General features: G+C 46.9%; 1 protein-coding gene across 1 annotated transcript; it reads right to left on the minus strand.

Moving 5' to 3' along the window:
* Positions 1 to 46,485: 46,485 nt before the first annotated feature.
* AIF1L (allograft inflammatory factor 1 like) lies at positions 46,486 to 106,230 on the minus strand. The gene is made up of 6 exons (XM_073637858.1): positions 106,062 to 106,230; positions 105,888 to 105,949; positions 92,750 to 92,816; positions 59,619 to 59,660; positions 59,234 to 59,396; positions 46,486 to 46,869 (listed from the first exon to the last, which is right to left on the minus strand). Exons 1-6 carry the CDS (start codon positions 106,084 to 106,086, stop codon positions 46,782 to 46,784), a joined length of 447 nt encoding a protein of 148 aa, XP_073493959.1. The 5' UTR covers positions 106,087 to 106,230; the 3' UTR covers positions 46,486 to 46,781.
* Between the last annotated feature and the right edge of the window lie 37,949 nt (positions 106,231 to 144,179).

A 144,179-nucleotide genomic window follows, 5' to 3' on the forward strand; every position in this document is an offset into this window, starting at 1 on the left:
TGTCTGCAGCACTGACATTTTTGAAGTGTGGGCGGTGCTTCGCTGGGAGAGGCGTAAAAGAGCGCAGCCGACAGAGTCATCATAATTTACAACACAGAAGGGAGAAATTATTACAGAAATGTCCGGGGTCACTGGAGAACATTTCTGTCATCACTTATGCCACTTTTGTGATGTAAATTGTGATTATTTTGTCGGCTCCGCTCCGTCACTGTCACAACCCTCCCCGCAAATCTCCACCCACTCTTCAAAATGGTGCTGCTGGTAGGGACTTGTGTACATATATGAAACGTTCAGTTCGATCAAAACTGAACACTCAGCTCTATGTGTACGTTTTTACACTACAAAAAGCGATAAAAAAAAATATGCAAAAAGTGCCGCAGCTTCCTCCAGCTCAGCCCTCATTAAGACTGGCATACAAAATTCTGTTCTTCATTAATTAGGGCTGTAATCTTGTAACTGTCTGCCCAGAAATAATGAAACTCCATGCAGCAACTGGCTGTCTCACTACAGAGATGACTAGATCAGAGTTGCTGCATTGCTGCACTGAGTTTCATGATTTCTGGGCACACAGCACTGTCTATAAGGACGTTGTCACGGGTTTACCGCGACAGAGAGGGGCCAGAACACGGCAGCGTCTGATTTCACGTACTTCTTTATATTAAATGGTACAGGTTTCTGTTGGCAGTGCAGGGGTTAATCTGTTCAGCTTGGAGTCTCTGAAGCTTCCCAGCTTGGAGGATCTCAGCTGTGTAGTATTAGCCACTCCACTCTCCTATATATACTTGCCTCTGGCAATCTGGATTGCTAGTGTTAGTCTTGTACTGCCTGGTGAGGGATGCAGGTGTCATTTGTTGGTAGAAGCTTTTGGAGTGTTTTCTTTGACTGTTGCTTGGTGTTTCGGCTTTGTGTAGTTCCTCATCCTCTCCAATTTAGTTTCTCTACCTTTCCCCCTGGTGTTCCCCTCTGTTGTCTGTGAGTGAATATATTTGTATGATTGGTATATTCATTAGCAGCGAATCAGCACCATATAATTCACTGCTTTTTATAAAATTTATAAATCATTTGCACTGGTTATTCAGCCATTGTACCTTGATTAACAACTCCCCCCCCCCCCCCCCCCACACACACACACACACACAATATGATGTCCCCAAAGCCCTCCCACACAGTACAATGCCACCCCCCCCCCACACACACACTATACGATGACACCACATCCCTCCCACACAGAGTTCCGATGCCCCCACAACTCGCCAACATAATTTGATGGCCCCCACACACAGTATGATGGATCTCGCAGCCCCCCACACATGGTTTGATGGTCATCAGAGCCCCCCACACAGTGATGACACCCATATCCCTCCACAGACAGGAATGTCGGTTCTCACAGCCCTCCCCACACACACAGTATGACTGTCCTCACAGCACCCCACACATGATATATTGGTTCTCACAGGCCCCTACTCACAGTATGATCCCCCACAACATTCCAGACAGTGTTATGGTAACCACAGCCCCCTGTATAGTATGAGCCCCCTCACACAGCCCCTCTTATATATACCAATGAGAATTCACACACAAAAAATACTCACCTTGCTCCCATTCCCCCGGCGCTCTGCTCTTGTCTTTCCTGTGTGCACTGACGTGATGCACATCACTTCACAGAAAAATCAGGTTACTTTTTCCTCGTCTGATAAGGAATCCTTGGATGTATCAACTGATTATTCTTGAGATGATGCTGGAAACAATCGATTTTCTAATAAAGCACAACCTAATTATTACAAAAAAAAGCAACAAAAATCAAGCAGATTTCCAAATAACTGACAAGAAGGGGAGGCAGAAAACACCGGAAGCACCTCAACATTTTTCAGGAGTCAATTAAGGAGATACAACAAAATGCCGAATTAGTAGTTATTAATTTAGCATAGAAAAAAATCTATTAATCATTTTTGGGATCCCGCTCCTGGAATATTGCAGCAGGTACGTGTTCACACTATTAGAAGTTTGACAGCCTTTTTTCTGACCATGTTTCCCTCCCATTCAGTCACAGGTGGTTTTAACTAGCTCTGCCAGCCCATACATTGTAGGTTAAAAGCCCAAGCAGAGACATATTGTTCATACAGGCTTAGAGCCCAAGAGTGGCATATCCAGTGGTAGCGTAGCGTAGTTTCCCATCATACGAAGGTGACCTTGTCGTGGTTGATGGGCACACATAAATTGGCCAAATTATGTGCAAAAAAACCTTCATTTTTTAAAGTGACATTAGTCTAGATACAATATTTCTTATATTTTCATGTATGGAGTGCCGAAGTTCTTTTTGCAATTGAGATTACTCTTTTCTTCAGAGCACCCTAATAGACCAGTGAGCGACCCCTCTCTTTTTTCTATTAATCATTTTTGGGATCTCGCTCCTGGAATATTGCAGCAGGTACGTGTTCACACTATTAGAAGTTTGACAGCCTTTTTTCTGACCATGTGTCCCTCCCATTCAGTCACAGGTGGTTTTAACTAGCTCTACCAGCCCATACATTGTAGGTTAAAAGCCCAAGCAGAGATATATTGTTCATACAGGCTTACAGCCCAAGAGTGGCATATCCAGTGGTAGCGTAGTTTCCCATCATACGAAGGTGACCTTGTCGTGGTTGATGGGCACACATAAATTGGCCAAATTATGCACAAAAAACCTTCATTTTTCAAAGTGACATTAGTCTAGATACAATATTTCTTATATATTCATGTATGGAGTGCCGAAGTTCTTTTTGCAATTAATTTAGCATAGTCACCACTTTCTGATGCTAAAATTAAGCTTTTTTCACGTGGCCTGAACTTTGCACCGACAAATTCCGAACTGAATGTTTTTTCCATCATAAAGGACATCAATAAATTTGTACGTGATTTAACCATCAGAAAACAATCCTTTACGGAAACAAAGGATTCTCAAGATACTAACCAGATTTCAGTTACTAATTGCTTTGAAAACAAGAATTTTCTGGAACAAAGTAGCCTCTTATGGACCTAAACTCTACCGAAAAACCTTCACAAGATACTAATATGATTTCCTCTTTCATCACAAAAAAAACTACGTTTTATGTGATACAAACCAGAACTGATGCTATGGAATGATTCCAGGACTATGTGGAGAGTGATATAAAGAATTTAACCAACTCTGTTACCTCTTCTATTAATAATAATTTACCTAAACAACAACGCATTGCCCTTGAAAATCTTCATTCACATACAGACATTATAATCAAAATGTCTGATAAGGGGGGTTCGGTAGTGGTTTTGGATGATAAAGATTATGTTTATCAGTCGACCGTGACAGCACCACAAGAGAGGGGATCCGCCCACCAAGGACAGGAAACCTTCAGGCTTAAAAGGGCGGCACCTCTCTCGCCTCAGTTTGGTTTCCTGTCCTTGATGGGGGAACCTCAAACAGGCTTACCTGTTGAAGATGTCCGGAGACGAGCTGTCGAGCGGTGCCCCTGCCTGGGGTCGGCAGCTCCAGCATCGCCCTGCGCGTCAGTGGAGGAGCAGCTGTGGAGCGGCGCCCCTGCCTGGGGTTGGCAGCCCCAGCATCACTCTGGGGATGGATGGTAAGGGGGAGCGGTGCCCGTGCCTGGGGTTGGCAGCCCCAGCATCGCACTGACATCGGATGGTAGCGGGAGCGGCGCCCCTGCCTGGGGTTGGCGGCCCCAGCATCGCACTGGCGCTGGATGGGAGCGGCGCCCCTGCCTGGGGTTGGCGGCCCCAGCATTGCTCTTGCGCCGGATGGTCCCGTGAGTGGCGCCCCTGCCTGGGGTAGGCAGCCCCAGCATCGCACTGGCATCGGATGGTAGCAGGTGCAGCGCCCCTGCATGGGGTGGGCGGCCCCAGCTTCGCGGGAGCGGCGCCCCTGCAGGGGGTTGCGGCTTCAGCGCCACATGATACAGCGGTTCCAGGCCCTATGTGGCCGTGCGCTTCCGGTCTCTGTATGTAGCCGGGGGCGCAGCATGATGACGCCGCTGTGTGCCCCGGTGGTCACGTGACCGGACCAGGAAGTTCCGGCCACGTGTGTTCAGATGCCAAGGGAACGCTGCAATAACCCCTATGGTCAGCAGGTGGCGCGCCCTGAGGGCAGTCGCACCTGACATTAGGAGAAATATGTAAAAAAAAAAAAAAAAGTGGAGCTGTGGTGAGACCAGGGACTGGAAATTCATATTCCCAGTTATGAAGGTCTCAGCAGGAATGCTAGTCTGTCTGACTTCAAAGGACACCAGGAGAGAATTGAATACTGGTCAGCTAGGATATATACCTTTGTAGTGCAAACGCCTATTCCTGACAAGAGTATGGGGGAGCTAATTGAATCATGGCAATGAGGAATAGCTAATTGAATTACCTCTGAAGTGAGGGGAAGCTCCTGTGTTAGATTAATTACCATGCACACCTTACAATGAGAATATTGCTGGGAAATGGATTATGAAATGTCTGATAGAAGGGAAGAGGAGATTACATGTAAATCGCCTATTTTCTGCCCTGCCTAAGTTACGTATAAATGTGTCCCTCTGTGAGAGAGGAGGAGTCTTCTGTTGAGGGTCACCTGTCGCTACAGATGGGCAGAAAGACACTAGGAACCGCCCTGGACCCATGACAGCACCCTTCCTGCCGTGTCCAGAGACCTTTGATGAAAGTGTGGTATATTCACTTTTATTCCTTTTAATTTGACTGTATCGTATTACTGCTTCCTTACTCTATTTGTCTGACTACTGTATATATATATCTTGTAACCGCTTGTATATATTGTACCTAGCATCGCTCTTTTGAGTAAATAAATATATAAAATTTATAAGCTCACTTCACATTATCCTAAACCCGGAACTCACGGAAGTTGTGAGGAAGGATCAGGGGCACGTGGCTCCGATCGGTTTGTGACAATTGGTGGCAGCGGTTGGGATTTGGATATCTGTGAACTGAGCTCGGTGCTAGTTAGTAGATCAGACATAGTATACAGTGAAAGCGTGTGTGCGATACTGTACCCTTCCCCCTCTTAGTTTTCTGTCCTATCTTTTATTTGACTACGGTCTCTGGTGGATGGCATACTGCCTCAGAAGCAAAGGTTCCCAGATGAGTGCAACCAGAGGGGGCGCTGAGCAGATGGAAGGTGGCAGTGTGGTGCCAGTCGCTGACCAGACTGAGGTGTCAGAGGAGGGTGGAAGTGCCCCCGACACCCACGAAAATCCTGGACATTCTGTTATGCAATCCACAGCTCCAGCTGGAGGGGCCAGTAACCCAGCCCTTGATGCTCTTATGCAGGCCAGTCCTGCTAGCCATCTCTGAGAGATGGCTAGCAGGAGCAGAGCCAGGCCGTGCTCCACATGTGGCAAGCTGAGCGAGATGCCCAGGAAAGAAAGTGGCAAGCTGAGTGAGATGCCCAAGAAAGAAAGGAGGAGAGGCAGTACCAGCTACAGTTAGCCCAGCTGCGGAGCCGGCAGGACCCACCGGCTCAAACAGCACAGACTCCAGCAGCCCCAAAAGCTAAGCTGCGCTCAGAGGATCTGCCTGTCCTGGAATCGGATGGAGACCTGGACCTTTTCCTGAAAGGGTTTGAACAGGTGTGTCTCCAGTACCAGGTACCCAAGGCAGACTGGGCAAGCACCCTGTCCACCAGGCTAAGAGGGAGAGCCCTGGACGTTTTCTCGTCTCTCCCTGCAGCCCAGCACCAGGACTATGACCTCATTAAAGCTGCGCTGATCCTGAGGTACCATCTCACGCCTGAGGTGTACAGCGTGAAATTCCGCAGCCTGAGGAAACGACCGACCGAGAGCCACCTAGAGACTCTGCTCCAGATGAGTGTCCAGCTTCACAGATGGGCAGAGGGAGCGATAGACAATCCCGCCGAAGCAACTTTGGATCTGTTCCTCAAAGAGCAATTCTTAAACATTTGCTCGGAGGAAGTGCAACAATATGTCCTGGACCGGAAACCCCAAGATGCCAGAACTGCTGCGGAGCTAGCGGATGAGTACGTCGCCAACCGGACGTCGCGGAGACCCGTCAGCACTGGCTGGAGGGGGGGTAAGACCAATCCTGTTGCGGGTAACCCTGCAGTTTCCCCTGAGACTACCCCCGCCCAAAAACCTATGGGCCCCATTGTTCCTTCTTCCAAGCCCCAGGGAGGACCCCCTTGATGTCACGCCTGCAATCAGCCGGGACATTACAGGGCGAACTGCCCTAGCCGGACGAGGAACCCCCCTACTTCCCAAACCCCAGCAGCGGGTCCAACGGTTTATGTGGTGGGGTGGGGCCAGGCCCAATGACAATCTCCAGCAAGTGACTGTGGGGAATAAAGTGGTTATGGGACTAAGGGACATGGGGGCCGATGTGACCCTAGTACAGCCTGAACTGGTACCCCCGGAGAGTATCATCCCTGGAAAGACGCTGACCGTCAGCGGGGTGGGTACGGAGAAGATAACTCTACCCATGGCTTGTGTGCATCTGGATTGGGGTGTGGACAAGGGGCTGGTAGAGGTCGGGGTTACATCTCGTCTCCCTACTAATGTCTTGTTGGGGCAGACTTGGGGCCTCTCACCTCTCAGTATGGGAAGAGAGCAACCCCACTACCCCGTGGTAATGTATCTGTAAGTGATATTATACTTTGTGGTACCATACATGCTGATCCTTGTAGTGACATGCCAGCTGACAGGAGTGCAGCTGGGGGGGGGGGATTTAGCCTCCCTTCCTGCTCTCTCAGCTGACATGTCCAGCTCTGAACTTTTCAGTGAGAATGCTAATGTAATTCATTGTCGTGCTAATGAACTCTCTGGCTTTGAGGAGCTGGTGGGGGCCTTGCCTGCCCCTCCCAACTGTCAGCTTGCACATGATCCCTCCAGCAGCTCAAAACCTAGTGAACCTGTCAAGTGTGTATCACATGTTGGGGCAACCCACAGTGACCCCACAACCCATCCAGGTGAGGGAAGGGGACCGGGACTGCCTGAGGAGACCCCGGGCATTGCTGTGGTCACCCGCAGCAGGAGGGCTCAGGAGGCAGAGTCCGCTTTGCACCCTGACTCCTCCACCCCATCACCTGGGACTGGGCCCACTGGTGTTAACCCCCCCAGAGCCGTTCCCTGAGGGTTCCGGCGAGAGTGCGGCCTTCAGGTCCCTGTTAGCGGGCTCCAGCCTGGAGTTCCAGGCGGCTGTCCAAGCCAACAGCAGCCTGGAAGCCTTCAAGGAACGTGCAGGTAAGCCCCCCTTGGAGACAGACAAGGACCGCTTGTTCTGGGACCAAGGGAGGCTGTATAGGGAAACACTGCCCACAGATGGACAAGAAGGTTGGCGCGGCGAGAGGCACCTAGTGGTACCTCACCCGTACCGGGCTGAGTTGTTACGGCTCGCGCATGAGATTCCGTTGGCTGGTCACCTAGGGGTCGCTAAGACCAAGGCTCGGCTAGCCCACTTGTTTTATTGGCCTAAGATGGGGACAGCAGTAGCTGCCTACTGCCGTTCGTGTGTCACCTGTCAGAGGATGGGGAAGGCGGGGCCAGGCCCTAAAGCCCCATTGATACCTCTGCCCATAATAGATGAGCCTTTCCAGCGGATTGCTGTGGACCTCATTGGGCCACTGCCCATTCCCAGCAGCTCCGGGAAACGCTACATACTAACAGTAGTAGACTACGCTACTAGGTACCCAGAAGCTGTCGCGCTGTCCTCCATCCGGGCAGACGTAGTGTCCAAAGCCCTGCTGGAAATCTTCACCCTTGTTGGTTTCCCCCAGGAGATGCTCACGGACCGAGGGACCCAGTTCATGTCTGACTTGATGCAGAGCCTGTGTAAGCAAACAGGGGTGCAACATCTGGTGTCCAGCCTGTATCACCCACAGACTAATGGCCTGTGTGAATTGTTCAATGGAACGTTGAAACAGATGATCCGAATGTTGGTCGAGTCCCAGGGACGCGACTGGGAGTGACACCTCCCACATCTGTTGTTTGCTTACCGGGAAGTGCCTCAAGCCTCGACGGGGTTCTCCCCCTTCGAGCTCCTGTATGGAAGACGGGTACGGGGACCCCTCGCTCTCGTGAGGGAATCCTGGGAGGAAGAAGCAGCCACCCCGGGCGTTTCAGTCGTGGAATTTGTCTTGCGATTCCGTGACAGAATGCAGGCTCTGACGCAGCTGGTGCATGACAACATGGTCCAGGCAGAGCAGAAGCGCTGGTATGACCAGAATGCTCGGGAGAGGACATACCAGGAAGGGCAGAAAGTATGGGTCCTAGTCCCTGTGCCCCAGGACAAGCTTCAGGCAAGATGGGAGGGCCCTTATGACGTGCATCAGCAGCTCAGCAAGGTCAATTACCTGGTCACAATTGACCCGGTCCAGAACAGGCTGAAGGTCTTCCATGTCAACATGATGAAAGTGCATCATGCCAGGGAAGCCTGTGCCTTTCCGGTGTGCAGTCTGCCGGAGGAAGGGGAGGAGGAGGACCTCATGGATCTGCTCGCACATGCCCCCATGAACATCCTTCTGTCTGAGGACCAACGGTCCCAGCTGAAGGAGGTCATGCACCCTTCCCATGGCCTCCTCTCGGGAAAGCCTGGGCGGACAAAGCTGGCAGTCAAGAGAATGCCAAGAGTGTGCAAAGCAGTCATCAAAGCAAAAGGTGGCTACTTTGAAGAACCTAAATTGTAAGACATATTTTCAGTTGTTTCACACTTTTTTGTTAAGTATATAATTCCACATGTGTTAATTCATAGTTTTGATGCCTTCAGTGTGAATGTACAATTTTCAAAGTCATGAAAATACAGAAAAATCTTTAGATGAGAAGGTGTGTCCAAACTTTTGGTCTGTACTGTATATCTTGTAACCGCTTGTATATATTGTACCTAGCATCGCTCTTTTGAGTAAATAAATATAGAAAATTTATAAGCTCGCTTCACATTATCCTAAACCCGGAACTCACGGAAGTTGTGAGGAAGAATCAGGGGCACGTGGCTCTGATCGGTTTGTGACAGGAGCAGGTGCTGCTATATAAGCATCTATGCACCGTTGCTCCGGGCTTCCCAGCTACTTCTGTCTCTGTCATAAAATGGAGTCAGAAAGTGAGCAGCAGCAAATTCAGTAACCGCCACTTTCACAGTGGCTGCTTGGGGAGCCCCAGGAGATACCACGCCCTCGAGTTACCAGTAACACCCGGACAGGGCTGGCTCCAGGTTTTTCTGGGCCCCGGGCGAAAGAGTCTCAGTGGGCCCCTTTAACACATACCACAATTCATGATGCGCAGATACCGCAGAGAAATATAGGTATAGTACAAGGCCAAAGATTTCACTTCTTACATTACATGAGTGATATCTATTGTAAATTCCACAATGGCTCAAAAACCGGTGAATCGCTCCACACAGTATACTGGCCCCAATAAAATGCTCCATACGGAATACTGGCCCCCATATAACGCTCCATACAGAATACTGGCCCCAATAGAATGCTCCATATGGAATACTGGCCCCCATATAACGCTCCATACAGAATACTGGCCCCCATAAAACGCTCCGTACAGGATACTGGTCCCCTTATAACATTCCATATAATGCTCCATGCAGGCTGTCCCCCCCCCCACATAATGCCCTATGCAATCTGTTCCCTCCCTTATAATGCCCCATGCCGGCTGCCCCTGCCCCTTATAATGCCCCATGCAGGATGTCACCCCCCATATAATGCCCCATGCAGGATGTCACCCTCCATATACCCCGCCCCATGCCGGATGTCACCCCCCAATATAATGCCCCATGCAGGATATCACTCCCCCCCCCCATATAATGCCCCATGCAGGATGTCACTCCCCCCCATATAATGCCCCATGCAGGATATCACCCCCCTCCCATATAATGCCCCATGCAGGATATCACATCCCCCCCCCATATAATGCCCCATGCAGGATGTCACCCCCCATATAATGCCCCATGCAGGATGTCACCCCCCATATAATGCCCCATGCAGGATGTCACCCCCCCATATAATGCCCCATGCAGGATGTCACTTCTCCCCCGCATATAATGCCCTATGCAGGATGTCACTCCCCCCATATAATGCCCTATGCTGGATGTCACTCCCCACCCCATATCATTATATGCCCTATGCAGGATGTCCCTTTCCCCCCATATAGTGCCCCATGCAGGATGTCACTCCCCCCCATATAATGCCCTATGCAGGATGTCCCTTTCCCCCCCATGTAATGCCCCATGCAGGATGTCCCTTTCCCCTCCATATAATTCCCTATGCAGGATGTCACCCCCCCATATAATGCACCATGCCTCCATACATTTAAAAAAAAAAAAAATTAAATACTCACCTCACTCCTCCTCACCTGCTGCCGCTGCTCAGGTCCTGACTTCAGCGTCGTCACGCTGTGCGCTGCCTGTGACGGCTCAGGAGAGGGCACAGTGGAAAGACGTCACCGCACCCTCTGACCTGAGACGTCACATGGAGCGCACAGCAGGAAGACAGCAGATCTGCGGAGGCACGGGAAAGGTAAGTATCCAGCTGCCGGGGCACTGAGCAGGCGGGGGAGAAGGGCGGGAGCTAGCACCGCTCTCCTCCGCCCATAGCCCGGCAGGGTGCCCGACTGCGAGTGGGCCCCCCACCTGCTCAAGACCCCAGCACTTGCCCGGGTGCTGACGCCGGCCCTGCACCCAGACCTCAGGAAGGCGAGGATCTGCGACCAGGTCCAGCCATCGTAGCTGCAGCAGGATGGACCAATCTGCAACCTCCAGGGACAATCCCCCGGCTGAGAAAGGTTCTTCCTCCAAACCGGTACCAGCCCTTTGAGCCGTCTGGGTAAGTGATCTTCGAGAAAGTTCACTTGGTAATAGAGTGTCCCTTCTTCTTGTCTATTCTTAATAGGGGAAGAAGTGTACCTCCAAATCCAAGCACAAGGAATGTGCATTATGTAAGGCCGTATTGATGGATTCGTATCCCAAAAGGCTGTTCCAAATCTGTGTTAACCAAACTTTGACAGACGAGACCCCTAGTTTCGCCTCAGGGTTAAAAACCCTAGTCAAATCAGAGATCAGCAAAGTCCTCTCTAAAAAAGTTAAGAGAAAGGAGGATACAGATTGTGACGTCTCCCTCTCATCGGCCTATGAGGTGGACTCTAATGTTTCATCTTCTTCATCCTCGAACAGTGGTGCAGGTCAACATTGTTTCCCACTAAATGAAATTGACGGTTGTAACGGGTCTGGGAGGCGGAACCTCTGAGCTACTATACAAGGGGGCGGTCCTTGTAAGGGAGCGGGTGGCGACCAGGGAAGACGGGCAGGAAGTCACAGCAGGTGACCGGGACAGTCTCTGAGTGAACGGGCTGGAGGTCACGGCAAGTGACCGGGGCAGTCTCTGGATGAACGGGCAGATGGTCATGGCAAGTGACCGGGGCAGTCTCTGAATGAACGGGCAGATGGTCACGGCAAGTGACCAGGGCAGTCTCTGGATGAACGGGCAGATGGTCACGGCAAGTGACCGGGGCAGTCTCTGGGTAAAGGGTTGGTACGACCTGTGGCGGCTGATGATAGACGTGAGCTCCCAGGTGAGCAGGCGAGAGTCTCTGGATGAACGGGTGGTCACAGCATGTGACGGCGGAGCCTCCAGGAAGACCAACAGACAGGCGGCAGATGAGCGCTCCCAGGTGAGCGGGCAGAAGTCTCTGGACAGGCGGGTGGTCACAGCACGTGACGGCAGAGCCTCCAGGTAGGCTAGCAGACAGGCAGCAGATGAGCGCTCCCAGGTGAGCGGGCAGGAGTCACTGGACAGGCAGGTGGTCACAGCACGTGACGGCGGAGCCTCCAGGTAGGCTAGCAGGCAGGTAGCAGATGTGTGCTCCCAGGTGAGCAGGCAAGCTGGTCCATAGACAGACTGACAGGAGTTGGAAGGCAGACCGTTGGACCTCAGGCAAGCAGGCAGGTGGCTGAAGTGCGCTCCCAGGTGAGCGGACAGGCTGGTCCTTAGACAGACTGACAGGAGTAGTAAGGCAGACCGTCGGACCTCAGACTAGCAGGCAGGTAGCAGATAATCAGGCAGGAATAAGACAGCAAGCTGGCAGGAATCTGGCAGGTATCTGGCAGGTAACTGGCAACGGGACCTGAGGGCTGAAGCAGAGTAGTGAACAGTGCAACAACATAGCTCGGGCACCTCCATTTTGGAGGAGGTGCCTTATATATGGTGAAGTCCTCCGGCCATTGGCCGGGGACTCCTTAGGACGGCGCGCGCGGCCCCTTTAAGAGGGAGGGAGAGCGCGCGCGCGCGCCCTAAGCACAGTGGCCGGGAAGGAGCGCGCGCTGCCAGCAGAGCGGGAGGAGGACGCCGGGCACGGAGCAGAGAGGTGAGGGGAACAGCGTCCCTGCCTAGCAGAGGGCAGGGACGCCGGCGCTACAGTACCCCCCCCCCCTTTAGGCCCCCCCTTTTTTAGGCCAGACAGAAATTTAGCTAGGATAAGAGGGGCATGGATGTTCTCCCGGGGCTCCCACGTTCTCTCCTCAGGACCAAACCCCTTCCAATCTACTAGAAAAAAGGTCTTTCCTCTTACCCTTTTGGTGGCAAGAATGTTCTCTACCTCAAACTCGTCCTCAGCAGAAACCGGAGCAGGAGGCGTACCTGTAGACTTGGAAAAAGAGTTAAGTACCACAGGTTTGAGGAGAGATACATGGAAGGAGTTAGGGATCCGTAAGTTGGCCGGGAGTTTCAATTTATAGGCCACCGGGTTGATCTGACTGATGACCTCCAGAGGACCGATGAACCGAGGCCCTAACTTGTAAGAAGGTATCTTGAGTCGGACATATTTAGATGAGAGCCAGACTTTATCTCCAGGACGAAATTGTGGAGGATCCAGGCGTTTTTTGTCAGCGTGTCTTTTCATCCGTTCGGACGACTGAAGGAGTGCGGATCGGGTACTCTCCCAAATGGAGGAAAATTTGCTAACGAGAGATTCCGCAGCCGGGTTGTCCACAGAGGTGGAGACAGGAAAAGGAATCCGAGGATGCTGACCGAAGACTACAAAAAACGGGGATTTGGAGGAGGATTCGCTCTCGTGATTGTTATAAGAGAACTCGGCCCATGGTAGGAGATCCACCCAGTCTGAATGATGGGCATTAACGAAGTGCCGGAGGTAACTGGTCAGGTTCTGATTGATCCGCTCCACTTGACCATTGGACTGTGGGTGGTAAGCGGAAGAGAAGTCCAGGGTGACGTCTAGCAGTTTACAAGTGGCTCTCCAGAAACGTGAGGTGAACTGTACCCCACGATCCGACACGATGTGGAGGGGCAGGCCATGAAGACGGAAGATGTGGCGGATAAAGTCTTTAGCCAGCTCAGGTGCAGACGGGAGGGCTGGCAAGGGAATAAAGTGAGCCATCTTGGAAAAGCGATCAGCGACCACCCAAATGACCGTACAACCGGCGGAGACGGGGAGATCAGTTATGAAGTCCATAGCAATATGCTGCCAGGGGGCAGCAGGCACAGGAAGCGGAAGGAGGCGACCGGCTGGCAGGTGTCTCGGGACTTTGTTGCGGGCGCAGGACACACAGGCAGAAACAAAGTCTATTACGTCCTTGTGCAGGGTAGGCCACCAGTAGTGCCGGGCAATAAGCTGGAGGGTCTTTTTCTGACCGGCGTGGCCAGCTAGTTTAGACGAATGGCCCCAGTGTAGGATCTTCTTCCGATCAGGTACTGAAACAAACGTCTTACCGGGAGGGAGACGATTTAGACTCACGGGAGCCACCTGCATTACTCTGGCGGGATCGATGATATGTTTAGGTTCTTCCTCGAGATCGGACACCAGAAAGGATCGGGACAAGGCGTCTGCTTTGACGTTTTTGTCAGCCGGGCGAAAATGAAGAACAAAATCAAAGCGAGCAAAAAACAAGGACCACCGGGCTTGGCGCGGGTTAAGTCTCTGGGCATGCTGGAGGTAAGCCAAGTTCTTGTGGTCAGTGTAAATTATTACCGGGTGAAGAGCCCCCTCGAGTAGGTAACGCCACTCCTCCAACGCCAGCTTGATGGCCAATAACTCTCGGTCTCCTATGGAATAGTTGCGCTCAGAAGAGGAGAAGAGTTTGGAGAAGAAGCCACAAGTTACCATTCTCCCGGAAGATGATTTTTGAGTAAGTACCGCTCCGGCTCCAGAGGAGGAGGCGTCAACTTCCAGGAAGAACTGCTTGTTGCCGTCCGGGCGATGCAGCACTGGGGCGGAAGAGAAGGCCTGTTTTAGGGAAAGAAAGGCCTCCTCTGCTTCGGGCGGCCACTCTTTGGGATTAGTACCCTTACGGGTGAGCGCGGAAATTGGGGCAGTCCGGGAAGAGAAGTGTGGTATGAAGAGGCGGTAGTAGTTGGCGAAGCCCAGGAATCGCTGAATGGCCTTCAACCCCTCCGGTCGAGGCCATTTCTCGATGGCAGACAGTTTCTCTGGATCCATTCGTAGGCCGGTCTGAGAAATAATGTAGCCCAAAAACGGAAGCGAGGTCTGCTCAAAGAGGCACTTCTCGTATTTAGCGAAGAGGTGATTCTGCCTGAGCCTGAGCAGGACCTGACGAACGTCCCTCCGGTGAGTCTGGAGATCCGGAGAGAAGACCAAGATGTCGTCCAGGTACACCACTACGCAGGAGTAGAGAAGGTCCCGGAAGATGTCATTGACCAACTCTTGAAAGACGGCAGGAGCGTTACAGAGACCAAAGGGCATTACCATATATTCATAGTGGCCGTCCCGGGTGTTGAATGCCGTCTTCCATTCATCCCCCTGACGGATACGAACCAGGTTGTACGCCCCACGGAGGTCCAGTTTGGTGAAGATTCTAGCCCCCCTCAGACGATCAAATAACTCCAGAATGAGCGGAAGGGGGTACTTATTCTTCACCGTGATCTGGTTAAGGCCTCTATAGTCTATACAGGGACGGAGAGAGCCGTCCTTCTTTTTGACGAAAAAGAAGCCTGCACCCGCCGGGGAGGTAGATTTCCGGATGAATCCCCTGGCCAGATTCTCCTCAATATATTCGGACATCGACCGGGTCTCAGCAGCGGATAATGGATAAATACGCCCACGGGGAGGAGTAGTACCAGGTAACAGGTCGATAGGGCAGTCGTATGGTCTATGAGGGGGTAGTGTCTCTGCTTCCTTTTTATTAAAGACATCAGCATAAGACCAATAAGGAATCGGAAGTCCAGGTAGATTAGCTGGGGTAGGAGAAGGACGGACGGGATGGACGGGAACCAGACAGGTCTTATGGCAGTCCTGTCCCCAGCGAAGGACTTCTCCGGTCTGCCAGTCAAGCACGGGTGCATGTCTCTGGAGCCAAGGTAGGCCTAGCAAGAGGGCGTGGGAGAGTCCAGGCAGAACATGAAAGGAGATACTCTCAGAATGCAGCATTCCCACCTGCAGAGTAATGGATTCGGTGATGAGTTGGATGGGGCGTGGTAAGAGACCCCCATCCACGGCAGCAACAGACAAGGGTACAGCCAGAGGTTTGGTGGGGATGTGGTATTTCTCTACCAGGGACTGTGAAATAAGATTCCCGGCTGCTCCAGAGTCAAGTTGGGCTAGTTCGAAATAACGGTTCTCCCCGCAGACGATTGAGACTGACAACAGCAGAGATGGAGAGGATTTATTCTTGTCTAGGTCGACCTCTCTGAGCGAACCTAGACACAGGCGTTTCCCGACCTCTCCGGGCAGGTACGGATCCGGTGCTCCTTACTGCCACAGTAGAAGCAGCTCCCCTCGGCACGGCGTAAGTCCTGACGGGTTTTGACCATCTTGGTCTGGTCGACCTGCATAGGCTCAGGAGAGTGTACCTGGGTAGAGACGGAGGGAGTGACGGGTTTCTGAAAAGTAGGAGCTAGACGTGGTAACCTCCTCTCACGGGTGACCTCTTTGGCACGCTCCTGGAACCGTAGGTCAATCCGGGTGGCAAGAGTTATTAGGTCATCGAGAGTGGTAGGGATGTCCCGACCGGCAAGTTCATCTTTAATACGGCCGGACAGACCCTCCCAGAAGACGGATACCAGAGCGTCGTTATCCCAGGCCAGCTCCGAGGCAAGGGTACGGAACCGTATGGCATATTGGCCCACGGTGAGACTTCCCTGAGGGAGGCGTAGCAGTGATGATGCGGATGAGGTCTTCCGTCCGGGTTCGTCGAAGACTTTCCGGAAAGCCGTGAGAAAAGCAGGCAAGTTGGACACCAGGGGGTCTCCTCTCTCCCATAGAGGATTTAGCCAGGCCAGGGCCTCCCCGGTGAGATGGGACATGATGAATGCAATTTTGGCTCGGTCGGAGTTAAACTGGTGGGACAATAGTTCAAAGTGCAGGGTGCACTGATTTATGAAGCCCCGAGCCTGGGCGGAGTCGCCTCCGAAGCGAGGAGGTGCAGAAAGTCGGGGTCCGGGGTAGGATACCATGGTATTAGTGGGCAGCGGAGCTGCCGGATTGCGAGACATGGCACTGGCGGAGGTTGCTGGTGGAGCAGTCAGAGTGTCCAGGCGAGTATTGACATTCCGCAGGTGACCCAGGATGGACTCCTGTTGGGACCTTTGACGGGACAGTTCATGACACAGGTCCGAGAGCGAGGGAGCTTGGGTGCCACCGGGTTCCATGGCCCGAGCAAACTGTAACGGGTCTGGGAGGCGGAACCTCTGAGCTACTATACAAGGGGGCGGTCCTTGTAAGGGAGCGGGTGGCGACCAGGGAAGACGGGCAGGAAGTCACAGCAGGTGACCGGGACAGTCTCTGAGTGAACGGGCTGGAGGTCACGGCAAGTGACCGGGGCAGTCTCTGGATGAACGGGCAGATGGTCACGGCAAGTGACCGGGGCAGTCTCTGAATGAACGGGCAGATGGTCACGGCAAGTGACCGGGGCAGTCTCTGAATGAACGGGCAGATGGTCACGGCAAGTGACCGGGGCAGTCTCTGGATGAACGGGCAGATGGTCACGGCAAGTGACCGGGGCAGTCTCTGGGTAAAGGGTTGGTACGACCTGTGGCGGCTGATGATAGACGTGAGCTCCCAGGTGAGCAGGCGAGAGTCTCTGGATGAACGGGTGGTCACAGCATGTGACGGCGGAGCCTCCAGGAAGACCAACAGACAGGCGGCAGATGAGCGCTCCCAGGTGAGCGGGCAGAAGTCTCTGGACAGGCGGGTGGTCACAGCACGTGACGGCAGAGCCTCCAGGTAGGCTAGCAGACAGGCAGCAGATGAGCGCTCCCAGGTGAGCGGGCAGGAGTCACTGGACAGGCAGGTGGTCACAGCACGTGACGGCGGAGCCTCCAGGTAGGCTAGCAGGCAGGTAGCAGATGTGTGCTCCCAGGTGAGCAGGCAAGCTGGTCCATAGACAGACTGACAGGAGTTGGAAGGCAGACCGTCGGACCTCAGGCAAGCAGGCAGGTGGCTGAAGTGCGCTCCCAGGTGAGCGGACAGGCTGGTCCTTAGACAGACTGACAGGAGTAGTAAGGCAGACCGTCGGACCTCAGACTAGCAGGCAGGTAGCAGATAATCAGGCAGGAATAAGACAGCAAGCTGGCAGGAATCTGGCAGGTATCTGGCAGGTAACTGGCAACGGGACCTGAGGGCTGAAGCAGAGTAGTGAACAGTGCAACAACATAGCTCGGGCACCTCCATTTTGGAGGAGGTGCCTTATATATGGTGAAGTCCTCTGGCCATTGGCCGGGGACTCCTTAGGACGGCGCGCGCGGCCCCTTTAAGAGGGAGGGAGAGCGCGCGCGCTCGCCCTAAGCACAGTGGCCGGGAAGGAGCGCGCGCTGCCAGCAGAGCGGGAGGAGGACGCCGGGCACGGAGCAGAGAGGTGAGGGGAACAGCGTCCCTGCCTAGCAGAGGGCAGGGACGCCGGCGCTACAACGGTCTGGTTAAAGCAATCTGCTCAACTATGGGCATTACGGATACCAGACCAGAAAAATCGGTCCAGGATGTTATGTTCAGGGGACTGGGACAAAGGAAAAGAAAGTGTTTTCCAATTGCTGATAAACTTCAGGATCTGATACATAGGGAATGGGAAAGACCGGAGAGAAAGGGCTCTCTTCCCCCTTCCTTTAAGAGGAAATACCCCTTTGAGGACTCAGCCTCTTCCTCCTGGGAGAAAGCCCCAAAGCTAGATGTAGCTATAACAAAGGCATCTAGATAGTCATCTCTCCTCTTTGATGATATGGGGACTCTTAAGGACGCTTTGGACAGAAATCTGATACTTTTCTCAAAGGGACCTGGGAAACAACTACTGGGGCTTTAAAGCCGGCAGTTGCTGCAACTTGTACGGCCAAGTCCTTGATGATATGGCTGGAGCAGCTTGAGTCCCATCTAAAAATTAGGACATCCAGGAAAGAGATATTGTCCAACGTCCCACTCATGCAGGAGGGCAGCAGCTTTCCTAGTGGACGCCTCTGCGAACTCAGGTTGGCAGCAAGGTCAGCCGCCATGTCCAACGCAGCCCGTAGAGCCTTGTGCTCTATACCATGTGAGGGGGAACATCTCTTTGGACCGGTTCTGGATGAAATCTTGGATAAGGCAAGCAACACGAAAAAAGGGTTCCCTAGCCTCTCCATGCCTGCTTATAAACATTAATTTCGTAAAAGAAGATTTGTACTTAGAAGACCGTAGAGAGCTCAGGATAAATGGGAAGACCGCAGGCCGAAAGGTAGAGGGCTTCTGTTTGGTTATTCTTCTACTCGGGGGCCCCGAAAGCTGAGTCAATGACTCGTAGCCCTGGTAGAGGGAAGGCTGTTGGGCTTCTTGCCTACCTGAACAAAAATTTCAGCCAGTAATTGGATCCTTGATCTGATAGGTTCGAGTCTGAGGTTCGAGTTCCAGGCGATTCCTGATGGGAGATTCATCTTGACCCCGGTCCGTTCCTCAGTGTCAGAGCAACTGGCCCTACAAAAGGAGGTGCTGGACTTAGTTCATAAGGCACTCCTGATGGAAGTCCCAGCGTCCGAAAGAGGGTTGGGGTTCTACTCTCCTCTCTTCCTGGTTCCTAAACCGGACGGCTCCTTCAGATGTATCATTAACTTAAAAGCCCTTAAGTTCTTGATGATTCCCACCTTTAATATGGAGTCTGTTAGTTCAACAATAAAATTACTGTTTTCTGGCTGTTACATGGTAGTATTAGATTTGAAAGAAGCCTATTACCATGTACCTATCCATGAGGAATACCAGAAATATATCAGGGTGGCCTTGGTCATGGATGGGGAAATTAAACATTTCCAGTATAGGGCGCTGCCGTTTGGTCTGGCCATAGCTCCCCGCGTATTTACTAAAGTTATAGCAGAGGTCATGGCTCATGTCAGGGAACGTGATATTTTAATTATCCCTTATCTGGATGATTTCTTGGTGGTTGGAAATTCTGCCTTCCAATGTAATAAACACCTAAAAGAGGTGATCACCATCTTAGAGAGTCTGGGCTGGATGCTAAATTTTGAAAAATCCAGGTTAGTACCCTCAAAAGTTCGCAGTTTTTAGGGATTATGCTTGATTCAGGATCTCAAGAATGTTACCTCCCGGAAGCTAAAAAACAAAAAATAAGGAATCCGGTGAAGAAAGCCGTAATAAATCCAGTCATGTCCCTTAGAGCAGCAATGTCCCTGTTGGGTACACTGACTTCATGTTTCCCAGTGTTTCTGTGGGCGCAATACCACTCCAGGGTTCTACAGTGGGATTGTCACACTGTCACAGAATACTGGAGGTAGGGGGCCTAAGCTGACCCTAAGCTGGGACCCTGACTAACCCCTCAACCTGGAGGTACTGTTAAAGGTACAGAGGTCCAGGCCGCCAGCGTAACCCCTACCTCCTGAGGATCCCTGCACCTAAGTAATCTAGTCCTGAGAAGGACCCCGATCACAACAATAGGGAACCAGAAATAATATGCCCACACACAGTATTTAGACGAACGAGACAGTACAAGGGAAAAACCAAAACCACCTTGCATACAACTTCTACACAACTACAACAGAGGGAACACCAACGGGAAAGGAGATAAATGATAAAGCGAGGAAAGGGAAAAAACACTTCCAAATACACTTATCTCAGCAACTCCAAACACCACGATCCGCTCTGTAAGTCTGAATGAAAAGCTTTCACCGACACCTCCCAAACAGACCTGCAGGAATATAAAGGAGTCTCACTAAAGAAGCATTGATTGCAGCTGGGCGAGGCTGGACCTCAGCTAGCCCAGAGAGAGAGAGAATTAACTCCTACACTGCCGAGAAAACACAAAGCACCAACAAGTCAGCTGCGAGAAGTCAGGCTGTGTACTCGTGACGATCTTCGTGGCAACACACCCGTGACAGTACCCCCCCTTCTACGAGGGGCCTCCGGACCCTCAGGGCCAGGTTTATCCGGGTGAGTCGAGTGGAAGGCCCGAACTAATCGGTCTGCGTTAATATCCGATGCAGGAACCCACATCCTCTCCTCAGGACCATACCCCTTCCAATGAACCAAGTACTGAAGGGACCGGCGATTAAAGCGTGAATCAATGACCCTCGATACCTGGAACTCCAAGTTACCATTGACAACCACAGGAGGGGGAGGTAAAGGTGACGGTACCACCGGCGCCACATACCTCTTAAGCAATGATATGTGAAACACGTTGTGAATTTTAAACGTAGGGGGGAGGTCAAGACGGAATGCCACCGGATTAATAACAGAACTGATTCTGTACGGCCCGATGAACCTGGGACCCAGTTTCCAGGAGGGAACCTTAAGTTTAATATTCCTGGTAGACAACCATACCTGATCGTTCACACTTAGGTCCGGACCAGACACTCTCCTCCTATCAGCCATACGTTTGTATCGGTTCCCCATAGTATTCAGATTCTTCAGCACCCCTCTCCATACTGAAGCGAGAGATGAGGAAAATCGTTCCTCCTCCGGAACCCCCGAAGAGCCCCCCCTACTGAAAGTACAAAACTGGGGGTGAAAACCATATGCCCCAAAAAACGGGGACTTACCAGTGGACTCGCTCCGCCTATTATTGAGAGCAAACTCTGCCAGAGGTAGGAAAGAAGCCCAGTCCTCCTGGTTCTCTGACACAAAACACCGAAGATATGTCTCTAAGCTCTGGTTCATACGTTCCGTCTGACCATTGGTCTGAGGATGAAAAGCCGACGAGAATGACAAATGCATCCCCCGCCGAGCACAAAACGCCTTCCAGAACTTGGACACAAACTGAGACCCCCGATCAGACACCACCTCGGAGGGTACCCCGTGAAGCCTCACAATCTCCCCAATGAACACCTGCGCAAGAGTTTTAGCATTAGGGAGAGCCGGAAGAGCGATAAAATGTGCCATCTTGCTGAACCTGTCCACTACAACGAGTATGACCGTTTTACCCGAAGACGGAGGGAGGTCCGTAATAAAGTCCATAGACAGATGAGTCCAAGGACGCTCCGGGATCTTCAAAGGTAAGAGGGCCCCAGACGGACGGGTATGTGAGGTCTTAGAGCGCGCACAAACCCCACAGGACGCGACAAAAGTTACCACCTCTTTATGTAAGTTAGGCCACCAAAACCGACGCGAGAGGAGATCCACAGTTGCTTTACTCCCCGGGTGTCCTGCAAAAACTGAGTTATGGTGTGCCTCGATCACCTTTTGTCGCAACTGATCTGGAACGAACAGTCTCCCCGAAGGTCCAACAGGGGCGTCCCCCTGAGCCTCCAATATCTCCTCCTCCAGCTCAGAGCATACTGCCGAAACCACCACCCCCTCCTGAAGAATAGGAATCGGGTCGTCCGTATTCCCGGCCCCAGGGAAACTGCGAGATAAGGCATCCGCCTTTACATTTTTAGACCCAGGACGATATGTAACGACGAAATTAAACCTGGTAAAAAACAATGACCACCTAGCTTGTCTGGGATTCAGACGTTTAGCGGACTCCAGATATAGCAGGTTCTTGTGATCGGTGATGACGGTGACCGGATGAACTGCCCCCTCCAAAAAATGGCGCCACTCCTCAAAAGCTAACTTAATGGCCAAGAGTTCCCTATTGCCGACATCGTAATTCCTCTCAGCGGACGACAACTTTTTAGAGAAAAAGGCGCACGGATGCCACTTACCAGGGGACGAACCCTGTGACAATACTGCTCCCACCCCTACCTCGGAAGCGTCTACCTCTACAAAGAATGGCTGAGACGCATCAGGTTGAATGAGTATGGGTGCCGAGGCAAAACATTTTTTCAAGGAGGAGAATGCTTGACAAGCCTTGTCAGACCACCTAGAAAAATCCGTCCCCTTTTTAGTCATGTCTGTGAGAGGCTTAACCATGGACGAGAAATTACGAATGAACTTCCGGTAATAGTTAGCAAACCCCAGGAAACGTTGTAGTGCCTTAAGATTCTCCGGCCGATCCCACTCAAGAACTGCCCGCACTTTCCCAGGGTCCATACGAAAACCGGACGCTGAAACCAGGAAGCCTAAAAACTGGAGTTCCTGTACGGCGAACACACACTTTTCCCACTTGGCATACAGTTTATTATCCCGCAAGATCTGTAACACCTGTCTAACGTGCTCCTGATGAGACACCAGATCCGGCGAGTAAATTAAGATATCATCCAGATATATGACAACAAACTGTCCCACCAGGTGGCGAAAAATATCATTAACAAAGTGTTGAAACACCGCCGGGGCATTAGTCAGACCGAATGGCATGACAAGGTTCTCATAATGCCCCTCCGGAGTGTTAAAAGCCGTCTTCCACTCATCCCCCTCCTTCATCCTAATCAGATTGTACGCCCCCCTGAGATCCAACTTAGAGAACCATTTGGCGCCCACGATCTGATTAAAGAGATCGGGAATAAGTGGGAGCGGATACGGATCTCGGACCGTAATCCGATTAAGTTCACGGAAATCCAGGCAAGGGCGTAGGCCTCCATCTTTCTTCTTAACAAAGAAGAACCCCGCGGCCACCGGTGAAGATGAAGGTCTAATATGCCCCTTAGCCAGACTTTCAGAAATATAATCCTTCATGGCCTGCCTCTCAGGACCAGAAAGGTTATACAACCTAGCTTTAGGTAACTTGGCCTCAGGGAGCAGTTTTACAGAACAGTCATACTCGCGATGAGGAGGTAGTTCCTGACACCCATTCTCCGAGAATACATCCTCAAAGTCCGCCAGAAATGGAGGTAAGACCCAAGGAGTAACCGCACCGATGACCGTGTTCATGCAGTTTTTATTACAGAATTTACTCCATTGGCTTATCTCTCTGGTTTGCCAATTAATAACCGGGTTATGCTTAGCTAACCAAGGAAGGCCCAACACTATAGGAGTGGGAAGACCCTCCAACACGTAGCAAGACAACAGTTCTTTATGTATTGCCCCCACTTGAAGTTTTACACCATGCACAGCTTGCAAAAAACTTCCCTGACCGAGAGGCCTGGCATCGATCGAGAATATGGGGATGGGTTTAGCCAACTCACTCAATCGCATACCTTGAACCCGGGCAAACCGAGCATCAACCAGATTAGCCCCGGCCCCACTATCCAGAAGAACAGATATCCTCTCAGTTCTCGTACCCACCACCACCTCCGCCGGTACGAGAAACTGAGACGAACCTAGGGACGAAATACCTACTCCCAGATTGCCGTCCACCACACAACCTGGGATCAACAGTTTTTTCGACGACTCTTTACTCTGCAAGGGACGGGATGGACACCCCCCAATAAAATGTCCCTTTTTCCCGCAGAGGAAACACCTTCCTGTCTTATGGCACACCACCGGTCCCCTTCCCCGAAATGATGTCCCTCCTAATTGCATAGGCTCCTCCGGACTGACCAGGGGAACCACCATATGAGGGGACCTTGTAGGAGGTGGAGACATTACAGGGGGTAGAGTTATCCCGCACCTCTCCCGAAGCCGTCTGTCAACACGAATAGCAAGGGCCATAGCGGCTTCCAGTGACGCGGGAGAGTCATACTGTGCCAACACATCCTGTAATTTGTCGGATAAACCATGACAAAACTGGCTCCTAAGAGCCGGGTCATTCCACTGGGTGTCCGTGGCCCACCTACGGAACTCCGAACAGAATTCCTCCGCCGGACGATCTCCCTGCTGAATCCTACGTAACTTAGACTCAGCAAGGGAGATCCGATCTGGGTCATCATATACGAGTCCCAGAGCAGCGAAAAACCTATCCACTGACTGGAGAACCGGGGAGCTTGGGGGAAGAGAGAACGCCCAAGATTGAGGGTCCCCTTGTAGGAGCGAGATGACAATTCCCACCCTTTGTTCTTCACTGCCCGATGACCGAGGCCGCAGCCGAAAGTACAATTTGCATGCCTCCCGGAAAACAAAAAACTTGTCCCGCCCCCCAGTGAACTTGTCAGGGAGAGCTACTTTAGGTTCTGGTCCGGCTTGCTCCAGAGGATGCAAAACCTTGGACTTAACGTCCGCCAGCCCCATGGACAAACTCTGCAACTGCCGAGCTAGACCGGCTACTGGATCCATGGTAGCTGGAGAAAACTAAGTGGGTCGGTGAAAATGTCACACTGTCACAGAATACTGGAGGTAGGGGGCCTAAGCTGACCCTAAGCTGGGACCCTGACTAACCCCTCAACCTGGAGGTACTGTTAAAGGTACAGAGGTCCAGGCCGCCAGCGTAACCCCTACCTCCTGAGGATCCCTGCACCTAAGTAATCTAGTCCTGAGAAGGACCCCGATCACAACAATAGGGAACCAGAAATAATATGCCCACACACAGTATTTAGACGAACGAGACAGTACAAGGGAAAAACCAAAACCACCTTGCATACAACTTCTACACAACTACAACAGAGGGAACACCAACGGGAAAGGAGATAAATGATAAAGCGAGGAAAGGGAAAAAACACTTCCAAATACACTTATCTCAGCAACTCCAAACACCACGATCCGCTCTGTAAGTCTGAATGAAAAGCTTTCACCGACACCTCCCAAACAGACCTGCAGGAATATAAAGGAGTCTCACTAAAGAAGCATTGATTGCAGCTGGGCGAGGCTGGACCTCAGCTAGCCCAGAGAGAGAGAGAATTAACTCCTACACTGCCGAGAAAACACAAAGCACCAACAAGTCAGCTGCGAGAAGTCAGGCTGTGTACTCGTGACGATCTTCGTGGCAACACACCCGTGACAGGGATATTCTATATAATGAAGTTTCGCTTAAAGGACACCTGGAAGGAAAGATGTCCTTGTCACCCCGGTCAGTAAAGTCCTTACAGTGGTGGGAGGATGAGGCGAACCTATCTCAAGGGGTTCCCTGAGTACTTAAGGCCCCGTCACACTTAGCGACGCAGCAACGATCCCGACAACGATACGACCTGTCAGGGATCGTTGCTGCGTCGCTATGTGGTCGCTGGTGAGCTGTCAAACAGGCAGGCTCACCAACGATCAGGGGAGCAGCGAAATCGTGGAAAGAATCTTTCCACGATGTCCTGCTCCTGCTTATGAGCCTGCTGAAGCAGGAGCAGGCTGGTAAACATGGTAAACATCGGGTTACTAGGGGCACACGCGCACCTAGTAACCCGTTGTTTATCATGGTTACCACTCTGCTACGGTGAGCGGTTACCGCTCACTTTAGCAGGCTCGTAACCATGATAAACAACGGGTTACTAGGTGCGCGTGTGCCCCAAGTAACCCGATGTTTATCATGGTTACGAGCCTGCTAAAGTGAGCGGTAACCTCCCGCTCACTGTAGCAGAGTGGTAACCATGATAAACAACGGGTTACTAGGTGCGCGTGTGCCCCTAGTAACCCGATGTTTACCATGGTTACCAGCCTGATCGCTGCTCCCGCTGGTCACACACAGCGATGTGTGCTGACCAGCGGGAGGGCAACGACCAAAAAATGGTCCGGGACACTTTGCAGCGATCAGCGACCTCACAGCAGGGGCCTGATCGTTGCAAAGTGTCACACATAGCGACATCGCTGGTGAGGTCGCTGTTGCGTCACCAAAACCATGACACAGCAGCGATCTCACTAGCGATCTCGCTATGTGAGACGGGGGCTTTAGAACCACTAGAACAATTACCACTGATGCGAGTCCCAGTGGGTGGGGAGCCCATTTGGGGGATATGGCAGCCCAGGGGACCTGGTTAGATAACGAAAAGGTCTCTCCTCCAACGCAGAAGAACTGCTGGCGCTATATAAGGCGGTTAGCAACTTCTTAATTTTCCTACAGGGTCAGAATGTGAAGATCCTACATGAACCACCAGGGCGGTACACGGTCAAGATCGCTGATGAGAGTGATGGATCATCTCTTTCAGATCACGGAAAGTCATGTCCTTTACTTGACGGCCCTCCATATAAGGGGAAAAGAAAATACAAGAGCAGACTACTTAAGCCGTTATCCTCTGAGGCAGGGGGAATGGGAACTAAAACAAGACGTTTTCTCCCAAATAGTCCGAAGATGCAGCCCTCTGGTGGTAGACCTGTTTGCCACAAGACTAAATCGGAAGACAAGGTTCTTCTGTTCCCTAAATCCCAGAGAAAATCCCCTGACAGTGGACGCTCTCCTGATACCTTGGGACTTCAGCCTGGCCTATGCCTTTCCCCCGTTGGCTCTTCTTCCCATGGTCATAAGAAAGATCAGGGAGGACAAGGCGCCGGTTCTGCGGGTCGCACCCTTTTGGCCCAGGAGACCATGGTTCTCATGCCTGAGGAGCATTTCCATCTCCGATCCTTGGGTCCTATTTCTCTAGCTTATACATCTAGCGGCGAGGAAGTGCCAGAAGGATTGAAGGCTCATTCCACCCGGGCTGTGGCGACCTCCTGGGCGGAGAAGACAGGTGTCTCGATAGAAGATATATGTAGGCTGCTACCTGGTCCTCTCCCTCTACATTCTATAAGACACTATAGATTAGACATCGGTGTTTCGACTGACCTCACCTTTGGGAGAAGAGTGCTCCAGGCTGTGGTCCCTCCCTAGATTCTCATCTCTTTAATTCTCTCGTGGTGCTGTCATGGTCGACCGATAAAGCCTTTAGTTACTTACCGGTAACGGGATTTTTCGGAGACCATTACAGCACCCTTATATTTCCTCCCTTCACGTGATGGTAGCACTTCCTGTTTATTAATTATAAATTCACACTTAATGGGTGTCGCGTGGTATAAGTTTTTTGTGATTGTTTGCTGTGTTTATTAACCTTGCGGTCCTCTCAATGCTCTGTAATCCAAACTGAAGCGAGAGAGAGGTGCTGCCATTTTTAAGCCTGTAGGTTTCCTGTCCTTGGTGGGTGGATCCCCTCTCTCGTGGTGCTGTCATGGTCTCTGAAAAATCCCGTTACCAGTAAGTAACTAAAGACTTAAAGACTTTCTTCAATAGAACAAATGCTTTCAGACAATGAAACTTATACGCTTCTTAAATGTGATCCAACTAGTTCTTTTTCAGATGCCTGTAACTCTGTTATCCAAGAAGGTTTCTCTTTGGGCATTTTTCCAAGCAAACTGGTGGATTACTTAATTGTGGATAATCCCACCATTCCCATTCTGCATGCCCTGCCAAAAACGCATAAAAAAACTCTCCCTCCCCCAATGAGTCCTGTCATATCTGGGATCGGCTCTCCAGGGGATCGTCTTGGGACAGTGGCTGGATGCAGCATTGCAACCATCGGTTAAATGTATTCCGGGTTATTTGAAAGACTAAAGATGTACAGTACTCAATATGGTTCATGATCTTTATTGGAAATCTGAATGGTCCTGGCTTGCCTGCCACGTGATTGCTCTGTATACTTGTATACCACATTGTATTGCTATTTGTGCTATTGATTTCCCTCTCAACAAATACAGTTCTTATACTGCTGATTTACGAAATTCCATCAAAACAGTTCTGACATTTTTGCTTACTCATAATTATTTTTTATTTAATCTTTTTTTACAATACAATGGCGTATCAATGGGGGAGAAATTTTCCCTGTCCGTTACCAACTTGGCCTGGAGGGAAAAATTATATATCTTTAGTACCAATAATCCTTTTTTTCAATTTCATCAAATGGTACTTTAGATATATAGATGATCTGTTGCTAGTCTGGGGAGATAAAACATCCTTGATCCCATCTTTCATTATCTATTTAAATGACAATCAATTTAATTTGAAATTCACTTCATCAAATCATCATAACACCATTTGTTTTTTGGATCTCTGCCTGCCTAACAGGTACACTCCTATAAGTAGTTGTACCTATAGAAAAAAAAATCAGCTGGAAGCACCATACTACACGCACGCAGTTTTCACCCCCCACTATTAAATCAATACCCCTAGATGAAATTATTAGAGCCAAATGTAGCTAATGACAGATTTAACATATTGTAAAGAAGTACAATCTATTAAACAACGTTTGAATAGGAGGAGTTATCCAAAGTGGACCCTAAAATGTGCTTTTGATATAACTGACACTAAACCTAGAGAAAATCTCATAATTCCTAAAAAAAAAAAAAAGTCTGTACCAATTCTACACAAAAACCTACCTTGGTTCTTATATATAATTCCTACTTTAAGTCCACTTCAGACATAGTGCATCGTAATCTCAATATATTGAGAAATGATGACACTATGGACATCATTCTGAAAGATGGCATAAAGATAGTAAACCTGCTCACATTCCCAAAAAAACGCAACTTTTTCAAATGCTGACAACACTAAAAACATTTAAGATTAAAAATGTCCTTAATTGCAATCCTGACTTTAGTCTATATAATGGAATGTTCCGCATGTGATCTTATATATGACGGATCAACCACTAGGAAATGAAAAAACAGGATAAGGGAACACCTTCATGATATTACACAACCTACTAACCGCAACATATCCAATGTTTCAAATCATTTTATCAGATTTCATGAAAGATAAATTGTGCATTGTGTGGTTTATGCGATAGAACATGTCCAAAAGCATAAGAAGTGGTAACAGAGAGATGTTGCTACCTGACAGAAGCTTTTTGGATCTATATGCTGGGCACACGAGTCTCAGCGGGTCTTAATTCCAAAAGGGAAATTGTTACATTATTTACTTTTTCATGATTACAAATAGTTTCTTAGAGTGAATTGTCAGGTTTTTGTGTCATGCAATTTTTTTCTCTGTTTTTGTATTCATTGTTTTTAAACAGGTTTGTTTACGTGAGCCTTATTGTTTCATTATGCTAATGATTGTGTGCAACCACATTTATCTTTCCCTCCTGGTTTTTATTTTGCAAACTGAGTCTAAGAACACACTACGTGTTCGATACGCGTCCGTTTTTTTCTTTGCACCTCCACTCTTCAACTATTTTCACAATAATTATGTCACAATAGTTATTTTTTTCCTTTTAATGTCATTAATAAAGACTTGAACATTTTATATTAGCGAAGCTGGATCTTCTTTTTCTAATAAGCTTGGTGCTTCTACGTCCAGCAGAGACGTGATCTCATGCTTCAATCCATGGAATCATCAGGACTTCATCTGGGGTGAGCTGAATACTTTTTTCCCTTTTTTTGTGAGATGCCGATGTAGTAACATCATCGCGTCAGTTGCTTTCCCCGAATAGTGGGAGAAGCCAGTTGTTCTCTTCTCCTCCAATATATTCACGCTGGCAGGGTTGCCTTCGACACTATATATTGGGACGCCAGTGGGGTTGCCAACTTTACTTTTTATTTTTTCAAAATAGCTTATCGAAAAAAATCAGACAGCCCAAAAAATTTTTTGGACACATTGAAAAATCATAATAAATCATTGACTGTAAATGATACATATCTACAGTCCATAATTCTGATATGAAGACAATAGCTGCATTCACTGTAAAATGATGAGAATTACAGTAAAAATTATCTGTATAAGTTTCTTAAAAAAAAAATAATAATCACAGACACCGTACATTTTTTTAAGCACTGGGCAATAAATTGCCATATTTTTATGGACTGTCATGGAATTTCAGGACGGTTGGCAACTTTGGACACCAGGAGGGAGAGGAGGAAGGGCAGTCACATAGTGCAACACTTGGCCACTGTTTTCAGCCCTTTGGCTGCCTCAGTCCATGAGCCAGACGTGAATAGCCAGAGGGCCGGATGTGGCCTGTGTGCTTCTCTTTGCCCAGGTCTGATGTATTCCCATCTATGTACTATAGATTTGACTTACTGTAAATGATGTCCTCCTTCTTGGCTAAAAACACTATTCAAAATTGCTAAGAGGAGTAATTTTACCCCTCTGTAAAATATGTAGTGTGACCTCTGCCAGAGCCCATCCTATGGACCAGTGGGGGCTCCAGCAGTAAGACCTCAGCAACTGATGGCCCTTTAATAAAAATCCGTAAACAAAAGTTTTGTCCCATATGACGTCTACAACAGATCAGACTGTGTGGGCCACAGGGAACGGTAAGTGGCCACAGGTAGCCGGGATACACAGAGACACTGCTGGGGCCTAATACATTGATTACATAAGAGATTATCATGTTTATATTTACTTTTATTTTTATTTAATAGCTGCTGAAGAAAGAAATTGTCAGTGAGATCTGAGTGATTTAGTGCAGGTGTACCGGTGAGGACTTTGCTGCGGATTGTTTCCCCAACAAATTGCAATGTGTGAATTAGAAATGAAAATTCAACCCATAGCTCTCAAACAGTTTTAATAAAACACATATATAAATAAGTCTAACAAAAAGGAGAAAGATATAATTATATTTATACATACAAGTCTATAACAATGAACTTTACAAACCAATACGTAGAATTAAGCCATGTTAGAGATAAGTGACGATGAAAACAAAAAACACACGAGTGACATCACCCTCTTCTCTTCCACAGCCCCACGTGACTGTCATCACCCTCTTCCCTGCACAGCTGACCCCACCACATGCAGTCACATGCAGGTAACATCACCCACTACCCCGAACAGCGGCCCGGCATAAAGCCCCACATGTGTGATATTACCCCAATTAGCCACACAGACTCCCAGCATGCAGCCCCATGTGATTGACTTCATCCTCTTTTTGCAGTCTCCCAGCATGCAACTCCACGCAGCACCATCATGCTTCAGTCCCCCCACCATGCAGCCCCATGAAAGTAACATCACCACCATCCCACATAGCCCCCCTAAGAGTGATATCAATCCCTTCCATGCTGCACAGCCAACAGAATGCAGCCCCATGCAAGTAATATCCCCACGTGAGTAACATCACCCCCTTCTCCACACAGGCCATCGGCATGCAGGCCTACGCAAGAGACATTACCCCCTTGACTATGCAGCCCCATGTGAGTAGCATCACTCCCTTCACTGCGCAGGCCCCAATCCCACACGGCCTCCCACGAGTTACATCATCCCCTTCCCAGCACAGCTCCACATAATCATCCCCCCTTCCCCGCACAGCCCCTCCTCCTCATGACCCCCTTCCCAGCACAGCTCCACATAATCATACCCTCTTCTCCGCACAGCCCCTCATCAACATTGCCCCCCCTTCTCTGCACAACCCCTCATCAACATCGTCCCCCCTTCTCTGCACAACCCCTCATCAACATCATCCCCCCTTCTCTGCACAACCCCTCATCAACATCGTCCCCCCTTCTCTGCACAACCCCTCATCAACATCGTCCCCCCTTCTCTGCACAGCTCCTCATCAACATCGTCCCCCTTCTCCGCACAGCTCCTCATCATCGCCCCCCCCCTTGTCAGCACAACCCCTCATCATCAGTCATCCCCCTTGTACGAACAGCCCATCATCATTGTCGTCGTCCCCTTATCCGCACAGCCCCTCATCATCATCATTGTCGCCCCCCCTTCTCCACACAGCTCCTCATCATTGTCGTCCCCCCTTGTCCGCACAGCCCCTCATCATCCTCATTGTCGTCCCCCTTCTGCGCACAGCCCCTCATCATCATTGTTGTCCACACAGCCCCTCAACATCATCATTGTCGTCCCCCCTTGTCCGAACAGCTCATCATCATTGTCGTTGTCCCCTTGTCCGCACAGCCCCTCATCATCATTGTCGTCCCCTTGTCTGCACAACTTCTCATTGTCATCGTCCCCTTGTCCACACAGCCCCTCATCATCATCACTGTTGTCCCCCCTTGTCCGCACAGCCCCTCATCATCATCACTGTCGTCCCCCCTTGTCCGCCCAGCCCCTCATCATCATCGTCTTCCCCCCTTGTCCGCCCAGCCCCTCATCATCATCCCCCCTTGTCCACCCAGCCACTCATCATCATCCCCCCTTGTCCACCCAGCCCCTCATCATCATCGTTGTCTGCCCAGCCCCTCATCATCATCGTCGCCCCCCCTTGTCCGCCCAGCCCCTCATCATCGTTGTCTGCCCAGCCCCTCATCATCATCGTCGTCCCCCCTTGTCTGCCGAGCCCCTCATCATCGTTGTCCGCCCAGCCCCTTATCATCATCGTTGTCCCCCCTTGTCTGCCCAGCCCCTCATCATCATCGTCGTCCCCCCTTGTCCGCCCAGCCCCTCATCATCATCATCGTCCCCCCATGTCTGCCAGCCCCTCATCATCATCGTCGTCCCCCCTTGTCCGCCAGTCCTTCATCATCATCGTCGTCCCCCCTTGTCTGCCCAGCCCCTCATCATCATTGTCCCCCCTTGTTTGCCCAGCCCCTCATCATCATCGTCATCCCCCCTTGTCCGCACAGCCCCTCATCATCGTCATCCCCCCCTTGTCCGCACAACACCTCAATCATCATCGCCCACCCTTGTCCGCACAGTCCATCAATCATTATCGTCCCCCTTGTCCGCACAACCCCTCATCATCGTCGTCCCCCTTTGTCTGCCCAGCCCCTCATCATCATCGTCGTCTCCCCTTGTCCGCCAAGTCCCTCATCATCATCGTTGTCCCCCCCCCCTTGTCCGCCCAGCCCCTCATCATCGTCGTCGTCCCCCCTTGTCCGCCCAGCCCCTCATCATCATCGTCTCCCCTTGTCCGCCCAGCCCCTCATCATCATCGTCGTCCCCCCTTGTCTGCCCAGCCCCTCATCATCATCGTTGTCCCCCCTTGTCCGCACAGCCCCTCAACATCGTCCCCCCTTGTCCGCACAGCCCCTCAACATCGTCTCCCCTTGTCCACACAGCCCCTCAACATCGTCCCCCCTTGTCCGCACAGCCCCTCAACATCGTCCCCCCTTGTCCACCCAGCCCCTCAACATCGTCCCCCCTTGTCCGCACAGCCCCTCAACATCGTCCCCCCTTTCCACCCAGCCCCTCAATCATCGTCGCCCCCCCTTGTCCGCACAGCCCCTCAATCATCGTCGTCCCCCCTTGTCCACACAGCCCCTCAATCATCGTCGTGCCCCCTTCTCCGTACAGCCCCTCATCATCATTGTCGTCGCCCCCCCTTCTCCGCACAGCCCCTCATCATCTTCACCTTCTCAATGCAGCCCCAGTCAAGTAATATCAACTCTTTTCCTGTGAAAGCCCCCCCCCAATATGAAGCCCCTTGGAAGTAGCAGCAGTCATTTACCTGTGCAACCCTCCAACATGCAGCCCCATATAGTAATATCATCCATGTTTCTTAGCCCCCAAAATACAGCAGGAGGAGGTCATTATACCATTACATGCAATGTCGCCAGCAAGAGGAGATTATTATACCATTACATGCGATGTCGCCAGCAAGAGGAGATTATTATACCATTACATGCGATGTCGCCAGCAAGAGGAGATTATTATACCATTACATGCGATGTCTCCAGCAAGAGGAGATTATTATACCATTACATGCGATGTCGCCAGCAAGAGGAGATTATTATACCATTACATGCGATGTCTCCAGCAAGAGGAGATTATTATACCGTTACATGCGATGTCGCCAGCAAGAGGAGATTATTATACCGTTACATGCGATGTCGCCAGCAAGAGGAGATTATTATACCGTTACATGCGATGTCTCCAGCAAGAGGAGATTATTATACCGTTACATGCGATGTCTCCAGCAAGAGGAGATTATTATACCGTTACATGCGATGTCGCCAGCAAGAGGAGATTATTATACCGTTACATGCGATGTCGCCAGCAAGAGGAGATTATACCATTACATGCGATGTCTCCAGCAAGAGGAGATTATTATACCATTACATGCGATGTCGCCAGCAAGAGGAGATTATACCATTACATGCGATGTCTCCAGCAAGAGGAGATTATTATACCGTTACATGCGATGTCTCCAGCAAGAGGAGATTATTATACCGTTACATGCGATGTCGCCAACAAGAGGAGATTATACCATTACATGCGATGTCTCCAGCAAGAGGAGATTATTATACCATTACATGCGATGTCGCCAGCAAGAGGAGATTATACCGTTACATGCGATGTTGCCAGCAAGAGGAGATTATTATACCGTTACATGCGATGTCGCCAGCAAGAGGAGATTATTATACCGTTACATGCGATGTCGCCAGCAAGAGGAGATTATTATACCGTTACATGCGATGTCTCCAGCAAGAGGAGATTATTATATTGTTACATGCGATGTCTCCAGCAAGAGGAGATTATTATACCGTTACATGCGATGTATCCAGCAAGAGGAGATTATTATACCGTTACATGCGATGTCGCCAGCAAGAGGAGATTATTATACCGTTACATGCGATGTCTCCAGCAAGAGGAGATTATTATACCGTTACATGCGATGTCTCCAGCAAGAGGAGATTATTATACCGTTACATGCGATGTCTCCAGCAAGAGGAGATTATTATATTGTTACATGCGATGTCGCCAGCAAGAGGAGATTATTATACCGTTACATGCGATGTCTCCAGCAAGAGGAGATTATTATACCGTTACATGCGATGTCTCCAGCAAGAGGAGATTATTATACCGTTACATGCGATGTCTCCAGCAAGAGGAGATTATTATACCGTTACATGCGATGTCTCCAGCAAGAGGAGATTATTATATTGTTACATGCGATGTCGCCAGCAAGAGGAGATTATTATACCGTTACATGCGATGTCGCCAGCAAGAGGAGATTATTATACCGTTACATGCGATGTCTCCAGCAAGAGGAGATTATTATACCGTTACATGCGATGTCTCCAGCAAGAGGAGATTATTATACCGTTACATGCGATGTCTCCAGCAAGAGGAGATTATTATATCGTTACATGCGATGTCTCCAGCAAGAGGAGATTATTATACCATTACATGCGATGTCGCTGGTAGGAGGAGATTATTATACCATTACATGCGATGTCGCCGGCAGGAGGCGTTGGTCGTTATACCGTTACATGCGGTGGGGCTGTCAGGAGGAGATAATTATACCGTTATGTGCAATGGCGCTGATCGTTATACCGCTGCATGCAATGGCACCAGCAGGAAGAGGTCATTATACCGTTACATGCAATGTCGCCGCCAGAAGGCGCTGGTCGCTATACCGTTGCATGCGATGGCACCTGCAGGAGGAGGTCATTATACCGTTACATGCAATATTGCCGCCAGGAGGCGCTGGTCGCTATACCGTTGCATGTGATAGCACCGGCAGGAGGAGGTCATTATACCGTTACATGCAATATCGCCGCCAGGAGGCGCTGGTCGCTATACCGTTGCATGCAAAGTGGCTGGCTTTTGGCTTAGGTGGATGTTGCTCTTCTGTGAATACCAGGGGGGTGCTATATTATGTGTGCAAATTCCATATTTAACCCTTTAAGGACCAAACCACTTTGTAGGTTAATGACCGAGCCTCATTTCCCAATTCTAACCAGCATCGCTTTATGAGGTAATTACTCTGGAACGCTTCAACAGATCACACTGATTCTGAGAGTTTTTTTCATGACATATTGTACTTCATGTTAGTCGTAAATTTTGGTCACTACTATTTGTGTTTATTTATGGAAATATAGAAAATTTGACAAGATGTGAAAATTTCACAATTTTCAAACTTCTAATTTTTATGCTCTTAAACCAAAGAGTTATTTCACGCAAAATAGTTACTAAATAACATTTCCCACATGTCTACTTTACATCGGCATAATTTTTTAAACAATTTTGTTTTTGTTAGGAAGTAAAGGGTTAAAAATTGTTCAGCATATTCCTAATTTTTCCATCACAAATTATCTCTTCAGAGAGGAAAAGGATAGAATGCTAGTGCCACCTATAGAAAGTAGCAATCCTAAAAGTCAATATCGACTCTCCAACGAGCCTTGTCACATGACTTGAGATTAAAGCCAAAATCTCAATTTGCAGACACTGTGTTTCAGGGTACTGCCCCTCATCAGTGCAAAGTGTGAGATATTTCCCAGAGGAACATTGCGGCTTAAGTCTCCTCACCTTGGCATGTCAGGCTTCACATGTCATTCTCCGCAAGGAGAAACGTTACCCCTTGGATCCCTAATTTTTCCATCAAAATTTGACTTTGGGGGCATATATGACAGAAAATACCCCAAAGTGACACCATTAGAAAAACTGTACCCCTCAAGGTGCTTAAAACCACATTCAAGAAGTTTATTAACCCTTTAGGGGTTTCAGAAATTAAAGCCATGTGGAAGGAAAAAAAAACATTTGAATTTTTCCTGCAAAAATGTTACTTTAGCCCCAAATTTTTCATTTTCACAAGGGTAAGATCTGAAAATGCAGTGCGCCAGTACCCCATATATGGTCAAAAACTACTTTTAGCGCCATATCGGAGTGCAGATTTTGCTGGAATGGTTTGAGGATGGCATGTTACATTGGCAGAGAACCTGATTTGCCAAAACAGCAGACCCCACATAAGCGACCCCATTTTACAAACTATACCTCTCAATGAATTCATCTAGGGGTGCAGTGATTATATTGACATCACATGTGCCTCACAGAATTTTATATCATTGAGCGATGAAGTAAAAAAAAATTAAATTTTTTACCACTATAATGTTGTTTTAGCCCCAGATTTTACATTCTCACAAGGGGAAATAAGTAAAAATTACCACATAATTTTTTTACACAAATTCTTGAAGAACAAATTTTTGTACAATAATTTGCAGACTCCATATACAGAGCCCCAAGTGCAAGAAGAGCAGAATCCCCCCTCAAGTGATCCCATTTTGGAAATTCCACCCCTCTGGGAATTTATCTACAGGTGTAGTGATGATTTTGACTCCATGGGTGTATTCCAGAGACGAGCAGCAATGGATGTTGCTAAGTGAAAATGCAAATCTGCCATTGTGAAACGAAATGCAAAATTTACTTTCATCTGAAAACAACACCTTGGACCACTGAGAACAGTCCAGGTCTTTTTCTCCTTGGCCCAGGTAAGACGCTTCTGGCGTTGTCTATTGGTCATGAGTGGCTTGACACAAGGAATGTGACACTTGTAGCCCATGTCCTGGATACGTCTGTGTGTGGTGGCTCTTGAAGCAATGACTCCAGCAGCACTCCACTCCTTGTGAATCTCCCCCAAATTTTTGAATGGCCTTTTCTTAACAATCCTTTCAAGGCTGCGGTTATCCCGGTTGCTTGTGCACCTTTTTCTACCACACTTTTTTCTTCCACTCAACTTTCCATTAATATGCTTGGATACAGCACTCTGTGAACAGCCAGCTTCTTTATCAATGACCTTTTGTGGCTTACCCTCCTTGTGGAGTGTGTCAATGACTGCCTTCTGGACATCTGTCAAGTCAGCAGTCTTCCCCATGATTGTGGAGCCTACTGAAACAGACTAAGGGACCTTTTTATACGCATCGGAAGCCTTTGCAGGTGTTCTTTGTTAATTATTCTAATTTACTGAGATAATGACTTCTGTGTTTTTCATTGGCTGTAAGCCATAATCATCAACATTAACAGAAATAAACACTTGAAATAGATCACTCTGGTTGTAATGACTCTATGTAATGAGTTTCACTTTTTGTATTGAAGAACTGAAAGTTTTAAAGGTCGTTCTGAACGCAGTGATACCAAATATGTGTCGTCCTATGAATAAGGGTGTTGTATACACCAGAGATACTGATCCTGAGATTTACAAAGTGGTAAGCTCTCTAACCTCCCTCCCCCTTACTACTACTACTTCCATTGGTGTAATATTTTTTGTTCTTTATTTTGTGGGGGGTTTTATTTGCTTTTTTTTAGCTTGCTACATAGTTCCTCTATGGGACCTTAACTTTTATTAGTTTGATCATTGGTCTCATGCATTGCAATACAGACATACTGCAATGCATGAGACCTGTGATATTACACAGGTAAATCGCCTGTTACACCCTGCCACTGTACCTGGCACACCAGGAGTCAGTTTGACCTCTGGGTGCCATGACAACCTTCGGCTCCCTGTGATCTTGTTGCGGGGTGAGAGGGGTAACCCACTCCCTCTCACAACCTTCCAAATGTTGCGATCACTGTCGATCGCGGCATCTGGAGGGTTAATCAGCCTGGGGCGGTGCGGACACTGGCATTGACTGTTACCACTGGAGCTAGGCTGTTAGCTGCGCCAAGATCCCGGTGGTAATCGTGCGAAAGGTGCTGATATTTCATAACTTCCTGGTGATCACATGTTGTGATCGGTTAGTCAGATTGAACTGACCAATCGCAGCAATCAGAGAGCGGGGACCGCTGAAATGGGTCCCTGCATCTCTGGCCATGCTGCTCAGCTGTCACTGTGTGATTTCATACAGCTTAAAGACATGATATGTATAGCACGTCATGATGTACTATACACGTCATTAGTCGCTAAGGGGTTAATTTCCCATAGGAGCATTGAAAGGCCTACAAGTCTCCTTAGACTGGCTTGTCACTCTCCACAAGGATAGACGTTACCATTGAAATCCTGTGTATGGAAATCGTGAATATGTGATCTCTGTAATGATGAAGTCCATGCAGTTTATGTAAATGAACCAGGAAGATCAGTATGAGCAGAGTTATCCCTCGCCTGGAATGGGAGTTGCAGTGAATGGGCATGGGGGGGGGGGTGACAGCAGGTCTACAAATAAAGGACTCTACGGATTGCCCAATCTTTTCCTTCCTCTGCCCGTAGTTCTCTATTACCACCATTAGATGGCGCTTCATTCATTCTCGGTGTATAAATGCATGAAGACATCCAGCGCCTTTGATGCCCTATTACCACCACTAGATGGCGCTCATGAACAGTTTTCAGGTTTGTTACATTCATTTGTACACAGTATTCCAAATTATTATACAAATTGGATTTAAGTGTCAAAGATGTAAATTGTTGTTTTTCAGAAACTCATGGATGTTTTGTGTCTCAGGGTCTTTGGATCACTGAAATGATTTTCCGACACCTGTGATAATTAGTTTGTGAGCGCAATGACAGGAAAACTCCTCAAGAAGAACGTTCCACATTATTAAGCAGGTCACAGGCTACAAGTAATATGGGAAAGAAAAAAGGATCGCTCTGGTGAAGAAAAGCGTCAAATAGTGCAATGCCTTGAACAAGGTATGAAAACATTAGATATTTCACAAAAACATAAGCATGATCATCGTACTGTGAAGAGATTTGTGGCAGGTATGGAGCACAGAAAAAACTGTGCAGAGGAAGGTTTCTGCCAGACAATTTCATCAGATTAAGAGCGTAGCTGCTAAAATACCATAACAAAACAGCAAACATATTTGAAGCTGCTGGTATCTCTGGAGTCCCGCCAATCTCAGGGTGTTGGATCCTCCAGAGGCTGCAGTTGTGCATAATCCTACCATTCAGCCACCCCTAGACAGTGCTCATAAGCAGAAACGGCTGCAGTGGGCCAGACCTACATGAAGACTTAAAACAGCCTGTATACTGATGAGTGCGACCCTAGATGGTCCAGATCAGTGTTTCCCACACCCCGTCCTCACGGCCCCCAACACATCAGGTTTTCAGGATTTCCTAAGTATTGCACAGGTGAGAGAACCTGTGGTAGTTTCTGATACCTTGATTCCATCATGTGTTGGAGGCGGTGAGGACTGGAGTTTGGGAAAAACTGGTCCAGATGGATGAAGTAGTGGGTGTTAGTGGATGGTTACCATGTCCCAAAAAGGCTGCGGCGTCATGTTTTGGACCAGAATCGTGGAGAGAGTTGGTAGGCCCTTTTAGGATCCCTAAGGCTATGTGCCCACGATGCAGAAATGCTCCGGCTTTTTCCTGAGCGTTTCTGCATCTCCCTGGCAGAAAAAGACGCATGCGGATTGTACATGCAGATTGTACATGCGGATTGTACATGCAGATTGTACATGCGGATTGTACATGCGGATTGTACATGCGGATTGTACATGCGGATTGTACATGCGGATTGTGCATGCGGATTGTACATGCGGATTGTACATGCAGATTGTGCATGCGGATTGTACATGCGGATTGTACATGCGGATTGTGCATGCGGATTGTACATGCAGATTGTACATGCAGATTGTACATGCGGATTGTACATGCGGATTGTACATGCAGATTGTACATGCGGATTGTACATGCAGATTGTACATGCGGATTGTACATGCGGATTGTACATGCAGATTGTACATGCGGATTGTACATGCAGATTGTACATGCGGATTGTACATGCAGATTGTACATGCAGATTGTACATGCGGATTGTACATGCAGATTGTACATGCAGATTGTACATGCAGATTGTACATGCGGATTGTACATGCAGATTGTACATGCGGATTGTACATGCAGATTGTGCATGCGGATTGTACATGCAGATTGTACATGCGGATTGTACATGCGGATTGTACATGCGGATTGTACATGCGTTTTTCCTGCCAGGGACATGCTGATGTGAAGCGTTCTTCACATGCATTTCCGCATGCGGGTTGTCAAGCGCTTTCCAAGCGATTTTAGCATCACCTGGAAAGTGCTTGTCAACTTGGTCACACTATATAAATCCATGCAACTGGGATTTTTATTCTCTGTTAAATTACATATTTAAATTAGGCCTTAGGGCCATATGCTTTTTAACTGCTTTTACATAACATATTATAATATTCCACTATAATGTTTAAATGAATTGTTATATTTGATAAAGAAAAACTTCCTCAATTGTAGACATATTTTTTAATAAATATCAAGGGTGCCTTGCAACTTTGTCCAAGCTTTGAACTTTGACCCTCTGTGTATTTGAGTTTGACATCCCTGGCTTTAAAGGGAACCTGTCACGTCCTATCTACTATCTACACTGCCCCCATTGCTTTGTTAGTTATGCAATGTGCATCACTAACAAGCTTTTTTTCATTAAAATTGGTGAAACTATAATAATTTATAACATTATTTATACTTTGTCCCACCTGCTCGTTTTCAGTCATAGGGGTGTGATCCTGCTATTCAGTCAGGGGCGGCGCTGTATACAGTCAGGGCTGGCGTCGCCCACGTATTTGAATACTGCTCCCGGCAAGCGCTATTATTGTGGGGCGCATTTCTACATGTCCGGTGCTGGTCCCGTTCCTGCGCAGTGAGGTTGTGCCGTTGCTCACGGACCACTCCTGTATGCTTGCCCCCCTAGGCCAAAATGTGCCAGCCAGCCCCTGCAGGCAATGCACCATCTCATGCTGCAAAGAATACCTGAGTCATTGGCAGCTATGGGCATAAAAGGAGAGAAACTAATGGTGTTGCCACCATCCTCCCCTGTCCTCAGCCCTATTGAGAACCTTTGGCGTATTCTCAAGCTAAAGATCTATGAGTGTTGGAGGCAGTTCACATCAAAACTGCAGCTCTGGGAGGATATTCTGACATCCTGCAAAGAAAATCAAGCAGAAACTATCCAAAAACTCACAAGTTTAATGGATGTAAGAATTGTGAAGGTAATATCAGAGAAGGGCTCATGTGTTAACATGTAACTGGGCCTGTTAAGATGCTTTTAATTAAAAAAGCTTTTGATTTCAGTAAATGTGACCTCTTTGCAAATTGAACAAAATAACCATTTTCGGTTCTTTACAACCTATAAAATGTTGGGAAATTGTTGTGCAGAATTATTTGGTGCATTCTGAGTTTTTTAGTTTTGGAAATAATCCTGTTATATTTGGAGATTTGTCCAATAATATGTGATTTATCCTCGAACGGTTGATGATCTGAACATTATACTGACCCATTTGCATCAACCATTTAGGAAAATTGGAGAAAAATAGCATTTGTATTATAAATTGGAAAGCAGTGTATGTTATATTGTGTCTTCTGCTCCAGTCACCTCCAAAGCTGCGATCATTCACCGTTCTGCAGGTTCAGTGTGTATGTAGAGCAGGGGTCTGCAACCTGTGACTCCTCAGCTGTCTCAACTATGACCCTCAGTATGGTAAGACGTCTACAGACTATTGAGGCATGATTGGAGTTGTGGTTTTGTGGCAGCTGGGGATCTTCTGATCTAGAGCTTAATGTGTTGTGGTGCATGATGGGAGTTGACCTTTTCCTGCAGTCACCCTATCCTTGCCTGGCAGGAGTTGTAGTCTTTCCTTGGGCGCTGTATTCAGTATCTCCAACATGTATTGATGCCCGATGCTTGTGGGATTTCTTTTGGGTGTATGCAGGGTTGAGTCCAAGAGAATTGTAAATGCAGCTCTGGAGGTGACTGCAGTATATAGTGGGGAAAAAAAGTATTTAGTCAGCCACTAATTGTGAAAGTTCTTCTCCTGACCAAATACTTATTTTCCACCAAAATGTGAAAAAAAATTCTTTCCAAATCAGACAATGTGATTTCAAGGATTTGTTTTCTCATTTTGTCTCTCATAGTTGAGGTCTACCTATGATGTCAATTACAGGCCTCTCTCATCTTTTTAAGTGGGAGAACTTGCACAATTGGTGGCTGACTAAATACTTTTTTCCCCCACTGTAAGGACAGGAGATTGGAGAGGCCAGGATGTTTAATGGTATTGGCAACTTCAGGTGTAGAAACGGAGGGAATTGGAAGGGATTGAAGGTAGTGGGCAACCCATATGGCCGTCATCATGGCTTCTACGGGCTTCGTCACGCAGCTTTTCTGGGGTCTGGAATTCTCCCTGTACTCCTAGATCTCGGACAGCTGGGGGTGTTGGTTCCTTCACCACGGCCGGGCTGATACCACGCCATTGTTCGATTCCCAGCTATCTTAGTGCTGTGTGACGGATGTGCCTGTAATTAGTGTGAGTCGCTGCTGGAGGTAATTAACACGGAGAGGGCGTTAATCATCGGGATGCATGCGGTAAATAAAGCAATAAGCTCGTATACTCCACTCAGTATAAGGGGGTCTGTGAGCGATCCACAGCGCTGGAGCCAAGATCACAGGAGGGGGGCCAATATTATATACAGTACAGACCAAAAGTTTGGACACACCTTCTCATTTAAAGATGTTTCTGTATTTTCATGACTATGAAAATTGTACATTCACACTGAAGGCATCAAAACTATGAATTAACACATGTGGAATTATATACTTAACAAAAAAGTGTGAAACAACTGAAAATATGTCTTATATTCTAGGTTCTTCAAAGTAGCCACCTTTTGCTTTGATGACTGCTTTGCACACTCTTGGCATTCTCTTAATGAGCTTCAAGAGGTAGTCACCAGAAATGGTTTTCACTTCACAGGTGTGCCCTGTCAGGTTTAATAAGTGGGATATCTTGCCTTATAAATGGGGTTTGGACCATCAGTTGTGTTGTACAGAACTCTGGTGGATACACAGCTGATTGTCCTACTGAATAGACTGTTAGAATTTGTATTATGGCAAGAAAAAAGCAGCTAAGTAAAGAAAAACGAGTGGCCATCATTACTTTAAGAAATGAAGGTCAGTCAGTCCGAAAAATTGGGAAAACTTTGAAAGTGTCCCCAAGTGCAGTTGCAAAAACCATCAAGCGCTACAAAGAAACTGGCTCACATGAGGAACGCCCCAGGAAAGGAAGACCAAGAGTCACCTCTGCTTCTGAGGATAAGTTTATCCGAGTCACCAGCCTCAGAAATCGCAGGTTAACAGCAGCTCAGATTAGAGACCAGGTCAATGCCACACAGAGTTCTAGCAGCAGACGCATCTCTACAACAACTGTTAAGAGGAGACTTTGTGCAGCAGGCCTTCATGGTAAAATAGCTGCTAGGAAACCACTGCTAAGGACAGGCAACAAGCAGAAGAGACTTGTTTGGGCTAAAGAACACAAGGAATGGACATTAGACCAGTGGAAGTCTGAGCTTTGGTCTGAGGAGTCCAAATTTGAGCTCTTTGGTTCCAACCACCGTGTCTTTGTGCGACGCAGAAAAGGTGAACGGATGGACTCTACATGCCTGGTTCCCACCGTGAAGCATGGAGGAGGAGGTGTGATGGTGTGGGGGTGCTTTGTTGGTGACACAGTTGGGGATTGAAGGCATACTGAACCAGCATGGCTACCACAGCATCTTGCAGCGGCATGGTATTCCATCCGATTTGCGTTTAGTTGGACCATCATTTATTTTTCAACAGGACAATGACTCCAAACATACCTCCAGGCTGTGTAAGGGCTATTTGACCAAGAAGGAGAGTCATGGGGTGCTACGCCAGATGACCTGGCCTCCACAGTCACCAGACCTGAACCCAATCGAGATGGTTTGGGGTGAGCTGGACCGCAGAGTGAAGGCAAAAGGGCCAACAAGTGCTAAGCATCTCTGGGAACTCCTTCAAGATTGTTGGAAGACCATTTCCGGTGACTACCTCTTGAAGCTCATCAAGAGAATGCCAAGAGTGTGCAAAGCAGTCATCAAAGCAAAAGGCGGCTACTTTGAAGAACCTAGAATATAAGACATATTTTCAGTTGTTTCACACTTTTTTGTTAAGTATATAATTCCACATGTGTTAATTCATAGTTTTGATGCCTTCAGTGTGAATGTACAATTTTCATAGTCAAGAAAATACAGAAAAATCTTTAAATGAGAAGGTGTGTCCAAACTTTTGGTCTGTACTGTACAGGAATGTTTATTCCTCTGTTGGGGTCTTCACTGCTGTTTATTGGGGGGGGGCCCTGTGTGGGGCTATCTAAGGTCAGGGCTTCATTGCTGTCGTTGTGCCCGCTCTGAGTCACCCGTCACCGATTTCTCGCCCCATCTATTATAAGATTGGAGAAGTCCCTCATGCGTATTGCTCAATATCCCACTTCCACTTTACATCTCTTCAGTCAGCGGATACAGAGAAATTGATGCGATGCTCTGCGGTGAGGAGTCCTATGCAGAGAGAGCGGGGAAGTGAGCCAGGCAGGGACAAAAGGGAACTACAATCCCCATCTTCCCACACAATCCAGATCAAGGCAGCCACACTGCAAACACTCCAGTCACTGTAGCAGGTAATGGTCTTTCCACCCCTTCCGGCCTCCTACTTTTCACAGCTGAGGGTTTGTTACAGTGTATCAGTCTGTGAGATGAGCACAGAGCTGCCGCTTCGGGTGACGCCTCCATAGATACTACGTTATATTTATGTAGATCTATGTTCTTGATAACCACCTCTGCTTGCTGCCACTGGATGGAAACAGGTTCAGTCCTTGCTGACGGCCGGACACAGTTAGGGCAGATGTAGAGCCGCTGACGGCCGGACACGGTTAGGGCAGATGTAGAGCCGCTGACGGCCGGACACGGTTAGGGCAGATGTAGAGCCGCTGACGGCCGGACGCGGTTAGGGCAGGTGTATAGCCGCTGACAGCCGGACGCGGTTAGGGCAGGTGTATAGCCGCTGATGACCGGACGCGGTTAGGGCAGGTGTAGAGCCGCTGGGGGCCGGACGCGGTTAGGGCAGGTGTAGAGCCGCTGACGGACGGACGCGGTTAGGGCAGGTGTATAGCCGCTGACAGCCGGACGCGGTTAGGGCAGGTGTATAGCCGCTGATGGCCGGACGCGGTTAGGGCAGGTGTAGAGCCGCTGGGGGCCGGACGCGGTTAGGGCAGGTGTAGAGCCGCTGACGGACGGACGCGGTTAGGGCAGGTGTATAGCCGCTAGCGGCCGCACGCGGTTAGGGCAGGTGTAGAGCCGCTGATGGCCGGACGCGGTTAGGGCAGGTGTATAGCCGCTGATGGCCGGACGCGGTTAGGGCAGGTGTAGAGCCGCTGGGGGCCGGACGCGGTTAGGGCAGGTGTAGAGCCGCTGACGGACGGACGCGGTTAGGGCAGGTGTATAGCCGCTGACAGCCGGACGCGGTTAGGGCAGGTGTATAGCCGCTGATGGCCGGACGCGGTTAGGGCAGGTGTAGAGCCGCTGACGGCCGGACGAGGTTAGGGCAGGTGTAGAGACGCTGACGGCCGGACAAGGTTAGGGCAGGTGTAGAGCCGCTGACGGCCGCACGCGGTTAGGGCAGGTGTAGAGCCGCTGACGGCCGCACGCGGTTAGGGCAGGTGTAGAGCCGCTGACGGCCGCACGCGGTTAGGGCAGGTGTAGAGCCGCTGACGGCCGGACGCGGATAGGGCAGGTGTAGAGCTGCTGACGGCCGCACGCGGTTAGGGCAGGTGTAGAGCCGCTGACGGCCGGACGCGGTTAGGGCAGGTGTAGAGCCGCTGACGGCCGGACGCGGTTAGGGCAGGTGTAGAGCTGCTGACGGCCGCACGCGGTTAGGGCAGGTGTAGAGCCGCTGACGGCCGGACGCGGTTAGGGCAGGTGTAGAGCCGCTGACGGCCGGACGCGGTTAGGGCAGGTGTAGAGCTGCCGACAGCAAGCAGAGATCTTGTAATAAAGGCTCAGACTCTGAATCGCATAGACAGCTCTTTACAAAATGTACAATATCACAATACGACGAGGCGGAAAATAAAATAATCACAACATTGCTCTAACACCGCAGTTCAGGCCGCACCCCAAGAGCTGGCACTCTGTGTACAGAGGAGTGAGGCGGCGGCGGCATCGGTAACATTACATTATAGAACAGTCCGGCTGAAAGTCCCTGGAATAAATACTGGGGACGGCGGATCAATGTCTGGAATCACTGGAAGGCACGTGATGGTCACAGTCGTTGGTCACAGAGTTGGTTTTGAGGTCAGAGGCCATCGTTTTATGGGAGACTCCGGATGTCTCTTCTGGGAGGGGGACCCATGTGCTTTAGGGGGGCTTCATTGGCTTTTCCTTCAAACATCATGATGCTGGAAAGAAAGAAAAAGGGTTAAATGTTAGAAATGTCACCCCCCACCCCAATCATCAAGGACAAAACAGGTGGGGCTCCTATCCTCTGTGTGTCCCCCGTCTTTTACAGGTGGGGCCCCTCTCCTCCATGTGCCCCCCCGCAGACTTATAGAAATGAGCTCCCTCTCCCCTACATCTCTCCTAAATCTCCTTTAGCAGCCTGTAGCACGTGCGGAGTCATAATATGCTTAATACAGTGGGGGGGGGTGTAATTCCTGTATTGTCTGTGGGTATTTTTGCAATGGACATTAAAGTGAAATTCACAGAAACCAGAGCATCATGTTATTACTAAACCAGAAATAAATCGTGAACATTTGGATGGCGCCACCTTGAGGCCCGGATAACAAGAAAAACTTAAATAGTATCTGATGCGACATGTGCTATATATTCAGATACGGGGAACTCATCCCTGGACTTCCAGTGATGACCAGTAGATGGCAGTGCAGCTCCTCTAGTGCTGTGCAGACACCTGTACCGGAGGGGAGACCAATACAAAACTGAGTTATATGTAATCTCTTGCTCCCTGTTATCAGCCATTTCAGACTGCGGAGAGGCTAATTTTATTAATTTGTCCAATAGTCTATTGCTATCTATTATCATCCATTTGAGGAGAGCCTGTTTGTAGTGTTTTACAATAGGGTGAGTGACAGGAAGAAGCCGCCCTGCCCCTATGACAACTACATATCAGATATCTGTGTGACAAACATCAGACGCTCTATAACCATAAGCTTCAGGGTGTAATTATCTGCTGTTCTGTGTCTGGGATTAGCAGCAATCAGGACCTGCCCCTGTTTAATATACCCCGGAGTGTCACAGGGGTGCGGATTTATATACAAGGAGCGCATCATAGAACAGAGGCCCCCGATACCGAGCGAAGCCAATATATCCCAAACAAAATAAGAAATAGCCTGAGATGGCTGATAACAGGGAGTAATAGATTGTAGTCACCTGTCCTACAGTCGCCTCTCCCCAGTAATGGCTGATAACAGGGAGTAATAGATTGTAGTCACCTGTCCTACAGTCACCTCTCCCCAGTAATGGCTGATAACAGGGAGTAATAGATTGTAGTCACCTGTCCTACAGTCGCCTCTCCCCAGTAATGGCTGATAACAGGGAGTAATAGATTGTAGTCACCTGTCCTACAGTCTCCTCTCCCCAGTAATGGCTGATAACAAGGAGTAATAGATGCATTTACCTGTGCAGGGTATAGACCGGCTGCAGGTTCGGGGTCTGGCCATATACAGACATTGCACTTATGACTGCGGATTGTTCTGCCCACCTTTGGACCCCCATGTGTTAATTGTGATGCTGAGAGTCCCCTGGGATTAGTTGCTCTCTTAAAGCTGTACACACACACTTTCTGCCCTTGCTCCTCTATATTCTGCAGTATTACTACAAACAAGTGTTTGTTCAGTATGGAATTGCTGCCTGTCCGCCCCTCCCCCGTGGCCCCCGATTCCCTTCTCACGGAGCTCTCATTGGGGTGCCCGATGGGAATGCAATGAAAGGGATTGTATCTGCTCTAAAGCAAGTGTCCTGAGGGCGGGGGACAATGAGACGCACAGAAAACGGATTGTTGGGAGGTTAGGCAGCATGCCACATGTGAGAGGGTCCCAGCCACTCCAGAGACACCCACCCGGGAGATAATGGCCGATAACAGAAAGGAATGGAGAGGGGACATCCGCACAAAGGGCCGCACTGTTCCCACACCGCACGGCGGTAACCGGAGGACACAGGAGGGCAGTGTGAGCCGCTATTAATGGAGCTTTATCCTCAGAAAGGTGAAGAGTTACCTGATCACAGAGACCCCGATGTGCCCACAGATCCGAAATCTGAGCCCACAGGAAAAACTAACCGCGTCGTACTGCTGACGTGAGCGCTGATAACAAGACCCTACCCAACACATGCAGGACCCCCTAACATTATAAATCTGGCCAGTCCTCTTACAGCAAGGAGGAGGGGGAAGTCTTCTGGGAAAGTTGGAAAATGGCTGGGAGACGCATTGTGACATAATGGGAAGATGGTGAAGTTACTTTATAAGGAAATGATTGGCACCAAGACGATGGTCAGAGAACAAAGACCCAAGTAATGACTCCATTGTGTGTCCAGTGAGAAGCCTCCGGGTGACGCAGATCAAGACGACAGAGGACAGACCGAAAGAGGGAGGGAAGCAGAGGTCAGGCTGCGAATGGAGGTCTGAGGAGGGGACAGAAGGACATGCCCACAGAGACTGTGTGTGGTGGGACCTTTCACATTCCCATAGTGATACATAAGACAAGCCACCACTAGGGGGAGCTCTCTGTATACAGAGATACATGATAAGATTCTATCTGCAGCCACCACTAGAGGGAGCTCCATGGATATAGAGATGCATGATAAGATTCTGTCTGCAGCCACCACTAGGGGGAGCTCCCTGTATACAGAGATGCATGATAAGATTCTGTCTGCAGCCTCCACTAGGGGGAGCTCCCTGTATACAGAGATACATGATAAGATTCTGTCTGCAGCCACCACTAGGGGGAGCTCCCTGTATACAGAGATACATGATAAGATTCTGTCTGCAGCCTCCACTAGGGGGAGCTCCATGGATATAGAGATGCATGATAAGATTCTGTCTGCAGCCTCGACATGGGGTCAGACACCGCACCCTATAGAGACCTCATCGTTCTTCCACCTGTGCCACTATAGTGAGTGATGAACAATTCCTGCTCCTCAGAGGATACACGTCTGTGTCTAGTGGCTTTGATTCCTGGGGTGTATTTAGTTGTTTGCTGTGTTTTGTCTGCGCCCATCTATTCCTCTGGGGGGCGGCTAATTGTGCGCTGTCTGCTGTCAACAGCTGCGCTGCATCCTCCACATCAGCGATGTCCAGAGACATCAAATGCAGCAGAACGCTCCTGTGCAAGTAACTGAAGTGCAATATTCCCGATACCCTGACACTGGCACAACTAGCGCTGATTAACCCTTATCTATGTGTGGGAAGGCTGGGAGGCAGTCAGTATGGATAATATAGGTTGCCCCTCACTGTCCTTGTGCTGCATTGAGCTTTATCACCGAACCTTGGGGCAGATATTAAATTATGTGACTTGTCCTGATTTTTTTAGGATTTCATCTCCGCACGGGAGGAGGCGAGGATAACTTTACTGCACCTGTTACTCCCAACATCTCGGGGGACTGCAGACAATGGGGGTCTGTGTCAGTTCTTAATCTCATATTTCCTGAAAGAGAATTGAGATTCCTTAAAGGAAAACTGTTCTCGACCCCTAAACATTATTGGGCCCCAGCCCAGAGCTAGGGGGCGCCCCTGTATCACTGTCACATAGGACTCAGCCCTCAATGAACCTTAGCCCATCAGAAGAGCCGAGGAGGATCACATGACACTTTACATTCTATGGAGCTGCTGTATCTAATCCTCTCCTGTGTGATACTGTCTGCTGAGCTGTGTATCTAATCCTATTCTGTGTGATACTGTCTGCTGAGCTGTGTATCTAATCCTATCCTGTGTGATACTGTCTGCTGAGCTGTGTATCTAATCCTATCCTGTGTGATACTGTCTGCTGAGCTGTGTATCTAATCCTATCCTGTGTGATAGTGTCTGCTGAGCTGTGTATCTAATCCTATCCTGTGTGATAGTGTCTGCTGAGCTGTGTATCTAATCCTATCCTGTGTGATACTGTCTGCTGAGCTGTGTATCTAATCCTATCCTGTGTGATACTGTCTGCTGAGCTGTGTATCTAATCTTATCCTGTGTGATACTGTCTGCTGAGCCGTGTATCTAATCCTATCCTGTGTGATACTGTCTGCTGAGCCGTGTATCTAATCCTATCCTGTGTGATACTGTCTGCTGAGCTGAGTATCTAATCCTATCCGGTGTGATATTGTCTGCTGAGCTGTGTATCTAATCCTATCCTATGTGATACTGCCTGCTGAGCTGTGTATCTAATCCTATCCTGTGTGATACTGTCTGCTGAGCTGTGTATCTAATCCTATCCTGTGTGATACTGTCTGCTGAGCCGTGTATCTAATCTTATCCTGTGTGATACTGTCTGCTGTGCTGTGTATCTACTCCTATCCTGTGTGATACTGTCTGCTGAGCTGTGTATCTAATCCTATCCTGTGTGATATTGTCTGCTGAGCTATGTATCTAATCCTATCCTGTGTGATACTGTCTGCTGAGCTATGTATCTAATCCTATCCTGTGTGATACTGTCTGCTGAGCTATGTATCTAATCCTATCCTGTGTGATACTGTCCGCTGAGCTATGTATCTAATCTTATCCTGTGTGATACTGTCTGCAGAGCTATGTATCTAATCTTATCCTGTGTGATACTGTCTGCTGAGCTGTGTATCTAATCCTATCCTGTGTGATACTGTCTGCTGAGCTGAGTATCTAATCCTATCCTGTGTGATACTGTCTGCAGAGCTATGTATCTAATCTTATCCTGTGTGATACTGTCTGCAGAGCTATGTATCTAATCTTATCCTGTGTGATACTGTCTGCAGAGCTATGTATCTAATCTTATCCTGTGTGATACTGTCTGCAGAGTTATGTATCTAATCTTATCCTGTGTGATATTGTCTGCTGAGCTGTGTATCTAATCCTATCCTGTGTGATACTGCCTGCTGAGCTGTGTATCTAATCCTATCCTGTGTGATACTGTCTGCTGAGCCGTGTATCTAATCCTATCCTGTGTGATACTGTCTGCTGAGCTGTGTATCTAATCTTATCCTGTGTGATACTGTCTGCTGTGCTGTGTATCTAATTATATCCTGTGTGATACTGTCTGCTGAGCTGTGTATCTAATCCTATCCTGTGTGATACTATCTGCTGAGCTGTGTATCTAATCCTATCCTGTGTGATATTGTCTGCTGAGCTGTGTATCTAATCCTATCCTGTGTGATACTATCTGCTGAGCTGTGTATCTAATCCTATCCTGTGTGATACTGTCTGCTGAGCTGTGTATCTAATCCTATCCTGTGTGATACTGTCCGCTGATCTGTGTATCTAATCTTATCCTGTGTGATACTGTCTGCAGAGCTATGTATCTAATCTTATCCTGTGTGATACTGTCTGCAGAGCTATGTATCTAATCCTATCCTGTGTGATACTGTCTGCTGAGCTGTGTATCTAATCTTATCCTGTGTGATACTGTCTGCAGAGCTATGTATCTAATCTTATCCTGTGTGATACTGTCTGCAGAGCTATGTATCTAATCCTATCCTGTGTGATACTGTCTGCTGAGCTGAGTATCTAATCCTATCCGGTGTGATATTGTCTGCTGAGCTGTGTATCTAATCCTATCCTGTGTGATACTGCCTGCTGAGCTGTGTATCTAATCCTATCCTGTGTGATACTGTCTGCTGAGCTGTGTATCTAATCCTATCCTGTGTGATACTGTCTGCTGAGCTGTGTATCTAATCCTATCCTGTGTGATACTGTCTGCTGAGCCGTGTATCTAATCCTATCCTGTGTGACACTGTCTGCTGAGCCGTGTATCTAATCCTATCGTGTGTGATACTGTCCGCTGAGCTATGTATCTAATCTTATCCTGTGTGATACTGTCTGCAGAGCTATGTATCTAATCTTATCCTGTGTGATACTGTCTGCTGAGCTGTGTATCTAATCCTATCCTGTGTGATACTGTCTGCTGAGCTGTGTATCTAATCCTATCCTGTGTGATACTGTCTGCTGAGCTGTGTATCTAATCCTATCCTGTGTGATACTGTCTGCTGAGCTGTGTATCTAATCCTATCCTGTGTGATACTGTCTACTGAGCCGTGTATCTAATCCTATCCTGTGTGATATCGTCTGCTGAGCTGTGTATCTAATCCTACCCTGTGTGATATTGTCTGCTGAGCTGTGTATCTAATCCTATCCTGTGTGATACCGTCTGCTGAGCTGTGTATCTAATCCTATCCTGTGTGATACTGTCTGCTGAGCTGTGTATCTAATCCTATCCTGTGTGATACTGTCTGCTGAGCTGTGTATCTAATCCTATCCTGTGTGATATTGTCTGCTGAGCTGTGTATCTAATCCTATCCTGTGTGATATTGTCTGCTGAGCTGTGTATCTAATCCTATCCTGTGTGATACCGTCTGCTGAGCTGTGTATCTAATCCTATCCTGTGTGATACTGTCTGCTGAGCTGTGTATCTAATCCTATCCTGTGTGATACTGTCTGCTGAGCTGTGTATCTAATCCTATCCTGTGTGATACTGTCTGCTGAGCTGTGTATCTAATCCTATCCTGTGTGATATTGTCTGCTGAGCTGTGTATCTAATCCTACCCTGTGTGATATTGTCTGCTGAGCTGTGTATCTAATCCTATCCTGTGTGATACCGTCTGCTGAGCTGTGTATCTAATCCTATCCTGTGTGATACTGTCTGCTGAGCTGTGTATCTAATCCTATCCTGTGTGATATTGTCTGCTGAGCTGTGTATCTAATCCTATCCTGTGTGATACCGTCTGCTGAGCTGCGTATCTAATCCTATCCTGTGTGGTTCTGTCTGCCGAGATGTATCTAAGCCTCTTGTGTTTCTGTCCCCTTCAGTCCCATGGCTCTCATCCTCCCCACGACCCTGGCAGTCACCCTCATTGTATCTAAGCTGTGGGTACTGGTCGGGGGTGGCGTTCGCTTTGTGCCATTGTCCTGTACGTTTTCTGAGGAGTCGGTGGCTTTTCAGGCCGTGGACCGGAGACTGAGCACCAGGGGATGATACCACCACTCACAAAGTGAATACACTATTACACACTGTTGTAAGATCTCTGATTGCTGTGAGTGAATGGAAACAATCCTGTTTCCATTCGGCAGCAGCCATCCTATCCTAATACTTCTCACAGCTGAGGGCTTGTTACAGTTGTATCGGGTGTAGTCAATCCTCTGTGAGCTCCAGACTAACACATTGTCCCAGTCGGGCTGCACCGTCCGGCATATTCCACATAACGATGCGGCAGGTGGTAGAACGGGTTCCCTGCGCTGCAGATGTGAGACATTCAGGAGACGTTCGTGGGATTAATCGGGGTACAGAATATTGGAGGAGGGGTGATCCAGCCTCCATATATACATTATAGGACGGCTGTCCTCTGTATACTCTCTGCACATGTACAGGGCATGGCTGCGGCTCGGATACCTCCTGTCATTGTCTGTGACGGGTCAGTAATTAGGTAAATATGAGGAATAGTTTTGTTGTGAGGCTGTGCGATCACCGCGTCACGTTTATTACATTCACTATAAGATGCGTGTGGGCCGTCATGGGGACATTCCTACAGAGAAGGGAAGTCAATCTCAAACACACAGAGGGCTCAAATTAAAAGCTTGGACAAGTCGCGGCCAACCTTGACATTTATTGAAAAATATCTACAATTGTGGAAGTTTTTCCTTATCAAATATAACGATCAACCTTTTCATATAGAACAAACAAACTTAAAGGGGTTGTCCCATGAACAAAGTACATTTTAATTATTAAATCTTATTCCAATAAAATATTGGAATAATATAATGTTATGCAAGAGCAAAAAAAGCATATGGCCCAATAGCATAATTTAAATAATTAATAAAGGATAAAAAACCTTGCATAATACAGATAATAAAGTATAATGCAAGCAAAAGTACCCCCAAACACAGTATGATATCCCCACAGTGAATTCCTCCACAGTACCCTCCACACACACGGTTTGATGACCCTACTGTACCCCTCTCCCTCAATCCCCCTGACAAAGAATGGTGACCCCATCACAGTATGATTCTCCAACTGTAATCCCCACACAGCCCTCCACAGAGTATAATGGGCCCCACATAGTCCTCCATACAGTATAATGGGCCCCACATAGTCCTCCATACAGTATAATGGGCCCCACATAGTCCTCCATACAGTATAATGGGCCCCACATAGTCCTCCATACAGTATAATGGGCCCCACATAGTCCTCCATACAGTATAATGGGCCCTACATAGTCCTCCATACAGTATAATGGCCCCACATAGTCCCCCATACAGTATAATGGCCCCACATAGTCCTCCATATAGTATAATGGCCCCACATAGTCCTCCATACAGTATAATGGGCCTTACATAGTGCTCCATACAGTATAATGGGCCCACATAGTTCTCCATACAGTATAATGGCCTCACATAGTCCTCCATACAGTATAATGGCCCTACATAGTGCTCCATACAGTATAATGGCCCCACATAGTGCTCCATACAGTATAATGGCCCCACATACTCCTCCATACAGTATAATGGCCCCACATAGTCCCCCATACAGTATAATGGCCCCACATAGTCCTCCATACAGTATAATGGGCCCCACATAGTCCTCCATACAGTATAATGGGCCCCACATAGTCCTCCATACAGTATAATGGGCTCTACATAGTCCTCCATATAGTATAATGGCCCCACATAGTCCCCCATACAGTATAATGGCCCCACATAGTCCTCCATATAGTATAATGGCCCCACATAGTCCTCCATACAGTATAATGGGCCCACATAGTACTCCATACAGTATAATGGCCTCAAATAGTCCTCCATACAGTATAATGGCCCCACATAGTGCTCCATACAGTATGATGGGCCCTACATAGTCCCCCATACAGTATAATGGCCCCACATAGTCCCCCATACAGTATAATGGCCCCACATAGTCCTCCATACAGTATAATGGCCCCACATAGTCCCCCATACAGTATAATGGCCCCACATAGTCCTCCATACAGTATAATGGGCCCCACATAGTCCTCCATACAGTATAATGGGTCCCACATAGTCCTCCATACAGTATAATGGGCCCTACATAGTCCTCCATACAGTATAATGGGCCCTACATAGTCCTCCATACAGTATAATGGCCCCACATAGTCCTCCATACAGTATAATGGGCCCCACATAGTCCTCCATACAGTATAATGGGCCCCACATAGTCCTCCATACAGTATAATGGGCCCACATAGTCCTCCATACAGTATAATGGGCCCCACATAGTCCTCCATACAGTATAATGGGTCCCACATAGTCCTCCATACAGTATAATGGGCCCTACATAGTCCTCCATACAGTATAATGGGCCCCATGTAGTCCTCCATACAGTATAATGGGCCCCACATAGTCCTCCATACAGTATAATGGGTCCCACATAGTCCTCCATACAGTATAATGGGTCCCACATAGTCCTCCATACAGTATAATGGGCCCTACATAGTCCTCCATACAGTATAATGGCCCCACATAGTCCTCCATACAGAATAATGCCCTGCCTGGCATCGTGGGCCAGATCTGGTCCACAGGCCAAAGTTTGATATGTGTGCTATAGAGTCATAGAAGGTGCGGATGACTGGAAGACCAGACACAGCCCTCCATAGTCACCATACTGGCCCCAGTTAGGAAGAACAGCTCTGGAGCATAAACTGCTGATACACTACAGAAGCACAAAACCAACAGAGGGGGAAGGAGGAGGACCATTGTCTCTCTTTATGATCCACAGCTGCACACAACACCCCACAGTGCTCCAGAGCAGACATGGCCGCTGGCCCAGCAGCATTTTGTGAGGTTGTGCACCTGAGAGATAGCAGGAAAGCAGCAGAATTGTCAGTGCAGCTCTGGATGTGGCTTGAGTTCAGGGCATGACGCCATTTTGAACTGTGAGTTGGGTACGTCTGATGTTGGCAGCGTCGGCTCTTATTCAGTGCAGCCACCATCTTCTGCCCTCCATCTCCTGGGCACCAGCGTCCTGAGGACAGCCAGGCTGCTACCAGCTGCTCTAATATGGGAGTTGCATGACCCAGCACATTCTAAGTGACCACGCGGGCATCCTCCACGCCGGAGAGGAATGCGATACCCACAATCTATGGACAGCAGTGGGCGGCACGTGCCAGGATCCATTAACCCCGGGTCATAGCAGTACAGCGCCCCCCGCTGCGTCTCATTCCTACCACAACACGGGCAGTTACTGCGCAGATATAACGGCACACATCGCATAATGTCACTTAAAATGTACTGAGTTATATCAAGTCATCCTCCAGGCACATCCAGAGCTGCATTCATAATACTGCACAAGCACAGTCAGAGCTGCTCCACATTTTCTGACAGCGAGCATAAATGGTCTATGCAGCTTTTGGTGTAATTAGAATATAAATCAATTTCCCGGCAGCTTCTTTTCTACATCCAATACCAGGCAGGAGCCCCACAGGGGCATTATTAGCACTGAATAACTATGTGCACCCTTCCCTAAAGCAATCATAGTTAAAATGTCAATGTCCTCTCCAGGTTCAGCCAATAAAGACTCCACCCAGTGCCCTGCTGCCGCCCGCAGTCACAAGGAGGATCCCTCCAAGGGTCAGAAGCAAAAGTCTGTGAAATGTTCATAGGAGCGAAGGCACAAGTGTTCAGCAGCAAATGTGTCGAGGTCGTGACGTGACGCTGCAGGACAACTGCTGCCGCCCCACCTGTCACCACAGGGGAAAATCTCACCCCCTTCATGAAACCTGCCCAAAATCCACAATGCATAATACCCTGATAATAGGCCGGGGCAAGACCAGGGCTATAAGGCAGATCACATGTCATCACTAGGGGAGCAGTACTATTGTAGTTATATTCTTGCACATAGGAGCAGTACTATAGTAGTTATATTCTTGTACATAGGGGGCAGTATTAGGCTGTGTGCCCACGTAGCATTTTTCAAGCGTATATGCTGCGGAATTTCCGCAGCGTAAACGCTTGAAAAACGCATGTATATCCGCACCCCATGGTCCCCAATGGGATTCCGCAAGTTCTATGCACATGCTGCGGATTTTTCCGCAGCGTTTATGCCGCGTTCAAAAATCCGCAGCATGTCATTTAATTTTGCGTTTCCGCAAGCGGAATTGCCTTTGTCCAATGCATAAAAAACGCAAGGCAATTCCGCATGTGGAAAACGCGTGATAAACGCGCGAAAAATGCGCGATAAACGCGTGCGGAATTCCGCATGCGTTTTTCCGGGAGAGGACTTGCATTTATGCAGCAGAAATTTTCTGCTTCATAAATGCAACGTGGGCACATAGCCTTATAGTAGTTATATTCTTGTACATAGGAGCAGTATTATAATAGTTATATTCTTGTACATAGGGGCAGTATTATAGTAGTTATATTCTTGTACATAGGAGCAGTATTATAATAGTTATATTCTTGTACATAGGGAGCAGTATTATAGTAGTTATATTCTTGGACATAGGGAGCAGTATTATAGTAGTTATATTCTTGTACATAGGGGGAAGTATTATAGTAGTTATATTCTTATACATAGGAGCAGTATTATAGTAGTTATATTCTTGTACATAGGGGCAGTATTACAGTAGTTATATTCTTGTACATAGGGAGCAGTATTATAGTAGTTATATTCTTGTACATAGGGGCAGTATTACAGTAGTTATATTCTTGTACATAGGGGCAGTATTATAGTAGTTATATTCTTATACATAGGAGCAGTATTATAGTAGTTATATTCTTGTACATAGGAGCAGTATTATAGTAGTTATATTCTTGTACATAGGGGCAGTATTACAGTAGTTATATTCTTGTACATAGGGAGCAGTATTATAGTAGTTATATTCTTGTACATAGGAGCAGTATTATAGTAGTTATATTCTTGTACATAGGAGCAGTATTATAGTAGTTATATTCTTGTACATAGGGGCAGTATTACAGTAGTTATATTCTTGTACATAGGGAGCAGTATTATAGTAGTTATATTCTTGTACATAGGGAGCAGTATTATAGTAGTTATATTCTTGTACATAGGGAGCAGTATTATAGTAGTTATATTCTTGTACATAGGGGGCAGTATTATAGTAGTTATATTCTTGTACATAGGGGCAGTATTATAGTAGTTATATTCTTGTACATAGGGGCAGTATTATAGTAGTTATATTCTTGTACATAGGCTGCAGTATTATAGTAGTTATATTCTTGTACATAGGAAGCAGTATTATAGTAGTTATATTCTTGTACATAGGGGGCAGTATTATAGTAGTTATATTCTTGTACATAGGGAGCAGTATTATAGCAGTTATATTCTTGCACATAGGGGCAGTATTACAGTAGTTATATTCTTGTACATAGGGAGCAGTATTATAGTAGTTATATTCTTGTACATAGGGGGCAGTATTATAGTGGTGATATTGTTGTACATAGGGGCAGTATTATAGCAGATATATTCTTGTACATATGGGCAGTATTATAGTGGTGATATTGTTGTACATAGGGGGCAGTATTATAGTTGCTATCATTACACTGATGTTAAATTTTGCTGGTGTCAGAGTTGCTCCTCCACAATGAGGGTCACTTACATTTTCAGGATTGCAGATCTCTTCCCCAGCAGCATCTTGATGAAGTCTCGGTAGCTGATGGCTTCGCTGGTCCCTCCGGTCACTTCTGCTATCATCTTTTTTATCTCTAGATGTGTTTTGGGAACTCCAAGCTTCTCCATCATCATCTTGAGTCCCATCATGTCTAGAAGATTTGTCAGTAGATTAGTCGGGGGCTGCACTGTCCGGTTGTTCCTCAGATACAGGTGGGGGAGGGGCGGGGTGCACACTTTCAGTTGTGAGTTTTGGGACGTATCCCTGTATATAGTACCGGGACATATTTGTGAGTCTGAGAACATAGGGCTGTGGCCACGTGGGCACTGTAATTACTATTTGTGTGGAGTCGTCTGGACATGATGTCACTTACCAATGTCTCCCTGATCATTTAGGTCAAATTCCATGAATTTTTCTAGAAGAAAGAAACAGAGGATGACGATGATGAATAATAAAGAGTGAATCAGCAGGTAAACGTTGTTACATTGTGTCCTGTAATGTGACATTTCACGTGCTCGGCTCCGCCCACGTAGTGCTTATTACCTGCTTGTTACAATGTAGCAATTCTCCCCACAACAATGTAAACAATGCGGATAATCAGTCAGTTTATTAATGGGTAATTACTGCAGGAAATGCTTCTTCTGGCAGCATCATCATCCGTCTAGGTTGGTCTGAAATCCACCTTATGTATCATCATAGATTGATGCTTTGTTATTGACCCTTGCTTTACACTGTAGCTCTGCTCCAACTATGACTGGTGACTCCAGTTTAGCTGCATAGTGTTTAATGGTTGTATAGTTATGGTCCTGGCACAGCTATTATTCCAAGTATGCTGCATTTTCTATTGGATTCTGGCTCACGGTCATGTTCGGTCCCCTCTGCTTAACACTGCAGTTCTACTCTATTATACCATACCAATTATGAATTACAAATATTGTCTATTTCAATCTGAGGTTGTTTGAATTCTACCTACTGCCTCTTCTGAAGCTCAGTTAAAACTCTGCCCCTCTTCATGCTTTACACTGCAGCACTGCTTTCTCAGAGGTTGCTGTATAAAATGCTTTCGCACATAGAAGAGCTTCAGTAAGGACAGTGTTAAGTCCCTGAGGTTAGGAATATTGGCCTAGGCCACTGGACAGTGCCCTCCGCTAGCGCACTCATGGGTGGTGTGGGCATGTACAAGCTGGCAGCCAGAATCATGTTATACCAGTAGAATAGTCACACAATGGCTGGCATCGCCGTCCTCCTCCGTAGGCAGAGCCGGCTTCCAGTCCTTGTGAATAATTTGGCAATTGTTCTCAGTGAGGTCATGGGATGAATGAGGGGGGTGCGCTAATATATTCCTACAGAAACTAGGAAAAACATAGTAAAAGGGACGGGATTTATCTGGACTATTTAAAGGGGCACGTACACAAAAACTAATCAGCACTGACCATAGTCTCCTTCTATCTTATGATCCAGTCAGGGGAGAGAATATTTTGGAAAAGGGACAGGACTTGGGCTGCTCTGTCTCTGGCCGAGAGACAACTTGCTACAGTAGAGATCTCCTCCAACTCTTCTACCTGCAATAGAAATATCTAGCCCCACCTCCTCCTAACATAACCCCGCCCTCCTAACATAACCCCGCCCTCCTAACATAGCCCCGCCCCTGCTTAAGAAGTATCTTTTCTTATTAATCATTGACCTCTCAGTGACCTTAGTGCCGCCCATGCAGCCATCTCAGGGGGCACAGGCTGAGAGCTGTGTGTCCCCCGCTGTTCATTATACTTCATGCTTCACATGCTTTCCATTCTGCTATCTCTTCTCTGTGGCCTTTGTGGCTCTCCGCTCTCCACCATTGTTCTGGTATTTAGGCCGTGATTATTATTTAATAAAAATATCCTCAAATATGAAAATAATAAAGTGCTGCTGCGGATGAGCACGTAACTCCACGGGACAAGCCCTCAACTAACCACGAGCGCAGGCGACACAGTGATCCTGACCGCAGTGCGGGAACGGAGACGCCATGTTCAGGCCGCCTACACCAGAGGCTTAGATACACAGCTCAGCAGACAGCATCACATACCAGAGGCTTAGATACACAGCCCAGCAGACAGCATCACATACCAGAGGCTTAGATACACAGCTCAGCAGACAGCATCACATACCAGAGGCTTAGATACACAGCTCAGCAGACAGCATCACACACCAGAGGCTTAGATACACAGCTCAGCAGACAGCATCACATACCAGAAGCTTAGATACACAGCTCAGCAGACAGCATCACACTCCAGAGGCTTAGATACACAGCTCAGCAGACAGCATCACATACCAGAGGCTTAGATACACAGCTCAGCAGACAGCATCACATACCAGAGGCTTAGATACACAGCTCAGCAGACAGCATCACATACCAGAGGCTTAGATACACAGCTCAGCAGACAGCATCACATACCAGAGGCTTAGATACACAGCTCAGCAGACAGCATCACATACCAGAGGCTTAGATACACAGCTCAGCAGACAGCATCACATACCAGAGGCTTAGATACACAGCTCAGCAGACAGCATCACACAGGATAGGCTTAGATACACAGCTCAGCAGACAGCATCACATACCAGAGGCTTAGATACACAGCTCAGCAGACAGCATCACATACCAGAGGCTTAGATACACAGCTCAGCAGACAGCATCACATACCAGAGGCTTAGATACACAGCTCAGCAGACAGCATCACATACCAGAGGCTTAGATACACAGCTCAGCAGACAGCATCACATACCAGAGGCTTAGATACACAGCTCAGCAGACAGCATCACACACCAGAGGCTTAGATACACAGCTCAGCAGACAGCATCACATACCAGAGGCTTAGATACACAGCTCAGCAGACAGCATCACATACCAGAGGCTTAGATACACAGCTCAGCAGACAGCATCACATACCAGAGGCTTAGATACACAGCTCAGCAGACAGCATCACATACCAGAGGCTTAGATACACAGCTCAGCAGACAGCATCACACACCAGAGGCTTAGATACACAGCTCAGCAGACAGCATCACATACCAGAAGCTTAGATACACAGCTCAGCAGACAGCATCACACACCAGAGGCTTAGATACACAGCTCAGCAGACAGCATCACACACCAGAGGCTTAGATACACAGCTCAGCCGACAGCATCACATACCAGAGGCTTAGATACACAGCTCAGCAGACAGCATCACACACCAGAGGCTTAGATACACAGCTCAGCAGACAGCATCACATACCAGAAGCTTAGATACACAGCTCAGCAGACAGCATCACACACCAGAGGCTTAGATACACAGCTCAGCAGACAGCATCACACACCAGAGGCTTAGATACACAGCTCAGCAGACAGCATCACATAACAGAAGCTTAGATACACAGCTCAGCAGACAGCATCACACACCAGAGGCTTAGATACACAGCTCAGCAGACAGCATCACATACCAGAGGCTTAGATACACAGCTCAGCAGACAGCATCACACACCAGAGGCTTAGATACACAGCTCAGCAGACAGCATCACATACCAGAGGCTTAGATACACAGCTCAGCAGACAGCATCACATACCAGAGGCTTAGATACACAGCTCAGCAGACAGCATCACATACCAGAGGCTTAGATACACAGCTCAGCAGACAGAATCACATACCAGAAGCTTAGATACACAGCTCAGCAGACAGCATCACACACCAGAGGCTTAGATACACAGCTCAGCAGACAGCATCACATACCAGAGGCTTAGATACACAGCTCAGCAGACAGCATCACACACCAGAGGCTTAGATACACAGCTCAGCAGACAGCATCACATACCAGAAGCTTAGATACACAGCTCAGCAGACAGCATCACACACCAGAGGCTTAGATACACAGCTCAGCAGACAGCATCACATACCAGAGGCTTAGATACACAGCTCAGCAGACAGCATCACACACCAGAGGCTTAGATACACAGCTCAGCAGACAGCATCACATACCAGAAGCTTAGATACACAGCTCAGCAGACAGCATCACATACCAGAGGCTTAGATACACAGCTCAGCAGACAGCATCACACACCAGAGGCTTAGATACACAGCTCAGCAGACAGCATCACACACCAGAGGCTTAGATACACAGCTCAGCAGACAGCATCACATACCAGAGGCTTAGATACACAGCTCAGCAGACAGCATCACATACCAGAGGCTTAGATACACAGCTCAGCAGACAGCATCACATACCAGAGGCTTAGATACACAGCTCAGCAGACAGCATCACATACCAGAGGCTTAGATACACAGCTCAGAAGACAGCATCACATACCAGAGGCTTAGATACACAGCTCAGCAGACAGCATCACATACCAGAGGCTTAGATACACAGCTCAGCAGACAGCATCACATACCAGAGGCTTAGATACACAGCTCAGCAGACAGCATCACATACCAGAGGCTTAGATACACAGCTCAGCAGACAGCATCACATACCAGAGGCTTAGATACGCAGACAGCATCACATACCAGAAGCTTAGATACACAGCTCAGCAGACAGCATTACATACCAGAGGCTTAGATACACAGCTCAGCAGACAGTATCACACACCAGAGGCTTAGATACACAGCTAAGCAGACAGCATCACATACCAGAGGCTTAGATACACAGCTCAGCAGATAGCATCACACACCAGAGGCTTAGATACACAGCTCAGCAGACAGCATCACACACCAGAGGCTTAGATACACAGCTCAGCAGACAGCATCACACACCAGAGGCTTAGATACACAGCTCAGCAGACAGCATCACATACCAGAGGCTTAGATACACAGCTCAGAAGACAGCATCACATACCAGAGGCTTAGATACACAGCTCAGCAGACAGCATCACATACCAGAGGCTTAGATACACAGCTCAGCAGACAGCATCACATACCAGAGGCTTAGATACACAGCTCAGCAGACAGCATCACATACCAGAGGCTTAGATACACAGCTCAGCAGACAGCATCACATACCAGAGGCTTAGATACACAGCTCAGCAGACAGCATCACATACCAGAGGCTTAGATACACAGCTCAGCAGACAGCATCACATACCAGAGGTTTAGATACGCAGACAGCATCACTTACCAGAGGCTTAGATACACAGCTCAGCAGACAGCATTACATACCAGAGGCTTAGATACACAGCTCAGCAGACAGTATCACACACCAGAGGCTTAGATACACAGCTCAGCAGACAGCATCACATACCAGAGGCTTAGATACACAGCTCAGCAGACAGCATCACACACCAGAGGCTTAGATACACAGCTCAGCAGACAGCATCACATACCAGAGGCTTAGATACACAGCTCAGCAGACAGCATCACATACCAGAGGCTTAGATACACAGCTCAGCAGACAGCATCACATACCAGAGGCTTAGATACACAGCTCAGCAGACAACATCACATACCAGAGGCTTAGATGCACAGCTCAGCAGACAGCATCACATACCAGAGGCTTAGATACACAGCTCATCAGACAGCATCACATACCAGAGGTTTAGATACGCAGACAGCATCACATACAAGAGGCTTAGATACACAGCTCAGCAGACAGCATTACATACCAGAGGCTTAGATACACAGCTCAGCAGACAGTATCACACACCAGAGGCTTAGATACACAGCTCAGCAGACAGCATCACATACCAGAGGCTTAGATACACAGCTCAGCAGACAGCATCACACACCAGAGGCTTAGATACACAGCTCAGCAGACAGCATCACACACCAGAGGCTTAGATACACAGCTCAGCAGACAGCATCACATACCAGAGGCTTAGATACAGCAGACAGCATCACATACCAGAGGCTTAGATACAGCAGCTCAGCAGACAGCATCACACACCAGAGGCTTAGATACACAGCTCAGCAGACAGCATCACATACCAGAGGCTTAGATACACAGCTCAGCAGACAGCATCACACACCAGAGGTTTAGATACAGCAGCTCAGCAGACAGCATCACACACCAGAGGCTTAGATACACAGCTCAGCAGACAGCATCACATACCAGAGGCTTAGATACACAGCTCAGCCGACAGCATCACACACCAGAGGCTTAGATACAGCAGACAGCATCACACATCAGAGGCTTACATACAGCAGACAGCATCACACACCAGAGGCTTAGATACAACAGACAGCATCACACACCAGAGGCTTAGATACAGCATCACACACCAGAGGCTTAGATACACAGCTCAGCAGACAGCATCACACACCAGAGGCTTAGATACACAGCTCAGCAGACAGCGTCACATACCAGAGGTTTAGATACACAGCTCAGCAGACATCATCACACACCAGAGGCTTAGATACACAGCTCAGCAGACAGCATCACACACGAGAGGCTTAGATACACAGCTCAGCAGACAGCATCACACACCAGAGGCTTAGATACACAGCTCAGCAGACAGCATCATATACCAGAGGCTTAGATACAGCAGACAGCATCACACACCAGAGGCTTAGATACAGCAGCTCAGCAGACAGCATCACATACAGAGGCTTAGATACAGTAGACAGCATCACACACCAAAGGCTTAGATACAGCAGCTCAGCAGACAGCATCACATACAAGAGGCTTAGATACAGCAGCTCAGCAGACAGCATCACACACCAGAGGCTTAGATACACAGCTCAGCAGACAGCATCACACACCAGAGGCTTAGATGCAGCAGACAGCATCACACACCAGAGGCTTAGATACAGCATCACACACCAGAGGCTTAGATACAGCAGCTCAGCAGACAGTGTCACACACCAGAGGTTTAGATACAGCAGCTCAGCAGACAGCATCACATACCAGAGGCTTAGATACAGTAGACAGCATCACACACCAGAGGCTTAGATACAGCAGCTCAGCAGACAGCATCACATACCAGAGGCTTAGATACAGCAGCTCAGCAGACAGCATCACATACCAGAGGCTTAGATACACAGCTCAGCAGACAGCATCACATACCAGAGGTTTAGATACACAGCTCAGCCGACAGTATCACACACCAGAGGCTTAGAAGCAGCAGACAGCATCACACACCAGAGGCTTAGAAGCAGCAGACAGCATCACACACCAGAGGCTTAGATACAGCATCACACACTAGAGGCTTAGATACAGCAGCTCAGCAGACAGTGTCACACACCAGAGGTTTAGATACACAGCTCAGCAGACAGCATCACACACCAGAGGTTTAGATACAACAGCTCAGCAGACAGCATCACACACCAGAGGCTTAGATACACAGCTCAGCAGACAGCATCACACACCAGAGGCTTAGATACACAGCTCAGCAGACAGCATCACACACCAGAGGTTTAGATTCACAGCTCAGCAGACAGCATCACATACCAGAGGCTTAGATACAGCAGACAGCATCACACACCAGAGGCTTAGATACAGCAGCTCAGCAGACAGCATCACATACACGAGGCTTAGATACACAGCTCAGCAGACCGCATCACACACCAGAGGTTTAGATACAGCAGCTCAGCAGACAACATCACACACCAGAGGCTTAGATACACAGCTCAGCCGACAGTATCACACACCAGAGGCTTAGATACAGCAGACAGCATCACACATCAGAGGCTTACATACAGCAGACAGCATCACACACCAGAGGCTTAGATACAACAGACAGCATCACACACCAGAGGCTTAGATACAGCATCACACACTAGAGGCTTAGATACACAGCTCAGCAGACAGTATCACACACCAGAGGCTTAGATACACAGCTCAGCAGACAGCATCACACACCAGAGGCTTAGATACACAGCTCAGCAGACAGCATCCCATACCAGAGGCTTAGATACAGCAGACAGCATCACACACCAGAGGCTTAGATACAGCAGCTCAGCAGACAGCATCACACACCAGAGGCTTAGATGCACAGCTCAGCAGACAGCATCACATACCAGAGGCTTAGATACACAGCTCAGCAGACAGCATCACATACCAGAGGCTTAGATACACAGCTCAGCCGACAGTATCACACTCCAGAGGCTTAGATACAGCAGACAGCATCACACATCAGAGGCTTACATACAGCAGACAGCATCACACACCAGAGGCTTAGATACAACAGACAGCATCACACACCAGAGGCTTAGATACAGCATCACACACCAGAGGCTTAGATACAGCATCACACACCAGAGGCTTAGATACACAGCTCAGCAGAGAGTATCACACACCAGAGGCTTAGATACACAGCTCAGCAGACAGCATCACACACCAGAGGCTTAGATACACAGCTCAGCAGACAGCATCACATACCAGAGGCTTAGATACAGCAGACAGCATCACACACCAGAGGCTTAGATACAGCAGCTCAGCAGACAGCATCACACACCAGAGGCTTAGATGCACAGCTCAGCAGACAGCATCACATACCAGAGGCTTAGATACACAGCTCAGCAGACAGCATCACACACCAGAGGCTTAGATACACAGCTCAGCAGACAGCATCACACACCAGAGGCTTAGATACACAGCTCAGCAGACAGCATCACATACCAGAGGCTTAGATACAGCAGACAGCATCACACACCAGAGGCTTAGATACAGCAGCTCAGCAGACAGCATCACATACCAGAGGCTTAGATACACAGCTCAGCAGACAGCATCACACACCAGAGGTTTAGATACAGCAGCTCAGCAGACAGCATCACACACCAGAGGCTTAGATACACAGCTCAGCAGACAGCATCACATACCAGAGGCTTAGATACACAGCTCAGCCGACAGTATCACACACCAGAGGCTTAGATACAGCAGACAGCATCACACATCAGAGGCTTACATACAGCAGACAGCATCACACACCAGAGGCTTAGATACAGCATCACACACCAGAGGCTTAGATACAGCATCACACACCAGAGGCTTAGATACAGCATCACACACCAGAGGCTTAGATACAGCATCACACACCAGAGGCTTAGATACACAGCTCAGCAGACAGCATCACACACCAGAGGCTTAGATACACAGCTCAGCAGACAGCGTCACACACCAGAGGTTTAGATACACAGCTCAGCAGACAGCATCACACACCAGAGGCTTAGATACACAGCTCAGCAGACAGCATCACACACCAGAGGCTTAGATACACAGCTCAGCAGACAGCATCACACACCAGAGGCTTAGATACACAGCTCAGCAGACAGCAACATATACTAGAGGCTTAGATACAGTAGACAGCATCACACACCAGAGGCTTAGATACAGCAGCTCAGCAGACAGCATCACATACAGAGGCTTAGATACAGTAGACAGCATCACACACCAAAGGCTTAGATACAGCAGCTCAGCAGACAGCATCACATACAAGAGGCTTAGATACAGCAGCTCAGCAGACAGCATCACATACCAGAGGCTTAGATACACAGCTCAGCAGACAGCATCACACACCAGAGGCTTAGATGCAGCAGACAGCATCACACACCAGAGGCTTAGATACAGCATCACACACCAGAGGCTTAGATACAGCAGCTCAGCAGACAGTGTCACACACCAGAGGTTTAGATACAGCAGCTCAGCAGACAGCATCACATACCAGAGGCTTAGATACAGTAGACAGCATCACACACCAAAGGCTTAGATACAGCAGCTCAGCAGACAGCATCACATACCAGAGGCTTAGATACACAGCTCAGCAGACAGCATCACATACCGGAGGCTTAGAAGCAGCAGACAGCATCACACACCAGAGGCTTAGATACAGCATCACACACTAGAGGCTTAGATACAGCAGCTCAGCAGACAGTGTCACACACCAGAGGTTTAGATACAGCAGCTCAGCAGACAGCATCACATACCAGAGGCTTAGATACAGTAGACAGCATCACACACCAAAGGCTTAGATACAGCAGCTCAGCAGACAGCATCACATACAAGAGGCTTAGATACAGCAGCTCAGCAGACAGCATCACATACCAGAGGCTTAGATACACAGCTCAGCAGACAGCATCACACACCAGAGGCTTAGATGCAGCAGACAGCATCACACACCAGAGGCTTAGATACAGCATCACACACCAGAGGCTTAGATACAGCAGCTCAGCAGACAGTGTCACACACCAGAGGTTTAGATACAGCAGCTCAGCAGACAGCATCACATACCAGAGGCTTAGATACAGTAGACAGCATCACACACCAAAGGCTTAGATACAGCAGCTCAGCAGACAGCATCACATACCAGAGGCTTAGATACACAGCTCAGCAGACAGCATCACACACCAGAGGCTTAGATACAGCATCACACACTAGAGGCTTAGATACAGCAGCTCAGCAGACAGCATCACACACCAGAGGTTTAGATACACAGCTCAGCAGACAGCATCACACACCAGAGGTTTAGATACAGCAGCTCAGCAGACAGCATCACACACCAGAGGCTTAGATACACAGCTCAGCAGACAGCATCACACACCAGAGGCTTAGATACACAGCTCAGCAGACAGCATCACACACTAGAGGCTTAGATACACAGCTCAGCAGACAGCATCACATACCAGAGGCTTAGATACACAGCTCAGCCGACAGTATCACACACCAGAGGCTTAGATACAGCAGACAGCATCACACATCAGAGGCTTACATACAGCAGACAGCATCACACACCAGAGGCTTAGATACAACAGACAGCATCACACACCCGAGGCTTAGATACAGCATCACACACCAGAGGCTTAGATACACAGCTCAGCAGACAGCATCACACACCAGAGGCTTAGATACACAGCTCAGCAGACAGCATCACACACCAGAGGCTTAGATACACAGCTCAGCAGACAGCATCACACACCAGAGGCTTAGATACACAGCTCAGCAGACAGCATCACACACCAGAGGCTTAGATACACAGCTCAGCAGACAGCATCACACACCAGAGGCTTAGATACACAGCTCAGCAGACAGCATCACACACCAGAGGCATAGATACACGGCTCAGCAGACAGCATCACACACCAGAGGCTTAGATACAGCAGCTCAGCAGACATCATCACACACCAGAGGCTTAGATACAGCAGCTCAGCAGACAGCATCACACACCAGAGGCTTAGAAACAGCAGATCAGCAGACAGCATCACACACCAGAGGCTTAGATACAGCAGATCAGCAGACAGCATCACACACCAGAGGCTTAGATACAGCAGATCAGCAGACAGCATCACACACCAGAGGCTTAGATACAGCAGATCAGCAGACAGCATCACACACCAGAGGCTTAGATACAGCAGATCAGCAGACAGCATCACACACCAGAGGCTTAGTTACAGCAGCTCAGCAGACAGCATCACATACCAGAAGCTTAGATACAGTAGACAGCTTCACACACCAGAGGCTTGGATACAGTAGACAGATCACACACCAGAGGCTTAGAGACAGCAGACAGCATCACACACCAGAGGGTTGGATACAGTAGCTCAGCAGACAGCATGACACACCACAGACTTAGATACAGCATCTCAGCAGATGGTATATGTGATAGGATTGGATACACAGTATCACACATGAATTATGGCTTAGTTACATCAGTTATCGATACTCTGTGAGGTTTTTATACATTATCTCATATCACCGGACTACTCCTCTCAGCATTCCCTCCATTTAGTACCATTCCCGGCCCGCGGCCTTGGCTCTGCTCTGTGGTGGAGAGCAGTGACCCCCTTCTGTGGAGCAGTAATCGGCGCTGGGGAGGACGCACCCGTTTTGGGCAATGCTGGATATTATGTGACTTTATAAAGGGAAATATCACAGCAGAAATCCGCTAATGTGTCCCCAGAAAGCAGAAGAGGCCGCGGCGAGGGCCGGATCGCACGTCCGTCATCCGCTTATGTGCAGTCAGGAGTTTGTAGGTGGGAAGTTCTGCAGCTTTATAATGTGCACTGCGCCCTAGTCATCAAGTTGTTTTCTCCAGAATTCTGCCACAAAATGCCTTGATGAATCGGGACCTTTGTGTTTCCTCCCAGTTTTCCAGATCTCTAATGGCTGTCGGGGATGGCGACGTCCTTCTATGTGAGCTGTTCAGACATGACATTACCTCTACTGGGAGCTCATCATTTGTATGCAGTGACAATGGTGTGTGGACTCCAGACTGATGCATTGTAACAAACAGGGCAGGTGGAATAGGCCGCATGGACTCGTCCTCACGACTACACTCAACCTCCAGGATCAGCATCTTTCTGCACTGGAGTCTGATGAGCGGTGACATCTGCCACTTGTACAAGCCGTGCGCCTGCGGATACAGTGTCAGCAGCCAGCCGGCGTAATGAGCGAGCGGCTGCCCATCAGCACATCCGCGGCTGCCCATCAGCACATCCGCGGCTGCCCATCCGCGGCTGCCCATCCGCGCCTGCCCATCAGCGCCTGCCCATCAGCGCCTGCCCATCAGCGCCTGCCCATCAGCGCCTGCCCATCAGCGCCTGCCCATCAGCGCCTGCACATCAGCGTCTGCACATCAGCGCCTGCACATCAGCGTCTGCACATCAGCGCCTGCACATCAGCGTCTGCACATCAGCGTCTGCACATCAGCGCCTGCACATCAGCGTCTGCACATCAGCGCCTGCACATCAGCGTCTGCACATCAGCGCCTGCACATCAGCGCCTGCACATCAGCGCCTGCACATCAGCGCCTGCACATCAGCGCCTGCACATCAGCGCCTGCACATCAGCGTCTGCACATCAGCGCCTGCACATCAGCGCCTGCACATCAGCGTCTGCACATCAGCGTCTGCACATCAGCGCCTGCACATCAGCGCCTGCACATCAGCGCCTGCACATCAGCGCCTGCACATCAGCGTCTGCACATCAGCGTCTGCACATCAGCGCCTGCACATCAGCGCCTGCACATCAGCGCCTGCACATCAGCGCCTGCACATCAGCGCCTGCACATCAACGTCTGCACATCAGCGTCTGCACATCAGCGTCTGCACCCTGCTCCAGGCACCACCGCCACAAACACGCGGTACATGTGAAGTCATTGTATTACATCAGGGGCTGTAGTATCATTTACTCTAGCTCATATCTAATAGAAGAGAGTATCCCCCCACATCCAAGAGCTCTTCTGTCCTCCATCTACATCCATACACATAATAAGGAGTCGCTCCTCTGCAGATAAAAAAGCTCCGCTCTTCTAGGAAGGATTTCTGTAAGATTTTTGGAGGCGTCTGAGGGGATTTTTTCCCCTTCATCCAGAAGAGCATTTGTGAAGTCAGACCATGATGTTAGGGGGAGGGTTGTGCTCACAATCTCCATTATATATGCTGGATGGGCTGAGGTCTGGGCTCTGTGCGGTCGCTCTTGTTCTTACTCCTCCATGCCTGTATGGAGCTTGTGCACTGGGCTCAGTCATGGGGAACAGTAAAGGTTCTTCCCCAAACTGTTCCCACAAAGCTGAAGCTACAATTGTCCACAATGTCTTGTGCTGAAGAGTAAAGGTAAGCAGTCATGTAAAATAATGCTACTAACCTGCAGATATGGAGTTAATCTGCAGGTTAATAGCGTTTTGACACTGTGCGGCGCCCCACTGCTGGGACAAAATGAAATGTATTCCTCCCGGCAGCATTCGGATTCCAGTCATAGGGGCGGCACCAGCACGGTTTCACTCATATCTAAGTGTACAGAGAGCGGCGGCTGTAACCGTGCCCCCGGCATTGACTGACAGCAGACTCAGCAGTAGAGCTGGCTGCCAGTCAGTGCCGGGGGCTCGGTTACAGCTGCCGCTCTCTATACACAGAGCAGTGACTGAACCCGTGCCAGCACCACCCCTTTGACTGGAAGCCAATTGCTGCCAGAAGGAATAAAGTTAATTTCCTCCTAGCAGCGGGGCTCTCAGTGTGGGCGATGCATGGTCAGAACGTGCAGTTTATAGTGTTATTTTACATGACAGGTTCTCTTTTTAAGATTTCCCTTCACCGGAGCAAGGCCGACCCCTGATGTCAAGCCCATACCATGATCCTCCTCAACCAAACGGTACAGCGGGCACAATGCAGTCAGGCAAATAACTTTCTCCTGGCATTCACCAAACCCAGACTCCCCCATCAAACTCTGATAGAGAAGTGTGATCCATCACTGCACAGAACACGTCTCCTCCAGAGTCCAGTGGTGGCGGCTTTACACCACTCCATCTGATGCTCAGCATTGTGCTTGGTGATGTATGGCTGCATACAGCTGCTCGGCCATGAATCTCCCTGCAGGGGTGCAGTGTTTGTGCTGATGTTATACCAGAGGAGGTCTGGACTGTGCAGTTATGGGGCCAGCAGCGCAGTGGTGACTTTTCTGCCCTCTGCTCCTCAGCATTCGGCCCCCACTCTGTAATGTTACGGGGTCTCCACTTTGTGGCTGAGTTGCTGCAATTCCTCCCACTTCTTAATAATATCACACACAGGTGATGGGGGAAGATTCAGGAGGGTGAAATGTCAGGAATGGAGTTGTTACCCCGGTGTCTCCTATTACAGGACTGCGCAGGTATAGGTGAGCTCTGCACCACCCACCGTGCGTCTTTGGTCAGTCGGCCGCCCAGATACAGATCCCATCTGCCAGTGTTGTATGTGTTATCCCGTGATCACTCCGGTGCATTCTTCTGTAAAGTCCACATAACAGCCCACTCGCCACCCAGGAGTTTGTACTGCACACATTCATTCCAGTGATGGGTACAAAGCAGCCGGAATATTATATCAAGTTATGTAATTGTAAGTACATGATGTTGGTGTCACTCCAAGGCTCAGCCAGAATGACTGAGCCAATATCTGGAGATCTGCGGGGTGGTATATTTCATTTTCATCCCTTCCTGTTCTGTAATCCAGGGCCTGTGTAGGCAGAGAGCGTGATTCCCCTCCCCTGGCTGTAGAAGCTGTCCTCTGTCATGGGGGGTTGCGGGGGACTTCCCCATTTTTGCAAGTTTCACATTTTGATGGAGAGGCGTGAGATACATTTTGCAGCAAGTAAAATTTTAAAATTTTACAGTGGGAAGCATTTTATTATAAAAGTTTGTGCCCCCCCCCCCCCCCCAGGTGGGAGGTAGAGTGATGTAATGAAGGTGACAAACTTTCTACTGTAAACCATTCTGCTCCATGTGACCTGCGCTGACACATTGTAACAAATTATCGGCACAGTAGAGACATTTCTAGTGCTGATGTGTTTGGTTAACAGAGGATTGGCTAGTCTGGAAACAATTGTAACAAACCTTCAGCTGTGGGTCTGTAGAGGTTTTCTGCATTTAGGATGTGACTGTTTCCATCCACTGATTGCAAGCAGAGATCTTGGAAAAGTATGTGCAGCACTTTCCATCATACAGTGATTGTGCTAAACCTCTCTCTGATTTCGTCTCTTACCCTGAGCAATCTGAAACTGGGGGGTTCACATAGTTTCATTCCCAAGGATCTGCGTCCTGTGATGGACGCTCCATCAGGATCACTGCCATCTCTGCAGATGTGTAATACGACTTATTGAGCTGCTGCACCACATCCCTCCACGTCCGGCTTTACTCATCTGTTCCCAAGTGGGAGCTGTAGCTTACTGGCCCTGACTGCAACCGCCAGGAGTTCAGCTCTGCAGCCCCATAAGAGGGAACAGCTGAGCGCACACAATAGGGACCTTGTGCAACCGCATGGAGGAAAACAGGAGAGGCCATGAAAGTCAAGGCTCCAGTGTGGGACTGTGCAAAACTGCCCACCTCCAGTCATAATGTTACCAGAACCGCCAGCAACAAAACGAAAGCGTCCAAGGGCATGATGTCACATATATCTTTATATACAGGAGATGCCCAGGTTATTCCAGCTGTACATCTATAACTATGTACAGAAGAGGACCAGGTTATACCAGCTATACTGTAGTTATATATGTACATCACAAAAGTGAGTACACCCCTCACATTTTTGTAAATATATCTTTTCATGGGAGAATACTAAAGATATGACACTTTGATACAATGTACAGTAGTCAGTGTATAGCTTGTATAACAGTGTACATTCAGTGTGACTTCTAAATAACTCCACACATAGCTATTAATGTTGAAAACTCTGGCAACAAGTACACCCCTAAGTGAAAATGGCCAAATTGTGCCCAAAGTGTGAATATTCTTTGTGGCAGCCATTATTTTCCAGCACTGCCTTAACTCTATTGGGGATGAAGGTCACTGGAGCTTCACGAGTCGCCGCTGGAATCCTCGTCCACTCCTCCATGACGACATTACGGAGCTGGTGGATGTTAGAGACCTTGCGTTCCTCCACCTTCCATTTGAGGATGCCCCACAGATGCTCAATAGGGTTTGGAGACATGCTTGGCCAGTCCAGCACCTTTACGGTATGTGCACACGGTGCGGATTTGCTGCGGTTTTGACGCTGCAGAATTTCTGCACCATTTCCGCACCTAATATGCAAATTGGGTTACTTGCGGTTTTTACATGTGGTTTTGCCGCATGTGTTTTTTGATGCGGTTTTTATGCATGCGTTTTTCATGTCTTCATGTTGAAATTAGAGAATAGTTTTTTTTAAAACAAACTTTATTGATCATCGTGTAGCGTTTTTGTGTGCGTTTCCGCTGCGGAAACGCACACAAAACACACATGCGGTTTTTATGCATGCGGATTTTCCTCATCTAATGCAAGTCTATGGGGAAAATCCGCATGCGTTTCCGCAAGAGAAATAGATATGTTGCGGATCTGAAAAACGCACCTCATGTCAGTTTCCACAGGTGAACCGCAGGTGCACAAAAACGCATAGTGGGCATGGGATTTCTAGAAATCCCATCCACTATGCTGCAACATCTGGCTGCTGCGATTTTGACGCAGCATAAAAACACAGCTTCAAAACCGCAGCAAATCCGCACCGTGTGCACATACCCTTACTTTACCCTCAGTTTCTTTAGCAAGGCAGTGGTCGTCTTGGAGGTGTGTTTGGGGTCGTTATGTTGGAATACTGCCCTGCGGCCCAGTTACCGAAGGGAAGGAATCATGCTCTGCTTCAGTATGTCATAGTACATGTTGGGATTAATGGTTCCCTCAATGAACTGTAGCTCCCCACAGCCGGCAGCACTCATGCCTCCCCAAACCATGACACTCCCACCACCTGGTCTGACTATAGGCTGGATACACTAGTCTTTGTACTCCTCACCCAGCTGCCACCACACACGCTTGACACCATCTGAACCAAATAAGTTTATCTTGGTTTCATCAGAGCACAGGACGTGATTCCAGTAAGCCATGTCCTTAGTCTGTGTGTCTTCAGCACAGTGTTTGTGGGCTTTCTCGTACATCATCTTCAGAAGAGTCTGGACCCCCCCCCCGTAACCTCTGCAGCAATGTGTATGGTCTGATCACTGACAGGCTGACCCCCCACCCCTGTAACCTCTGCAGCAATGTGTATGGTCTGAGCACTGACAGGCTGACCCCCACCCCTGTAACCTCTGCAGCAATGTGTATGGTCTGATCACTGACAGGCTGACCCCCCCACCCCTGTAACCTCTGCAGCAATGTGTATGGTCTGATCACTGACAGGCTGACCCCTCACCCCTGTAACCTCTGCAGCAATGTGTATGGTCTGAGCACTGACAGGCTGACCCCTCACCCCTGTAACCTCTGCAGCAATGTGTATGGTCTGATCACTGACAGGCTGACCCCCCCACCCCTGTAACCTCTGCAGCAATGTGTATGGTCTGAGCACTGACAGGCTGACCCCCCCCTGTAATCTCTGCAGCAATGTGTATGGTCTGATCACTGACAGGCTGACCCCCCCCCCTGTAACCTCTTCAGCAATGTGTATGGTCTGAGCACTGACAGACTGACCCCCACCTTGTAACCTCTGCAGCAATGTGTATGGTCTGAGGACTGACAGGCTGACCCCTCACCCCTGTAACCTCTGCAGCAATGTGTATGGTCTGATCACTGACAGGCTGACCCCCCCCACCCCTGTAACCTCTGCAGCAATGTGTATGGTCTGATCACTGACAGGCGGACCCCCCACCCCTGTAGCAATGTGTATGGTCTGAGCACCGACAGGCTGACCCCCCCAGCCCTGTAACCTCTGCAGCAATGTGTATGGTCTGAGCACTGACAGGCTGACCCCCCACCCCTGTAACCTCTGAAGCAATGTGTATGGTCTGATCACTGACAGGCTGACCCCCACCCCTGTAACCTCTGAAGCAATGTGTATGGTCTGATCACTGACAGGCTGACCCCCCCCCACTCTAACCTCTGCAGCAATGTGTATGGTCTGAGCACTGACAGGCTGACCCTCCACCCCTGTAACCTCTGCAGCAATGTGTATGGTCTGAGCACTGACAGGCTGACCCCTCAACCCTGTAACCTCTGCAGCAATGTGTATGGTCTGAGCACTGACAGGCTGACCCCTCAACCCTGTAACCTCTGCAGCAATGTGTATGGTCTGAGCACTGACAGGCTGACCCCCCCCCTGTAATCTCTGCAGCAATGTGTATGGTCTGATCACTGACAGGCTGACCCCCACCCCTGTAACCTCTGCAGCAATGTGTATGGTCTGAGCACTGACAGGCTGACCCCCCCTGTAACCTCTGCAGCAATGTGTATGGTCTGAGCACTGACAGGCTGACCACCCCCCCTGTAACCTCTGCAGCAATGTGTATGGTCTGAGCACTGACAGGCTGACCCCTCACCCCTGTAACCTCTGCAGCAATGTGTATGGTCTGAGCACTGACAGGCTGACCCCTCACCCCTGTAACCTCTGCAGCAATGTGTATGGTCTGAGCACTGACAGGCTGACCCCTCAACCCTGTAACCTCTGCAGCAATGTATATGGTCTGAGCACTGACAGGCTGACCACCCCCCCTGTAACCTCTGCAGCAATGTGTATGGTCTGAGCACTGACAGGCTGACCCCTCACCCCTGTAACCTCTGCAGCAATGTGTATGGTCTGAGCACTGACAGGCTGACCCCTCACCCCTGTAACCTCTGCAGCAATGTGTATGGTCTGAGCACTGACAGGCTGACCCCTCACCCCTGTAACCTCTGCAGCAATGTGTATGGTCTGATCACTGACAGGCTGACCCCCCACCCCTGTAACCTCTGCAGCAATGTGTATGGTCTGAGCACTGACAGGCTGACCCCCCACCCCTGTAACCTCTGCAGCAATGTGTATGGTCTGAGCACTGACAGGCTGACCCCCCACCCCTGTAACCTCTGCAGCAATGTGTATGGTCTGAGCACTGACAGGCTGACCCCCCACCCCTGTAACCTCTGCAGCAATGTGTATGGTCTGAGCACTGACAGGCTGACCCCCCACCCCTGTAACCTCTGCAGCAATGTGTATGGTCTGAGCACTGACAGGCTGCCCCCCACCCCTGTAACCTCTGCAGCAATGTGTATGGTCTGAGCACTGACAGGCTGACCCCCCCACCCCTGTAACCTCTGCAGCAATGTGTATGGTCTGAGCACTGACAGGCTGACCCCCCACCCTGTAACCTCTGCAGCAATGTGTATGGTCTGATCACTGACAGGCTGACCCCTCACCCCTGTAACCTCTGCAGCAATGTGTATGGTCTGAGCACTGACAGGCTGACCCCTCACCCCTGTAACCTCTGCAGCAATGTGTATGGTCTGAGCACTGACAGGCTGACCCCCCACCCTGTAACCTCTGCAGCAATGTGTATGGTCTGATCACTGACAGGCTGACCCCTCACCCCTGTAACCTCTGCAGCAATGTGTATGGTCTTAGCACTGACAGGCTGACCCCTCACCCCTGTAACCTCTGCAGCAATGTGTATGGTCTGAGCACTGACAGGCTGACCCCTCACCCCTGTAACCTCTGCAGCAATGTGTATGGTCTGAGCACTGACAGGCTGACCTCCCCCCCCTGTAACCTCTGCAGCAATGTGTATGGTCTGATCACTGACAGGCTGACCCCTCACCCCTGTAAACTCTGCAGCAATGTGTATGGTCTGAGCACTGACAGGCTGACCCCTCACCCCTGTAACCTCTGCAGCAATGTGTATGGTCTGATCACTGACAGGCTGACCCCCCACCCCTGTAACCTCTGCAGCAATGTGTATGGTCTGAGCACTGACAGGCTGACCCCCCCAGCCCTGTAACCTCTGCAGCAATGTGTATGGTCTGAGCACTGACAGGCTGACCCCCCCCCCTGTAACCTCTGCAGCAATGTGTATGGTCTGAGCACTGACAGGCTGACCCCCCCCCCTGTAACCTCTGCAGCAATGTGTATGGTCTGAGCACTGACAGGCTGACCCCCATCCCTGTAACCTCTGCAGCAATGTGTATGGTCTGAGCACTGACAGGCTGACCCCCCCCCCCCACTGTAACCTCTGAAGCAATGTGTATGGTCTGAGGACTAACAGGCTGACCCCTCACCCCTGTAACCTCTGCAACAATGTGTATGGTCTGATCACTGACAGGCTGACCCCTCACTCCTGTAACCTCTGCAGCAATGTGTATGGTCTGAGGACTGACAGGCTGACCCCCCCCCCGTAACCTCTGCAGCAATGTGTATGGTCTGAGCACGGACAGGCTGACCCCTCACCCCTGTAACCTCTGCAGCAATGTGTATGGTCTGAGGACTAACAGGCTGACCCCTCACCCCTGTAACCTCTGCAGCAATGTGTATGGTCTGAGCACTGACAGGCTGACCCCTCACTCCTGTAACCTCTGCAGCAATGTGTATGGTCTGAGGACTGACAGGCTGACCCCCCCCCCGTAACCTCTGCAGCAATGTGTATGGTCTGAGCACGGACAGGCTGACCCTCCACCCTGTAACCTCTGCAGCAATGTGTATGGTCTGAGCACTGACAGGCTGACCCCTCACCCCTGTAACCTCTGCAGCAATGTGTATGGTCTGAGCACTGACAGGCTGACCACCCCCCCCCCCTGTAACCTCTGCAGCAATGTGTATGGTCTGAGGACTGACAGGCTGACCCCTCACCCCTGTAACCTCTGCAGCAATGTGTATGGTCTGAGCACTGACAGGCTGACCCCCCCCCCCCCCCCCGTAACCTCTGCAGCAATGTGTATGGTCTGAGCACGGACAGGCTGACCCCTCACCCCTGTAACCTCTGCAGCAATGTGTATGGTCTGAGCACTGACAGGCTGACCCCCCCCCCCCCCCCGTAACCTCTGCAGCAATGTGTATGGTCTGAGCACGGACAGGCTGACCCCTCACCCCTCTAACCTCTGAAGCAATGTGTATGGTCTGAGCACGGACAGGCTAACCCCTCACCCCTGTAACCTCTGCAGCAATGTGTATGGTCTGAGGACTGACAGGCTGACCCCCCCCCCCCTGTAACCTCTGCAGCAATGTGTATGGTCTGATCACTGACAGGCTGACCCCCCCCCCCCCCCCCGTAACCTCTGCAGCAATGTGTACGGTCTGAGCACTGACAGGCTGACCCCCCCCCCCCCGTAACCTCTGCAGCAATGTGTATGGTCTGAGCACTGACAGGCTGACCCCCACCCCTGTAACCTCTGCAGCAATGTGTATGGTCTGATCACTGACAGGCTGACCGCCCCCCCCCCACCGCTGTAACCTCTGCAGCAATGTGTATGGTCTGAGCACTGACAGGCTGACCCCCCCCCCCCCCGTAACCTCTGCAGCAATGTGTATGGTCTGAGCACTGACAGGCTGACCCCCACCCCTGTAACCTCTGCAGCAATGTGTATGGTCTGATCACTGACAGGCTGACCGCCCCCCCCCCACCGCTGTAACCTCTGCAGCAATGTGTATGGTCTGAGCACTGACAGGCTGACCCCCCCCCCCCCCCCCGTAACCTCTGCAGCAATGTGTATGGTCTGAGCACTGACAGGCTGACCCCCACCCCTGTAACCTCTGCAGCAATGTGTATGGTCTGAGGACTGACAGGCTGACCCCTCACCCCTGTAACCTCTGCAGCAATGTGTATGGTCTGAGCACTGACAGGCTGACCCCCCCCCCCCCCCCGTAACCTCTGCAGCAATGTGTATGGTCTGAGCACTGACAGGCTGACCCCCACCCCTGTAAACTCTGCAGCAATGTGTATGGTCTGAGCACGGACAGGCTGACCCCTCACCCCTGTAACCTCTGAAGCAATGTGTATGGTCTGAGCACTGACAGGCTGACCCCCCACCCCTGTAACCTCTGCAGCAATGTGTATGGTCTGAGCACTGACAGGCTGACCCCTCACCCCTGTAACCTCTGCAGCAATGTGTATGGTCTGAGCACTGACAGGCTGACCCCTCACTCCTGTAACCTCTGCAGTAATGTGTATGGTCTGAGCACTGACAGGCTGCCCCCCACCCCTGTAACCTCTGCAGCAATGTGTATGGTCTGAGGACTGACAGGCTGACCCCCCACCCCTGTAAACTCTGCAGCAATGTGTATGGTCTGAGCACGGACAGGCTGACCCCCCACCCCTGTAACCTCTGCAGCAATGTGTATGGTCTGAGCACTGACAGGCTGCCCCCCACCCCTGTAACCTCTGAAGCAATGTGTATGGTCTGAGCACTGACAGGCTGACCCCCCCCACCCCTGTAACCTCTGCAGCAATGTGTATGGTCTGAGCACTGACAGGCTGACCCCTCACCCCTGTAACCTCTGCAGCAATGTTTATGGTCTGAGCACTGACAGGCTGACCCCTCACCCCTGTAACCTCTGCAGCAATGTGTATGGTCTGAGCACTGACAGGCTGACCCCTCACCCCTGTAACCTCTGCAGCAATGTGTATGGTCTGAGCACTGACAGGCTGACCCCCCACCCCTGTAACCTCTGCAGCAATGTGTATGGTCTGAGCACCGACAGGCTGACCCCCCCAGCCCTGTAACCTCTGCAGCAATGTGTATGGTCTGAGCACTGAGAGGCTGACCCCCCCCCCCTGTAACCTCTGCAGCAATGTGTATGGTCTGAGCACTGACAGGCTGACCCCCCCCCTCTAACCTCTGCAGCAATGTGTATGGTCTGAGCACTAACAGGCTGACCCCCCCACCCCTGTAACCTCTGCAGCAATGTGTATGGTCTGATCACTGACAGGCTGACCCCCACCCCTGTAACCTCTGAAGCAATGTGTATGGTCTGAGCACTGACAGGCGGACCCCCCACCCCTGTAACCTCTGCAGCAATGTGTATGGTCTGATCACTGACAGGCTGACCCCCCCCTGTAACCTCTGCAGCAATGTGTATGGTCTTAGCACTGACAGGCTGACCCCCACCCCTGTAACCTCTGCAGCAATGTGTATGGTCTTAGCACTGACAGGCTGACCCCCACCCCTGTAACCTCTGCAGCAATGTGTATGGTCTGATCACTGACAGGCTGACCCCTCACCCCTGTAACCTCTGCAGCAATGTGTATGGTCTTAGCACTGACAGGCTGACCCCTCACCCCTGTAACCTCTGCAGCAATGTGTATGGTCTGAGCACTGACAGGCTGACCCCCCCCCCCTGTAATCTCTGCAGCAATGTGTATGGTCTTAGCACTGACAGGCTGACCCCCACCCCTGTAACCTCTGCAGCAATGTGTATGGTCTGAGGACTGACAGGCTGACCCCCACCCCTGTAACCTCTGCAGCAATGTGTATGGTCTGAGGACTGACAGGCTGACCCCCACCCCTGTAACCTCTGCAGCAATGTGTATGGTCTTAGCACTGACAGGCTGACCCCTCACCCCTGTAACCTCTGAAGCAATGTGTATGGTCTGAGCACTGACAGGCTGACCCCTCACCCCTGTAACCTCTGCAGTAATGTGTATGGTCTGAGCACTGACAGGCTGACCCCTCACCCCTGTAACCTCTGCAGCAATGTGTATGGTCTGAGCACTGACAGGCTGACCCCCCCCACCCCTGTAACCTCTGCAGCAATGTGTATGGTCTGAGCACTGACAGGCTGACCCCTCACCCCTGTAACCTCTGCAGCAATGTGTATGGTCTGAGCACTAACAGGCTGACCCCTCACCCCTGTAACCTCTGCAGCAATGTGTATGGTCTGAGCACTGACAGGCTGACCCCTCACCCCTGTAACCTCTGCAGCAATGTGTATGGTCTGAGCACTGACAGGCTGACCCCCCACCCCTGTAACCTCTGCAGCAATGTGTATGGTCTGAGCACCGACAGGCTGACCCCCCCAGCCCTGTAACCTCTGCAGCAATGTGTATGGTCTGAGCACTGAGAGGCTGACCCCCCCCCCCCTGTAACCTCTGCAGCAATGTGTATGGTCTGAGCACTGACAGGCTGACCCCCCCCCCCTCTAACCTCTGCAGCAATGTGTATGGTCTGAGCACTAACAGGCTGACCCCCCCACCCCTGTAACCTCTGCAGCAATGTGTATGGTCTGATCACTGACAGGCTGACCCCCACCCCTGTAACCTCTGAAGCAATGTGTATGGTCTGAGCACTGACAGGCGGACCCCCCACCCCTGTAACCTCTGCAGCAATGTGTATGGTCTGATCACTGACAGGCTGACCCCCCCCTGTAACCTCTGCAGCAATGTGTATGGTCTTAGCACTGACAGGCTGACCCCCACCCCTGTAACCTCTGCAGCAATGTGTATGGTCTTAGCACTGACAGGCTGACCCCCACCCCTGTAACCTCTGCAGCAATGTGTATGGTCTGAGCACTGACAGGCTGACCCCCCCCCCTGTAATCTCTGCAGCAATGTGTATGGTCTTAGCACTGACAGGCTGACCCCCACCCCTGTAACCTCTGCAGCAATGTGTATGGTCTGAGGACTGACAGGCTGACCCCCACCCCTGTAACCTCTGCAGCAATGTGTATGGTCTGAGGACTGACAGGCTGACCCCTCACCCCTGTAACCTCTGCAGCAATGTGTATGGTCTGAGCACTGACAGGCTGACCCCCACCCCTGTAACCTCTGCAGCAATGTGTATGGTCTTAGCACTGACAGGCTGACCCCTCACCCCTGTAACCTCTGAAGCAATGTGTATGGTCTGAGCAGTGACAGGCTGACCCCTCACCCCTGTAACCTCTGCAGTAATGTGTATGGTCTGAGCACTGACAGGCTGACCCCTCACCCCTGTAACCTCTGCAGCAATGTGTATGGTCTGAGCACTGACAGGCTGACCCCTCACCCCTGTAACCTCTGCAGCAATGTGTATGGTCTGCGCACTGACAGGCTGACCCCCACCCCTGTAACCTCTGAAGCAATGTGTATGGTCTGAGCACTGACAGGCTGACCCCCCCCACCCCTGTAACCTCTGCAGCAATGTGTATGGTCTGAGCACTGACAGGCTGACCCCCCCCCACCCCTGTAACCTCTGCAGCAATGTGTATGGTCTGAGCACTGACAGGCTGACCCCTCACTCCTGTAACCTCTGCAGTAATGTGTATGGTCTGAGCACTGACAGGCTGCCCCCCACCCCTGTAACCTCTGCAGCAATGTGTATGGTCTGAGGACTGACAGGCTGACCCCCCACCCCTGTAAACTCTGCAGCAATGTGTATGGTCTGAGCACGGACAGGCTGACCCCTCACCCCTGTAACCTCTGAAGCAATGTGTATGGTCTGAGCACTGACAGGCTGCCCCCCACCCCTGTAACCTCTGAAGCAATGTGTATGGTCTGAGCACTGACAGGCTGACCCCCCCCCACCCCTGTAACCTCTGCAGCAATGTGTATGGTCTGAGCACTGACAGGCTGACCCCTCACCCCTGTAACCTCTGCAGCAATGTGTATGGTCTGAGCACTGACAGGCTGACCCCTCACCCCTGTAACCTCTGCAGCAATGTGTATGGTCTGAGCACTGACAGGCTGACCCCTCACCCCTGTAACCTCTGCAGCAATGTGTATGGTCTGAGCACTGACAGGCTGACCCCCCACCCCTGTAACCTCTGCAGCAATGTGTATGGTCTGAGCACCGACAGGCTGACCCCCCCAGCCCTGTAACCTCTGCAGCAATGTGTATGGTCTGAGCACTGAGAGGCTGACCACCCCCCTGTAACCTCTGCAGCAATGTGTATGGTCTGAGCACTGACAGGCTGACCCCCCCCTAACCTCTGCAGCAATGTGTATGGTCTGAGCACTAACAGGCTGACCCCCCCACCCCTGTAACCTCTGCAGCAATGTGTATGGTCTGATCACTGACAGGCTGACCCCCACCCCTGTAACCTCTGAAGCAATGTGTATGGTCTGAGCACTGACAGGCGGACCCCCCACCCCTGTAACCTCTGCAGCAATGTGTATGGTCTGATCACTGACAGGCTGACCCCCCCCTGTAACCTCTGCAGCAATGTGTATGGTCTTAGCACTGACAGGCTGACCCCCACCCCTGTAACCTCTGCAGCAATGTGTATGGTCTTAGCACTGACAGGCTGACCCCCACCCCTGTAACCTCTGCAGCAATGTGTATGGTCTGATCACTGACAGGCTGACCCCTCACCCCTGTAACCTCTGCAGCAATGTGTATGGTCTTAGCACTGACAGGCTGACCCCTCACCCCTGTAACCTCTGCAGCAATGTGTATGGTCTTAGCACTGACAGGCTGACCCCCACCCCTGTAACCTCTGCAGCAATGTGTATGGTCTGAGGACTGACAGGCTGACCCCCACCCCTGTAACCTCTGCAGCAATGTGTATGGTCTGAGGACTGACAGGCTGACCCCCACCCCTGTAACCTCTGCAGCAATGTGTATGGTCTTAGCACTGACAGGCTGACCCCTCACCCCTGTAACCTCTGAAGCAATGTGTATGGTCTGAGCACTGACAGGCTGACCCCTCACCCCTGTAACCTCTGCAGCAATGTGTATGGTCTGAGCACTGACAGGCTGACCCCTCACCCCTGTAACCTCTGCAGCAATGTGTATGGTCTGAGCACTGACAGGCTGACCCCTCACCCCTGTAACCTCTGCAGCAATGTGTATGGTCTGAGCACTGACAGGCTGACCCCCCACCCCTGTAACCTCTGCAGCAATGTGTATGGTCTGAGCACCGACAGGCTGACCCCCCCAGCCCTGTAACCTCTGCAGCAATGTGTATGGTCTGAGCACTGAGAGGCTGACCACCCCCCTGTAACCTCTGCAGCAATGTGTATGGTCTGAGCACTGACAGGCTGACCCCCCCCTCTAACCTCTGCAGCAATGTGTATGGTCTGAGCACTAACAGGCTGACCCCCACCCCTGTAACCTCTGAAGCAATGTGTATGGTCTGATCACTGACAGGCTGACCCCCACCCCTGTAACCTCTGAAGCAATGTGTATGGTCTGAGCACTGACAGGCGGACCCCCCACCCCTGTAACCTCTGCAGCAATGTGTATGGTCTGATCACTGACAGGCTGACCCCCCCCTGTAACCTCTGCAGCAATGTGTATGGTCTTAGCACTGACAGGCTGACCCCCACCCCTGTAACCTCTGCAGCAATGTGTATGGTCTTAGCACTGACAGGCTGACCCCCACCCCTGTAACCTCTGCAGCAATGTGTATGGTCTGATCACTGACAGGCTGACCCCTCACCCCTGTAACCTCTGCAGCAATGTGTATGGTCTTAGCACTGACAGGCTGACCCCTCACCCCTGTAACCTCTGCAGCAATGTGTATGGTCTTAGCACTGACAGGCTGACCCCCACCCCTGTAACCTCTGCAGCAATGTGTATGGTCTGAGGACTGACAGGCTGACCCCCACCCCTGTAACCTCTGCAGCAATGTGTATGGTCTGAGGACTGACAGGCTGACCCCCACCCCTGTAACCTCTGCAGCAATGTGTATGGTCTTAGCACTGACAGGCTGACCCCTCACCCCTGTAACCTCTGAAGCAATGTGTATGGTCTGAGCACTGACAGGCTGACCCCTCACCCCTGTAACCTCTGCAGTAATGTGTATGGTCTGAGCACTGACAGGCTGACCCCTCACCCCTGTAACCTCTGCAGCAATGTGTATGGTCTGAGCACTGACAGGCTGACCCCTCACCCCTGTAACCTCTGCAGCAATGTGTATGGTCTGAGCACTGACAGGCAGACCCCCCACCCCTGTAACCTCTGCAGCAATGTGTATGGTCTGCGCACTGACAGGCTGACCCCTCACCCCTGTAACCTCTGAAGCAATGTGTATGGTCTGATCACTGACAGGCTGCCCCCCACCCCTGTAACCTCTGAAGCAATGTGTATGGTCTGAGCACTGACAGGCTGACCCCCCCAGCCCTGTAACCTCTGCAGCAATGTGTATGGTCTGAGCACTGAGAGGCTGACCCCCCCCCCCGTAACCTCTGCAGCAATGTGTATGGTCTGAGCACTAACAGGCTGACCCCCCCCACCCCTCTAACCTCTGCAGCAATGTGTATGGTCTGAGCACTAACAGGCTGACCCCCCCACCCCTGTAACCTCTGCAGCAATGTGTATGGTCTGATCACTGACAGGCTGACCCCCACCCCTGTAACCTCTGAAGCAATGTGTATGGTCTGAGCACTGACAGGCGGACCCCCCACCCCTGTAACCTCTGCAGCAATGTGTATGGTCTGATCACTGACAGGCTGACCCCCCCCTGTAACCTCTGCAGCAATGTGTATGGTCTTAGCACTGACAGGCTGACCCCCACCCCTGTAACCTCTGCAGCAATGTGTATGGTCTTAGCACTGACAGGCTGACCCCCACCCCTGTAACCTCTGCAGCAATGTGTATGGTCTGATCACTGACAGGCTGACCCCTCACCCCTGTAACCTCTGCAGCAATGTGTATGGTCTTAGCACTGACAGGCTGACCCCCACCCCTGTAACCTCTGCAGCAATGTGTATGGTCTGATCACTGACAGGCTGACCCCTCACCCCTGTAACCTCTGCAGCAATGTGTATGGTCTTAGCACTGACAGGCTGACCCCCACCCCTGTAACCTCTGCAGCAATGTGTATGGTCTGAGGACTGACAGGCTGACCCCCACCCCTGTAACCTCTGCAGCAATGTGTATGGTCTGAGGACTGACAGGCTGACCCCCACCCCTGTAACCTCTGCAGCAATGTGTATGGTCTTAGCACTGACAGGCTGACCCCTCACCCCTGTAACCTCTGAAGCAATGTGTATGGTCTGAGCACTGACAGGCTGACCCCTCACCCCTGTAACCTCTGCAGTAATGTGTATGGTCTGAGCACTGACAGGCTGACCCCTCACCCCTGTAACCTCTGCAGCAATGTGTATGGTCTGAGCACTGACAGGCTGACCCCTCACCCCTGTAACCTCTGCAGCAATGTGTATGGTCTGCGCACTGACAGGCTGACCCCTCACCCCTGTAACCTCTGAAGCAATGTGTATGGTCTGATCACTGACAGGCTGCCCCCCACCCCTGTAACCTCTGAAGCAATGTGTATGGTCTGAGCACTGACAGGCTGACCCCCCCAGACCTGTAACCTCTGCAGCAATGTGTATGGTCTGAGCACTGAGAGGCTGACCCCCCCCCCCCGTAACCTCTGCAGCAATGTGTATGGTCTGAGCACTAACAGGCTGACCCCCCCCCACCCCTCTAACCTCTGCAGCAATGTGTATGGTCTGAGCACTAACAGGCTGACCCCCCCACCCCTGTAACCTCTGCAGCAATGTGTATGGTCTGAGCACTGACAGGCTGACCCCCACCACTGTAACCTCTGAAGCAATGTGTATGGTCTGAGCACTGACAGGCGGACCCCCCACCCCTGTAACCTCTGCAGCAATGTGTATGGTCTGATCACTGACAGGCTGACCCCCACCCCTGTAACCTCTGAAGCAATGTGTATGGTCTGATCACTGACAGGCTGACCCCCACCCCTGTAACCTCTGCAGCAATGTGTATGGTCTGAGCACTGACAGGCTGACCCCCCACCCCTGTAACCTCTGCAGCAATGTGTATGGTCTTATCACTGACAGGCTGACCCCCACCCCTGTAACCTCTGCAGCAATGTGTATGGTCTGATCACTGACAGGCTGATCCCTCACCCCTGTAACCTCTGCAGCAATGTGTATGGTCTTAGCACTGACAGGCTGACCCCTCACCCCTGTAACCTCTTCAGCAATGTGTATGGTCTTAGCACTGACAGGCTGACCCCTCACCCCTGTAACCTCTGAAGCAATGCTGGCAGCACTTATACGTCTCTCAACTCCCTTGGTCATCCATGGTGCGGCCAGTTCTGAGTGGAGCCTGTCTTGTTACACCGCTGTATGGTCTTGGGCACCGTGCCGCAGCTCAGGTTCAGGGTGTTGGCAATCTTCTTACAGCCTCGGCGATCTTTACATAGAGCACCAAATCTTTTTTTCAGATCCTTTGAGAGTTCTTTGCCATGAGGAGCCATGTTGAACTTCCAGTGACCAGTATGAGAGAGTGTGAGAGCACAACACCTAATGTAACACACTTGCTCCCCATTCACACCTGAGACCTTGTAACACTAATGAGTCACATCGGGGAAGGAAAATGTCTAATTGGGCACAGTTTGACCATTTTCACTTAGGGGTGTACTCACTTTTGTTGCCAGCGGTTTAGACATTAATGGCTATGTGTGGAGTTATTTAGAGGTCACACCAAATGTACACTGTGATACAAGCTATACACTGACTACTGTACATTGTATCCAAGTGTCATATCTTTAGTGTTCTCCCATGAAAAGATATAATAAAATATTTATAAAAATGTGAGGGGTGTACTCATTTTTGTGATATACTGTATATACAGAAGATGCCCAGGTTATACCAGCTGTACATATATACAGGAGATGCTCAGGTTATACCAGCTGTACATATATAATATATATATATATATATATATATATATATATATATATATATATATATATATATATATATATATATATATATACATATATATATATACATATACAGAAGATGCCCAGGTTATACCAGCTGTACATATATACAGGAGATGCTCAGGTTATACCAGCTGTACATATATTATATATATATATACAGAAGATGCCCAGGTTATACCAGCTTTGTGTTTTGTAGGGATTCATGCTCAGAAGTAAGCACTCACTTAGCACAGGTCTTGGTGCAAAACAAGGTAAGGTTTATTGCGTTTCTCCGCACTCCAAATGAACATGCTTTCTCCAGCATAAGAAAATGAAAGCGGCTGTCCACGACTACATAAAATGCCCCAATGTATTTAAACTGGAGAGAAGTATTTTTGTAAATACCTGTGGTTGTTCTTCTTGCCTGTGGGTGGCGCTATTGCTTACCGCTCACAGGCATCACGTGACCCCCGGCTGCAGCCGGCTCTGACATCCGCTGATGTCACGTCACGTTCCGGCTGCAGCCGGGGGTGACCCAGCGATGCGCTCCCCGCTGATTGATGGGTTTTGGGCGGGGTTTCACGTCACACCCAGCATCCACGGTGCACTTTCCCAATGAATACCCAATCGGCTCCCAGGGACCACCATGTAACACACTTACATTTTCCACAGTACCTATTACCGTTGAGTCTCTGAGCTGAGCAGTCCCAGAGTTGTCCTGGGACTCCTCCAGGTCAGGGACATTGGCTTCAGGGGATGCTTACTCATCCTCCTCTCTACCCAGTAGAGTGAAAAGAAATTCACTGTTTACATCATGTGACCTTGTTACCATGCTGACTCCTGTTGACATACCTGACTACTGCATGCTACAGCATTAGACCATAAGTTCCAGAACCGCAAAGTCCGATAACAATAACATGCAATAAATCTTTGACCATTCCTACTTCGTGGGACACAGAACCACAGTCTGTAGTTATGTAAAAGTGGGCCATGGGATAATTATTGGCATCTCCATGGATACACCTTACCCCCAGCCCATTCCAAGGGACTAGCACATATGGAAGTCTGGCCCTCACCAGGGTCACCAAACTTCCTGAGTCTAGTCACTTGGACACTGGTCAGTTACCTGGCATGCCTAAGGCCCCTAGCCAGGTAAAGGAACAGCACTGCAGGCGGGGTAGGCGATGTAGGAGCAGCACTGGCATATGCTGCAGCCATTGGTTCTGAGACCAACTGACAATGGGCTTATAAATGACCTGGGGCATGACACCTCCAACAGACAATGGTACGAGATGTACCCACTGAACCCGGCTCTGACCCTCCTGGGTCTTTTGTGGCCTCTCAGATGTAGTTTTGGACCCCTTTTTCTTGCATATCCCAGAAAGGTGACCTCAGGCTCTCTTGATGGCTCGGGGGTACTCCACAGCCAAGTATCTTTCCTCTAGGCACACAAGGTCATCTGCATTCTGGGGATCTCCTTAGGCAACCCAACTTTGCACGGAATTCGGTAGCGAGTGGATAAATCTTTCTACTACCACTCTTTCCACCATCTGTGCTGGAGAGCCGGTCTCAGGGTGCAGCCATTTTTGTACCATGTCTAACAGGTCAAACATCTGAGACCGGGGAGGCTTGCCCCTTTGGTAGCGCCAGAGGTGCACCCATTGCACTCTGACTGCCAGGGTTATGTTCAAAGATGCATAATCTTTGCCTTCAGCTTGCCATACTCCTTGGCATCCAACAGGGCAAGGTCGTAGTATGCTTTCTGTGGTTCCCCACCTCTGTCCATTGCTCTGGGGCAGTTTCTCTCTGTCTGCCACCCTCACAAACACAGTCAGGAAAGCCCCGACGTTGTCCTCCAGAGTTATTTTCTGCAAGGCCTCCAGTACTCTTTGCCTCACATGGATAGGGCTCGCTCTCACTTGCGATGCAATCGGACGAGTGCAATCCGATAAAAAATCAGATTGCACTCGCCCCAATGTTACCCTATGGGGCAGCTCACATCTGCGATATTTTCTCATGCCGATTCGGCATGCGAAAACAATCACAGCATGCTGCGATTGAATCCTCTAATCGGATCGCACACACCCATATAAGTCTATGGGTGAGTGTGAAACATCGTACTGCACTCGGATAACATCCGAGTGCAGTGCGATACCCAGCAACAGAGGAGATGGAGAAATTGATTTCTCCACCCCTCTACAGATGTGCTGTGATCCTTTCGGTACGAGAGGATCGGAGCACAGAGCACTGACATTCGGCTCCCGCTCGCAGCAGAGAAGGAGCCGAATGTCATTAGCATATCGCATCCGATGCTCTCACATCCGATGTCATACGCTAGTGGGACCCCAGCCATAACGTCACTTTGGCTGGAGGAAAGTGCTGTCTCCCTAGCCCAGATAGCTTCTGTCAGGAAAGCCATCTGCTGCTGCTGTAACTGCTGCAACTACTGCTGCACCTGAACCAATCTTTTGTCAGAGTAGGCACAGTGCATTAATGCGTTTGTACTCACACCATTCGTTATCTCAGGCACAGTCCGTAAATGAACACTGGCTTCTCTGCAGCTCCACTACCAGAGAAGTGTTCACCTCCCAGACAACTCACATTTGCTGGTCACTCATCAGCTCCAACACACAGACTGCTCAGCTTCCCTATCGTACCGAACACCACATGAACACAAAGCTGGCTGTACATATATAAATACAGGAGATGCTCAGGTTATACCGGCTGTACATATATAATTATATACAGAGATTGTCTAAGTTATATCTGCATTTATTGCTCCCAGTTTGGTACTTGCACTTACTTTTAGCCAAGGACAGTTTTTCCTCAATATCGTCTTCTTCTATGTACTTTTCATCTGCAAGGAATTCCTGAAAAAAGTGAAAAAAAAACATACATTTCCAGTAAGGATGTGGAGCAGCTTGGGTTTTCCTTAAGATTAGTGTTGAGCGAGTATGTTCTGGTCCGAATATGCTCGGGCGAGCTCCGAGTATTTATAGCTGCTCGGTGATATGGTTGAATCGCTCACGTGTGCATGATTTGCAACTGTTTGACAGCTTTATTACATGTGAGGAATGTGTAAGAAATAGACATTCCTTACATGTACTAAAACTGTCAAACAGTTGCAAATCATGCACACGTGAGCGATTCAACCATATCACCGAGCAGCTGTAACTACTCGGAGCTCGGCCCGAGCATACTCGGCGAAAGGGTTAATAGAACATACTCGCTCAACACTACTTAAGATGTATTACAATATTGGCTTTGTTATGGATTGTGCACCTGAATAAAACATTCTTTGTCACTTGCAGTACCATTTTTCACCATTTTGTCAGTGATTACTATCTTTTATCACTGAAACCCATGCAACAGCACCTTCTTCTATGCACTATTAATTTTCAAAATGCTGTTAAAATATGGAAGGAAGAGTCACCCAGAAAAATAAGATATGTTGCTATAATCATCAAGAATAAGTCTATGACGAGTCCTTCATTACAAAGCAGAGTCCGTTTTCCCTTTTAATAGCTGCATACAAACCTGCTGCTTTATGCTGGGGGTTGTAGTGATTCATTAAGCTCTTGTGTGCAGAGATAACGATATTTGCTCTGCTGCCTTCTCTTTGATGCAAGATCCTTTTAGAACTTCCCTTTAATCAGCAGGAAAAAAATAAAATAACAAAAAACTAAAAACCCCTGAAATCCACGTGACGGGGAAGTGAGAGATTAATGAGAAATAAATAACGTACAGAAAGGGAAATGTCCTCCAAACAACATCCCAGAGATATACATGCTGGGGTCTATGTTTTACCTTTGAGCTGTAATTTATCCTATTTGGTCATTTATTCACTATATCTGATCCTGGAAAAGCTGGGTGACGTATCAGCCGCTATATTGTCAAACAACCAGATTTCTGAACAGCTGAAGAATTATTATTTTTCGACTGATTATCAGTGAAAAAAAATCGCTGCGTGTATGACCGATATCAAAGAGGCGTGAAGGGGTTAAGTGCGAAGGCAGAAGAGCCCGTCTCCTGGGCTGTACTCGGGCACGGCGCTATCGGGGTCACATCATTGTGTCCCCCAGCTATTCACACTCCCTATTCTTACATGGCGGCGCTTGCTGGCGGGGGTCTGTGGCCAGACTGTGGGAACGCTCGGATGTCCTCAGAGCCGCCGTGCCAAAACTTCCCAATATAAACCCTCCCCCACAGTCCGAGGGAAGTGACAGAGGCTCCAATCATTCACAAATTATGTAGATCGGTGGGTTAGGGGGTTACTTTGCTCATCCTGCGCTCCCTGGTTCATAAATAGAATTGCAGAACCGCAGTGAAGACCGCCAGGCAGAACAATAAGACCGGCAAAGGTGAAATGCCGATTCACATGTCATTTAGAATTTGTGGTGATCATCTGAGGCCGACATCACGGCGAATATGTTACCCTGTCACCATTTTCACATATTGGTTATGCCGCTCCACGTTTCCTCAGATTTTCTTGTTTCCTCAATGTCTAAATATAAAAACCTTTTCATTCCGTGCATGGTAAAAACAGAATGTATTTATCATTGGAGGAATAACGCGGCCTGAACCCTCACTGATTGATTACATATGGCGGCTAAGAGGATAACTGCGCTTTAGGGTTAGGGCCTCCCCTTATAGGTTCATAGACACACACCAGAGCAATGGCGCAATTCTACTGGTAAATATATTGCTAGACTTTGCTAAAATTTCAGATGACTTTGACTCTATTTTATGATCACATGACTACAGGAGTATCCCATGGTAACCAGTCATAGTGCAGGTTTCATTGTTTCAGGGCAGTTAGAAAATGGAAAAAACGATCTGATTGGTTGATATAGACAACTTTTCCCACTGGGAGAGAAACATACATGGCAACCAATCCGATCACTCATTTCATGATCTAATTTACCATGGGAAAATGAGAGCTAGAATTTGATTGGCTGATAGGGTCCTGTGCTCTCATATGTAAACAGTCCAAATAAGCAGTAGCTCATAGCAACCAATCAGATCTCTCCTTATAGTTTCTAACCTGCATTTGTGCTGGGTTCTGATTGCTTGAGGTGACAGTTCAGATCAACCAAACGAGAACTGGTGAGATTTTAACTTCCAACCAAATAGATCGCTCCTTTCATTTTCTAACCTGCACTGAAACAATGTAACCTCCTATCTGATTGATTGCTATGTGAAACATTTCCCAAAGGGAGAGAAACGTACATAGCAACCAGTAAGATCAAAGATAACATTATTTCAGTGCAGCTTAGAACATGTATGAAGTGATCTGATTGGTTTGGTAAGGGAAATCTCACCTCACCAGTACTCGTTTGCTTGGGGAGACTGGCTGATATGGACAATCAGAAACACGCACAATTACAGGTGAGAAACTAGGAGAGATCTGAATAGTTGCAATGGCCTACTTGTACTGTTCACATGAGACCAGAGTGCCCTAGCAGCCAATCAGATTCTAGCTCTCATTTTTCTCTGGTAAATTAGATAATGAAAGAAGTATTCTGATTGGTTGGTCTGGTTTTCACCCTCTGAGGCCCACAGTCCCTCCACCCCACTACCAGGGAAGCAGCCATTTTCCATATAAGGAGCCTGAAGCTGGTACTGTAACATACCTGGCGGAGTCCTTGCATAGTGGTCCATCTCCCACTGTGCAAGAGCGCGCACTTGATCTCCTGTCCAGAATGTCTCTCTGGCTTCCCTCCATGCTGTCTGTTTGTGTCTGTTTCTGCTGCTTAAGGGCGGCGCCCGATCACTTCCTGCTTTTTGTACCTGCTGTGGGTCACACCCCTTGTGCGTCCTCAGCCTATTGCTGTCTGTCACCTGGTATATAGCTCAGCTGCTCCAATCAATCCCTGCCTGAGCATAGTGTTTCATTTAGTGTGTTTGCACTCTGAAGGTGCCAGGTCCTGTTCTGTGTTCTCTTGTCTGCCTATCCTGGAGGCTGTATTTCCAGGCCTGTCTGAACACGCTCCTAGCCTGTTCCTCCTGCCTTCTAGGGGCCGATTACCTAGACCCGCTCCTGTATCTTGTCTGTCCTGTCTGAACACGCTCCTAGCCTGTTCCTCCCGCCTTCTAGGGGCCGATTACCTAGACCCGCTCCTGTATCTTGTCTGTCCTGTCTGAACACGCTCCTTGCCTGTTCGTCCTGCCTCTCTGGGGGCCGTATTCCCAGACCCGCTCCTGTATCCCGCTGCAGTGTTGGTCTCCTCCGTACACTCAGTTCCAGTCTGAACTCTCTCCTATCCTTTACCTGTTTTGCCTCTATGTCCGTTCCCTTCCTTTTTCTGCAGAGTCTGAACTCGTACCTAACTCCTGCTTGTTGTCTCTGTACTCCCGTTTGTGAGTTTGTGGTCCACTCGCTACTTCACTGCAAGTACCCTGTGGGTATCTGGCTCTGCCTTTCTCTTCCTGTCTGTTCCGTGTAAACAGAGCCCTGTCCCCCCTGCTCTGACTCCTTTGCTCACCGCTCCGGCGGTTCTAGCCTGCTCTGACTCCTTTGCTCACCGCTCCGGCGGTTCTAGCCTGCTCTGACTCCTTTGCTCACCGCTCCGGCGGTTCTAGCCTGCTCTGACTCCTTTGCTCACCGCTCCGGCGGTTCTAGCCTGCTCTGACTCCTTTGCTCACCGCTCCGGCGGTTCTAGCCTGCTCTGACTCCTTTGCTCACTGCTCCGGCGGTTCTAGCCTGCTCTGGCTCCTTTGCTCGCTGCTCCGGCAGCCTTGCTCCGCTCTGACCCTTTTGCTCACTGCTCCGGCAGCCTTGCTCCACTCTTGCTCACCGCTCCAGGCGGCCTCGTCTTGCTTTACTCTTGCTCACTGCTCCGGCAGTCTCGCTCAGCTCTGACCCTTTGCTCACCGCTCCTGGCGGCCTTGTCCTGCTCTACTCTTGCTCACCGCTCCAGGCGGCCTCGTCCTGCCCTGCTCTCGCTCACCTCTCTGGGCGGCCTAACTCTGCTGTGTTTGTCCGCCACATCTGTGGTTCTGTTCCTGAGTCCCAATGTGTACTGGGTCCTATCCCGCCAGTGTCCCTACCTGCTAGTGCCTCCCTGTCTGCACTCTAGCTGTGCTTGCCTGTACCCCTCTGCCTGTATTGTTCCTGAGTCCCAATGTGTACTGGGTCCTATCCCGCCTGTGTTCCTACCTGCTAGTGCCTCCCTGTCTGCACTCTAGCTGTGCTTGCCTGCATACCCACCTGCCTGCATCCCAGTCGAGCCAGCCTATACCCACCAGTCTGTGTGCCAGCCTACCAGTCTGTTCCTGTATTCCCCTGTGTGGGTCAACAGCCGTGTCCGGGGTCTGTCCTGGAGTAGCACCTGGTCCCTCTGCTCGGTTCCTCCTTGGTGCACTGGCGTCGTATGCCGTCGTGCGACCCTGGTCGGATCGGGTGAATACCTAGTTACGCCCCTCCAGGCATTCACTCTCCGGCACGGTCCAGTGGAATCACTACAATCACACGCACACGCCGCTCAGCCCGGGCGTGTGCATTACAGCATGCTCAGGCCATGGTTCCCGTTGAGCCCCACGGCCTTCGCTCTCTGAGAAGTTTTCCAGCGAATACATGCATTAAAATAAATAAATAATTTTTTTTTTCCCTTTAGCTGAGTTCCAGGCGAATTACGCACCCGTCCAGATGGATCTATCTGCTCTCGTTCCTGCGGATCCGCTACGTTATTATGGGGATCCAAGACAAAGTCGTGCATTTGTGGAGCAATGCATGCTACACTTCAAGTTCTACCCTCTATGTTTTCCCACCGATCGGGTTAAGGTGGCATTCATTATGTCTTACCTGGCGGGTGATGCCTTGGAATGGATCAACCCCCTATATGAAACACAGGATCCGATCCTCCTGGACCTAATGGCCTTCCTGGTGGCCTTTCTAATGGTCTTCGATGATCCTAACCCGGAGGCTCCTGCTGAAGCTTCACTTCCCAATATCCCGGAGCAGCCCCAATGGGTAATGTGTGTGGGTAGCGCAATAGTCCTCCAGCCCAATGAGACTACTGCCCACCCAGAATCCTCACAGGGTGACTACGCTTTCTGGAATACTTCTCCCAACCTCAAGAGGCAGTCCAGACGTGCTAGACGTAGAGGCAAGCCGTCACGCCAGGGTCTGTCCTCCCTGAGACCTCCTGACCCCAACCTTGAAGTCCCTACTGAAGCTTCATCTCCCTGTATCCCGGAGAAGCCCCAACGGGTAATGAGCGTGGGTAGTGCACCAGTTCTCCTGCCCGAAGAGACTTCTGCCCATCCAGACTCCACACAGGGGAACTTCCTGCACCCGGCATCAGATGCTTCACCCACTTTAACCGGTGTGCATGTCCAAGGATGCTCCAAAGCTGTGGTTACCTCAGAGTCTCTACACCCCTCTGACCAGGCGGAGGACCTCCAGTTGTCTCCAGAACCCTTCGGGGTGCCACCTGGTGGTGAATGGACAGAGACTTTCCTATATCCTGGATCTGATACCTCGCTTGCTTCGTCCAGTGAGTCCGACCTAGTGTACTCTGAAGCAGAGGTTACCCGTGAGTCTCTACACCCCTCTGACCAGGCGGAGGACCGCCAGTTGTCTCCAGAACCCTTCGGGGTGCCACCTGGTGGTGAATGGACAGAGACTTTCCTATACTCGGTACCCGATACCTCGCCTGCTTCGTCCAGTGAGTCCGACCTAGTGTACTCTGAAGCAGATGTTTTCTCTGAGCCTCTGCACTCTTCTGACCCGGCGGAGGACCTCCAGTTGTTTCCTGAATCCTCCGGGGTACCACCAGATAACAAAGAGACAGTGACTTTTCCTCATTATGTACCTGATAACCCGTCTATTTCTTCCTGTGAGCTTGACAAGATGTACCTCGAAGCAGAGATTACCCCCCAAGTCTCTGTCCCCCTCCAACCCGGTGGAGGACTTCCAGTTGTCTCCTGTACCCTCTGGGGTGCCACCTGAAAATATGTGGAGAGAGACTTCCTTGTGTGCTGTTCCTGGTACTCCACCCGTTTCGTCTGTTGCTGAGGATGGCTGGATGGGAGGTAGCATCCTAGCTACCCAGAGGAGACCAGTTTTTCCTGTGGACAGTGGAAGTGATCTCTTCGAAGTGAAGAATTGGCCCTCGAATTCCCTGCGGAAGATCCTGGCAGGCCTGAAGAAGAGGGGGCGTAAGGGGGGGGGGGGGTACTGTAACATACCTGGCGGAGTCCTTGCATAGTGGTCCATCTCCCACTGTGCAAGAGCGCGCACTCGATCTCCTGTCCAGAATGTCTCTTTGGCTTCCCTCCATGCTGTCTGTTTGTGTCTGTTTCTGCTGCTTAAGGGCGGCGCCCGATCACTTCCTGCTTTTTGTACCTGCTGTGGGTCACACCCCTTGTGCGTCCTCAGCCTATTGCTGTCTGTCACCTGGTATATAGCTCAGCTGCTCCAATCAATCCCTGCCTGAGCATAGTGTTTCATTCAGTGTGTGTGTTTGCACTCTGAAGGTGCCAGGTCCTGTTCTGTGTTCTCTTGTCTGCCTATCCTGGAGGCTGTATTTCCAGGCCTGTCTGAACACGCTCCTAGCCTGTTCCTCCTGCCTTCTAGGGGCCGATTACCTAGACCCGCTCCTGTATCTTGTCTGTCCTGTCTGAACACACTCCTAGCCTGTTCCTCCCGCCTTCTAGGGGCCGATTACCTAGACCCGCTCCTGTATCTTGTCTGTCCTGTCTGAACACGCTCCTTGCCTGTTCGTCCTGCCTCTCTGGGGGCCGTATTCCCAGACCCGCTCCTGTATCCCGCTGCAGTGTCGGTCTCCTCCGTACACTCAGTTCCAGTCTGAACTCTCTCCTATCCTTTACCTGTTTTGCCTCTATGTCCGTTCCCTTCCTTTTTCTGCAGAGTCTGAACTCGTACCTAACTCCTGCTTGTTGTCTCTGTACTCCCGTTTGTGAGTTTGTGGTCCACTCGCTACTTCACTGCAAGTACCCTGTGGGTATCTGGCTCTGCCTTTCTCTTCCTGTCTGTTCCGTGTGAACAGAGCCCTGTCCCCCCTGCTCCGACTCCTTTGCTCACCGCTCCGGCGGTTCTAGCCTGCTCTGACTCCTTTGCTCACCGCTCCGGCGGTTCTAGCCTGCTCTGACTCCTATGCTCACCGCTCCGGCGGTTCTAGCCTGCTCTGGCTCCTTTGCTCGCTGCTCCAGCAGCCTTGCTCTGCTCTGACCCTTTTGCTCACTGCTCCGGCAGCCTTGCTCCGCTCTGACCCTTTTGCTCACTGCTCCGGCAGTCTCGCTCCGCTCTTATCCTTTTGCTCACTGCTCCGGCAGTCTTGCTCCACTCTTGCTCACCGCTCCAGGCGGCCTCGTCTTGCTTTACTCTTGCTCACTGCTCCGGCAGTCTCGCTCAGCTCTGACCCTTTGCTCACCGCTCCTGGCGGCCTTGTCCTGCTCTACTCTTGCTCACCGCTCCAGACGGCCTCGTCCTGCCCTGCTCTCGCTCACCTCTCTGGGCGGCCTCACTCTGCTGTGTTTGTCCGCCACATCTGTGGTTCTGTTCCTGAGTCCCAATGTGTACTGGGTCCTATCCCGCCAGTGTCCCTACCTGCTAGTGCCTCCCTGTCTGCACTCTAGCTGTGCTTGCCTGTACCCCTCTGCCTGTATTGTTCCTGAGTCCCAGTGTGTACTGGGTCCTATCCCGCCTGTGTTCCTACCTGCTAGTGCCTCCCTGTCTGCACTCTAGCTGTGCTTGCCTGTACCCCCCTGCCTGCATACCCACCTGCTTGCATCCCAGTCGAGCCAGCCTATACCCACCAGTCTGTGTGCCAGCCTACCAGTCTGTTCCTGTATTCCCCTGTGTGGGTCAACAGCCGTGTCCGGGGTCTGTCCTGGAGTAGCACCTGGTCCCTCTGCTCGGTTCCTCCTTGGTGCACTGGCGTCGTATGCCGTCGTGCGACCCTGGTCGGATCGGGTGAATACCTAGTTACGCCCCTCCAGGCATTCACTCTCCGGCACGGTCCAGTGGAATCACTACAATCACACGCACACGCCGCTTAGCCCGGGCGTGTGCATTACAGGTACCCTCCTGGGATTCAGGCTCCTTTCCCCACCAGGAATCCCAAATATTCCGGCTTCATAGAAACATCCCTTCCTGTAGAAGTGCTTACAGTCCAGTGTCCACCATCACTCAGAGATTTTACCGCGTGCATAATAATTAATGTTCCTACCACAACTATAATAATGACACCACATTTAGCAAAATGGCGGACACCAAATAAAGCAGACTAGATGCACATCTGCCCCTCCATGGCCGCTGTATACGGGTGTCGGTATGGCACACAGGAAATGGCACCTAACAATCAGTGGTTGATAACCAATATGGCGGCCAGTACAGTTCCCACAGGGGTCACCTGGCCATTTATAAATCCCGACTAGCCATTCTCTCTATATTTGAGGTCCGACATCTCCTACTCTTCCCACTTTGTATGTGCATCTGATAATACGGAACATCTCATAATCCGGAACAGGTTTTAATTTGGGACATCTGGAATCACATCTAATTAAGTGGATTGCACTGGACCTTGCAGGGTGATTGTTAGTTTATAACAATTCCTGCTATAATTAGCTGTGGTAATAATGTATAATTAGTGAGTAGAGCGCAGGCCGGCAGCTTCTCATTATGAGTCGCTAGTGGCGTAAGGCTTATAATATTCCTCGTAGCAGAGTTATATCGGTCTCCTATACTGGGTGGTCGTCACTAGGGCCTATAAATCTACACTGGATTACATCCCCAACACTGCTTCTCCATTACCACTCTAGGTGTCAGTCTTTACTGTACTTTTAAAATTACATTCATGATCCAGGAGGATCAGGGTGAGTGGAGCTATAGCTGCAGATGGACACAGGAGGCATGGAGACGCTTCCTTTTATCAGTTTTGCAGTAAAGCAGGGTAACAACCAGTATGGCTGCCATACATGAATGACATTCAGCGAGGTAGTCGACCGGGCAGGGAGGTGTCGACTAGATGAGCAATCAAAGCCACAGGAACTGGTCTAATTAATCAGAGATTATAGGATGATTCTGATGCATCTGAGATTATATTGGCAACGTTTTAAAACTTTTAAATAATTTATTGAGGTCAATTTATCACCATGTTCATGATTTCTGTCTGCTGTCAGTGAACGGAAATGTTGTCCTTTACATTACAGAAGTTGAAAACCTGGACAGGCCTAATACTTATCACATCTGAGGATTTGTTACAGTTGTATCTAATCTAGACAAATCATCAACTTCTTCTTCTGAGTTTGTTACAATATATCAGTCTGGAGTCCACAAATAAGATTAAAAACAAAACCAGCCCTCACACAGCTCCATCAGCAGAAAAATAACAAAAAGTTACCAAATTATTATAATTTTTAAAAAAAGAAAAAGTGAAAAAAGGAAAGGGAAATTACCCGGTCACGAAGGGGTTAATTTATGGCTGCCGCAGTTATTGCCATATGAATATGCATCGGACTTGATGACAGCCATTGCTGCAGTTTGTGGAGAACAGTCACGTGACGCACGGCACGGTTTGGCGCTAATGCCAGCACTGCAATGATACGAAAGATGGAGTTGTCTTTTCAGGTGCGCTCCACCTGCCACCAGCTCCTCTCACCTCTGATACCCCTCCACTTTCCTCAGGGAATTCCTGATATGGTATCTGATTGTCCATACACTGTGCTTGTGACCTTGAGCAGAGCTCCTTATCCCTTCCTCCAGGAATGTGGCCCTTCTTCCTGCTTAACCCCTTCAATGCCACTCGGCTGTAATGTAAGGATGAATTATCACGTTGGTTGCCGGCTATAGATGACATTAATTCCTGACATGAACGGGTTGGTCCACAGTATAAGGGTTCCCTCACACTGGCGAGCAGCATCCGATGATTCTCTCATGCGAGAGAATCGGATGCTATATGGAAATGTTCCTCAGCTCAAACTCTGCCGCGAGCGTGAGCCGAGGGTCATTTTACTGTGATCCGATTGTCTTGCATGCAAGAATCGGATCACAGGTGCGGAGAAGATGGAGAAATTAATTTGTCCATCTTTTCCATTCTGTGAGTCGGCGTATATCGGACTGCACTGGGATGACATCTGACTGCAGTCCTGTGTTTTGCACGCACTGATAAACTTGAATGGGTGCACTCCATCTGATATATGCGGTCAATTGCAGCTAGCAGCAATTTTTTTTTTTTTTTTCTCATGCCAACTTGACATGAGAAAAAAAAAATGCTAGGCGGCACTGCTCCTTCGTATAACATCGGAGCGAGTGCTATCCGATGAAACAGTTATGTGCTGGCTACTCACCAGTGTGAGCGAGCCCTAAAAGAAACCTCTGCAACTTTCCAATATACTTTGTGTTTCAATTTCCCACTATTCTCAAAAATCTCTGTTACCTGACAGCGAATGGAAATATTCATATTTCCTTCTTGATCTTGTCCTGTTCTCACAACTGAGGGCTTGTTACACTGTATCCAATATAGACCATCATCCTCCTGTGGCAGATAAGCAGAGTGCAGGAGTCGGTCATACCGGGGCCCTAAAGCTTAAGTGGCCCAAAAAGTCCCCTTGGCCCATATGAGACCACTACTAATAAAGACCCATGGGGGTCCTGTCTAGAGATTTTGTATTGGGACCGTTGAGCTTCAAGTAACGGCATTCGCTGCTGATTTTTTTTCCTCCTGGTGGAATCTTTGACGCAGTCCAGAGATAAAACCGGGACAAGTGTAAAAAGGACATGAGAGTTAACGCTGCGGGAGAAATGACGCTGATGCAGAGCTTCCACTATAGGCCAAGGGCTCATCACACATCATACTGTACTCTGCCATATAACGCATCACACATCAGCTAAATGGAGAAAAGTATTTGCCCCCCTCATCTACTCCAGTTGTTTTTCTGTCCACCATAGACATTAATAAGGACTTGTCCCTCTGCAGATATAACAGCTCCCACTTTTCTGGGAAGGATTTCTGCAAAAGTTTGGAGACATCTGTGGGAATTTTTGCCCCTTCATCCAGAAAGAGAATATGTGAGGTCAGACCCTGATGTTGGGGGGAGGCCGGGCTCACAATCTCCGTTCTTGGCTAGGGCTGAGATCCAAGCTCTATGCTGCCACTCATGGACCGACTCTGACTCCTAATATATATAATAAAGTGGGTACAGTAGTACAATGCAGGATGTGCTGTAAATGTTTTCATTAGAATTTGGGAATGTTGTGAAATGTTCTATAAATGTCTGTTCTGTTCCTGATCTCGGCTTTTAGCTGAGATGAATCTGTGCTGCACTTTATGTACACGGGTAGTAGTGAGGCCGGGCTGTGGAGTCGGAGTCGGAGGTTTGGCTTACTGACTCCACAGCCCTGAGCGTGTTGGTAACTTTTCTCCCTCTGCTCCTCAGCACTCGACCCCCGTTCTATATAGTTACGGGGTCTCCACTTCCTGGCTGAGTTGCTGCGGTTCCTTCCACTTCTCAGTAATATCACTCACGGGTGATGGGGAAGATTCAGGAGGAAGAAATGTCAGGAACGGACTTGTTACCCCAGTATCTCCTATATTACAGGACCGCGCTGGGGTCAGTGAGCTCTGCATTACTGATAGTTCTGTCATAGATCTTGGTCACTCGACCGCTCAGACGCAGATCACGTCTGCCAGTCTCGCATATGTTATTCTGATGATGGTCTTACTCTTTGGTAAAGTCCACATGACAGCCCACATGTTCTGGGACTCAATTTTATGATGGAGCATCTTGGCTTCCTGGAGGTTTCTGGAGTGACTGTGCGATACACCAAATTTTCCAGGAGTCCTGATCTCTCTCCCTCTTTCTATGAGCCTAGTACTATTATATATCATACAATATAACCGACCATTAACGGCATCATAACATACAGTACTCAGCCACAATGTGACCTGTCCTATACTACTTCATACTGTACCATATCCCTTCACAGTATTCAATGCCCTGCCATACCACCCTACTGCACACCATGGAATATAATACACCACACTGCATCATGCCCCATCATAACTTGCTACACCATAACAAATCCTATAATCTCAGTTTAGAATACACTGTACAACACCATACTGTACCATCATATAAGACCATATCAAGCCATAATATGATCATGTAATTAAGAAAAGAAGTAACAAAAATACAGCGGTAACTCCCAGATTAGATACAGGGCTTTTCCCTTTTCAAAAAATGTCAGTCCCCAGGCGCTGTTTGTTATAAAAACAAGCCGCGCTTTACTCCTGGTCACCGGGTCCAGCACAGAGTGGCCGCTGCTGCTTACGACATCTGATATTGACTGCAGCGCTGACATTACGTCGACAGCATGGCAGCCAATCAGTTGCCTGCCGCGCTGTCAACGCAATGTCAGAGCTACAGCCAATAGCATTCGTCAGGAGCAGCAGCGCCGTCCTATGTCATGCCACACCGCGTGGTCCTATGTCATGCCACACCGCGTGGTCCTATGTCATGCCACACCGCGTGGTCCTATGTCATGCCACACCGCGTGGTCCTATGTCATGCCACACCGCGTGGTCCTATGTCATGCCACACCGCGTGGTCCTATGTCATGCCACACCGCGTGGTCCTATGTCATGCCACACCGCGTGGTCCTATGCCGCGCCGTGTCGTCTTATATTATGTATGATATATTTCATCATGCAGCACCTGTACTGTACCACATCATATCATGCTATATCACATATCATGGTCTATTATCTCAAACGCCTACTAAATGAAGTAGTTGCATCTACCAACCTGATGCGGAACTACAAGTCTCATAATAGCCAGCAGTTACAGACCCAAACCCAGTGAGAGATCTAAAACCAAAACTTGTATCCAGAGAGCAGCTCTAATCTGTTACAAAAGTCACAAAAGTTTTCCAGGTTACATGGCAGTGCCACCCCGTGTGCCCGCCACCAGCTCACCTTGTTCACCTCGTCCAACCTCATCTCTTGCTGCACTTTCAGGAGGCCAAAGGCTTTCCCACCTGTGTAGCAAAAATGAGAGAAGGGTCATGGCTGCAGCTGTCCAGGATCTGGGGGTTCTCAGCACCCCTCATGCCAGGCAGGGATTACCGGGCAGGACACTTTGGCTTTTACCTTGGGTGTTGTTGTTGCATGTCATGCTGATCGTGGTGCAAGGACTTCCTTTGAGTGTGGATTATGATCTGAGCTGCGAGATACAGACGTCGCCTTCACTCTGGAGCAGATGGCTACAGGAACCCGCTCATATTGGTTTATTCGCAGCCCTGCCCAGCCAGGCTAACTCAGCCCTCATGCCTTCTTACTCATCCTCAGAGATTCTCATCCCTCTGCATTAACATACCGCCCCTTGCTGGCGGAAAAGGAGAATGCAGCAAACTTCCTAAAATTCTATTCCCTGGCACAATAGAGGTGATAAAGTGGTTTGACCTCACATTTTCTCCTCTTCTCCGTAGGCTGTAAATAAAGCTGCCATATCTCATACAGGCATTTACAAGACTGAAGCAATGTCTGGAAGAATTCACCCATGTTTTCTTTTTTACACACCATCTTGTGAGTTCGGACACCCAATGACCAAAGAAAAGACCTTCTTCCAGAATGTCCTGCCTTTTATTCGTGACTTCAGGCCCTACATTGGACTTTTCATCATGGCCGCCATTGTCTCCAGCCATCTTGTTAATCATTTTCTTTTGTTTTCTTGATATGGATGAATTATTATTTCCTATGAGTTGAGTCTCATTAAAATGAACTAGAAATTCTGCTTGGGCCTAATGTTGGACCCCATTACAGTCCCCTAAAGTTACTGTTACTTTGAAGCAGCCAATTCCAAGATAATAATTTTTATATCACTCCATCATATACTGCAGCACTTTACAAATCTCTGGACAAGAGAAGACACAATCCTGCTTAAAATTTTTGAGGATTCATGTTGTGACACAACCAGGCTGCAGCCAATTTTATGCTCCACAGAGGAGTATGTATAGGGTTCCTCTCATTGATAGACCAGGATTCAACCAGGGGATGATTTTCTATTCTAGCCATTACGACTTGCTCACACAAGCGTATAGCTCTCGTCCGAGTTATCCAATGTTTTATTGGATAGCACTCAGACCAATGTTATACTATGGGACAGTGCAGATCTGCGTTTTTTTTCCTTATTCAATGTGGGAGTGGTACCGCAAATTGGATCACAAGCACCCATTAAAGTTTATAAGTGTGTGTAAAACTCACGCGGTCTCAGACAGACAATGGAGAAATTAAGTTCTCTGTCTTCTAAGCAACTGTGATATGATTCTGTCATGCAAGAGAATCAGATCACAATAAACTAACACTTGGCTCAAACTCTTATCAGAGTATGAGCCCATTATCATTACCATAATCGATCCGATTCTCTCGGAAGAGACAATCATCGCCGGTGTGAGCAAGCCCTTGGGCAGCAAACAGCAGCTCTGGAATGTAATACAGGATGTAACTTAGGATCAGTACAGGATAAGTAATGTAATATGTGTACACAGTGACTTCACCAGCAGAATAGTGAGTGCAGCTCTGGGGTATAATACAGGATGTAATTCAGGATCAGTACAGGATAAGTAATGTAATGTATGTACACAGTGACTGCACCAGCAGAATAGTGAGTGCAGCTCTGGGGTATAATACAGGATGTAACTCAGGATCAGTACAGGATAAGTAATGTAATATGTGTACACAGTGACTGCACCAGCAGAATAGTGAGTGCAGCTCTGGGGTATAATACAGGATGTAACTTAGGATCAGTACAGGATAAGTAATGTAATGTACAGTACAGACCAAAAGTTTGGACACACCTTCTCATTTAAAGATTTTTCTGTATTTTCATGACTATGAAAATTGTACATTCACACTGAAGGCATCAAAACTATGAATTAACACATGTGGAATTATATACTTAACAAAAAAGTGTGAAACAACTGAAAATATGTCTTATATTCTAGGTTCTTCAAAGTAGCCACCTTTTGCTTTGATGACTGCTTTGCACACTCTTGGCATTCTCTTGATGAACTTCAAGAGGTAGTCACCGGAAATGGTCTTCCAACAATCTTGAAGGAGTTCCCAGAGATGCTTAGCACTTGTTGGCCCTTTTGCCTTCACTCTCCGGTCCATCTCACCCCAAACCATCTTGATTGGGTTCAGGTCTGGTGACTGTGGAGGCCAGGTCATCTGGCGTAGCACCCCATCACTCTCTGTCTTGGTCAAATAGGCCTTACACAGCCTGGAGGTGTGTTTGGGGTCATTGTCCTGTTGAAAAATAAATGATGGTCCAACTAAACGCAAACCGGATGGAATAGCATGCCGCTGCAAGATGCTGTGGTAGCCATGCTGGTTCAGTATGCCTTCAATTTTGAATAAATCCCCAACAGTGTCACCAGCAAAGCACCCCCACACCATCACACCTCCTCCTCCATGCTTCACGGTGGGAACCAGGCATGTAGAGTCCATCCGTTCACCTTTTCTGCGTCGCACAAAGACACAGTGGTTGGAGCCAAAGATCTCAAATATGGACTCATCAGACCAAAGCACAGATTTCCACTGGTCTAATGTCCATTCCTTGTGTTCTTTAGCCCAAACAAGTCTCTTCTGCTTGTTGCCGGTCCTTAGCAGTGGTTTCCTAGCAGCTATTTTACCATGAAGACCTGCTGCACAAAGTCTCCTCTTAATAGTTGTTGTAGAGATGTGTCTGCTGCTAGAACTCTGTGTGGCATTGACCTGGTCTCTAATCTGAGCTGCTGTTAACCTGCGATTTCTGAGGCTGGTGACTCGGATAAACTTATCCTCAGAAGCAGAGGTGACTCTTGGTCTTCCTTTCCTGCGGTGGTCCTCATGTGAGCCAGTTTCTTTGTAGCGCTTGATGGTTTTTGCAACTGCACTTGGGGACACTTTCAAAGTTTTCCCAATTTTTCGGACTGACTGACCTTCATTTCTTAAAGTAATGATGGCCACTCGTTTTTCTTTATTTAGCTGCTTTTTTCTTGCCATAATACAAATTCTAACAGTCTATTCAGTAGGACTATCAGCTGTGTATCCACCAGACTTCTGCACAACACAACTGATGGTCCCAACCCCATTTATAAGGCAAGAAATCCCACTTATTAAACCTGACAGGGCACACCTGTGAAGTGAAAACAATTTCCGGTGACTACCTCTTGAAGCTCATCAAGAGAATGCCAAGAGTGTGCAAAGCAGTCATCAAAGCAAAAGGTGGCTACTTTGAAGAACCTAGAATATAAGACATATTTTCAGTTGTTTCACACTTTTTTGTTAAGTATATAATTCCACATGTGTTAATTCATAGTTTTGATGTCTTCAGTGTGAATGTACAATTTTCATAGTCATAAAAATACAGAAAAATCTTTAAATGAGAAGGTGTGTCCAAACTTTTGGTCTGTACTGTATGTACACAGTGACTGCACCAGCAGAATAGTGAGTGCAGCTCTGGAGTATAATACAGGATGTAACTTAGGATCAGTACAGGATAAGTAATGTAATATGTGTACACAGTGACTACACCAGCAGAATAGTGAGTGCAGCTCTGGAGTATAAAACAGGATGTAATTTAGGATCAGTACAGGATCAGTAATGTAATGTATGTACACAGTGACTGCACCAGCAGAATAGTGAGTGCAGCTCTGGAGTATAATACAGGATGTAACTCAGGATCAGTAATGTAATGTATGTACACAGTGACTGCACCAGCAGAATAGTGAGTGCAGCTCTGGGGTATAATACAGGATGTAACTCAGGATCACTGCAGGATCAGTAATGTATGTACACAGTGACTGCACCAGCAGAATAGTGAGTGCAGCTCTGGAGTAGAATACAGGATGTAAGTCAGGATCAGTACAGGGGATGTAATGTCATAACATCCCAATTTCCAGTAAATTGTACTGAAAACCCATTTTCTCTTTTGGACCATAAACTTCCATTTCTCTTATGATGCAATGTTGCTAATTGATGTAATCACAATTTGCCATTTATTATGTAAAAGGGCATGTAGCTTTTTTTATCCTGTGCTTCCTGGTTCATGAATAGAATTTTAGAGCTACTTGATGAACTCTGACACTTTGTGAAGACAGAATAATGTGACTTTATAATATTTCAGATTTACATACCATTCAGGGTATGTGGAAAGTTTGGTTAACACCCCATGGGTTGTTGGATGGGGGGTCTATTTGGTGAAGTCTTGTACCTCCTTTGCTGTGGGCCTGGGTAGATGACTCAGCCCCGATGTCAGCAGCTTTGTTGTAAATGTAATGGATGCAGCAGAATGTCCATGAACCTCTCCATAATCTACATCCCTCCGGGAGGATCCATGAATCAGGTGTGACTCACAGATCCATCACTGACTGCAAACAGCTGACTCCTCATCTGCGCTGGAGATGACAAGGAGCCATCCCGGCCACACGTTTAATCTGACACATTTTGGATTAGTGAGCATCTGTTTGGATATATTTTGGCGCCCAGCCGAGAGCAATTCTTGGGAACTGCAGTAGAGGACACCGATTATTGTTTGCTAGAGGCGCTTTATTTGAAGCTGCAGTATAGATCGTCAGAGGTGCGCTCTCATCAGCCTCAGCACAGGGATTAAAGCCTCTGCATGATCTCCAAGGCCTGCGAGTAAATAAAGATCTGTGGCAAGGGAGAGGGGGACATGACAAGGACGGGCAGGCGGGACACAAGTTTCTTCTAGGACACTTAGGCTGTGTGCCCACGTAGCATTTTTCAAGCGTTTTTGATGCGGAATTTCCGCAGCGTAAACGCTTGAAAAACGCTTGGTAACACGCACCCCATGGTCCCCAATGGGATTCCGCAAGTTCTATGCACATGCTGCGGATTTTTCCGCAGCGTTTATGCTGCGTTCAAAAATCCGCAGCATGTCATTTAATTTTGCGTTTCCGCAAGCAGAATTGCCTTTGTTCAATGCATAAAAAACGCAAGGCAATTCCGCATGTGGAAAACGCGTGATAAACGCGCGAAAAAAGCGCGATAAGGGTATGTGCACACGATGCAGAAATGAAGCAGAAAATTTCTGCATCATTTCTGCATCTCCCTGGCAGAAAAAACGCATGCAGATTGTGCATGCGTTTTTCCTGCAGAATACATGCGGATCCACATGCAGATTCACATGCGTTTCCGCATGCAGATTGACAAGCGCTTTCCAGGCGATGTTAGCATCACCTGGAAAGTGATTGATAACTAGGTCACACTATATAAATCCATGCAAACAGCATGGATTTATACAGTGTGAACCGAGAGAGTGTATATACTTACCTCCGATGGCCCGCGCTGTCCTGCTCACTCCGTTCTCCCGGCTGCCGGCAACTTTGAATTGAAAGACCTGCCGACGTCAGCGTCACGTGACCCGTCACATGACTCTGACGTCACCGCAGGTCCTACAACTCACTGCAAGTGCCGGGAACCAAGCGGGAGCGCTGCGCGGGCCGACAGAAGGTAAGAATACATTATTTTTTATTTTATTCTTCTTTTTACAGCTTTTTTAATGGTACCTGGGTGTGGATGAGACTCTCCTCTCCTCCACACCCGGGTACCATCCGCACATTAGAACGCACCAATTACGCAAGTACAGATGCAGTCTTGCGGAATTGGCGCGTTCTAATGCAAGTCAATGGCGGCGAAATCGCCGCGTTTCCGCAAAATTAATTGACATGCTGCGGATTTTTGACCGCAGCGTTAACGCTGCGGAAAAATCCGCATCATGGGCACAGCACATGCGGATTTCCATTGGGGAACAATGCCTTAAACTGTGTTCACACGATGCGTATTTCATGCGTTTCCGCGGCGTTTTTGCAGTTGCGTAAACGCCGCGGAAACGCATGAAAAACGCATGGTAGAAGGGCAGCAATGTTCCCCAATGGAAATCCGCATGTGCTGTGCCCATGATGCGGATTTTTCCGCAGCGTTAACGCTGCGGTCAAAAATCTGCAGCATGTCAATTAATTTTGCGGAAACGCGGCGATTTCGCCGCCATTGACTTGCATTAGAACGCGCCAATTCCGCAAGACTGCATCTGTACTTGCGTAATTGGTGCGTTCTAATGTGCGGATGGTACCCGGGTGTGGAGGAGAGGAGAGTCTCATCCACACCCAGGTACCATTAAAAAAGCTGTAAAAAGAAGAATAAAATAAAAAATAATGTATTCTTACCTTCTGTCGGCCCGCGCAGCGCTCCCGCTTGGTTCCCGGCACTTGCAGTGAGTTGTAGGACCTGCGGTGACGTCAGAGTCATGTGACGGGTCACGTGACGCTGACGTCGGCAGGTCTTTCAATTCAAAGTTGCCGGCAGCCGGGAGAACGGAGTGAGCAGGACAGCGCGGGCCATCGGAGGTAAGTATATACACTCTCTCGGTTCACACTGTATAAATCCATGCTGTTTGCATGGATTTATATAGTGTGACCTAGTTATCAAGCACTTTCCAGGTGATGCTAACATCGCCTGGAAAGCGCTTGTCAATCTGCATGCGGAAACGCATGTGAATCTGCATGTGGATCCGCATGTATTCTGCAGGAAAAACGCATGCACAATCTGCATGCGTTTTTTCTGCCAGGGAGATGCAGAAATGATGCAGAAATTTTCTGCTTCATTTCTGCATCGTGTGCACATACCCTATCAGAGTAGATGAAAAGTTCAAAAGTCATAGGGAAAGTTAGAAGTGGCTCATAAGTGTAGAAAGAAGGAGAATTCTAATAGGAAAGAATACAAACTTTTACCATTACTTGCAATAGCATTCAGGCTATTAGGCTATGTGCCCACGTTGCATTTATGAAGCAGAAAATTTCTGCTGCATAAATGCAAGTCCTCTCCCGGAAAAACGCATGCGGAATTCCGCACGCGTTTAGGGTATGTGCACACGATGCAGAAATGAAGCAGAAAATTTCTGCATCATTTCTGCATCTCCCTGGCAGAAAAAACGCATGCAGATTGTGCATGCGTTTTTCCTGCAGAATACATGCGGATCCACATGCAGATTCACATGCGTTTCCGCATGCAGATTGACAAGCGCTTTCCAGGCGATGTTAGCATCACCTGGAAAGTGCTTGATAACTAGGTCACACTATATAAATCCATGCAAACAGCATGGATTTATACAGTGTGAACCGAGAGCGTGTATATACTTACCTCCGATGGCCCGCGCTGTCCTGCTCAATCTGTTCTCCCGGCTGCCGGCAACTTTGAATTGAAAGACCTGCCGACGTCAGCGTCACGTGACCCGTCACATGACTCTGACGTCACCGCAGGTCCTACAACTCACTGCAAAGTGCCGGGAACCAAGCGGGAGCGCTGCGCGGGCCGACAGAAGGTAAGAATACATTATTTTTTATTTTATTCTTCTTTTTACAGCTTTTTTAATGGTACCTGGGTGTGGATGAGACTCTCCTCTCCTCCACACCCGGGTACCATCCGCACATTAGAACGCACCAATTACGCAAGTACAGATGCTGTCTTGCGGAATTGGCGCGTTCTAATGCAAGTCAATGGCGGCGAAATCGCCGCGTTTCCGCAAAATTAATTGACATGCTGCGGATTTTTGACCGCAGCGTTAACGCTGCGGAAAAATCCGCATCATGGGCACAGCACATGCGGATTTCCATTGGGGAACATTGCTTCCCTTCTACCATGCGTTTTTCATGCGTTTCCGCGGCGTTTACGCAACTGCAAAAACGCCGCGGAAACGCATGAAATACGCATCGTGTGAACACAGCCTTAAAGTGCTAAAACTGTCCTTCTCAAGAAGAGATGGACTGCCTGCTCACTGAAGGATCCAATTACATCTACCTTTTGAAGTTTATGGAGAAATGGAGGGGGGGGGGGCTCAGAATGTGAGCGGCATAGCCACACAAACCCATACTGCTTTCTAGAAAGTATTGTATCTCACCCCAATACTAGATTCACAGCTTCACTGTTCAGTACTGTGTAAATGCCTTCATGATGTTGCTGCTTTTTATTAAGTGTTTATCTTACCTCAATGCTGGATTCACAACTGCACTGCTCAGTTTTACTATATAATATACTCCATGCTGCAGTTTTCTGGTAAATATATGGAGGTTAGTCTTGGAAATCTATGGAGAGAGGAAGGAGAGAAGCATCAGGGTGAGTAGTCACACACAGCCCATTTTGCAGCTTTCTAGTAAGTGTTTCTCACCCCTAATGCTGGATTCACAGCTACCCAGCTCATTACAGTTATGCAATATCCTTGCTGCTGCTTTCTAGTAAATGTTATATCACTGCAGTGCTGGATTTGTAGTTGAAATGTTCAGTACTGCAGTATAATATCCCCTTTGCTACAGTTTCAGTTTTCTAGTAAGTGTATGGTGTCTAGTGTAGTAAGTTTAAAGAGTAAAAAAGAGACCCACACACCCATGTTGCAGCTTTATAGTTTTTAAAAATATTTTCTCCCCTGTGCAAGATTCAGATGCATTGCTCAATGCTGCTGTACAATGTCCTCCCTGATGCTGCTTTCAAGTGTTTTATCTCAGCCTAGAGCTTAATTCATATCTACATTGCTCATTACTGCTGTGTGATGTCTCGCTTGCAGTTGCTGCTTATAGTAAGTGTTTTATGTCATCCTCTGCTGGATTCACAGCAATGTAGGGCTCATGCCCTACATATTGCAGCTTCTTCATAGTAATTGTTTTATCTTACCCAAAAGCTGACATTCACATCTATACTGCTACGTTTTTTCATGCTGCAGCGGCTTCTAGTAAGTGTTTATTTCTCCCAAGTACTAAATTCACAGCTTCACTGCTCAATACTGCTGTATAATGTCCTCCATGCTGCTGTTCTCCAAAAAGTGTTTATCTCAACAAGTTCTGGATCACAGCAACACTGCTCAGTGCTGTTGGTAGAAAGCAGCAGCATGGAGGACATTATACAAGCAGCACTAATCATTATTGCTATGATCCACAACTGGGTGCGAGAAACACTTTGGAGAGCAGCAGAATGGAGGACATTATACAGCAGTACTGAGCAGTGTAACTGTGAATCCTGCACTGATATGAGCAGCATCCTGGAATACCATATACAGCATTCTGAACATTGTAGCTGTGACTATACCTGCTATATCTGGGGTAAGATAAGACACATTGTATAATGTTCTCCATGCTGCTGCCTTCTTTGAAGTGCCTTCTCTCGCCCCAGAGGTATAGTCACAGCTGCCATTTTCAGAATGCTGTATAATGTGTTCCATGCTGCTGCTTATTGTAAGTGTTTTATCTCAGTGCTCACCCAGTTCTGGATCACAGCAATAATGTTCAGTGCTGTCTGTATAATGTCCTCCATGCTGCTGCTTTCTACCAACAGCACTTCTGAGCATGTGCTACATAGAGGCAGGCGAGCAGAAATCTTTCATATCCCTGTGTGTGTTGTGTATAAGAGACATCATAGCAGCTTGTCTCCCTACTTTGCTCAAAGAAAAATAAAAATGGATGTATTCTGCATTTTTTACTAGTTTTCCACTTTGCAGACTCTAAGTCATATAATGACCACAAATAGTGAGATCCTCATGTAACCTGCAATTGGGCCCATGATTTGTCACAAGACAATTAAAAAAATGTATTGGTGCTCGTAGGTCTTGAGTGACACTGCAGTCTGCTCCCCCATGGGGTCATCACTGGTGGAGGGAGTTTCCGGAGTGTGTGCTTACATCCTGGGCATGTGCTCGGCTACAAGGGGAGAGGTGCACCCACAAGCCCACCTGCCCTTTGCTATGGTATTTAGATTCGGGGATAGATCAACAAGCTGCACCTCTGTCTGCTTCCCTATATCACTCTGAAACAAGTCACGGTTTTTGTTTTAACGTGTTAGGACCAGCATCATGTCAATTATTTTGCTCATTTTTTTGTGTAAATCATGGCAAAATGCTAATTTTTGCCAGGGTTTTTGTTGTGATTTTTCATGCATTTTTTGTGAAGTTTTTGCAGTAGAAATGTGCCATATTGCTACACCCCATATAATTAAAAAGACATAAAAAAGTGCTGAAAAATCATAACAAAAGAGTGTAAGAAACCATGGGTTGTTATAAAACCACCCCAAAAACCACGTCAGCCAGAAAAGTCCACATAAAAATCTGTGTGTGAATATACCCTTAGGCTACGTTCACACGATGAGCTTTTAGTGCATTTTTCACACTGCGTGTTTTTGCTGCATCAAAACGCAGCATCTTACCAGTGGATGGGATTTATAGAGATCTCCTGCCCCCTGTGCTTTTTAATGCAGCGTAAACTGACCTGCGTTGCGGGTTTCAAATCGGCAGCATCTCCATCTCTCTTGCGGGTATGCTGAGTTTTCTGTGGTTAGTTTTCCCATAGACTTACATTTAGATGTGGCAAATCCACAGCAAAAAAATGCACATGCGGTTTTAGTGCATTTACATGGCGGAAACACCTTGAAAGCGCATGTAACACGCACCTAAGTATGTCAAAGTTTTGTCAAATCAAAAACAAAGCTGCTTTATTTAAAGCATGAGACACCAGAGACAAAAAACAGAGTCAAAAATGCTATAAAAACGCAATGAAAAAAACGCAGTAACCAAGTAACTCAATTTAGATAATAGGGGCAGAAATCCTGCAACATCAAAAATACACCAAAGGCTCATCGTGTGAACATAGCCTTACAGGCAGGTCCCAGCATCTACAAATACATATAAGATTAATGCCGGGTGGAAGTGTCTTTTCAGAAAGTGACTCCGATCTCCTTACAGATTTCTGAGGCTGTGAGGAGGCGGAGAGATCAGGCAGACGTCCAGAAAGTGAGGCGATCACTCTGGGGGCTACGTCTGATCCGAGCTCATCTCCACCCAACAGATGTTTAAACGAGGCGTCAAGGGCCTCAAACTGTTTTGCATTGCGAGTTGACAAGTCCCCTGCGCCAGTAAACAGCCGCGTGGCCTCCAGCTATTCATTCCTTCTCACTTCCACCCACCCTGTCGACACAAAAAATGACCTCAGAAGGGAGTTAGCACAAAACGATTGAGAAGAATACAAAAACCACAGAGGCGAGAAGTGCTGCCCGACCGAAATAGAGAATAAAGAGACGTGAGGCTGAGATCGCCTCAAATATCTACCAGGAATCGCAGCCCGATAACAGCCGAGGAGTAACTTATACCTGGACAGAAAATAAGTGAAGTGGCAAAAAGCGTCAAATATTAACTTGCGCTTCCACCGGATAAGAGTAAAGTGAATGAGAATCGACTCAAGGCACAAGAGTGAATGTACATTTACCAACAATCTCGATTTCATATGGTGGAGTTTATGTAAATTGCAAGTTTTCATGAATGGAGAATTTTTGGGGCGGTCTGTAGTGGATGGGACTTGAATTGGAGTTCAAATGGTGGTATCTTGCCAATGAGCTCAATGGCCTCCATGACCTGTTTGAGTGGCCCCAGATGGCAAATTTTGGACCAAATGTGCAAAACTCATCAGAAGGATCTGGGGTTTGGCTTTTAAAAGGGCTAAAAATGAAATATGCCAGAAGTGACCAGAAGCTATGGATAACTATCTACCATTATTAATTAGATTCTCTTTCTGATTCACACCTAACATTCACTATGCTTACATATGCCCTTACTGTTCTTGCCCCACTAATCCTCACTCTCCTTCGCTATCCCCAAACCCCAGCACCCTCTAACCAAATCATCATCTCTCCTTCCCTCCTACCTCCCCACCTAACCTCATCTACAGACCTGCTTCTCCATCTCAGATCGATCCTACCAAAACATAAAACAAGCCGGACACTCTCTTTCTCCCACCTGCTCTCCCTCTCTCTGCTTCTCCTCACTGCTGGCGACATATCTCCCAATCCCGGACCCCCACAGCTTGCACCTTCCACCAATTCCCCCACCTATAGCATCAAACCAACTGCAAACTACAGTAACCTCTCTTACGCAAAACCTGTCCCCCTGACGCCCACCCCACTGCTCCCTCTCTCTGGAGCACTCTGGAATGCAACAAGCTCCATTTTGTCCACAACCTCTTTACCTCACGTCATCTCTCCTTTCTGGGCATCACGGAGACATGGCTGACACCCTCTGACACTGCCTCCCCTGCTGCGCTGTGTTACGGCGGCCTTCACTTCACCCACACTCCTCGCCCTGGTAACAGACATGGTGGAGGAGTGGGTCTTCTCCTCTCTAACAACTGCACCTTTAGCCCTACTCCTCCTCTTCCCTCCCTTATTCTCCCTTCTTTTGAAGTCCACTCTGTCCGCATTTACTCTCCCTCCAACCTCCAAATCAGACTTCTTCCTTGTCATGTCAGTGAAGGGTTTCATAATTACCGAATAATTTTGGATAAATTTCCGGTAAAAATTAGTAAAGCCCAGAAAACGCTGTAAAGCGTTCAGGTTCTCGCACGGTCCCATTCAAGGACAACACGGATCTTCTTCGGATCCATCCAAAAACCCAAAGATGACAACAGGGACAGCAAAAAAACACATTTTTCTAGTTTGGCATATAGTTTGTTATCCCTTAATATCTGAACCACCTGTTTAACAAGCTCCCGATGTGTCTGAAAATCAGGTGAGTAAACCAAAATATCATCAAGATAGACCACCACAAACCTGCCCACCAAATTATGGAAAACATCCAACACCGCAGGTGCATTGGTCAGACTGAAAGGCAGAACCAGATTCTCGAAATGCCCCTCAGGGGTATTGAATGCTATTTTCCATTCATCACCTTTTCTGATTCTAACCAGATTGTAGGCTCCCCTTAAATCCAACTTGGAGAATACCTTAGCTCCCACAACCTGGCTGAACAAATCTGGAATCAGAGGAAAAGGGTATGGATCTCGGATGGTAATTTGATTAAATTCCCGGAAATCTAAATAGGGACGGAGACTGCCACCTTTCTTCACGAAGAAGAAGCCTGCCGCCACAGGCGAAGATGAGGGTCTGATATGTCCCTTCTCCAGACTTTCCACAATGAAATCCTTCATGGCTCGTCTCTCAGGGCCAGAAAGATTATATAGTCTGGATTTTGGTAGTTTAGCTCGGGGGGTCAGGTTAATAGGACAGTCATATGCACGATGAGGAGGCAAATCCTGACACCCCCTCTCAGAGAAAACAGTTTCAAAATCAGACAAAAAAAACAGGTAAGTCTCTGTAGAGACTACAGGAAGGGAAATGTTTAAACATTTCTCATGGCAGTAATCTCCCCATTCAATGATCTCTCTGGATTGCCAATCCACCAACGGATTATGTTTCACCAGCCAGGGAAGACCCAGTACAATTGGAGTGGGAAGGCTGTTCAGGACATAAGGAATTATCTCACAATGAACAGACCCCACCCTCAGTCTTACGTTATGTACAATCTGAGTCAAAGCTTTCTGTGCAAGTGGCACTGAGTCGATGGCATAATTAGGAATGGGCTTAGCTAAAGTACAACAAGCAAGCTTGTGAGTTCTCACAAACTCAGCATCAACCATGCTGACTCCAGCTCCACTGTCTACAAACACAGAAATGTTCTCAGTCCTGCTCTCTAGCACCACCTCTGCTGTCAGGACAAACCGAGAACTGCAGGTTGACGACAAAAACACCCCTTGATTATCCACCTTCAGACTACCAAGGGTTAATCGAGTTTTATTTTGCTTAGGAATCGAGGGACAGGCCCCAATAAAATGTCCCTTTTTTCCACAAAAAAAACCACACGCCTTTCTTTTTGCAGATCTCAGGGGAAACGTATGATGCAGATGCACCCCCTCACTGCATGGGTTCTTCCACCTTCACCAGTACTGGTTCACCCCCCACACCGCTGCCCCGGAAATGGGCATTACCCCGAAAAGAGGGTGGTCTCACCCACCTATCCTGTAGGCGTCTATCAACACGAATTGCCAATGACATTGCAGCCTCCAAGGACTCTGGAATTTCATACACTGCCAAGGCATCTCTCAACCTTTCAGTAAGGCCCTGACAAAATTGGCTTCTCAGAGCTGGGTCATTCCATTTGGTATCAGTTACCCACTTGCAGAATTCAGAGCTCTACGTCTCCACTGACCTATTTCCCTGCTGAAGGTGACACAGCCTGGACTCAGCCAAGGAGGTATGGTCAGGATCATCATGGATGAGGGCTAGAGCCCTGAAAAACCCCTCCACTGACTTGAGAAAAACTTAACCCTGTGGCAAAGAGAAAGCCCAGGATTGAGGATCTCTTTGCAACAGTGAGATCACAATCCCCACTCGCGGCCCCTCATCTCCAGAGGAGTAAGGACAAAGTTTAAAATATAACTTGCAAGCTTCCTTGAACACAAAAAACTTGTCTCTGCGGGTAGGCTGGACCGGCCTAACTGCAGGGACCCCAACATTAGGAGACTACAGCCGCTGCCGTTGCTGCTGACCCTCAGTGCTAAGGACAGTCCCCTCCAGAGAAAGCTTGTGCAGCTGCTCTGCCAGCATTGCAACTGGATCCATGAAGCAAGGGAGAGAGAAAAAAAGACACACACACAAAAACACACACACTCATATATATAAAACCATGTGTCCGTTTTCTTTTTCTTTTCTTTTTTATGCATGGCCAGTCATGTCGCGCAAGGTGAGGGAAAGACTAAGTGCAACATGAAGGGAAGAGGGGAAGGAAGCCCAAGCACTAGGGGGAAAGGGGGAGTGGAGACCCCTAGGCAGATCTAATATCACCCTGCCTACCCTATCGTCCCTACATAGGTTCCACACCTATCGCCGAGCAGGAACCTAAGCCCTGAATGTCCCTAGAGCTTGGCCCTAGATAGGTAGGGAACAGGGTGAGCACTAGTCAAGCCCCACTACAAACTAAAGACAATAAGAAAGACAAACAAAGGGGATACATTTAGCTTGAGCAGACACCAGAGAGATAACGCCAACCATCCTCCGAGGGCACCAGAGAAGAAACTAGCCAACTGCTATTGCTCCAAGCCTGCACAGAGGTACATAGAACTATCACCGGCACCTCTCTGGAGGAACTGAGAGTTTTTAACTACCAAGCAAGGGTGTGTCAATCAGCAGCAGAAGGTGGAGGTAGCTGCTGAGTCCTAAAGGAAGAAAGATATAACCATACTAAAGAGATGAGAGGATCAAGAAGTCTTCTGCAATGCCAAGCGCAGTGACCTTCTGCAGCTGGCTCCAGAGAAACGGTCTGTCACACCCGTGACAGTGAGATTGGATGGAGACGTCCATGAACAGCAATTTTCAAGTCTTGCCACAGATTCTCAATGGGATTTGGGTCTGAACTGTGCCTGAGCCATTCACACATATCTAAACCATCCATTGTCGCTCTGGCAGGATGTTTAGGGTCATTGTCCTGCTGGAAGGTGAACCCATGCCTCATTCTTAAGTGTTCTGCAACCTCTAACAGGTTTTCCTCCAGGATTGCCATGGATTTATCTCCATCCATCTTCCCATCAACGCTGACCAGCTTCCCTGTCTCTGCTAAAGAAAAGCCTCCCAACAGCATGATGCTGACACCACCATGTGTGACGTTGGGGATGGTGTTTTCAGGGTTATGTGCAGTATTAATTTTTCAACACACATAGCGTTTTGCATTTAGCCCAAAAGGTTCTGCTATGGTCTCATCTGACCAGAGAACCTTCTTCTACATGCTACCTGTGTCACCTGCATGGCTTTTCCAATCTGCAAATGGGAGTTCTTACGGCTTGCTTTCAAAAATGGCTTTATTCTTGCCACTCTTCCATAAAGCCAGATTTGTAGAGTATACGATTAATAGCTGTCCTATGGACAGTTTCTCCCACCTGAACTGTGGATCTCTGCAGCTCCTCCAGAGTGACCTTGGGCCTCTTGGCTGCTTCTCTAATTAGTGCTCTCCTTGCTTGGGATGTCCATTTAGGTGCACGCCATGTCTTGGTAGGTTTACAGACGTGCTGTACTCCTCCCATTTTTGGATGATGGATTCAACAATGCTCCATGAGATGTTCAGAGATTGTGATATTTTTTTTATAACCTAACCCTGCTTTACTCTTCTCCACAACTTTATCCCTGACCTGTCTGGTGTGCTCCTTGGTTTTCATGCTGCTGTAGGATCCCTAATGTTCTCAAACCTCTGAGGCCTTCACAGAACAGCTGTAGTTATACTGAGAATAAATTACACATAGGTGGACTCAGTTTACTAATTATGTGACTTCTGGAGGCAAATGGTGACTCTGGATTTTATTTAGGGGTATCGGACTACAGGGGGCTGAATACAAATGCACATCACAATTGTTAAATTTATATTTTTAAAATATTTAGAAAGCTGTGTATCATTTCCTTTACACTTCACAAATATGTGTTACTTTGTGGTGACATATCACATAAAATCCCAATAGCATTCATTCAAGTTTGCGGGTGGAACGTGAAAAAATGTGGAAAAGTTAATTGGGTATAAATACTTTTTCAGGGCACTGTATGAGTAAACTTACACTTTAGTGAACGTGTAGATATTTAGAAAAAATATAATGTCCCCTATCAATAGCGGATATGAAATAGGAGGAGGCAGCATTAGGTAGGAAATATAGCTGGAGTGAGAGATGCTTGAGATCTACCATAGCCCTTTAGCCTCATTTACATATCAATTCAAACGCTGACTTCTCAGTAACGGCGGACCTGTCTGGCCATGTAAAGGCACTGCTGGACTTGTCTTTGAATGAGCTACATGTACAGTACATAAAAATAGTTTGGAGGGTGAAATTCTGTTGACAAGATTGCCTTTAATAGGCACACATTTGGCACATTTCAATGGTTCCTAAATTTGCTTGTTCCCTACCAATTGGTATATTGGTATTTAATAAAGAAAGTATACGGTTTTGATAAAGGTAGTTGTTTAGTTTTGTGCAGGTAAAATGTCCAGACTCTTTAGCTCCCAGGATTATCTTGACTGGATACAATTGTAACAAACCTTCTGTTGTATGATATATTTAAAAAAATATATATATATTGCAATAAAGTGTTAGAAAATTGCATTTTTAATGCATGTGGAAGGGGGGTTGTGGTGGTTACACTACACAAGTATCCCTATGACAACTCTGAACAGACCAAAGTCCAGGACAGCGAGCTTTGTGTAAAATGTCTCTTTTTGCAGTGTCTCCATGACAAAGTTCTTGAGGGACTCTAGAAGTAAGGGTAGAGCCATTGACCATTGGGACTATATGCAAATATCCAAATAACTGGACTACAAATCCTACATTTGCGGCTGCTGGGAACCTGCCGAGTCCTGCTGGGTAAAGCTTCATTATTAAATGCTGTGTTTCAGCCGAAGATGTGGGATGAAAGCTTGTGAATCACATCTGCAGCCGGAATCTCTCCTTGATTTTCACTTGCACCCACCTGCTTGCTTTTTTTTTAGCTTTTTTTCAGGTCATTCATTTTTTCACTTTCAATATCTTCTATAACCAAATATACACTGCTCAAAAAAATAAAGGGAACACTTAAACAATATAACTGTCACGCTGTCTCTGTGTACTGGAGGTAGGGGGCCTAAGCTGACCCTAAGCTGGGGCCCTGACTAATCCCTCTACCTGGAGGTACTGTTAAAGGTACAGAGGTCCAGGCCGCCAGCGTAACCCCTACCTCCTGAGGATCCCTGCACCTAAGTAATCTAGTCCTGAGAAGGACCCCTGATCACAACAAAAGGGGACAGGTAATAATATGCCCACACTCAGTACTTAGACGAACGAGACAGTACAAGGGTAAAACCAAAACCACCTTGCATACAAAAACTACACAACTACAACAGAGGGAACACCAACGGGAAAGGAGATAAATGATAAAGCGAGGAAGGGAAAAAACACTCCAAATACACTTAGCTCTGAAACTCCAAATACCACGATCCGCTCTGTTAGTCTGCATGAAATGCTTTCACCGACACTTCCCTAACAGACCGGCAGGCATTTGAAGGAGTCCCACTACAGCAGCATTGATTGCAGCTGGGCGAGGCTGGACCTCGTCTAGCACAGAGAGAGAGAGAGTTAACTCCCTCACTGCCGAAAAACACAAAGCACCAAAAACTCAGCTGCGAGAAGTCAGGCTGTGTAATCGTGACGATCTTCGTGGCGACACACCCGTGACAATAACTCCAAGTAAATCAAACTTCTGTGAAATCAAACTGTCCACTTAGGAAGCAACACTGATTGACAATCAATTTCACATGCTGTTGTGCAAATGGAATAGACAATAGATGGAAATTATTGGCGATTATCAAGACACACTCAATAAAGGAGTGGTTCTGCAGGTGGGGACCACAGACCACATCTCAGTACCAATGCTTTCTGGCTGATGTTTTGGTCACTTTTGAATGTTGGTTGTGCTTTCACACTCGTGGTAGCATGAGACGGACTCTACAACCCACAGAAGTTGCTCAGGTAGTGCAGCTCATCCAGGATGGCACATCAATGCGAGCTGTGGCAAGAAGGTTTGCTGTCAGCATAGTGTCCAGAGGCTGGAAGCGCTACCAGGAGACAGGCTAGTACACCAGGAGACGTGGAGGGGACCATAGGAGGGAAACAACCCAGCAGCAGGACCGCTACCTCCGCCTTTGTGCAAGGAGGAACAGGAGGAACACTGCCAGAGCCCTGCAAAATGACCTCCAGCAGGCCACAAATGTGCATGTGTCTGCACAAACGGTTAGAAACCGACTCCATGAGGGTGGTATGAGGGCCTGACGTCCACAGATGGGGGTTGTGCTCACAGTCCAACACCGTGCAGGACGCTTGGCATTTGCCACTGAACACCAGGATTGGCAAAGTTGCCACTGGCGCCCTGTGCTCTTCACAGATGAAAGCAGGGTCACACTGAGCACATGTAACAGACATGACGGAGTCTGGAGACACCGTGGAGACGCCATGGAGAGCGATCTGCTGCCTGCAACATCTTTCAGCATGACCGGTTTGGAAGTGGGTCAGTAATGGTGTGGGGTGGCATTTCTTTGGAGGGCCGCACAGCCCTCCATGTGCTCGCCAGAGGTAGCCTGATTGCCATTAGGTACCGAGATGAGATCCTCAGACCTCTTGTGAGACCATATGCTTGTGCGGTTGGCCCTGGGTTCCTCCTAATGCAGGACAATGCCAGACCTCATGTGGCTGGAGTGTGTCAGCAGTTCCTGCAAGATGATGGCATTGAAGCTATGAACTGGCCCGCCCGTTCCCCAGACCTGAATCCGATTGAGCACATCTGGGACATCATGTCTCGCTCCAGACCACATCTCAGTACCAATGCTTTCGGGCTGATGTTTTGGTCACTTTTGATTGTTGGTTGTGCTTTCACACTCATGGTAGCATGAGACGGACTTTACAACCCACAGAAGTTGCTCAGGTAGTGCAGCACATCCAGGATGGCACATCAATGCGAGCTGTGGCAAGAAGGTTTGCTGTCTGTCAACGTAGTGTCCAGAGACTGGAGGCGCTACCAGGAGACAGGCCAGTACACCAGGAGACGTGGAGGGGACCATAGGAGCGAAACAACCCAGCAACAGGACCGCTACCTCCGCCTTTGTGCAAGGAGGAACAGGAGGAGCACTGCCAGAGCCCTGCAAAATGACCTCCAGCTGGCCACAAATGTGCATGTGTCTGCACAACTGACACAGACACAGACTGTCCAGGAGTTGGCGGATGCTTTAGTCCAGGTCTGTGAGGAGATCCCACAGGAAACCATCCGCAACCTCATCAGGAGCATGCCCAGGCATTGTAGGGAGGTCATACAGGCACGTGGAGGCCACACACAATACTGAGCCTCATTTTGACTTGTTTTAAGGACATTACATCAAAGTTGGATCAGCCTGTAGTGTGTTTTTCCACTTTAATTTTGGGGGTGACTCCAAATCCAGGCCTTCATTGGTTAATAAATTTGATTTCCATTGATGATTTTTGTGTGATTTTGTTGTCCGCACATTCACCTTTGTACAGAACAAAGTATTTAATGAGAATATTTCATTCATTCAGATCTAGGATGTGTTATTTTAGTGTTCCCTTTATTTTTTTGAGCAGTGTATATTCAGTACAAATGTACGACGTCTGCAGCAGGAAAGGCGCTGCTAATCTGTATAACGACACTATTATCCCCGGATTGCAGAGCTGGCCTCTATGCCTGCTAACTAGATTTAGGATTTAGTGTCAGCTCTCATGAGATGCAAGGATGCTGAGACAGACACCTCTCCATGGAGGAGGGGGTAGAGGTGCCGCCACCTGTTCAGTCTGGAAGCTGCTACTCTAGTCTACAGAGACAACTACACATGGAGTAATTACCTGACACTCTGTGTCTAATAACTGTTCATATGCCACAGAGACAAGCAGTAAAGAACAGCTAGGCATAGTATACAAACAAGGCCGGAATAATACTGCCCTCTATGTACAAGAATATAACTACTATAATACTGCCCCCTATGTACAAGAATATAACTACCATAATACTGCTCATATGTACAAGAATATATCTATAATACTGCCCCCTCTGTACAAGAATATAACTACTATAATACTGCCCCTATGTACAAGAATATAACTATTATAATACTGCCCCCTATGTACAAGAAAATAACTACTATAATACTGCCCACTATGTACAAGAATATAACTACTATAATACTGCCCCCTATGTACAAGAATATATCTACTATAATACTGACCCCTATGTACAAGAATATAATTACTATAATACTGCCCCCTATGTACAAGACTATATCTACTATAATACTGACCCCTCTGTACAAGAATATGACTACTATAATACTGCCCCTATGTACAAGAATATAACTACTATAATACTGCCCCCTATGTACAAGAAAATAACTACTATAATACTGCCCCCTATGTACAAGAATATAACTACTATAATACTGCTCCTATGTACAAGAATATAACTACTATAATACAGCCCCCTCTGTACAAGAAAATAACTACTATAATACTGCCTCCTATATACAAGAATATAACTACTATAATACTGCTCCTATGTACTAGAATATAACTACTATAATACTGCTCCTATGTACAAGAATATAACTACTAGAATACTGCCCCCTATGTATAAGAATATAACTACTATAATACTGATCCCTATATACAAGAATATAACTACTATAATACTACCCCCTATGTACAAGAATATAACTACTATAATACTGCCCCTATATACAAGAATATAACTACTATAATACTGCCCCCTATGTACAAGAATATAACTACAATAATACTGTTCCTATGTACAAGAATATAACTACTATAATACTGCCCCCTATGTACAAGAATATAACTACTATAATACTGGTCCCTATGTACAAGAATATATCTACTATAATACTGACCCCTATGTACAAGAATATAACTACAATAATACTGCCCCTATGTACAAGAATATAACTACAATAATACTGCCCCTATGTACAAGAATATAACTACTATAATACTGCTCCCAATGTACAAGAATATAACTACTATAATACTGCCCCCTATGTACAAGAATATAACAACTATAATACTGCCCCCTATATACAAGAATATAACTACTATAATACTGCTCCCAATGTACAAGAATATAACAACTATAATACTGCCCCCTATGTACAAGAATATAACAACTATAATACTGCCCCCTATATACAAGAATATAACTACTATAATACTGCTCCCAATGTACAAGAATATAACTACTATAATACTGCCCCCTATGTACAAGAATATAACAACTATAATACTGCCTCCTATATACAAGAATATAACTACTATAATACTGCTCCTATGTACAAGAATATAACTACTAGAATACTGCCCCCTATGTATAAGAATATAACTACTATAATACTGATCCCTATATACAAGAATATAACTACTATAATACTACCCCCTATGTACAAGAATATAACTACTATAATACTGCCCCTATATACAAGAATATAACTACTATAATACTGCCCCCTATGTACAAGAATATAACTACAATAATACTGTTCCTATGTACAAGAATATAACTACTATAATACTGCCCCCTATGTACAAGAATATAACTACTATAATACTGGTCCCTATGTACAAGAATATATCTACTATAATACTGACCCCTATGTACAAGAATATAACTACAATAATACTGCCCCTATGTACAAGAATATAACTACAATAATACTGCCCCTATGTACAAGAATATAACTACTATAATACTGCTCCCAATGTACAAGAATATAACTACTATAATACTGCCCCCTATGTACAAGAATATAACAACTATAATACTGCCCCCTATATACAAGAATATAACTACTATAATACTGCCCCCTATGTACAAGAATATAACAACTATAATACTGCCCCTATGTACAAGAATATAACTACTATAATACTGCTCCCAATGTACAAGAATATAACTACTATAATACTGCCCCCTATGTACAAGAATATAACAACTATAATACTGCCCCCTATGTACAAGAATATAACTACTATAATACTGGTCCCTATGTACAAGAATATATCTACTATAATACTGACCCCTATGTACAAGAATATAACTACAATAATACTGCCCCTATGTACAAGAATATAACTACAATAATACTGCCCCTATGTACAAGAATATAACTACTATAATACTGCTCCCTATATACAAGAAAATAACTACTATAATACTGCTCCTATGTGCAAGAATATAACTACTATAATATAATATAGACCCACCCAATTCTGTAAAGCAATGTAAGTTCTACTGACGTCTTCACAATGTCTTCTGGATTATTCTGAACACTATATTAATTATTGATTGCTTTGAGAAAGAGACTAAAATGAAGTTCTGACTACTTCCTATGTTCTTGTTTAGATACTTTAAGAAATGACCTTAGTAACAGAGGACCTCAGGTAAGCAAAACCACAAGCTGGAAAAGATCAATAAAAATAATGCTGAACTTTCAAGTTTGAGCAGAATTTCCCTTTAAGGCTGATAGCAGAGAGCGGCCATAGAGAGCTGTTGCCTTAATGTTCCACACATATAAACAGAAGCAGATGAGGACAGAGTGTTCAAATCAACCATAAAAGTGAAAACCGAGAACACAGAAATATGACGCAGTGATAATTTACGCAATAGAGAAAATTCCACCAAGAAGGTTCTGCCACCCGGCAAAAGTCCCTACGTGGCTCATTGTCAAATATATGGGACAAGGGACAACGCCAGACATGAAAATCCAGCGGCTGGGCAGTAAAACAGAGATCTCCATTACTCAAAGTGACGCTTTGACTAAGATTCATAAAACGTGAACAACCATGTGGCGTCTGACCCGTCTGCTCGTCTGTACAACCACATTACCTGTGCCTCGCGGCTCCAAAAAGTCCCATAAATTACAGGTAGAACTTCAGTATGAGATATAGACCCCAGTTGGTACCTGCCGACACCGACCATGAATTTCATTGCTCCGTATGCCGATCGTGTCATGGGTCCTTGTTCTTGTTAAATAGATGTGATGTTAGAGCCTATCCCAAGATCACATGACCAACGGAATGTAGCGCAATAACACGTTATCACAATAACGAATGTCTTATTACTGTAACTGATTATATTCTTATACATAGGGGTCAGTATTCTAGCAGTTATATTCTTGTACATAGAGGACAGTATTATAGTAGTTATATTCTTGTACATAGGAGAGGTATTATAGTAGTTATATTCTTGTACATAGGAGAGGTATTATAGTAGTTATATTCTTGCACATAGGGGGCAGTATTATAGTAGTTATATTCTTGTACATAGAGGCAGTATTATAGTAGTTATATTCTTGTACATAGGAGCAGTATTATAGTAGTTATATTCTTGTACATAGGGGCAGTATTATAGTAGTTATATTCTTGTACATAGGGGGCAGTATTATAGTAGTTATATGCTTGTACATAGGGGGCAGTATTATAGTAGTTATATTCTTGTACATACAGGACAGTATTATAGTAGTTATATTCTTGTACATAGGGGGCAGTATTATAGTAGTTATATTCTTGTACATAAGGGCAGTATTATAGTAGTTATACTCTTGTACATAGGAGCAGTATTATAGTAGTTATATTCTTGTACATAGGGGTAGTATTATAGTAGTTATATTCTTGTACATAGGGGCAGTATTATAGTAGTTATATTGTTGTACATAGGGGGCAGTATTATAGTAGTTATATTCTTGTACATAGAGGCAGTATTATAGTAGTTATATTCTTGTACATAGGGGGCAGTATTATAGTAGTTATATTCTTGTACATAGAGGCAGTATTATAGTAGTTATATTCTTGTACATAGGGGGCAGTATTATAGTAGTTATATCCTTGTACATAGAGGCAGTATTATAGTAGTTATATTCTTGTACATAGGGGCAGTATTATAGTAGTTATATTGTTGTACATAGGGGGCAGTATTATAGTAGTTATATTCTTGTACATAGGGACAGTATTATAGTAGCTATATTCTTGTACATAGGGGGCAGTATTATAGTAGTTATATTCTTGTACATAGGAGCAGTATTATACTAGTCATATTCTTGTACATAGGGGGCAGTATTATAGTAGTTATATTCTTGTACATAGGGGGCAGTATTATAGTAGTTATATTCTTGTACATAGGAGCAGTATTATACTAGTTATATTCTTGCACATAGGGGGCAGTATTCTAGCAGTTCTAGTCTTGTACATAGGGGGCAGTATTATAGTAGTTATATTCTTGTACATAGGGGGCAGTATTATAGTAGTTATATTCTTGTACATAGAGGCAGTATTATAGTAGTTATATTCTTGTACATAGGGGGCAGTATTATAGTAGTTATATCCTTGTACATAGGGGCAGTATTATAGTAGTTATATTGTTGTACATAGGAGCAGTATTCTAGCAGTTATATTCTTGTACATAGAGGACAGTATTATAGTAGTTATATTCTTGTACATAGGAGAGGTATTATAGTAGTTATATTCTTGTACATAGGAGAGGTATTATAGTAGTTATATTCTTGCACATAGGGGGCAGTATTCTAGCAGTTCTAGTCTTGTACATAGGGGGCAGTATTATAGTAGTTATATTCTTGTACATAGAGGCAGTATTATAGTAGTTATATTCTTGTACATAGGGGCAGTATTATAGTAGTTATATTGTTGTACATAGGGGGCAGTATTATAGTAGTTATATTCTTGTACATAGGGACAGTATTATAGTAGCTATATTCTTGTACATAGGGGGCAGTATTATAGTAGTTATATTCTTGTACATAGGAGCAGTATTATACTAGTCATATTCTTGTACATAGGGGGCAGTATTATAGTAGTTATATTCTTGTACATAGGGGGCAGTATTATAGTAGTTATATTCTTGTACATAGGAGCAGTATTATACTAGTTATATTCTTGCACATAGGGGGCAGTATTCTAGCAGTTCTAGTCTTGTACATAGGGGGCAGTATTATAGTAGTTATATTCTTGTACATAGGGGGCAGTATTATAGTAGTTATATTCTTGTACATAGAGGCAGTATTATAGTAGTTATATTCTTGTACATAGGGGGCAGTATTATAGTAGTTATATCCTTGTACATAGGGGCAGTATTATAGTAGTTATATTGTTGTACATAGGGGGCAGTATTATAGTAGTTATATTCTTGTACATAGGGACAGTATTATAGTAGCTATATTCTTGTACATAGGGGGCAGTATTATAGTAGTTATATTCTTGTACATATGAGCAGTATTATACTAGTCATATTCTTGTACATAGGGGGCAGTATTATAGTAGTTATATTCTTGTACATAGGGGGCAGTATTATAGTAGTTATATTCTTGTACATAGGAGCAGTATTATACTAGTTATATTCTTGTACATAGGGGGCAGTATTATAGGAGTTATATTCTTGCACATAGGGGCAGTATTATAGTTGTTATATTCTTGTACATAGGGGCAGTATTATAGTAGTTATATTCTTGTACATAGGGAGCAATATTATAGTAGTTATATTCTTGTATATAGGGCAGTATTATAGTAGTTATATTCTTGTACATAGGAGGCAGTATTATAGTAGTTATATTCTTATACATAGGGGGCAGTATTATAGTAGTTATATTCTTGTACATAGGAGCAGTATTATACTAGTCATATCCTTGTACATAGGGGGCAGTATTATAGTAGTTATATTCTTGTACATAGGGGGCAGTATTATAGTAGTTATATTCTTGTACATAGGAGCAGCATTATACTAGTTATATTCTTGTACATAGGGGGCAGTATTATAGGAGTTATATTCTTGTACATAGGGGCAGTATTATAGTTGTTATATTCTTGTACATAGGGGCAGTATTATAGTAGTTATATTCTTGTACATAGGGAGCAATATTATAGTAGTTATATTCTTGTATATAGGGCAGTATTATAGTAGTTATATTTTTGTACATAGGAGGCAGTATTATAGTAGTTATATTCTTGTACATAGGAGCTGTATTATATTAGCTATATTCTTGTACATAGGAAGCAGTATTATAGTAGTTATATTCTTGTACATAGGAACTGTATTATAGTAGTTATATTCTTGTACATAGGGGGCAGTATTCTAGCAGTTATATGCTTGTACATAGGGGGCAGTATTATAGTAGTTATATTCTTGTACATAGGGGCAGTATTATAGTAGCTATATTCTTGTACATAGGAGCAGTATTATAGTAGTTATATTCTTGTACATAGGAGCAGTATTATAGTAGTTATATTCTTGTACATAGGGGGCAGTATTATAGTAGTTATATTCTTGTACATAGGAGAGGTATTATAGTAGTTATATTCTTGCACATAGGGGGCAGTATTCTAGCAGTTCTAGTCTTGTACATAGGGGGCAGTATTATAGTAGTTATATTCTTGTACATAGAGGCAGTATTATAGTAGTTATATTCTTGTACATAGGGGCAGTATTATAGTAGTTATATTGTTGTACATAGGGGGCAGTATTATAGTAGTTATATTCTTGTACATAGGGACAGTATTATAGTAGCTATATTCTTGTACATAGGGGGCAGTATTATAGTAGTTATATTCTTGTACATAGGAGCAGTATTATACTAGTCATATTCTTGTACATAGGGGGCAGTATTATAGTAGTTATATTCTTGTACATAGGGGGCAGTATTATAGTAGTTATATTCTTGTACATAGGAGCAGTATTATACTAGTTATATTCTTGCACATAGGGGGCAGTATTCTAGCAGTTCTAGTCTTGTACATAGGGGGCAGTATTATAGTAGTTATATTCTTGTACATAGGGGGAAGTATTATAGTAGTTATATTCTTGTACATAGAGGCAGTATTATAGTAGTTATATTCTTGTACATAGGGGGCAGTATTATAGTAGTTATATCCTTGTACATAGGGGCAGTATTATAGTAGTTATATTGTTGTACATAGGAGCAGTATTCTAGCAGTTATATTCTTGTACATAGAGGACAGTATTATAGTAGTTATATTCTTGTACATAGGAGAGGTATTATAGTAGTTATATTCTTGTACATAGGAGAGGTATTATAGTAGTTATATTCTTGCACATAGGGGGCAGTATTCTAGCAGTTCTAGTCTTGTACATAGGGGGCAGTATTATAGTAGTTATATTCTTGTACATAGAGGCAGTATTATAGTAGTTATATTCTTGTACATAGGGGCAGTATTATAGTAGTTATATTGTTGTACATAGGGGGCAGTATTATAGTAGTTATATTCTTGTACATAGGGACAGTATTATAGTAGCTATATTCTTGTACATAGGGGGCAGTATTATAGTAGTTATATTCTTGTACATAGGAGCAGTATTATACTAGTCATATTCTTGTACATAGGGGGCAGTATTATAGTAGTTATATTCTTGTACATAGGGGGCAGTATTATAGTAGTTATATTCTTGTACATAGGAGCAGTATTATACTAGTTATATTCTTGCACATAGGGGGCAGTATTCTAGCAGTTCTAGTCTTGTACATAGGGGGCAGTATTATAGTAGTTATATTCTTGTACATAGGGGGCAGTATTATAGTAGTTATATTCTTGTACATAGAGGCAGTATTATAGTAGTTATATTCTTGTACATAGGGGGCAGTATTATAGTAGTTATATCCTTGTACATAGGGGCAGTATTATAGTAGTTATATTGTTGTACATAGGGGGCAGTATTATAGTAGTTATATTCTTGTACATAGGGACAGTATTATAGTAGCTATATTCTTGTACATAGGGGGCAGTATTATAGTAGTTATATTCTTGTACATATGAGCAGTATTATACTAGTCATATTCTTGTACATAGGGGGCAGTATTATAGTAGTTATATTCTTGTACATAGGGGGCAGTATTATAGTAGTTATATTCTTGTACATAGGAGCAGTATTATACTAGTTATATTCTTGTACATAGGGGGCAGTATTATAGGAGTTATATTCTTGCACATAGGGGCAGTATTATAGTTGTTATATTCTTGTACATAGGGGCAGTATTATAGTAGTTATATTCTTGTACATAGGGAGCAATATTATAGTAGTTATATTCTTGTATATAGGGCAGTATTATAGTAGTTATATTCTTGTACATAGGAGGCAGTATTATAGTAGTTATATTCTTGTATATAGGGCAGTATTATAGTAGTTATATTCTTGAACATAGGGAGCAATATTATAGTAGTTATATTCTTGTATATAGGGCAGTATTATAGTAGTTATATTCTTGTACATAGGAGCTGTATTATAGTAGTTATAATTTTGTACATAGGAACAGTAGTTATATTCTTGTACATAGGAGCAGTATTATAGTAGTTATATTCTTGTAAATAGGGGGCAGTATTATAGTAGTTATATTCTTGTACATAGGAGCAGTATTATAGTAATTAGATTCTTGTACATAGGGAGCAATATTATAGTAGTTATATTCTTGTATATAGGGCAGTATTATAGTAGTTATATTCTTCAACATAGGGAGCAATATTATAGTAGTTATATTCTTGTATATAGGGCAGTATTATAGTAGTTATATTCTTGTACATAGGAGCTGTATTATAGTAGTTATAATTTTGTACATAGGAGGCAGTATTATAGTAGTTATATTCTTGTACATAGGAACTGTATTATAGTAGTTATATTCTTGTACATAGAGGGCAGTATTCTAGCAGTTATATTCTTGTACATAGGGGGCAGTATTATAGTAATTATATTCTTGTACATAGGAGCAGTATCATAGTAGTTATATTCTTGTACATAGGGGGCAGTATTATAGGAGTTATATTCTTGTACATAGGGGCAGTATTATAGTTGTTATATTCTTGTACATAGGAGCAGTATTATAGTAGTTATATTCTTGTACATAGGAGCTGTATTATAGTAGCTATATTCTTGTACATAGGAAGCAGTATTATAGTAGTTATATTCTTGTACATAGAAACTGTATTATAGTAGTTATATTCTTGTACATAGGGGGCAGTATTCTAGCAGTTATATGCTTGTACATAGGGGGCAGTATTATAGTAGTTATATTCTTGTACATAGGGGCAGTATTATAGTAGCTATATTCTTGTACATAGGAGAAGTATTATAGTAGTTATATTCTTGTACATAGGAGCAGTATTATAGTAGTTATATTCTTGTACATAGGGGGCAGTATTATAGTAGTTATATTCTTGTACATAGGAGCAGTATTATAGTAATTAGATTCTTGTACATAGGGAGCAATATTATAGTAGTTATATTCTTGTATATAGGGCAGTATTATAGTAGTTATATTCTTGAACATAGGGAGCAATATTATAGTAGTTATATTCTTGTATATAGGGCAGTATTATAGTAGTTATATTCTTGTACATAGAGGGCAGTATTCTAGCAGTTATATTCTTGTACATAGGGGGCAGTATTATAGTAATTATATTCTTGTACATAGGAGCAGTATCATAGTAGTTATATTCTTGTACATAGGGAGCAATATTATAGTAGTTATATTCTTGTATATAGGGCAGTATTATAGTAGTTATATTCTTGAACATAGGGAGCAATATTATAGTAGTTATATTCTTGTATATAGGGCAGTATTATAGTAGTTATATTCTTGTACATAGAGGGCAGTATTCTAGCAGTTATATTCTTGTACATAGGGGGCAGTATTATAGTAATTATATTCTTGTACATAGGAGCAGTATCATAGTAGTTATATTCTTGTACATAGGGGCAGTATTATAGTAGTTATATTCTTGTACATAGGAGCAGCATTATACTAGTTATATTCTTGTACATAGGGGGCAGTATTATAGGAGTTATATTCTTGTACATAGGGGCAGTATTATAGTTGTTATATTCTTGTACATAGGGGCAGTATTATAGTAGTTATATTCTTGTACATAGGGAGCAATATTATAGTAGTTATATTCTTGTATATAGGGCAGTATTATAGTAGTTATATTTTTGTACATAGGAGGCAGTATTATAGTAGTTATATTCTTGTACATAGGAGCTGTATTATATTAGCTATATTCTTGTACATAGGAAGCAGTATTATAGTAGTTATATTCTTGTACATAGGAACTGTATTATAGTAGTTATATTCTTGTACATAGGGGGCAGTATTCTAGCAGTTATATGCTTGTACATAGGGGGCAGTATTATAGTAGTTATATTCTTGTACATAGGGGCAGTATTATAGTAGCTATATTCTTGTACATAGGAGCAGTATTATAGTAGTTATATTCTTGTACATAGGAGCAGTATTATAGTAGTTATATTCTTGTACATAGGGGGCAGTATTATAGTAGTTATATTCTTGTACATAGGAGAGGTATTATAGTAGTTATATTCTTGCACATAGGGGGCAGTATTCTAGCAGTTCTAGTCTTGTACATAGGGGGCAGTATTATAGTAGTTATATTCTTGTACATAGAGGCAGTATTATAGTAGTTATATTCTTGTACATAGGGGCAGTATTATAGTAGTTATATTGTTGTACATAGGGGGCAGTATTATAGTAGTTATATTCTTGTACATAGGGACAGTATTATAGTAGCTATATTCTTGTACATAGGGGGCAGTATTATAGTAGTTATATTCTTGTACATAGGAGCAGTATTATACTAGTCATATTCTTGTACATAGGGGGCAGTATTATAGTAGTTATATTCTTGTACATAGGGGGCAGTATTATAGTAGTTATATTCTTGTACATAGGAGCAGTATTATACTAGTTATATTCTTGCACATAGGGGGCAGTATTCTAGCAGTTCTAGTCTTGTACATAGGGGGCAGTATTATAGTAGTTATATTCTTGTACATAGGGGGAAGTATTATAGTAGTTATATTCTTGTACATAGAGGCAGTATTATAGTAGTTATATTCTTGTACATAGGGGGCAGTATTATAGTAGTTATATCCTTGTACATAGGGGCAGTATTATAGTAGTTATATTGTTGTACATAGGAGCAGTATTCTAGCAGTTATATTCTTGTACATAGAGGACAGTATTATAGTAGTTATATTCTTGTACATAGGAGAGGTATTATAGTAGTTATATTCTTGTACATAGGAGAGGTATTATAGTAGTTATATTCTTGCACATAGGGGGCAGTATTCTAGCAGTTCTAGTCTTGTACATAGGGGGCAGTATTATAGTAGTTATATTCTTGTACATAGAGGCAGTATTATAGTAGTTATATTCTTGTACATAGGGGCAGTATTATAGTAGTTATATTGTTGTACATAGGGGGCAGTATTATAGTAGTTATATTCTTGTACATAGGGACAGTATTATAGTAGCTATATTCTTGTACATAGGGGGCAGTATTATAGTAGTTATATTCTTGTACATAGGAGCAGTATTATACTAGTCATATTCTTGTACATAGGGGGCAGTATTATAGTAGTTATATTCTTGTACATAGGGGGCAGTATTATAGTAGTTATATTCTTGTACATAGGAGCAGTATTATACTAGTTATATTCTTGCACATAGGGGGCAGTATTCTAGCAGTTCTAGTCTTGTACATAGGGGGCAGTATTATAGTAGTTATATTCTTGTACATAGGGGGCAGTATTATAGTAGTTATATTCTTGTACATAGAGGCAGTATTATAGTAGTTATATTCTTGTACATAGGGGGCAGTATTATAGTAGTTATATCCTTGTACATAGGGGCAGTATTATAGTAGTTATATTGTTGTACATAGGGGGCAGTATTATAGTAGTTATATTCTTGTACATAGGGACAGTATTATAGTAGCTATATTCTTGTACATAGGGGGCAGTATTATAGTAGTTATATTCTTGTACATATGAGCAGTATTATACTAGTCATATTCTTGTACATAGGGGGCAGTATTATAGTAGTTATATTCTTGTACATAGGGGGCAGTATTATAGTAGTTATATTCTTGTACATAGGAGCAGTATTATACTAGTTATATTCTTGTACATAGGGGGCAGTATTATAGGAGTTATATTCTTGCACATAGGGGCAGTATTATAGTTGTTATATTCTTGTACATAGGGGCAGTATTATAGTAGTTATATTCTTGTACATAGGGAGCAATATTATAGTAGTTATATTCTTGTATATAGGGCAGTATTATAGTAGTTATATTCTTGTACATAGGAGGCAGTATTATAGTAGTTATATTCTTATACATAGGGGGCAGTATTATAGTAGTTATATTCTTGTACATAGGAGCAGTATTATACTAGTCATATCCTTGTACATAGGGGGCAGTATTATAGTAGTTATATTCTTGTACATAGGGGGCAGTATTATAGTAGTTATATTCTTGTACATAGGAGCAGCATTATACTAGTTATATTCTTGTACATAGGGGGCAGTATTATAGGAGTTATATTCTTGTACATAGGGGCAGTATTATAGTTGTTATATTCTTGTACATAGGGGCAGTATTATAGTAGTTATATTCTTGTACATAGGGAGCAATATTATAGTAGTTATATTCTTGTATATAGGGCAGTATTATAGTAGTTATATTTTTGTACATAGGAGGCAGTATTATAGTAGTTATATTCTTGTACATAGGAGCTGTATTATATTAGCTATATTCTTGTACATAGGAAGCAGTATTATAGTAGTTATATTCTTGTACATAGGAACTGTATTATAGTAGTTATATTCTTGTACATAGGGGGCAGTATTCTAGCAGTTATATGCTTGTACATAGGGGGCAGTATTATAGTAGTTATATTCTTGTACATAGGGGCAGTATTATAGTAGCTATATTTTTGTACATAGGAGAAGTATTATAGTAGTTATATTCTTGTACATAGGAGCAGTATTATAGTAGTTATATTCTTGTACATAGGGGGCAGTATTATAGTAGTTATATTCTTGTACATAGGAGCAGTATTATAGTAGTTATATTATTGTACATAGGAGCAGTATTATAGTAATAAGATTCTTGTACATAGGGAGCAATATTATAGTAGTTATATTCTTGTATATAGGGCAGTATTATAGTAGTTATATTCTTGAACATAGGGAGCAATATTATAGTAGTTATATTCTTGTATATAGGGCAGTATTATAGTAGTTATATTCTTGTACATAGGAGCTGTATTATAGTAGTTATAATTTTGTACATAGGAGGCAGTATTATAGTAGTTATATTCTTGTACATAGGAACTGTATTATAGTAGTTATATTCTTGTACATAGAGGGCGGTATTCTAGCAGTTATATTCTTGTACATAGGGGGCAGTATTATAGTAATTATATTCTTGTACATAGGAGCAGTATCATAGTAGTTATATTCTTGTACATAGGGGCAGTATTATAGTAGTTATATTCTTGTACATAGGAGGCAGTATTATAGTAGTTATATTCATATACATAGGGGGCAGTATTATAGTAGTTATATTCTTGTACATAGGAGCAGTATTATACTAGTCATATCCTTGTACATAGGGGGCAGTATTATAGTAGTTATATTCTTGTACATAGGGGGCAGTATTATAGTAGTTATACTCTTGTACATAGGAGCAGCATTATACTAGTTATATTCTTGTACATAGGGGGCAGTATTATAGGAGTTATATTCTTGTACATAGGGGCAGTATTATAGTTGTTATATTCTTGTACATAGGAGCAGTATTATAGTAGTTATATTCTTGTACATAGGAGCTGTATTATAGTAGCTATATTCTTGTACATAGGAAGCAGTATTATAGTAGTTATATTCTTGTACATAGAAACTGTATTATAGTAGTTATATTCTTGTACATAGGGGGCAGTATTCTAGCAGTTATATGCTTGTACATAGGGGGCAGTATTATAGTAGTTATATTCTTGTACATAGGGGCAGTATTATAGTAGCTATATTCTTGTACATAGGAGAAGTATTATAGTAGTTATATTCTTGTACATAGGAGCAGTATTATAGTAGTTATATTCTTGTAAATAGGGGGCAGTATTATAGTAGTTATATTCTTGTACATAGGAGCAGTATTATAGTAATTAGATTCTTGTACATAGGGAGCAATATTATAGTAGTTATATTCTTGTATATAGGGCAGTATTATAGTAGTTATATTCTTCAACATAGGGAGCAATATTATAGTAGTTATATTCTTGTATATAGGGCAGTATTATAGTAGTTATATTCTTGTACATAGGAGCTGTATTATAGTAGTTATAATTTTGTACATAGGAGGCAGTATTATAGTAGTTATATTCTTGTACATAGGAACTGTATTATAGTAGTTATATTCTTGTACATAGAGGGCAGTATTCTAGCAGTTATATTCTTGTACATAGGGGGCAGTATTATAGTAATTATATTCTTGTACATAGGAGCAGTATCATAGTAGTTATATTCTTGTACATAGGGGCAGTATTATAGTAGTTATATTCTTGTACATAGGAGGCAGTATTATAGTAGTTATATTCATATACATAGGGGGCAGTATTATAGTAGTTATATTCTTGTACATAGGAGCAGTATTATACTAGTCATATCCTTGTACATAGGGGGCAGTATTATAGTAGTTATATTCTTGTACATAGGGGGCAGTATTATAGTAGTTATACTCTTGTACATAGGAGCAGCATTATACTAGTTATATTCTTGTACATAGGGGGCAGTATTATAGGAGTTATATTCTTGTACATAGGGGCAGTATTATAGTTGTTATATTCTTGTACATAGGAGCAGTATTATAGTAGTTATATTCTTGTACATAGGAGCTGTATTATAGTAGCTATATTCTTGTACATAGGAAGCAGTATTATAGTAGTTATATTCTTGTACATAGAAACTGTATTATAGTAGTTATATTCTTGTACATAGGGGGCAGTATTCTAGCAGTTATATGCTTGTACATAGGGGGCAGTATTATAGTAGTTATATTCTTGTACATAGGGGCAGTATTATAGTAGCTATATTCTTGTACATAGGAGAAGTATTATAGTAGTTATATTCTTGTACATAGGAGCAGTATTATAGTAGTTATATTCTTGTACATAGGGGGCAGTATTATAGTAGTTATATTCTTGTACATAGGAGCAGTATTATAGTAATTAGATTCTTGTACATAGGGAGCAATATTATAGTAGTTATATTCTTGTATATAGGGCAGTATTATAGTAGTTATATTCTTGAACATAGGGAGCAATATTATAGTAGTTATATTCTTGTATATAGGGCAGTATTATAGTAGTTATATTCTTGTACATAGGAGCTGTATTATAGTAGTTATAATTTTGTACATAGGAGGCAGTATTATAGTAGTTATATTCTTGTACATAGGAACTGTATTATAGTAGTTATATTCTTGTACATAGAGGGCAGTATTCTAGCAGTTATATTCTTGTACATAGGGGGCAGTATTATAGTAATTATATTCTTGTACATAGGAGCAGTATCATAGTAGTTATATTCTTGTACATAGGGGCAGTATTATAGTAGTTATATTCTTGTACATAGGAGGCAGTATTATAGTAGTTATATTCATATACATAGGGGGCAGTATTATAGTAGTTATATTCTTGTACATAGGGGGCAGTATTATAGTAGTTATATTCTTGTACATAGGGGGCAGTATTATAGTAGTTATATTCTTGTACATAGGAGCAGTATTATAGTAGTTATATTATTGTACATAGGAGCAGTATTATAGTAATTAGATTCTTGTACATAGGGAGCAATATTATAGTAGTTATATTCTTGTATATAGGGCCGTATTATAGTAGTTATATTCTTGAACATAGGGAGCAATATTATAGTAGTTATATTCTTGTATATAGGGTAGTATTATAGTAGTTATATTCTTGTACATAGGAGCTGTATTATAGTAGTTATATTCTTGTACATAGGGGAGCAGTATTATAGTAGTTATATTCTTGTACATAGGTAACAGTATTATAGTAGTTATATTCTTGTACATAGGGGGCAGTATTATAGTAGTTATATTTTTGTACATAGTGCAATAATTTGCTTTTACGTATTGAATTTTTTTTTTTTTTTTTAAAACTAGGATGTTTCTGTGAACCATATTAATGAAATTGTTTACTGTCAATTTTGAGTGTAGTTTTCCTTTAATAACTGGTTGTTGGGGGGTCTGGGGTGTGGAATAGATTATAATACACAGTTTTCTTCTCCCGATCTGTAGTGGCACGTGTATAATTAATATGTCATTTTACCTGATTATGAAATTCTTTGTACATGATCTGAGCCGCAGGTGGTTACAATTGTGTAGTATGAATGACAACCGCACTGCGGTTAAGTGATGGTTGAGAGGAGGGGGAGGGGCTAAAAGCGACGACCGCTGCTGAGCACAGAATGTACTGTGGTGATGTGATCCAGTAATAATAAGTGCACGGATTGTGTATCTATAAGGTTCCGATTGCTCGAAAGCATTGCAACGTCCATTCAGTCCGCAACAGAGCGAATGGGTGACCAGTGCATTATTGGGTAGTGGCAGAGCCAGCACATCTTCAGTGGCGGATCGTTTTTCAATCACTTTTGTGAGGCAGGAATAATTTAACTTTTCCGCAGTCCACAGAAGGGGGCAGTAGTGAGCAGAAAAAAAACTGCTGCAGGAGTAAAGAAGGTTACATCTGTGCTCCAGGAGGACGAAGTAGAATTACTCATAAAATGTTGTCGCCATATAACTAAGCAAGGATCCTGGCAGCAGTACTGTCTACATCAGCCATAAGTGGAGTTGTCCTTTAAGCTGTTAAACACTCTTTACAGCATCACAGCAACGTGTGTGTGTGTGTGTGGGAACAAGTCACAAGAGACCAATAACAGCTCCATTTACAGTCATCAGCAGATTGTCACCCCCCACCCCCCAGAATCTTGTTTAGTCCCTGGAGCTCAATAGTGTTTGAATTGCTAATTATATTCGATTTCATTTAAAGTGGCACAACAGATTACAAGGCTCCAAAAATGTGAAAATTCACTAATAATTGTAGTCTGTATTATACCCCAGAGCTGCACTCACTATTCTGCTGGTGCAGTCACTGTGGACATACATTACATTACTGATCCTGTACTGATCCTGAGTTACATCCTGCATTATACTCCAGAGCTGCACTCACTATTCTGCTGGTGCAGTCACTGTGTACATACATTACTGATCCTGTACTGATCCTGAGTTACATCCTGTATTATACTCCAGAGCTGCACTCACTATTCTGCTGGTGCAGTCACTGTGTACATACATTACATTACTTATCCTGTACTGATCCTGAGTTACCTCCTGTATTATACTCCACAGCTGCACTCACTATTCTGCTGGTGCAGTTACTGTGTCTATACATTACATTACTTATCCTGTACTGATACTGAGTTACCTCCTGTATTATACTCCAGAGCTGCACTCACTATTCTGCTGGTGCAGTCACTGTGTACATAGATTACATTACTGATCCTCAGTAACATCCTGTATTATACTCCAGAGCTACACTCACTATTCTGCTGGTGCAGTCACTGTGTACATACATTACATTACTTATCCTGTACTGATCCTGTGTTACATCCTGTATTATATACTCCAGAGCTGGACTCACTATTCTGCTGGTGCAGTCACTGTGTACATGCATTACATTACTGATCCTGCACTGATACTGAGTTCCATCCTGTATTATACCCCAGAGCTACACTGACTATTCTGCTGGTGCAGTCATTGTGCACATATATTACATTACTTATCCTGTACTGATCCTGAGTTACATCCTGTATTATACTCCAGAGCTGCACTCACTATTCTGCTGGTGCAGTCACTGTGTACATAGATTACATTA

The sequence above is a fragment of the Phyllobates terribilis genome, unplaced genomic scaffold (assembly GCF_046119375.1).
Source record: "Phyllobates terribilis strain yellow unplaced genomic scaffold, ASM4611937v1 Scaffold_7__3_contigs__length_470593459, whole genome shotgun sequence".
In the NCBI taxonomy this organism is placed as follows: domain Eukaryota; kingdom Metazoa; phylum Chordata; class Amphibia; order Anura; family Dendrobatidae; genus Phyllobates; species Phyllobates terribilis.

Excerpts from the sequence above, each read along its gene's own strand:
- AIF1L (XM_073637858.1), bottom strand. The coding sequence starts at position 106,086 with ATGACATGCAACAACAACACCCAAG. Across the intron at positions 105,950-106,061 it reads ATGCAACAACAACACCCAAG|GTGGGAAAGCCTTTGGCCTC; the intron begins GTAAAAGCCAAA and ends TTTGCTACACAG. Across the intron at positions 59,661-92,749 it reads AAAACTGTCCTTGGCTAAAA|AAAAATTCATGGAATTTGAC; the intron begins GTAAGTGCAAGT and ends TCTTTCTTCTAG.